At 34.1% G+C, this 144,179-nt stretch overlaps 3 protein-coding genes across 5 annotated transcripts; 1 reads left to right on the top strand and 2 right to left on the bottom strand.

Annotated features, from left to right (window-relative positions):
- Nucleotides 1-33,554: 33,554 nt before the first annotated feature.
- LOC128213830 (uncharacterized) lies at nucleotides 33,555-83,049 on the bottom strand. Its single transcript, XM_052919890.1, has 5 exons — nucleotides 82,749-83,049; nucleotides 82,037-82,049; nucleotides 43,480-43,719; nucleotides 35,860-36,107; nucleotides 33,555-33,649 (listed from the first exon to the last, which is right to left on the bottom strand). The coding sequence occupies exons 1-5, from the start codon at nucleotides 83,047-83,049 to the stop codon at nucleotides 33,555-33,557; spliced, it is 897 nt and encodes a 298-aa protein (XP_052775850.1).
- A 30,619-nt stretch (nucleotides 83,050-113,668) lies between these two features.
- On the bottom strand, nucleotides 113,669-127,578 carry LOC128212833 (holocytochrome c-type synthase-like). Its single transcript, XM_052918176.1, has 7 exons — nucleotides 127,447-127,578; nucleotides 126,196-126,331; nucleotides 125,748-125,915; nucleotides 121,426-121,573; nucleotides 120,515-120,635; nucleotides 115,471-115,554; nucleotides 113,669-114,370 (listed from the first exon to the last, which is right to left on the bottom strand). The coding sequence occupies exons 2-7, from the start codon at nucleotides 126,322-126,324 to the stop codon at nucleotides 114,064-114,066; spliced, it is 957 nt and encodes a 318-aa protein (XP_052774136.1). The 5' UTR covers nucleotides 126,325-126,331; nucleotides 127,447-127,578; the 3' UTR covers nucleotides 113,669-114,063.
- Nucleotides 127,579-129,779: 2,201 nt separating this feature from the next.
- Nucleotides 129,780-132,650, top strand: LOC128214975 (uncharacterized). Of its 3 annotated transcripts, XM_052921698.1 has the most exons (3): nucleotides 129,780-130,090; nucleotides 130,183-130,258; nucleotides 131,070-132,650. In XM_052921698.1, exons 2-3 carry the CDS (start codon nucleotides 130,205-130,207, stop codon nucleotides 132,186-132,188), a joined length of 1,173 nt encoding a protein of 390 aa, XP_052777658.1. In that variant the 5' UTR covers nucleotides 129,780-130,090; nucleotides 130,183-130,204; the 3' UTR covers nucleotides 132,189-132,650. The 3 variants fall into 3 exon arrangements, with proteins under 3 accessions (XP_052777658.1, XP_052777659.1, XP_052777657.1); XM_052921699.1 differs by lacking the exon at nucleotides 130,183-130,258; XM_052921697.1 differs by having other exon boundaries at nucleotides 129,780-130,258.
- Nucleotides 132,651-144,179: the final 11,529 nt, after the last annotated feature.

Raw genomic sequence — 144,179 nt, 5'->3', positions numbered from 1 at the left:
TTTCTATGGCGAAATTCTCAAAAGAGTACAAAAACATAAAAATGCTTCATCAACTCTCTACGAAATAAAAAGACGTTGAAAGTTATATTTCTCCCAAGTGGTTTTCTTATACTCCTGCTTTATATACAATAATGATTATTACTGTTTTGTTTCAAATACGGTTTTAGATAGTATGTTTGCGACCGAGGTGAGCGTCTGTGTCCTCGAGAAGGCACTTCTGATCGGCGGCATACATTTGTTTGTAGTAAATGCCTGTAATGTATCGTTAAGTTCTTTATTTGTTTAAAATGATGCTCGCTCTCATGAGGATTATCATTTAAAAATCCGATTATTAATGCATGTTGGGACAAGTGTTAAGTTGAGCACTCATAGTCATTCTACCTAGTTGTATCAATTCTATTATGAGACAACTAGTTAAGTCGAATTTTATGTCAAACATGTTGAATAGGTACGACTCTATATTGACACACATACAGAAATGAGATATGTATATGATTCGAAACGTCTTACATCTGTCGTTATAATTGTGTTATATGTATTTATCACATGTCTACTGTTCACGTATTGTTGTCAAAGTAAGTCATTTTAATGAGCTGCTCAAAATTTGTATATCTTTAAATTGGAAATGATTTTTTTTTAAAATAGACATTGCTAAAAGCCAAACTAAATGCTCAGAAATTGCATAGATTCGTCGTAATCTAAAAAAGTAAGTCACATGTATACTTAAAGTTCATGGTACATACAGTATTTGTTGTGACGGTGAATTTCTTTAAGAAATTTCCACTATAAATCGTGCAGCATTTGTAATAATGGCGGTATATCAATTCAAATTAATGTTGATTGCATTGTCTAGACAAAGATTTTACTCTGGTTTTAGCATCATAGTGTTATTGTTGTGAAGTAATCTGTATATAGAAGGTATAACATTATATGACATTAGTGATCCTTCGACAGGGAATTGTTCATTTTCAGTTAACTCGTTTGCTTGTGATGTTTATCACGATAGAACGTTGAACAGGGCGGTAATTATTTTTATAACATAACTTACGGCACAGTTGTGATATAACCCATGCAATATTTTCATATAAAACTAGTGTAATAACTATGCAAATTAGGTAACCGCATCACAGAAAATTGTTTTCATACGCGCTGTCAATAAACTTAAACAAACATCAGAAAAAATGTTACAAAATAAATCCTGTCGATGTCAACAAACTCAGCTCCACGATGAAACAAATGGTGAAGAAGGCTGGGACTAATTCGAACAAACTACCCCCTGATCACAGCGCCAGAAAATACCTCGTCCAGGAATTGAATCATGAATGACAATAATGTTCCTACGAACCAGATTATGCAAATATCGGGACACACAAACATCGCATCTTTAAACAACCATAGCCACATAAATCAAAATCAACACAAGGAAATATCCTTGTACTCCAGTGAAAAGACCTGCACAATGCTCAGTCTATGCACACAGTTCGCCAGTAATGATCAAGTTCATATAGTCACTGATTCCACATGAAATCTCGCTTTTTCTGTCAGATTTTACAACATTTGTGGTGCTCCAATTCACGGAGGTAAAACTCATTGAGCATACCAATCAAAATGACAAAAATTCATGATGAAATCCAACAGCTACAAAGCAAATTCGCACTACTGAAAGCGACTGTGACGCTGACCAGCGGTCTTTTCAAACTTCAACCGCCAAATGACATGTACACACTCGCGTTATTACAAATGACGTCATGCAGTTATGCCATTTCTCTTATTATTAATTTTCTTAATTTAATGGGTTGAAATATGTATTAATTTTTGTTTTTAAGTGAAACCTTTAAAAAACGGTTGATAATTCAGACATGAATGTTATGTCATAAATTGAATCTCAAATTCGTGATTATTTTGTATCAAACTTATTAAACTCGTCATTTAAAAACGAAAAAAACTCGACAAAGCCTCTTTTTATCGTTTTTAAATGAACTCGTTTAATAAATTTGATACAAATAAACACTCATTTGAGATCCTCTATATACTACATGCACATATGTTTACTTGTAATCCTTTCGATCCTACGCTTAGTAATTAAAATTTTTAAAACGAAAGAAACTTCTTATTTTTAAATTTTATTTCGCCATTCCAAATGTCATTTAGGTAAACCATTTTAATTAAATATCTGTTATATTGTCATGTTTAACATATACAATTTATTCATTAATTAACATTTTGTTTAAACATTTTTGTCTTAAGAATTGCAAAAATTATGTATTTGAGATATGTCTGTATTAACATATATGTTCCGAGATGCTTATTAAGCCAGCATGTAATGTTAGTTTACAGATATGTTTCGTAAACACATGCCGACTTTTTTTATTTGTTAATTAAATTACAAAAACAGATTTATTTCAATAATTGTAAATTAAATCTGAACAGAACATTGTTTTTTTTTTACAAATGAACAATATCATTCTTCCTTCAAATTTAAAACAGATTAAAATATATAGTCTTTTTAATAATTGGATTTCATATTTAAGACACAGAAAAAAAAGAGTTGTAACCATAGTTGCGCATTTGTTAATAACCAGCATCTAATCAGTTTGGGGCTTTTCTTCAGCTATTATGTTGAGAATATTAGTTGATGACAGAAACGTTACATGGCATTTTGCAGTACATGTGATATTAACGATAACTATAGATCTTCGGATGTGTGCGAATTTCCATCATCATTTTCTCAGTTGCTTCATTACGAAACGTGGATTTTAAATCGATGGCTTGATTGTTTTTAATCACTTCCATATCACTGATATATGTGCTGTTATTTTAAATCTATTTTACTCATCGCTTTCCACTCTTTTTGCCCGTGAGAAACTGCCTTGTTTCAACAAGACACGTATCAGTTTCCCCGTCTCTATCTTCAGCGGTCGTTGAGACCAAGTTACTCCACTTGTGTGACATAGCTCGGTAAGTTAATCGCTCAAGGGTCACTGTCATGTCCATTGGTAAACGTTGTTTTCTCGATGTGATTACACGTTCTTATTATGCTTTGAGATAAAGCTTATAAATTTATGGCTCATGTATGGCTTTTTTTAAAGCGGAGCCATTTCCTAACCAATAGTGTATCCAAAGGTTCGAACATGACCTTAACATGGCCTTAACTATCTGAAAACAAAAATGAGCGAAATGAATATTTCAAGAAAATTTTTAAAATACAAAGATATCTGTGGCTATCCAGAACGTCTCTATAGTTCATAAACGTTAATGTTTGTTGAGTCACCCCGAGGAAAATCCTCTTTAATTCCTGAAAAATAGAACCGTTGAGTATCATACATAAGAAAAGCATAATATATGCTTCACTGAACCTTGGCCCATAACCACTTATTCTTGAGTCTGGGAATCGTTAATTGGAGGTGTGTTTTTTTTTTTTTAATTAACAGGAAATCAGGAATATCATTCATATTGATATAAGGTAATTGGAGAAAAGTACGCAGTATATTCACCATCAATGTTTTACTGCCTTTTGTTTAACAAGAAAATTAAGACTTGCCGATTTAAATATCAAACTCAGAATCAATGCTCCTTAAAAGCGATTTTGCAATTGTAGCCAAATGATAATTTGCATTTAATTCAAAGAACTAAACTAGTTCGTTAATGCCCTTGACAATCTTTGAATACATAGATTAGAATACACAGGGATCTAGTTTTAACCGCATGTATATATTAAAATAAGCTATGTTTCCACCTTATACTATTTTAGCATGTATTTAAAAAGATGTTTTAATTTGTTCTAGAACTTTCTATGTATTCCATTTATAGAAGTTTTAAACAAGATTCTGAGAATTTGAAAGTTGAGGATATTTGTAGCATTTTCAGGAACATTTATTTTTGGTATAAAAGGTCAAATTTCCTGATCTTGCGTTAACCAAATATGTAAATAAGAACGCTTAAATTTAAATTAAAATTCATCCAGAGTGATACATTACTTGAAAGCCTAATAACCCTGGGGACACAAACGAAGTTTTAAATTAATCCCACGGGTGTTACAGAGATATTGGCATGACAATCTGTAGCATCATTGTAAAAGCGCCCACAGAAGCAGGCATCTCAATGCTTCCTTCTCATTTTTGTCTCGATTGTTTCGTGCTGCGCATATATCTCTTGTCCACTTTTTTTCTGTATTGTCACAGAAAACCTTCACGAAGCGTTAAAAGGGCAATTTTGGGGGCATCCATGTGAGGATAATGATACAATGAAAACTACAGTGACATGCCCAATATTCAAACACAAATCGTACAAATAACACAGATCACACATGCCTCTAAAATAGTTAATAAATGTTGGAATTACCTCTAAGTTAAAGTAGCCTCTCCTTAAATGCGATGGCACATGAAACACAATAGACGGGTTGCGAAATACGACGTGTACGTAAAGCTCCACGCTTAACTCAAAATTCGTTTTCGAAATTTCTCCTTAAACTTGTACTTTGAAGACTTGTAGTAATCTCATATTACAATTTCCTCTTGCTATCGTGAATGTAAATAAACTAAAAAGTACAATGAACACATACAATGATAACGTTATGCACTCAAAGAAGTCCACACGTACATGTAACCGTACACGTAGTGTATTGCAACCTCTCAAAACTACACCTGTATAATTTTGGTCATGTTGTATAATATATAAATATCACATGTCAGCATGTGTGACATTGATATTGTCAACCCGAGGGCAGAATGTCACCCGAGGCGTTACGACATTCAAGCTATCACTGCGGCCACATGGCCTGACAGTGAATTTATGCTTGGTCACGTGTCAAAAACCTTGAAAATGTTCCTAATAGTCAAAATATCTCTTTTTTGGGTAATGGGATTTTACCATTGTAGACAAAAGTGAGGTATAATAAACGTATATACATATATGATATTTAAAAAATACTCGACAAAATATTAACTTTGACAACGCATTTGCTTCAACGTTTTTCCAAGCTTATAATTACCAGTCAAAAGTGTAATATATACATTTTTGTCAAATATAAATCATGCAAAACTAAAAATGAACGTTACAAATAATGTTTAAATATTTTTGAATTAACAACATCAACGTCCTATTTCATTTCCCGATAAAACTATGGAAGCGATAGGAACAAACAGACTTTAAATTAGACCAAAACTTCAAACAAGTAATCATAGCATTACAAATGAAGATCTTATTATTATATGGCACATGCTATATAAGACATCATTTCAAGTATTGCGTACGAAAACATATAATAAGGTAAACACTGAACGGTTACTGATATCGTCGTATTCATTATAATGTCACATAATGTTTGTTAAATACTTAGGAGATTGATCTTATGATGCTAAAGATTACAGTAAGGCGCCACACTTCTTAACTAAACACTCATTTGTTCAAAATATGATAAAGGAATTACTATCCCTTGTATTGGAAATATTGCCAAATCGTTCCATGTTATTTGTTCTTCATCTCAATTTATAATTGTGTACACAAAACAGGGATGAAAGTTGAGAGATGAAAGTCAGAGTTTACAGTAAAGAATGGAATGGAGTGTGATATTTGAGACCAATTGTTCCCCCTGTATGGAGAAGCACATGGAAGGTCATGCACTGATATGCCATGACCATCCCTATAAAGAAATAAATAATCCCACACAGACCAGTTCAAGATGGTTCAACTATGGTAATGAGAGCTATTGGCATTAATTCCTATAAATATGAATTAACATCATTGCGAATGCTTATCTGGTCAGGTCAGTGAACATGCATCAACGTTAATTGTAGGAGAGATAGGAACTAAAACTGTAACATTTATCGGATACATTTCTAATTTAAACTTTTAGGGTTTTTTCACCAATTAAATCTTTCATCCTAGGATTGTCTTTTCTAATACTTGCCAATAATCCAAAGATTATCATTATCAGGACCAATTCATTGATGTTGGTATGAAAGAACACATTTGCTATATGGAAGACAACTTACAACTGTCGCTTATACAACAAATCTGTAGCGATGTACACGAATATTTTTTGGTCAAATATTAGAGAAAAATAGAATAAAAAGATTGCTTTGTTACATATGTTTCATACCCTAAATAATATGCCACTTGGGCAATTCAATAATGCGCAGTATGCAAAAATTATGTGTTTTTTTTTCTGGTACATTGTTTGGTTTGAAATGACCAAACATTGTTCCATTGGTCTGGTTTGTTACCTAGTTTCGTGTTTTTCCTCTAGGAGTATGAATAAAAGCTTTTTGAATTGGCAAGCATTTCGGACAACCTATCGGGTTTTGACGCTTCATACAGTTAATTGTGTTATTCAATGTCTTCTAGAAAAAAATCTCAAATCCCAGCGCGTCGTGTTTGTGGTGAGGTTTTTATTTTTGTAAATACCAAAGCAAAGCAGTAACGGAATGGATAAATGTTAACGAGGACGTTCAGAATGTTGTTCTGAACAATTGACCAGTGTGATCGATGTGTGTAAATTTAGGCACACGTCGTTTTAAACACTTCGATGTTCACTCTAATTTATATAGTGTTGTTATTTGTGTGTAAATTATCTGTTTGACAATGTTTTGTTTAAAAATTAATATTACCTATAGGCATAATAAAAATTAACACATTTGCATAAAAAAACAAAACTATACTTTAATGTTTTTAAACACAGTATTGACTCATAATGTGATAAAAAATAACAGAAAATGAAACACTGGCGTGGAAAAAACAGTAAGAATCAAATGTTAAACTATGGACACATATAATACTGGGCAACCTTCCGAGCAGGTCGGCGACTGCAAGGTTGACGAGGAAGTTGTTGGTGGCTGTCCTAATGCGCTGGTTTGACACCATAACGAGCATCATGAGGATGTTGCCCACCAGTGACGTCACGAAGATAGGAACGTACAGGGACAGCAGAACGATGGTGATTGGGTCATCGAGTGTCAACTGAGTGCTCTTGTAGTCCTCCAACACGGATGTCTACAAGTCTGTGTTTCCCTCCAGTCCAGAGTTAACCAAGTATAAACTAACATTCTGACATAATGAGTGACAATTCTATACCACACGAATTGCAGCTGATATATTGCATGTTATCTGTCTTCATTTCAGTTTCCCATTACTCCGCAGAACATACAGTTTGATACTAAATGAATATTAGTATAAATGATCCTCTTGAAATTGGCAATGAAGTGAAAAGACTTCTATCAAATCGGAGCTGGTTGCATATTTGATAAGGCAACTCAACCTGGAAATGCTGCTAAAGCAGTTATTTGATTATACGTGAATTTATTCGAATGCCTGCACATAAAGATTCATAAATTTGATTGTACACCAATATATTTCAAAACAATACATTCAACATAAAATTCCTATCCATGGTATTTATATATACAGTTGTAGAAACGGATTTTGCTACATTATGCAGAAAGAGAATATTTAAATTTTCTGAACAATCTGCCCCTTATTTCGGATTACAGAGAGAAGAACACGTGTATCCCTACTGCGATTGTTACATTTATACGCCACTAGGACAATATTCTAGGCGCACAAATGTACAAATGTACAAATCACTCACTGTCATTTTATTGTAATGTTCACTGAGTTTTAACTAAATAATACATAGGGAAATGAAAAACAAGATTTCAGCCTAGATATTCACAAACATATTCACTCTTTTAAGAGCCACACTCTTTGTTTTGTATTGTGTATTTATCGGATTCCAGTGAGCATTTACAGAAGTCTAATCTTAGGTGGTTGTCGTCAGTAAGAAATGACGTTCAATCCTGTGATTTATGCGTAGCCATGGCTTCTTCCGAGTAGTTTGCATCAATTAACAATAAAAATCTAAAATGCTACAAAATTACGATAATTTTGTCTTTGCATGTTGTGAACTGTTTTGTGGATACTTCATGTGAGATCGGAAGAAAATTAAAGATGCAGAGAAGAGCCACTCATCAAACGAAACGAAAGAAACACACATTCCTTCGGAAGCATTAGAATTGAAAATAAAATATTAGTTTTGAAAGAGAGACTGTTTAGCATGCATGAATTTAAAACTTGAAATATTTGAAAACGTATTTTGGTTATTTAATGTTTTAACCGGGTCGACAAATGTAGTTTGAGGATTAGTAAACAATTAGTTTAGTTTAACCCACATCTTTACCATACACATAACTATGGTAGGGTATGTATGTTATTGTTAGAAGCGTTTCATTCGTTTTGGCTTTGGCCATTGGCCAGGCTTGTGGTTTTATTCATGCGAGAGAGATGGAGTTATACCATTGTAGAAAATTCATCTGACATTAAGATACGCTAGCAACAATGTACCAATGTACATACACTTTGATCGGGAGACAGCATAGCCTTTGTGAAACAACGTTTTCATGCACAAGTTGTGGCGTAACTGTATTTATAAAATCCCAGTTGTATAAGCGACTTGGATTGAAGCTCAGACTGAAAATCCCTGTGGTTTTGGGTAGCTATGGATAGTTTAGGTAAGGTATCTTAGCCAAGCTAGATGAGTTTATTTTAGGTGTCGTGGACATCTTGTACTATTAAGAGCTTTTCTCCTAGGTAGCTTAACAAAATACATTACAGATGTTGGTGCTGCTGTAGTGATACTGAGTATCGTATATGAATCAAAAGTGTGAATTTTGTATGTGGTTATATTTATTATACATACATTGTTTCCTCGTGTTGATCGTGCTCTACAATTGCTCTGACCATTTCTTGAAAGGCTGTGTTATTCGTAACTACACATGTTGTTGTTGTTTTTCTATCGTCGAAAATGAGACATTTTGTAGTGAGAGTGTTTTCAATGTATAGCAGAGACGTTTAAATTTAATATATTTCATAATTTAATGTCATCTCATTCTCTGAAATAGTTGGGCTGCATGTATGTTCGTCTCAGACACCTTGAAAACTGTCGATGTTTTAAGTGATCTTTAAACGCGGGAAACCATTATCTCATTTAAAGCATGAGCACAAAACAATATATAAGGCAAACCATTTATTTGAAAATAGCATTTAATAGCACATACCAAGAGTAGCTTTTAAACAAAGGTTAGAGTTGAAAACATAGTGGGAAGTTAAACCAGTTTTCGAGCGTTCATATTATTCAATCAACAGTAGATTAATTTCCTAAATCTAATCGAAAACAGTTAATCCAAATTTAACGGTGCTAGCCCTGAGAACTATTTATATATCCGTTATCCTGCCAAAAGCCTTATACGGCTGTGAAATGTGGAGTGTTTATTCTAAGGACGATATTCATAAACTAGAACTTGCCCATCGCTTTTGTGTCAACATATGCAACATTTTCACAAATTTATGTCTACGGACTTTGTGCTTTGTACGCTAGACATGACACCCGTTTCTAGGCCAAGTTTGCTTGTTACCATGCCGTTATCTGGCGAAAGAAATATTCGTACACAGACTTCTACGTTTCATGAACTGTGATAAAAAAGTAGACTGGATTTCTACCGGACATATATAAGTTACTCCAAAAATAAAGTCTCGTAGAGCATCTAATCGTATATATTAGTTCTGGTGATTTCCCAAATAAGGTATCCTGGAAACGGATCCTTCAGAGAAATGTTATGATGCGCGTGAAAGCAATAAGGTATGATAGCATGACGAAATCTTCTAGTGGCGAGGCCCTGCGAAACATCATTACGCAGTACAAATGTTCGCCGCTATGGTTTGTTGTTAGAAGTAACCCTAGTCTCTGGAAACTATGTACGACGCTTATAAACTTGACGGGTACGTTTGTTTTAAGGTCATTCCGGACTGAGTGTAAAGCATGTAATGTGATGGTCGAAGGTCCTACTGACCATTTAATTTGCTTTTGCCACAAAAGAGAAGAAGAACGTAGGGCCTTGTGGGATAGCATAATTCACTGCTGTGGCGTGGATGCTAAATGTTTAATGCTTAGACCTCATAAGGGCCAGTGCGCAAAGGTGTTTCAATGTGCAACAACAAATTCGCATAATTGTTTGATTTTTCACCCAATTGCTAAGGCGTTAATTAACTTACTCGTAGTTAAGAAAGCTTGAGTTGAGTGAATATCAGATACTTGATACTGATAGTTGTGATGTTCTAATAATGCTTACATGTTTTAGACTTATGAGATCCATGTCGTTTTTGTGCAACTTGTTACCATGCTACACGTTTGTACGCTATGACTTCTGTAAATTAACGTTTGTTATGTACATAATATTTGTATATCTATGTTTTATATTATACTTGTAAATATGTTATATTCTCCGTTACTGGTGGAATAAAACGTATCTATCTGTCTATCTATCAAGCCTTATTGAGGACATTCCCTAACATTAAACCTTAACCAAACAGTGGCAAACCTTATCGGAGACAATACCAATCGTATCGAAAACAGTATCAACCCTTATCAGATCACATCTAAGTCAATGTCGAACATTATCGGAAATTGTATCCGATCAAAATCAATATAATCGGAGACAATATAATACCTTATCTGAGACAGAATCTGGTCTGTACCATCCTGTCCGGAGACAATATCATACCCTCTCGGAGAAAGTATCCGATCAGTATCATCCTTAAAGGTAGAAAACATATCATCTTATAAACAAATTCCAATTAATTATCTGCAGATGAACGGAATCAACTAGATTTAGCAAAAACAAGAATCCTTTTATATGAGTATTATATAGTCGCATAAACTTTTCGCTGTCACCATACATATGAAGAGCATACTACGCGTGCTTATGCACCAGTCAATTGAGACCCCCCCCCCCCCCAGGTCCGGGGGTTTACCGGTGATAGCTGGGGAAATGGGCCTTATTTTACCTTTCAGGTGGCCCCGCAATGCCGGGTGAATGCGGTGGTTTTGTCTTCGCTTTAAATATAGCGGGAAATGGGCTTACCTAGGGTTCCTGGGGTGCGGGGGCATTTGGCGGGGATTTTAACATATGTTCGTCCCCGTATGGCGAGGATTTAAGCCGGGGTTGGCTGGACCGAAAGTCAAAGTCCCCGCTATTTCCCGGACCTGAGGGCCGTGTTTACAATTGACTGGTGCATTACAATACAATATTATATCGATCAAGGTCAAAATCTTTTGAAAGGATATTTTAAGGTGAAATGACACTAAATAGACATGACATTTTTTGTTTATCTAAAGAATACTTCTGAAATCGTATTGTATTGGGACACATGAGATCCGACTTGGACTAGCTAATGTGACAGTAACGAAAACAAGCGTGTCTCAGAAGCATATGCCGTTAAACCTTTGCAGAAAACAATTATTGTCATTTATTGTCATAAGTCCTTGCGTGAGACAAATATGAATATATTACAAAAGAAAACGTTATTTCCTTTTTTGATAGGTGCATGCGTGTTGTTCCGGCGATCTTGTTGTAGGGAAATAGTTAAAGCGTTTGTTTCTTTAATCATAACGAATGTTAACTGTTAACCAGTAACAAAGTGTTTATATCCAATCATAGTTTTGCCCAACCGTCGTATCAGATAGTTCAAAACTAAGAAGGCCAGTAATTCATATTTACATTATTCTGAACAAAAGTTTACCAAATGAAAAAGCTGACAGTAAGACTTCAACACGATAAGGAATTTATGTTTGAGTGGCTTTATTTCCTATAAGCCTTTGTTTCCTAATTTTAAGAAATGATACTTTGAAGCAGAGCACTTTTACCTTTATGACAAAGAAAAAGCCATGTAATAGATACAACGCTTAATTTGGTTATTTTAGCAGGTTTTGCTAACATTTCAAAAAGAAATAGTAAATAGCAAAAAGACGAATGATTGTTTCGTGAATGGAACATTTCTGCTGAGCAATGCATTTACTACATAATATTGAAAAAAAAAGTAAGTTATACCGAGGAAGATTCGAAATCCAATACGGTTGTGTTAAAGAGAAGTAGAACAAGTAATACGTAGAAAATACATTCATTCTGAAAACAGTTCGTTGGTAATCATAAACCTAGACGTCTATCTTATAAATCAATGTCAGATATTTGTAGATAAAACGGATATATTAAAACGCTAGTGACCAAACTTAATCTAACGCAAGATATTTATCAACTTGCCGTTTTTGACAAACATCATTGAACAAGACATTTTTCTATCGTAATAAATAAAACATATTAGCATACAAGGTCGTAGGGATATACTTTGTCAAATTCGCCAGGTTAAGACTTTGGAATTTTCAATGTGATAGTAAGCAAAAATGTATTTGAGACGTAGGTGCTGTATAAAATAAAAGTACTTCGTTTTAAAAATCACTCTTATTTATGTCACTATTCGTCAACGAGGGACATATATAGCCCTGAATATCTTAATAACGATAATTTAAGCACATGGTATGATTGTATGGAATGAGTCATATCTAGCTATAGAGCCAAGATGTAATTGTCGTCGGGTGTATTATTGTGCCCTTTTATCTCGATTAGCTGACCAATCACATTACAGTATTATTCCCAATAAATATTAAAGCAGACTTACGTTGAAAGTAAACGCATGTTAAAATGATGGATGTAAATACAGCTTACCCGATTTGAAGTTTCTTAGAAAATAAGACATCATTTATTTCTTGAAGAACGATAAACAAAAAATCACTTCAGACCACTGGGGCAATATTCGATATAAGTTCTTTAGCCATCGTATCAGAAAGGTGATAGCTTGTTAACATGTTTCTGTTTGTTTATTAACTTACAACAATATAGCTGTATTTGACGTTCACTGTTAGATGTCAAGAACATGCGTGGGTACGGTGAATAGTTTATCTAAATTAGTCTGAGATTGGAATGAATGATATTTTTTTTTATTTACACAATCTTTATATCAATTGTATATAGTTTGCAATTACGCTAATCATGAAGAGATGTCAAAAGAAATTAATTGGTTTGATTGCTACTGTCAATGCTAATCTCCATTTATTGATCAACAATGTAGATACATGCTTTAAATTTGGTTTTAAAATGTGTATAGTTGTCCAAGGTTTTGGTCTGTTTAGTTCACTGAAGAAGAGTTGTTTCTGCGTAGATATGTTATTGTTTTCAATGTATGACATTATAAGAGGCTTCTTGTGATTATAAAGCTAGACTGTGCAAAGTGCAATATAAATACTCTTGAGTATTTACAAATGGTTTTAAACTGCATTTTACAGCACAAATTGTTTATGATCAAAACCTTTCTATTATATTTAACCTTTCTATTATATTTAACAAATGTGCCTCGCATTTAAATATACTACGTATAAAAGGCATTCAGTTGAAATGTTGCAAGTAGAATGGAGTGAAACGATACTGAGCTATGGATCAACATACAGGACGATCAAATGCAGTCATTCGAATGAGCCCGCAGAACATGTATCAAGCATATGCAAAATATGCCAATACTCACCTGAACTGACATCGCTCTTGAAACCATTCTAGAAAAATAACTTTTGGAGAAATATGACAACAAATTACTCAAAGTGCTTCAAAATTATATTGTTCCAAAGGCTGCAGAATTGTATCATTAAGCCAAGTGCTAGATTTTATCCATAGGATTATTGATGGGTTAGTATCAACTTACATGTGTGTTGGGGTAAGTGTGGGTTATGGTCATATAAACTATTTCAAACCCAAAGAAAGACTCGGGTTTCATTGAATGCTAGTTTCAGTGACCTGTTTCTTTTCTGTGCATACAATGTTTTAAATTGGTGCCAAAGTCAAATTGAGTTACCCGACATAAGGTAAACCAATATCGTAGGAATATTAGGTATAAATGAAAGGAACGCTAATCACAAAGGAAGATGCTCATTCAAGATGATGAAGAAATAAGTTTCGTTTGTTTTTGTGTTATATGTCTTTGGCCTTGACCCTATGTCATTAAACGGGGTTTATGTTTAAACTTTTTACGACTGTACTTGTTTCTGTAGTTCTTCATATAAATATTGTTTATACTATATCATAAAGTAATATATATTCTTCTACATCTCATACATAAACATCAATACGTTCAGTGGCATCAACGTCTTGTATTACAGAAAACCGCAAAAATGTATGTAATATTTACCGTGAAGAAACAACCTAATCTGCGTTATTTCCATATTATTGAAAGTCATCTGATATATTCCGGAGACGACCAACAATAAAAACCTTTTCACGTGATAAAATATTTTTTTGATGCTGTTGTTGTTTTAAGCGCGCAGGATATTGCAATATTACAATACAGAGCTTTCTAGCCATGTTCACTGACGTGTCCATAAAATTTGCAGCTTTTCAGCATATAATTCATGAACTGCGTATATTTGATAGCGGATCAGTTTTGTTTACGTAGAAAATTGATGACTATTGATGTTCAAGGATTTAGATATCACAAGTGGAGGAAAAGCCTTTCAAAGCTCTTAACAAACATTGAGAAATACACTCTAAATACAATTACAGTCATAAATGGTATTGCATATCCTATCTTTTATGGCGAAGTTCTCAGATGAGTACAAACACATAAAATGTTTCCTCAACTCTCAGCGAAATAGACTAACATTACCGAGTTGAGCGTTATATTCCTCCCAAGTGGTTCTCTTATACAACTGCTTTGAATGCAATAGTGATAGTTAATGTTTTGTTTAAAAAAAACGGTTTTACATACTATTAGTATGTTTTCGACCGAGTCGAACGTTGGCGTCTGCGTCCTCAAGAGTCGGCACTTTTGCTTAGGCTGCATGAATTCGTTTGTAGTTAATGCCTGTATCATTTTGTTCTTAAAGTTTCTTTACTTGTTTAAGTTAATGGTGGTTCTCATTATGATTATCATTTAAAATATCCAATTATGAATGCATGTTGTGACAAGTGTGAAGTTGAGCACTCATTAGCATTTTCTAGTAAATTCTCGTTTCACTGGCTGTTCAAAGGCGGTAATCGCGAAATTTACATATTTATATATATACTAGATAATAGTTGATGATTTAACATCGAATTTCTTCACAGTTGCCTCTGACTACGCGAGATTATATTTATTTATTTTTCAAATTGTCATATCTAATAAGGTGATGATTGATAGCGATTGTTTTTAAATGTGATATAAGTTATTGTATTTTTTTCTCAGAAACACGTAACTGTTTAGTTCAAATTAAATACATGGTGGTAAACGAGCTAACTCTCTTTTCTGAATGATAAATTGAAATATGTATTAAGTTCTTTATGATTTTAACGATATCTGAAGATCGTTGAATCCACTATTTAAAATCAACGCTATAATAATTGGGCATTAGATTTACCGTGAAAACAGAATCTTTTGATTGAATCTACTGATTCACTAACGCTCCTTGCACTAATATCCTACAGAATTTATTTTGGTTTATAGCTGGGCATCAACAGAGGGAACTGACGTTGAATTTGGAAAAGCGGCTTTTTAAAACTTGCGTACTAGTTTGAAAAGGGTTAATATTCTACAACTGTCTACGGCGTATTTTACGTCACAAAACACCTGTATTACGTATGACACACCCACCACTGCCATAGGAATTCCACCGACTTTCTGTGGTTTACCTGTGGTGGGACATATGTAAAAGGGGCTTGTAGTGTTAACGTTTAGTGCTCTTTCGCTTTCATAATAGGAATTTAGATGTAATTCAACCGCATCAGACCAAAACAGAATATACATAAACGTTTTCAATGGTGCAAATATCTCATAATGTCCAAGCAGAGCATAAACGATACCAAACTTTCATTCAAATACTGATGCAAGGCACTCGAAACCACAAAAACGAAAGGCAAAGCTACGTTAATCCAATTTACTATCTTAAAGGCACAATTGTATTTGTTGGTCTGCAGAAGTCGTTTTTGTGTTGAGCCTTTTGTTTTTGCAAAGTAGTGTGAATATAAATCTAATCGCCTTAGTGGATGTTTTCAATGTATGCTAGTATGGTGAGCAATGGATGGCTAAATAGACATGTTGTTGAGAACGCACCACTGATTTCTAAGGCGGTTACCGTTGTGGTTATCTATATACAATTTAAATCGCGTTCTCATTTCGACTTATATAAGCTGTCTTGTACGTTTAATGTTGTTATCCAAAGGTATATTGAATGCATATGCTATATAAAGTAATAAAGTATTCTACGTAGTTGTAGCAATTTTATTATTAGGCACCTAGTTAAATCGAATTGAATGTCAAACATGTTGATTAGGTACGACTCTTTAATGCAAGTTTATGAATTTTTACAAACATACAGCAGCGAGATATGAATATGATTCAAAAGTTCTTACATCTGTCGTCGTACTTTTGTCAAGTACATTTATCACATGTCTACTGTTTACGTATTGTTGTCAAAGTAAATCATTTTAATAAACTGCTCCAAATGTGTATATCTTTAAATTGGAAATGATATTTGAATTAAATATCGTTAAAACCCAAACAAAATGCTTAGAAAATGCTTAACTTCGTCGTAATCTAAAAATGTAAGTCACATTTATACTTAAATTAGTTCATGGTACATACAGTATTCGTTGAGATGGTGAATTTCTTTAAAACATTTCCACTATAAATCGTGCAGCATTTTTATTAATGGCAGTATATACATTCAAATTTAATGTTGAATGTATTGTCTAGACATTCCTTAGCAAAGCTTTTGTAAATAAGTACGGCCATTTTACTCTGGATTTAGTAGCATGGTGTTGTTTTTGTGCAGTAAACTGTATATATAATTTATTATTACATGAGTGGTCATATAACACGAAATCCGTTTATTCTCAGTTCGATCGTTTGCTGGTGATGTTTATCACGATCGAACGTAGAACAGAATGGTAATGATTTATACTTCAGGCACATATGTTTACTTGTTATCCTTTTGGTCCTAGGCTGAGTATTATTTAGAATTTTAAAAGGAAAGAAACTTCTTATTTTTTAGTTTTATTTCGCCATTCTGAATGTCATTCATATCAACCATTTTAATCAAATATCTGTAGTATTGTGTTTAACATATGTTTAAATATTGTAAAAGTTATATATATGAGATATGTCTGTATTAAGATGTTCCGAGATGCTTACTAAGGGTGCAATTTATGTTACCGAAAACAAGAATGTAATGTTAGTTAACAGAAATATTACGATAACACATCCCCATAGTTTCAGTTGTTTTAAGGAATGAATTGCGGGGTTGACCCCGCAAGTCATTACTTATATTTACACCAATAGTTCCTTATTTCATTCAAAAATTGTTAATAAAAAATACGAAATTAAGAAAAACATTAATTAATCCTTCTTACCCATTCTGTAAATAGAACGACCCGACTGTAACCGGAAACATTTAATCAAATGACGTCACAATGACGCAGGAAAATATCAACCATACAACAATACATTTAAAATATAATAAATTAACACTTTCTAAAATTTTGACTTATATTTTACGGGACCTGCTGACACAATACAAACAATAACAAGATCAATAGTTTTCATGTATATTGTAATGCGATGAATTGCGATCCGAACATATCCGAAGATGTTGCGTTCATCGATTGATGAACGCAATTGCCGAAAGGCAGTTCATTTAAGGAATGGAAGTTGAGGTGTAAATATAATTAAGTAATTCAAATACAAAAAACCGGATTGAATTCAATAATTTTAAATGAAATCTGAACAAAACCTTGTCTTTTACAAAAAGGCAACACTATTCTTCCTTGAAATTTAAAAAAAATAATATAAAAGTTTTTAATATTTTAGGCACATAACAGAATGAAGAAGTTGTAGCCATAGAAGTTTTTAATAATAAAGACCTATGCTAATCAATATGGGGGTTTTCTTCAGCTATTATGTTTGGAATATAAGTAAATGACAAAAACGTTATATTGCATTTTGCAGTACATGTGATATAAACGATAACTAAACATCTTCTAATTTTTGCATATTTCCATCATCATTTTCTCAATTGCTTCATTACGAAACGTGGATTTTATACCGATGGCTGTGTCCCTCATTCGTAATCACCTTCAGATCACCGATATATGTACTGTTATTTCATATCTATTTACATCATCGCTTTCAACACTTTTTACCCGTGAGAAACTGCCTGGTTTCAATAAAAAAAAACATGTATCAGTTTGCCCGTGTCTTTATTTCAGCGGGCGGTGAAACCAGGTACCTTGACTGCTCTGACATAGATAGGTATTTTAATCGCTCAAGGGTCACTGTCATGTCCATAAATAAACGTTGTTTCCTCGATGTGATTACACGTGTGATTTTCCTAATATGCTTTGAGATTAAGCTTATCAATCCATGGCTCATGGGTGGTATTTAATTTACAACTTAAGTTAATCTTATGGTCCTTCATCATTGTCTCCATTGGCTTTTAAAGCGGATCCCTTTCCTATCGAATGGTGTATCCAAGTGTCCGAACATGACCTTGACGAGCCACTCCGAGGAAGATTCTCTCCACTTGCTGACAAACAGATGTTTTATTTTAATCAATAAGAAGTTATGAATATCATTCCTATTGACATAAGGTGATTAGAGAAAAGTACGCAGTATTTTCACCAACAATGTTTTACTGCTATTTTTTTTTACAAGAAAATCAACATATGCCGTTTTAAATATCAAGCTCAGAATCAATGCTCCCTAAAAGACTGTTTGCAATTGTAACCAAATGATAATTATATGCATTTAATTCAAGGAACTAAAACACTAGGTCGTTTATGCACTTTACAGCCTTTAATACCTTTAAACTCAATACATAGTGATCTACTTTTATCTGCATGTATATATTAAAATAAGCTATGTTTCCTACTAACACTATTATAACATGTATTTGAAAAAATGTTTTAATTTGTTCTAGAACTTTCTATGTATTCCATTTATGCAAGTTTTAGAATAAACAAGATTCTGAGAATTTGAGGGTTAAGAATATTTGTAGCATGTTCAGAAACATTTATTTTTTTGTAGGTATAAGGCCAATTTATCTGATCTGGTCTTAAACGTTGGGGAAACTTTTCGTTGATAAATTGTGTTGTTGTTTAAACTTTGTTTCCGGTTGCTCTTTGTCCTTTGCGCTCGGTTATCATAACAGAACGCACGATAAAAATACACTTGTGTCAACCAAATGTTTTAATTAGAAAGCCAAATTTAAATTAAAATTAGTCCAGAGTGTTACAATACTTGAATGCCTAATAACCGTTGGGACACAAATGAAGTTTTCAGTTCATCCCACGGGTGTTACAGAGATACAGAGATATTGGCATAACATATGCATTAGCTTCATTGTAAAACGCCCACTGAAGCAGGCATCAATGCTTCCTTCTCATTTTTGACTCGATTGTTTCGTATTGTGCACGTTTAAGGTATCGCCACAGAACACCTTCACGAATGGTTTAGCGTTTAAAAGGCAATTTCGGGTGCATCCATTTGAGGAAAATGATACAATGAAAATCACAGGGACAAGACCAGTAGTCAAACACAAATCGTACAAATAACACAGATCACACATGCCTTTAAAATAGCTCAGTCAATAGATGTTGGAATTACCTCCATGTTAAAGTAGACTCTCCTTAAATGGGATGGCACATGAAACACACTAGACAATAGACAAGTTGTGAAATACAACGTGTACGTAAAGCTCCGCTCTCAATTTAATAAGTTTTCGAAATTAATCATTAAACTTGTATTTTTAAGTTCAATGTACTCATACAATCATAACGATTCTCACACCAAGAAGTCCACACATACACGTACCAGTATACGTAGTTTTTCGCAACCTCTCCAAATTACACCGGTATAATTTTGGTCATGGTATATAAACGCATATACCTATATGATATTTAAAAAATACTCGACAAAACATTAACTGTGACAACGCATTTGCTTCAACGTTTTTGAAAGCATAAAAGTCAAATGTTTTTATATATATTTTGTCAAATATAAATCTTTAAAAACTAAAATTTAACGTTAAAAATAATTTTTAAATACTTTTAAGTTAACAACATCAACAACCTATTTTATTTCCCGATAAAACAATGGAGGCGATAGGCAAAAATAGACTTCAATTAAGACCAATACTTCAAACAAGTGATCATAACATTACAAATAAAGCCCTTATTGTTATATGGGGCATGTTTAATAAGACATCATTTCAAATATTGCATACGAAAACATATAATCAGGTCAACACTGAACGGTTACTCGTCGTATTCATTATAATCTCATATAATGTTTGTTAAATACTTAGTAGTTTGATCTAATGATCCTAAAGATTACAGTAAGGCGCCACACTTCTTAAATAAACACTATCTTGTCCTACGGTAAGGCTTATAAGATGCGGTTGAATGCTCTCATGTTGGTGACCCAGTCATCATTGGTTCAACATAGGATAAAGGAATTACTAGCCCTAGTATTGGAAATATTGCCAAATCGTTCCGTGTTATTTGTCCTTCATCTCAATTGATAATTGTGTACACAAAACAGAGATTGACGTTGAGAGATGAAAGTCAGATTACAGTAACGAATCGAATGGAGAGTGATATTTGAGACAAATTGTTCCCCTTCAGGGAGAAGCACATGGAAGGTTATGCACTGATATGCCATGACCATCCCGATAACAAAAATAAATCATCCAAGACAGACCAAGATGGTATAAATATGGTAATAGTAATGATAGCTATGGACAATCATTCCTATAAATATGAATTTACATATCATGTTCATTTTAACACTAATGATTATCCGGTCAGTGAACTTGCCTCAACGGTAAATTGTGTGAGTGTGTTTTTCTAAGAGATAGGAAAGAAATCGAAGAGCATTTGTATATGCATTGACAAAACATTGTCTATTCAAATATGGCTGCTTGATAATCATTATCGGCTTAGCAAGAAAACTTTAGAAACAAGAGTATGCTTCTTTACATACGTGCGAGTTCAAGATACAAGTGTAACTAATCTATGATATATTTTAACATTAAACGTATAAGAAAGATGTCACAGATAAAAGTCATCAAAAGGTCAAACACAGCAGATGAAACAAGAAAGTCAAACTAATTGCCGTCTGCTTTTTAAATTCTTTGTAGCAGGTGATATCTGAATAATATTGTAGTGTTGTAACAGTGGTTCATTTTAATGTATATCGAAAGCAATTATAATACGATATAAGCAAACGAGAAAAAGCAAAACAATTATTGTCTGATGTTCCAATTTTACGTACATCCATTAAAATGATCATTCTGATATAATTACATGTACTATGTTCTTGCTTTTTCTGTCCTAATGTTCACCAATGATCAGAAAGTTAACAGTTGTATAACCGGTTCGAAAGAACAGAATAAATAAAAACAGCAGAAACTAGTCCAGGAGTCGAAAGTTCAAACATAAACCCAGTACAATGGCACAGGGTCAACGCCAATGACACAGAACAGGAAAACAAACATTCACAAACCAGAAACACGGAACAACAACACAACATTTCACAAATGACAAACTACATGTATACTATTTAAAACTACGGTGTTTATCAGGGATTGGTACCGCTGTGAAATGATCAGTGAACTGTTAGTTTAATGGGGGTTTAATCTAGTTTGTGTGCCAACCTCACACTTACCTATGAATCCGGACCGAATACAGATCACCCTCACACATTTGTAGAGTTAAGCTTAATTTAACGCCAAATCAAAACATACCCGAATCTAAAGGAGGCATTACTTTTATACCAATTAAGCTCAGATTTCCCTTAGCATCATAACGGGGCTTACCATTTTGAGAAATAACATCTCAAAGAAGATAATATCTATGTGAACATCTGTGGTCATTTAGAAAATGCTCCAGAAAATTAGGGCATATCGATGGCATCATTTATCTCTGACTGGCCAAACGCTATCGCATAGTGTGTGTTTTTATATTTCTATATTTGGTGTCGCAAATGCGAGGTTGTTAGCTTTGGAAAATATTTTCTTATGCTCTTAGATATCAAATAATCACAATAACAGGTACGTGGCGCTACGGTTTTATGATTAGCCATCCATCATTAACATTATTTGAAATACATATTGACAATTGATTTCTATATCTGATTTTATTAATTTATGTTTAAGATATCATGAATTTTCAACCACCAAAAAGTGAAATATTACAGATTCACATACTTATATACCAGACTTCTACAATCAAAGAGGATTTTCATAAAATGGCAATTCGAATAAAGAAATATATATCAGAGTAAAGGCCAAAGCTGTCATTTTTTTAAATCAAAAATATTACGCTGGTTCATGGCTTTTAATATTCCACTGGTAAGGCAAATAATGAGTAACACATATGTCAGAATGTAAAAAAACAGACAATGTAAACATTGCTTAAAAACAATCGGCCATGCAGCGGGACGTGATATGGCTACATAACTGTCAAAGACCAATTGTAAAATGAAATGCTGACATATATTAAAACACTTGACGAAAATGTGTTGTTACAGCTAGCGGATAATAATAGCCTTGTCATAAAATTGTATTCCAAACATATATCTGTTGGTTACCAAAAGAAAAGGGAAGTTGTTTCTAATGCATGCATTAAAATATGTTCGATTTTATCAACGGCAAACACATGTTTTGGAAAATATCATTTGTGTAAGCTTTATGGTCCGGGACATCATAGAATTAAGGTTATTTCATATTTGGAAAAATCTGTGCAGGGCATTATTTCTGTCTTTCAGTTTCGTTTTGTAATAGGTAAGAAGTTCCAAGTGTTTACAGTCATTGTAAATATTATTTTAGTGTTTATCGAACATGCACTGTGTGTTAAGGTTGCATTCGTGGTGTAATACACAATTGAAATTCAAATTTAGAGCTTCTTTGGGTTTGGGGTATTGTCCGAAGCAGTGTTCATATATGCTTATCAAAAATTGTTGTGTTGTTTTTATTTGGTCCAAAATAACTTTCAAACGTCATTTCTGACCTAACAATGGAACACATTCCCGTGGTATTTTGTATTACTCCGCATTGTATCGATATAAAACATTTTATGTTGGTATATACACAGTTCTCTATGTAACCACATAATACTACGCGCTGCATCATACGATCATACGGGCTTTCGGACATAATATTCACAAATCAAAAAAATCATAGATGAAATTGTGTTTAAATTTCTTTCCAACTTCGATCCTTAAATAGATTGTCATCAACGAATTATTGTCTTGATGATTTATTTTAATAACTAAAACTAATGTTTCAATAGCTACACCTTTTTTTCTTCCGACTTATTTCGACTGTATGTTGATATTCAAAATATATGTAATATGTATCTAAATTCGTATTGAATTAACATTATAAAAAGCTAATAAATGTGTAAAACTTGACCTGATGAACCATGACTTTTTATTAGTTAATAACATATTGTAAAGGCGTATCCTGTCAGAGAAAATTAAGTCTTGTCATATGCATATCCCAACGGTCACATGGGGGCTTGATTCCTTTAAAACCTATTGTAATTACTTGTATCATGGTAAACACTTGTTGCATAGAATATAAGTTAACGACCATATGACGAATATTAATTCTGATAACGTCTAGACCCTATTTAAAATTTCAATTTCATATCAGAAACCTTGAGGAACATGTGTTTATCAGTAAACATTGTGCACAGGAACATCATGTATTTTTTGTTGTGAACAGAGATTATGAGAACCATTGCCAAGACAAAATCGACACTTTATTCCGCTTATCTGAAGATTTGTTTTGTTATCACGGATGGTTATTAATTGATTTTAAAAAAGTAAATGGCCTTTGCATCAGAAGATGCCCGAGGTCAAGATAATGTTTTTCTGGTTCTTGTTTGATCGAAATGATCGAATATGGTTTCATTGGTCTGAAATGTAACCTAGTTTTCCTTTAGGAGTTTGAATTAAAGCTTTAGAAATTGGCAAACGTTTTGGAAAACCTATCCAGTTTTGACACTACATTCAGCTATTTTTGTTAATCAATGTCCTTTGGAAATATCTCGAATCCCAGTGAGTTGTGTTTGCGGTGATTTTTTTCTTCTTTTTCGTGCATCTTACGTTCCGACACTTTTATCAACAATAGTCTTTTCTTTGTATGCATGCAATTTATAACAAAATGGTCTAGTTTATTCAATTGTGAATCAAAACTTAAACATACTGTGACTCTTAATCGTAGGTATATGAAATATATAGTACTCAGTATATTTAAAATCATAGTAATGCTTTAAAATGACAAGCAATAAAAGCATGTTCAGTCATTGGGCAGATTGTCATAGCTTTGTTTAAGTTTACAACGTGATAAATGACGTTGTTGTTAACATTTACACGTAAAACAGTTGATAATGAGCTCACAAATTAAAACATAAATAAAAGTACAGCAGAAACAATTATCTCACATCTTGTCAGAAACACAGCAGGTCACAAGTGTATCTCGAGCAGTAACGAACTATGTTAACTTTAACAAATTTCTGAACAAGTATTTGGACACTTCTTTTCAAACGCATCGATGCTTACTTTAGATATTATACTGTGGTTATTCGTTTGGCCACTATATATAAGAAATATGTTGGTTTAAAATGAATACTTCTCGAAATATTAATACTAATTAGCTTCTCTATATGAAATCCACAAACATACTTTATTTTATTTTTTTAAAGAATGATATTGGGTTTTGATATGTCATAAAAGATTTAAATATATAAATTATTTTAAACTTAAACATTAATTAAATTGTAAAGTATCGCTGTGTTTTAGATACACATTTTCTAAGGGATTGCCGTTACGGAGGGCCAGGGATTGAAACATTAGTGTGGAAAGGACAGTCAGAAACAAATGTAAAACTAAGTTGACGAGGAGGTTGTTGGTGACGGTCCACATGCTATGGTTTGGTACTTTGACGAGCAACACGAGGATGTTGCCGACCAGTGACGTCACAAAGATAGGTACGTCAAAGATAGCAGGACGATGGTAATTGTGTCATCGAGTGTTAGCGGTGTGCTCTTGAAGTCGTTAAACACGGATGCCCACAAGTCATTGTTTTTCTCCAGTGCAGAATCATCCAAGTATGAACTTATTTTAGAGAACACATTGAAATTGTCGACGTAATCCGATTGGCATTGTTGTTCACATCTTAAGTCAGTATTCCTTTATCATTTGATCAACTTTAAAAGTTGATATATTGCCAAACATATTTGGAGCTTGTTATTCTACTAGCCCTGACTATTTGATGAGCAGTCTATTGTATCACGTAACAGCTTTATTATGCATTGGACTTAATTTGGAGTCTTACAGTGAACAAGAAAATATTATAATCGCATGTATTAGTTAAATCAATTGTAGAGATTTAAACATCTTACAATAATAAGATATTTAGACAGACAGCTGCTGCACGACAGTATAACCTGCTCATACTTATAGTAAGATCATTTAAGCTTCATTTAATTCTAAATGGTACTTGGTAATGGTAATCAGCAAAATGAAACCGTATTACAGTGATTCGGACGGACCGACCCTCCGACCGACAATTGCACAGCAATATTCCCCTTCTTCTTCGAAGTGGGACATACAAATTTTCTGAACAATTGGCCCTTTTTTATTACAACAAGAAAAAAAATGTGTCTGTACTGCGATTGTTAAATTAAGACGTCACTTGAACGATTCCTTAGGCGCGCAAAAGTACAATTCACATTTTTGTAATATACGTATGTATTTTAGTGTGTATTAACGTTGACCACTGACTTTGTAGAATTAGTATTTGAAATTGATAGATTGTAATGTGTAGTGAGATATCAGTTTTAACTGTATGATGCCTAGGAAAAAAAGAAATAATTTCAAAAGCAAGTTTTCAGTCAAATACCATACTTAAGACTTGATATTTTACATACATATTGACTATGTTATTAACCACACTCTTTATGTTGTGTTGTGTGTTTATATTGGACTCCAATTAGCATTTACAGAAGTCTAACCTAAAATGGCTGTCGATAGTAAGAAATGGCGTACACTTTTTTGTAATTTATGCGTCGCAATGGTTTTGCGAGGTGTTTTCATCCATTTACAATACCAAATAAAAAGGCACAAAGTTTTAATTAATATATTTAACCTTTCATGTTGTGTACTGTTCTGATGATACTTCATGTGAGAGAGGAAGAACATTAAAGATGCAGAGAAGGTCAAATCATTTTTGCAACAATTGTCAAGACTCAATCATCGAACAAAACAAAAACTAAAACACATCTGTTTGAAAGCGAAATAATTAAAAATGATAATAATGTTCTAAGAAAGATTTATTTGTATGCATGTAAATAGCCATTGAAATGTTTCAAAATGTATTAATTTGGTTTATATATAAATTGATTTCACTGGGTCGACGTATGTTTTGTGACGAAACAGTGAATAGTTAGTTAAAATTAAACCACGTCTTGACCACACACATAACACTAGCAAGAAAGAAATGTTATTGTTAAATGTTTTTCATGAGTTTGGATGTGGCCTTTGGCCGGAATTGTGGTTTTATTCATGCGAGAAATGGAGGGACACCTGCAGCATAGAAAAGTTTGCCGACATCGACGGATATGCTAGCTGCAATGAAACACTTTACCAACACGGTGGGCGGGAGGTACCATAACCGTGGTGAAACAACGTGTTTATGCACTTCAGGTTATCGGAGATTTGACTAGTTTGACTAGTTTGATTGGATTGTTCAAGTTGTGGCATTTCTGTGAGGTTTTGCAGTAATGCAAGAGACTTGGGCTTAAGATCAGATTGGCATAGGGGAGCTATGGCCGCACTTTAGTTTAAATGTCGTAGATCTCTTGTACCCGTTACAATTCTTCTTAGGTAGCTTGACGTAATGCGTATGTGGTTTAGTGGTGCTATTGAATGCCGTGTATAAATCAGGAGTCATAACTGTTTTACTTAACGACACATGGTTTTGTTTATTTTCTGCCGTTAAAACACTGAAGTGAAAGCAATCTGCATTGTATTACAAAGCTGTCTGTTGCGGATATAATTCAATGTCAGCGAACATACATAAACCTGTTGTCTTTATACTCGGGCGGCCAAATTCTCTTTGAATACGGTATAGCATGCAACTATGGATAAGACAAAACAATTCTTTGAAAACAGCATTTACATAAGTATATGTCATATTGAATAGCTCAAATATAGAAGAGGCTTGACCTCGAGAAATACCTACATGAATTGGCTGGAACAAGTATAAAACTCTACAACGGTCTACGACGCATATTTCGTCACAAAACACCTGTATTACATATGACGCATTCAACACTTAATATAATTATGTAATATTGAATAGCTCAAAGATGAAAGAGGCTTGACTTCGAGAATAACCTACATGGACTGACTGGTTGGAACAAGATTAAAACTCTACAACGGTCTACGACGCATATTTTGTCACAAAACACCTGTATGACGTATGACACACTCAAAACTGGCTTAGGAATTTCACCGAATATATGTGGAGTACTAGTGGTGAGATGTAAGGGAAAGGGGCTTAAAGTGTTGATTAAAGCGCTCTTTCGCCTTCGCAATAAGGACTACGATATAATTAATCGGCATCAGACCTAAGCAAAATGAACATGAACATGTCAAAGCTACAAATATCTTATAATCGTCAAGCACAGCACGATGTCTACTAAAATTACACCGAAACACTGATGCAAGGCACACCAAACAACAAAGAGGGAAGGCAGAGCTACGTTTATCTCAATTGGCTGAAATACATAATTGTATTCATAGGTCTTTTTTTTCTTAGACTTATATTCGTGCTGTTTCTTTCGTTGTTGCAAAGAAGTTCACTTTATGCTAATATGTTCAGCAATGGCATGATAAAAATCATGTTATTGAGAAAGCAACGCTAATTATTTTCATTACATGGGCTCAATGTACTTATTCCACATGCTATGAACAGTAACACATTTTTTATGTCGTTGTATCCATCTAATTCAACCAGTCAGTTTGACCGAATTTTATGTATTTTATGTCAAATATGTTGAATACATTAGACTCTATATTGCAAGATTATGACTTGTACTACATAAACAATAGCGACTAATTATAAAACGTTCAAAACAGTGTAAAATAAAAACCAAATACCCCGTAGACTCTTGTTTTAAGTTATTGATAATGAAATATTTAATGAATAGCCGTTGGCTTGTTGTCTTGTTACATGGTGCGTTTCTCTTTTAGTGTTTGTTAGACCGTGTGTCATGTGCTTCATGTGCTTTTAAACAGGTTGTCCTTAAATAGCATGTATAAGTTTTCACCAGTTTTATCTCGCCATTTTAATATATTGAAAACAGCTTTCAAAGTTAACGAATATTTACCAACTCATATCAATCTTATTATCGCTTAGTGTAATTTGGCCTAGCCGTAACCAGCTAAATCTTAACTGTCTGTGTCGAGCAGGAAATACCCGTTGGAATGACTATTATGGGTATGTATCTTAAAAATGTTTTGTAACGACAAACCCTTAGTGCAAGGATGTTTCGAGAAAGTGGGTCAGAAGCTTTGACTTAATGATATCAAATGATTTATTGCAGATGTGTCAACATTAAGGCTCCTTTATGGCAATATATACTTTGTGAAAAGTGTAATATGAACAAAGCAAGAAGTTAAATTTTAAATGATGGGCGATAACTGCAGATGCAGACAGATCCTCCTAAGGCTATGAGCGCAAATTATGTGAAAACGTCTCACATAATTTTGATGATCCCATTGTGATGGAATGGAACAATTCTTGATAAACATACCTAATGTTTTATATAGAATAAATGCACTCTGCTGTTTGTGAGGTTTTTTTTTGTTCTATGTCTTTAGCGTTTACCCTGTGCCATTAATCGGGGTTTATGTTTAAACTTTTGGCTACTGAGCTTATTTCTGTAGTTAGAAAAGCAACAGTGCTTTTTGCGGTACATGTGATATATCCTTATGAAATGTGGAGATACATATCGATGGCTGTGTCCCTCATTCGTAATCACCTTCATATCACCGATATATGTGCGGTTATTTCAGATATATTTTGCATAATCTTTTTCCACTCTATTTGCCCGTGAAAAACTGCCTGGTTTTATCAAGGCATGAATCAGTTTCCCGTGTCTTTATTTTAGCGGTCGATGAGATCAAGTTACTCCAATGGTCTGATATAGATAGGTATGTTAAACGCTCAAGGGTCATTTTCATGTAAATAAGTAAACGTTGTTGTCTCGTTTTGGTAGCACGTCTGATTTTCATATAACCTTTAAATTAATTTTATAGATTTATGGATCACGCATGGCATTTAAAGCAGAGTCATTTCCTATCCAATAGTGTAAGCAAAGTGTCCGAACCAGACCTTGACTATGGGCAAACAAACATGAGAAATATAACCCTGTCCAGGTCGTCATTTTCCAGCCTTAAAATACAAAGATATCGCGGCTATCTAGAACGACTCTTTAGTTGATAAGCGCTCATGTTTGACAGACAAGCCAACCCGAGGGAAATCCCCTCTTTTTCCTGATAGAACTGTTGATTATCATACAAAAGAACAGCAAAATATACACTTTTCTGGTCCTAGGTCCATTTCACTACATCTTGAGTCTGAGAATCGTTAATTTGATTTTTTTTTAAATTAACAAAAAATCGTGAATATCATTCCTATTGAAATAAGGTGATTAGACAAAAGTACACGGTATTTTCACCATCATGATTTACTGCTTATTGTTATAAGATTTGCCGTTTGGAATACCAATGCTCCTTAAAAGAGATTTTGCAATCGTAACCAATGATTTTTGTTTTTCATTTAATTTAAAGAACTAAATCACAAGTTCTTTAATGCCCTTGACAACATTTAATACGTTTAAAATCAATGCATAGTAATCTAGTTTTAATTGCATGGTGGCATTTATGAATTAAATAACCTATGTTTCCACTTTATACTATTTTAGCATGTATTTGAAAAGATGTTTAAAGTTTGTTCTAGGACTTTCTATTTTTTCAATGTATAGAAGTTTTAGAATAAACAAGATAATTTGAGAGTTAATGAGTTTTGTAGAATGTTCAGAAACTTTTTTTGTTTTGGTAAGATAGGTCAAATTTTCTGATTTGCGATTTACCTTTGTGAAACGTTTAGTTGATATATTGTGTTGTTGTTTAAAATTTGTTTCTGGTTGCTCTTTGTCTTTTGCGTTCGGTTATCGTAACAGAACGCACGATAAAACTTGCATGTAAACATTTAACCAAATATTTAAATCAGAAAGCTCAATTTTAATTTAAATTCATCCAGTGTATTCCAATACTTGAATGCTCAATAACCCTAGGGACACAATGAAGTTTTGTATTCACATGGGTGTTACATAGATTTTGGCATAACAGTCGCCAAGCAGGCACGCAAAACATTCCCAAGCTGTAGCAACGTTGTAAAAGCCCCCACAGAAGCGAGTATCAATGCTTCCTTCCCATCTTTGTCTCGAATGTTTCGTGTTGTGCATATAGCACGTGTCAAATGTTCTTGAATTGCCACAGAAAATATTCCAAGGATGGTTAAGCGTGTATTGGGCATGTGAGGACAATGATAAAATGAGTATGACCATTAGTAAACATTTTAAGAAAACACTTTTAATTGCATAATGCTATGGCCGAAAATGCACTGAACGAAAAACAAATAAAACGTACAATTACACACCACACATGATCACAAATGCCTTTCAAATAACTTGATCAATAAATATTGGGGTTACCACTAAGTTAAAGTAGCTGTTGTTTAAAAGAGGTGACACATGACGCACAGAAGACAATAGCGAAATTACAAAATACGACGTGTACGTGAAGCTCCACGCTGAGCTCAAAATCCTTTGCGATTCTTTTCTTTAAACTGGAACTTGTAAGACTCGTAATTAATGCATTTATCAATGTCTTCGTGCTACCCTACATGTCATTCTAAAGGTACAATGTACACATACATCGATAAGGTAATGCACAAAGAAGTCCACACGTGCATTTATCCGTACAAATACTGTTTTGCAACGTCTCAACATTACACCGGTATAATTTTGGTCATGATGCATATACTTATGTATATATCTGACATTAAAAATATAACCGACAAAATATTTACTTTGTCAATGCAATTATTTCAACGTTTTTTTTCAAAGCTTACGTTTACCAGTCAAAAGTGTTTTGATTTTTCATCATTAACGTCCTATTTCATTGTCCGATGACACAATGGAAACACAAAGGACAAATAGACATGTTAAACATGTTGTCAAAACCTTTCAAATAAAGCTTTTATTATCATATTAAACATGACGAAATCATGTAATCAGGTAAATGCTGAACGGTCACTGGTCTCGTCGTATTTATTGTAATGTCACTTTATCTATGTTGAATACTTAAGAGATTGATCTAATTATCCTTAAGATTACAGAAAGGCGCCACACGTCCTAACGAAACACTATCTAGCGCTGCGGTAAGGCTTATATTTGACCGCTTAAGGCTCTCATTTCGTTGAACAAATCATCATTGGTTCATTATAGGATGAAAGAATTACTAGACTTGCTATTGGGAATATTGCCAAATCGTTCCGTGTTATTTGCCCTTCATCTCAATTGATAATTGTTTACATAAACAGGGATACAAATACCTTAATGAAGGCTATAGACACGCTTTTCCATAAATATGAGTTTGCATCTTACATTCTTATACTCATCTTATTGCGAATAGTTATCCGGTCAGTGAACAGGTATATTGTGAGAGTGTGTTTCCCAGATGGATAGACATGAAATAACAGAGCATTATCCCGGTGCAACACGGTTGCATTATAAAATTACGTCATTGTCATTTGGCGTTTATATTCGCCTGATAATGTCCATGAAATATAGTTCATGATTTTAAAATCTGAAACAACCAAGATCGTTTGCATACAAGTGATTACTAAGTTAAAGTATAGCATGTTTTTTTCGTTGTAAACATATATGATGACCTACCGTTTCCAGAAAGCAATCCATTTTCTATGCCCATATCAATTTATAATCAGTTGACAAATGTTAAAATCAATTTCGAAATATATAATAAATATCAAATACATCAGATGATGCCGGAGTCTATATTTGTTTTATATAACAGATGGGGTAAGTGATCTGAATATGGATTAATGAAAGATGTTGGATTCATGTGGCTGGTTGGAAAACGTACCAGAAGAGCTTAGAAAAAAAATGTTAAGAAACAACGTTTTGTTATTGTACACTTTTACGATGTCTAGATAGTGTAACTATGATCTATTATAACATGAAGCTTCTAAGCCAGATCCCACCGATACAAGTCATCAAATCGTCAGCGAAAACAGTCGAAACAAAGAGGCCTAGGTAATTGGTTCTGCTTAACAAATCCTTCGTAGCAGGTGATATCTGGGCATGTGGTATTGTAACAGTGGTACATTTTTATGTATACCAAAAGCAATTTGAACACGAAATAATCAAACACAAAAAACAAATCACATGTTTCAATTTATTATTGTATAGACATAAATAATAAGACAACAACAAAATGTAAATCATAAGCAGCTTAAGTCTCTTCACAGTATCCAATAATGCAACAGACTTTCTTAAAGAAAAAGCCATTACAATTGAATCTTAAGGACGAGGATAGAGATATAATGCGTCGGATGATCTACGAAGCGGAGCTGTGCGTTTGAAGTGACCCTAGAGTATTCAATCCTTTAAATAGTTAAAGGTTGATTATTAAAATGTCTAAAGTTCTAGCTTTTACGTCATGTTATTGATATGTATGTGTTTTTTATGTATTGGTTAATAATCAGAACGTTGACCAGAAGATATTATGGGTCTTGAACATGTTTCGGGTGCTCAGTACTCATTAGCAAATTTACAGAAACAAGACTGTCCAGTAGTCGCGAGCTAAAACATAAACCCAGTATAATGGCACAGGGTCAACGCTAATGACACAGAACAGAAAAACAAACATATACAAACCAGAAACACGGAGCAACAATACACACTTCATGATCACTACTAACACACTACATATTACAATATATAAAACTAGGGGGTTTAACAAGGATTGAAACCGCCTTGTACGGTCAGCTTAATGAAAATTTTCATGAGGTTTTATCTAGTTTGAGTGAACAATCTCATATTTCCAAAATAAGCCCGAATTAAGAAAACCGAAATTTGTTAAATATTTTCAATGTATGCATTACCTTGAGGAAACTTAAAAATATGAAACTCTATCAGCAGACGAAGAATTACAATACGCAGTATCTTATACAAACTATTTTCAAAGATATGATGTAGTTATGGTTTTAAACGATAAAACATAATCAACCCTCACCTATTTATTGAAAAAAAGCAATTTTTAACTGTCGTGTACGCCTTGTCAGATTGTGCATGACTCCACAGAACGAATTACTTCCTTTCACAATGTTATGTCAAATAAGCTCAGATTTCCAATTTCCTGTACCATTTTAACAGGGATTACCATTTTTCATAGGAATTACATCTCAACGTAGAGAATATTTTAGCGAACACCTGTGGTCCTTTAGACAATGCTCCAGATAGTTAAGGCAGATCGATGCCAGCTTTGACCTCTTACTGGACAGACGCTAACGCATAGGATTTTGACATTTCCATATTTGGTGTGGCAAAAACGGGGTTATCAACTTTGGTAAACAGCTCTTCGTACTCTGTTATATACACATATATCAAACACTCACAATAACATGTTTAGGATCCCTGACCTTAATACCACAATATGACGCCACGGTTTTAGTTCAATTTAGTTCTAAAAGGTTATCAATTTTAGCCAACAACTATTTAAGTATAACCTATTCATTTTCATAACCCCATTTTGCCGCAAACAACACACATAATCATATACCAGAGTTTAATGTTTCGATAAAAGGGTTGCCATGAAATGGCAATTTCAAAAAAAAAAATCATCAGAGTAATAATCACAGCTATCATTGCGTTTTAAAATCAAAAGTATTCATGTTGTTTATGGCTTTGAATACTCCACTGGTTGTGCAATTATGACTAAAAAATATGTGAGAATGTTAGACAGACAATGTAAACATTGCTTTAACATCCGGGCAGCGGGATGTGGTTATGGATACATAACTGTCAGTGACAAATTATAAACTTATATGCTGACACACATTAAAACACTTGATCAAGATAAATACCTGCATAACTCTTTCTTTGACTATGCAAGCTAGTAATCATACCATCAACTGTTAGAGACCTTTCTCATACACAGATCTTTAAGAGGTAAACCATATTTAGCCACATAATACGCTTAAAACATGCATATATTTCTTTTAAAGATCACAAAGCGTTAAAAATACGCAATTGTAAATTATCTTTCGTTTGTAACTTTTACATTTACATTCTGAACACTTTCTACTTCAAGGAAAGCGCCTAGTTTGAAGGACTTCCTTCATTTACCATCAACAAAACAATATTTGCATCTTTTCCAATTTTATATTTTTAGGCTAAAGACGATGAGTAGTGGTAAAATTCAAGCGAAGAATTAAATACATAATAGACACATCTGTTACATATTCTCTGAAAAACATACTTCATAGTACATCTAATCCACATTTGTATTAAACATCTCACGAATGCTCATATCCCTGAAATAAATTGGAGTTCCAAACATATTTCTGACAGTTATCGAATAAATTGGTAGTTGTGTTATATGCAGGTATTATATTATATTTGATTTTATCAGCTGCAAGCAAACAGTTTGGAAAATCCATTTGTGTATGCTTAGCGGGAAGGCGTTTTCAACGAGGGGACATTCAGTCTTGTCATGTGCATTTCCCAACGGTAACCTGGGAGTTTGATTCCTTCAAAACATATTGAAATTATGTTGAATCATGTTGAAAACTAGTTGCATAGAATATAACGTGTTGACGAATATTACAGAAACCATAGTAATATATATTTATCAGTAAGTACTTTGCGCATTAAAATTTGTTTTGTTACAGAGATTATGTGAACCAATGCCAAGAAAAATATCCCCACTTTATTTTGCTTATCTCAGTAGTTCATTTGTTTTTACATCTGTCACTTGTACAAAATAAAAACATATATATCTGTAGTGATATACAAACTTATTTGTTGGTAAAAAATAAGAGAAAATTAGAATAAAACGATCGCCGTGTTACAGATACAATGCACTACATGGTAAATTCTGTAAAGCACAGTATGCAGACATGATGTATTTTTGGTATAATAGTTTGTTTGAAATAACCAAACATTGTTTCATTGGTCTAAAATGTAACCTAGTTTTTTGGGGGGTCCTCTAGGAGTATGAATAAAAGTTTTTGAAATTGGCAAGCTTTTCGGCCAACCTGTAAAAGAAATATATCAAATCCCAGTGGTCTGTTTGTAGTGACGATTTCATTGCTGAACAAATCAGAGCAAAAACGAGTTGAAAATCAACAACGATCACGTTAAGAACGTTGTTAATTTTAATAAAGTTCTGAAGAATTGACCCGGGGATTGATGTGTGTAAAGATGTGGCACACGTCGCTTTAAACACTTTTACTCAAGTCGATATAGTGTGGTTTTTTGGTTGGTCACTATCTATTTAACAATGTATTGTTTTAAAATAAGTATAACTCATAAGCATAATAAGAACTAACATCTGTGAATGACATCAAGAACCATACTTTTAAACGCGATATTCATTTATATTGTGTTATAAAGTATTAACGATATAAATTATTTTAACCTTAAACTAAAAGTTTGATGAGTATCGTTTCGATTTTAAATGCACACTTCCAATAGGAATGCCGTTTAGAAGGGCAACGAAATGAAAAAGTGGTGTGGAAAGAACAGTCAGAAACGAATACTAAACAACAGAAGCATATAATACGGGGCAACCTACCGAGCAGGTCGGCGACTGCTAGGTTGACGAGGAAGTTGTTGGTGACTGTCCGCATGCGCTGGTTCGGCACCATAACAAGCAGCACGAGGATGTTGCCCACAAGTGACGTCACGAAGATAGGTACGTACAGGGACAGCAGGGCGATGGTGATTGGGTCATCGAGTGTCAGCTGAGTGCTCTTGAAGTCATTCAACACGGATGTCCACAAGTCAATGTTTTCCTTCTGTACAGGATTATCCAAGTATGAACTTATATTCGATGACACATTAAAATTGTAGTAGTATTCCGATTGAAATGACATGTTTGTGTCATTCATATGTCAATATTTCCTATTCATTTTAATGGTTTTAAAACTGAATATATTATCAAACACATTTAGAGACTGTTTTATAGCAGACTTAAACTAATTGATGAGCGGTCTAATGTATCACGTTATGGCTTTATTGTGCTTAGGACTGTTTTTGAAGCAAACAAGAAAACATAATCGCGTGTATTAGTTTAATCAATTATTGGGACTACAACATCAAACAAGAAAAACGTATTAAGACTGACAGCCGCTGCACGACCGTATTATCCGATATGTCCTATAAGATCATTTAAGCTTCATTTACTTCTTTTGATAATGTTCCGCAAAATGAAACCTTATTACAGTGATACCATAACAAGATTGTGACATATTACAAAACCACCCTATTTCAATAGTAAGCAATCGTTTACTATCGTTACTTTAATGAGCAAAATCTAAAAGTGACAATTCCATTCAACACAAATCGCAGCTGATTTCTTGCATGTTAAATGTCTTCATGTAAGTTTCCATTTACTCAGCAAAACATACAGTTTGATACCGGTCGGATATCGGTTTAAAATGAACCTCTTGAAACTGACATTGGAGTGAAGAGACTTTTCTCAAATCGGTGCTGGTTACATATTGGATAAGACAACTCAACTTGGAAGTGCTGCTATAGCAGTTGTTTTAACAATATATGAAATTATGCGAATGCCCATACATTAGGTTTGAAAAAAAAAATATTAACGGTAAAATAAACTCCAATATATTTCAAAACAATATATTGAACATACAACTTCCAACGCATGGTATTGATATTTTGAGTTGTAGAAAACATATATTGAAACAACTTTAGCTGCATAATGTATTTTTAAATGTTAGATTGTGTGTATGTACACAACTAGATTAAAAGATGAACTTCCTAATTCTGAGATCGAGATAAATAGATAATAATAACTATATGTATGGTATCAGACATATTTTTGAGTTAAATTATAGGCGAATGCTGAGGTAGCTTGCCGTAATGTTTGGCAGCTGTCGTTCCTATTGTGGTGCTACTAAGTATCGTATATGTATGCAATGATAAAACAAATCATTTCTTCGAAACAGCTTTTACTTTAATATAGTATTACGGAATATATCTGATTCCTCCCCAATCATCATTGCTGGCAATATAGTCCATTTCAAACAACTACCCTAACATGCCATTCTAACTACAATATTTCCTGTTTATAACGTATACTACTATTATGCTAAGTTATCTATACTCTTGAAAGAACTAATTATTGTATAATGGTATGTCAACTAGCAGAACTGTGCACGTGTGGACTGGCCGTTCGGCGGAGAAAACTATTTCATGTTATCAATGTATTCACTGCTGTTATAAAGTTTCCTTTTTCTTATTGTTTGCATGATTATTATTACAAACGGCTTTTGTAAATATTTTTTCAATACGTTACCTATGTTTTTCTTTCCATGTCACCAGTTCATTGTTATGTTTGTAATGTGATTTATGTTATGTTATTCACGCCGGAAATCCTCATTCAGCTTATGTTATATTTTTGTCATATACCCGACTTTAAATAAAGATTCTTGCATTTGTTGGTTCTTGTATCCTGTTATCTGACAATAGTACGTCGCAAGTCAATCATTTTCTCTTTCCAAGTCTGCTCGAATATTGTAATTCAACGCATACTCAGAAAAGTGCATTACAGTGATTTTATTTATTACTCATAAAAATAATAAAATGCATTTCCGTATTGTTTAATCAAATATCAGTTTGTAGCACCGTCTGTAGTTTTGTTTCAAATATTGGAAATTGTCGCTTAAATAACGGAAGATGTGGAAAAATATACAGTTCAATTACACTTTCCACGCTTGTCAATAAGCCCAAAACAAACAGTAACTTTCTTATGGTGTATTCACTGGACATATCTATAAATATGTTTCGAACAAATGTAATAGTTAAAAACTTGCTTGGCGTTTAAACGTAGGTCTGCTGCGAATATAAATTAATTGAACCGACCATACATTTAAAACTCCTGTCTTCATACGCGGGCGACCAAGATCTCTTTCCAATCATGAAAGCATACAGCGTTATATTAGATGGTTTGTGTGAAAACAGCCTTAAAAAGACAACCAAGAAATAGTTTTGAACAAATGTTAGAGTTGAAAACTGGTCGGAAAGTTGAACAAGTGTTCAACCTATCATATTAATTAATACACACAAAATAAAACTACAAATCCTAATCGAAAACAGTATGAAACCTTATCGGAGACAATTACAAATATTACCGGGAACAATATCAAAGCTTGCGGACAGTTTCAGACCTTATTGGAGACAGTATCAGAAATTGTCGGGGACAATCTTAAACCGTTTCAAAGACAATATTAAAACTGTTCGGAACAATATCGATACTATCAAACTTTATTGGGGGACAATCTCAAATAACATCGGAAACAGTATAAAAACCTTATCGGGGACAATACCGGAGTTTTCTTTATCAAACCCTTATCGCAAACAATATCAAACCATATCCGAACCTTATTTGAGACAATATCAAACCTTTTCGAAGCAAATGTCAAACAGTATCGGGGACAAAAAATGATACAATAAAAAAACTTGCAAAGAAACCTATCTATTTAAGCTCTTCTGGGTATTGGTTTGAAACTAAACGCTCTTAATTATGAGATTTGAACAGTGCTAAAATTTGAAGGTCAAAATTGATTATAAAGAAGGTAACCTGTTTTAATATTGTTGTCGCTGGCACTATAAAAATGACTATGATAGAACGCTTCTTATCTATACAACATTATATAGATCAAGGTCAAAATAATTTGAGGGGATATTTTAGATTAGGTAACACGTGGTAATGTGACAGTCCTTGTTTGGGACATATATACCCTGTAATTAAATCATAAAAGACAACTTTATAACCCTTTTGGTGATATATGTATGTTCTGTTTTCATTTGTACATTCGTATTTGGGTGTCGAAAGTACATTCTTGATGCTTTTGCAACCATGTCTTACTCTTTTGTATTGATAGTTGGATACGATCATATACATTCGTGGTTGCAAACAATGTTGAACTTAACTCGTCAACTCACAAAAAAACGGTTTCTGAAATAAAATATTTCTTTAATATGCGAGTTGTTCCAAATCAAGAAATTTTTATGCTATTCAAATTGTTCAATATATTATGCCGATCTTGTTAAATACCCCGTAAATAGGAAAACGGTGAAATAGTATCTTTGAGAATCATGACGAATGTTTACTATTGACCAGTGGGAAAATGTTTTTTTAAACATACCAGTCTTTTCCCAAGTCGTATCAGATAGGTCAAAACTTACTAAGAAGGCCAATATTTCTTATTGACAATATTCTTAATTAATATTTACGCAATACAAGCTGACAGTACGACATTAACAAGACAAATAGCTCAAGTTTGAGGAGCCTCAAGTGCTATGAGACTATCTTCCATATTCATGAAATATGAGGATGTGAAGTCGAGCACTTCATTTTTGGTACACAGACATTACAATATAATTAAAAAACAACAACTAATTATCATATTGATGATTTGATGTAAATAATTATAACGTAGGGTTTATTGTTTAATGTGATCTGATTTCATCATCAAAATTAGACAAAAAAGAATGATATCATAATTGGAATAAAAAAAGAAGAAATTATGCCATTAATCAAATGCTTTGGCTGAGCAATGTATTTGCTACATAATAATAAAAAGAAAAAGTCGTTACTAGGACGATATGACATCCAATACGGTTGTGTTATGGACAAGTAGAACAAGTAATTGCTAGAAAATGAATTTATTCCGGAAAAAAGACCCGTTGTTTATCATAAACCGAGACGTCTCTCTGTTGTAAATATAAATCAATGTCACGTATCCGTAGATAAAACGGTTATCCGAATACGCTTGTGACTCAGCTTAATAAAACGCAATTAATCGATCTTTTGAAAAACTTCTTACACGAACATAACATTGAGCTATCACAATAATTGAAATGTGCTAGCATACAAGGTCGTAGGGATTCGTCGGATTTCTACTTCAGGATGTGTACATATTGTAGGATACTGGATCTTGGTAGAAATCATGACGCAATAACCATTAACTCTACCTTCTATAATAACTGAATAACCTCCTCTTTATTTTCCAGATTATTGAGGATAGTAATCCGACTGTTTCCCCTGTTTCCCTTTTCTTGCCATACCTCTCTCTGATCTTAAACGAGATTTCATTTTACTGCTCTGAATGAAGCGTGCATGTTGTTTAAATTTTGCTCCAATAAGTGTTTTCAGCTAGTATTGTTTGTTTCGACTGATTTCAAGTTAGGAATCTACGTCCCTTAAAGAGTTGGGACTGTTTCTCTGACTGCATTCATTCGAAATGCCTGCATCTGGTCGATGAGTACTTGCAGTTATTTATCAGTTTAAATCATTTGTATTACCTTAAACTTCATTGCCTTCAATGTGATAGCGGTTCCAATTAGGATTTTCATTTGAAATATTGAATTGTTAGTTCATGTTTGGGCAAGTGTGGGGTTGAGCACTCATAATTTAGTTTAAACCCCCTAGTGAACTCTTGCTTCACTGACCGTTCCAAGGCGCTAGCCGCAACATTGTCTTAAAAATATATTTTGATGCATTTGTGATTTATCTGTGCTGTTTTGTATTTGGTATGTCTGTGTACATTTTGTGCCTCTCGTTTAATGTATGTATGGCTTTGACTATATGCCTTAAAACAGAGTAATTGTAAACTTTTTGTTTCTTCTTGGCTTGTTCCTTACCTTCAGTTTTTATTGTAGATGAAATCAAATGATTGTACTGATATGTGTCATTAGACTTAAATGCAGTAATTCCTCCGAAGAAATTAATATTCTGAAATATATGAGACAAGTTGAGTGTCATCAACAATATAATCATATCTCCCGAATTTACATCGCAACATTCGATCTTTTACAGAGTAGGAGATACAAATTATTGCCAAGAAAACACAGATTCTGGTGTTTACCAAAATATCGCAGCGTAGCATGGCTGGCATGTTCTACGGAAATAAATTCATTTAACGAAAAATAATTAAACTTATCTGGGAAAAAGACAATTTTTAAGTGAAAAGTGAAACTTCATATCTAAAACACCTATGAGAACCATTGCCAAGACAAAATCGACACTTCATTCCGCTTACCAGAAGATTAGTTTTGTTATTACGGATGCTTATTAATTGAATTAAAAAAAAGTAAATGCCCTATGCATCAGAACATGCCCGAGGTAATATATGACATGATTGCAAAATACGGACAAAATTATGATCTTTCAACGTAAAGAAAATATGTTCATTCGAGAAATGTACCTAATGAACTTTATAAACCAAAGTTCTGTTTAAAAAAGGTATGCTTTTAAAATGCTGATGGTTATCAAAGGTTGAATTCAAAAGTCACCAATCAGATGTTCCAATAATACATATGTGAGTAGGTCAAACTGATAATTGGCCTTAAATGTCAGTCTGAATTGGACAGTTCGATTTATTAGAATTGCAAGTGACTCAATCTTTGCCTTGTTCACTCATCGCATTCAATAATCTGTTTGCTCGCGTGATTATCAAATAGTTATCAAATGCGATTTATTAACGTTTCAGGAAGTCAAGCCTGTTTCCACTAGAATGGAATTCACAGTGACAAGCCAAGCAGGTAAAAATGAAAATATTAAAAAATGCATGAACTCATAAGTCTGTGAGTCTGAAAATTATACAAGCTACTGTTAAGAAATAAGGATGAGACAAAAGGAAATCGTGTCCGGTAATAAGGCAGTTATTATGTGTGGCCTTTTGATTCTATGAAAAAAATAAATCCGAACAAAATCCTCTCAACATAATAAATATATTTAAATGATTATACGTAGTTCATCTCTAAAACTGTAACAATTATCGGATACATTCTAATTTTATTTTCTATTTAAAGCTTTAATTCTCAGATAATCTTTGCTAATACTTGCCAATTATCCATAAGTTATAATTCTGGTCAGGATCCATTCTTCGATGTTGGTATGGGAACACACATTTTGCTATACGGAAAACCTCATAAACTGCCTTTTATACAAAACAAGAACATCTGTAGTGATGTACAAACATTATTGTGTTTAAATTCAGAGCCAATTAAAAGATTGATTTGTTACAGATATTTCATACCCTATATAATGTGTTATTTGGGAACATCTGTAAGGCACAGTATGCAAAATAATGTTTTTCTGGTTCTTGTTTGTTCGAAATGACCGAAGACGGTTTCATTGGTCTGAACGGTAACCTAGTTTTCCTTTAGGAGTTTGAATTAAAGCTATAACAATTTGCGAACGTTTTGGACAACCTATCCCGTTTCGACACTAAATTCAGCTAGTTCTGTTATTAATGTCCTTTGGAAACATCTCGAATCCCAGTGCGTTGTGTTTGCGATGATTGTTTTCTTCTTTTTTGTGCATTTTACGTTCCGATACTTTTATCAACAATAGTATTTTCTGTGTATGCATGCAATTTATAATCAAATGGTCCAGTTTGTTCAATTGTGAATCAAAACTAAAACATAGTGTGGTTCTAAATTGTAGTAATATGGAATATATAGTACACCACGTATTTACTGAATGTTTTCTACAATGTAGAATTTATGACATTATATCGTTCAATAACGTATACTCAGTATATATAAAATCATAGCAATGCTTTAAACTGCCAAGTAATAAAAGCATTTAAATTAATGGGCCATGATAATTGACGTCGATGTTAACTTTTACACGTGAAATAGTTAATTTTGTGCTCACATATTAAACTATTAAAAGTACAACAGCAGATCACAAGTGTATCTCGAGCAGTTACAAGTTGAAAGTTGAAATTATGACGTTAACAACGTTGTGAACTTTAACAAATTTCTGAACAAGTATTTGCACACTTCTTTTTGATGCTAAATTTAGATATTATACTGTGGTTATTCGTTTGGTCACTATCTGTAAGAAATGTATTGGTTTAAAATTAATACTTCTCGAAAGAATAATACTAATAAGCTTCTCGAAATAAAATACACAAAACATACTCAATTTTATTTTTTAAAAAACGATATTTGTTTTTGATATGTTATAAAAGATTTAAATACATATAAATTATTGTAAACTTAAACATTTATTGAATTGTAGAGTATCGCTGTGAATTAGATACATACTTTCAAATGGATTGCCGTTTCGGAGGGCCAGGGAATGAAACACTGGTTAGGAAAAAGCAGTCGGAAACAAATGTTAAACTAAAGACACATAGAATACCGTGCAACCTACCGAGCGACTGCTATAGTGAAGAGGAAGTTGTTGGTGACGGTCCACATGCGCTGGTTCGGCCTTATAACGAGCAAAACGAGGATGTTGCTCACCAGTGACGTCACAAAGATAGGTACGTACAGGGCCATCAGGATGATGGTGATTGGGTCATCGAATGTTAGCTGAGTGTTCTTGAAGTCGTCAAACACGGATGCCCACAAGTCATTGTTCTCCTCTAGTGCAAAGTCATCCAAGTATGAACTTATATTAGAGGACACATTCCGATTGAAGTGGCATGGTTGTACACATCTTATGTCAATATTCCCTTTTTATTTGGATAATCTTAAAACTTTAAAAACTCTAATACATTATCAAACATATTTGGAGCTTGTTTTTCTACTAGCCCTTGCTATTTGATGAGCAGTCTATTGTTTCATGTAACAGCTTTATTATGTTTAGGACTTTTTTTGAGCGAACAGGAAAAATATAATCGCATGTATTAGTTTAATCAATTGTTGAGACTAAAACATGCAACAATAATAAGATATTTGGACAGACAGCCGCTTCACGACATTATTATCCGCTGTTTCTTATAGTACGATCATTTAAGCTTCATTTACTTCTAAATGGTAATTTTCAGCAAAATGAAACCGTATTACAGTGATACCATAACTAGATTGAGACACATTACAGGATTCCGATTTTAACAGAAAGCAATCTTCTACAATCTCTACATTAATGATCATAATATTATGAGTGGCAAATACATCCAAGACAAATCGAGGCTGATATATTGCATGTTAACTGCCTTCATTCCAGTTTCCCATTTCTCAGCAGAACATTCGATACCGGATGGAAATCAGTATAAAATGATCCTCTCGAAACTGGCAAGTAAGTGGTAAGACTTCTTTCTAATCGGAGCTGGTTACACATTTGATTTAAAAAACTCATCTTGGAAATGCTGCTAAAGCAGTTGTTTTACTCAAAGGTGAATAATTTCGAATGCTTGCACATAAAGATTGATAAATTTGATTGTACACCAATATATTTCAAAAAAATATATTCAACATAAAGCTTCCAATGCATGGTATTGATATATGGTCAAGCCCAATCCCTCAATCAATTCTGAAGGCCAAGGGTGCAGGAATTGTTGAGCTACTCGGATAACCTTTTCGCATTCAATGTTATTTTGACCTTGCCCTTTAAACTGATTACTTCTTAAATGAATAGGGGTTATTATCTGGTCAGGCTAAGCCTCCATGTCAAGTTTAATGACCATAGGTCAAGGGTCACTGTGATCTTGACCTTTGACCATGTCGACCCTTTATTTGATTCTGGACATCTACTTGTCAGGCCACACGTTTTGTCAATTTGTTGACCATAGCTCCAGGAATTGTTGAGTTATCACTCGGACAAGCTTTGGTCTACCGACGATCGGACCGAGCATCCGACCGACCGACCGACCGACATTTGCACAGCAATATTCCCTTTCTTCTTCGAAGTGGGACATAAAAATGCAGAACAATCGGCCCCTTTTTTAGATTACAAAGAGAAGAACACATGTGTCCGTACTGCATTTGTTAAATTTAGACGCCACTTGAACGATTTCCTAGGCGCACACAAGTACAAGTATCTCACTGTCAAGTTTGTTATACATGTATGTATTTGTGTATGTATAAACATTAAAAAAACGACTTTGTAGAATCAGTTATTTGAAAGTGATAGATTGTAATGTGTAGTGAGATATCAGTTGTAAATGTATGATACCTAGGTAAAAAGAAATTAATTCAAAAACAAGTTTTCAGTCAAATATTAGGATATTTAAGATTTGATATTTCACATACATATTCACTCTGTTATGAACCACACTCTTTATGTTGTGTTGTGTGTTGATATTAGCTTTACAGAAGTCTAACCTAAAATGCTTTTCAAAAGAAAGAAATGGCTTACATTTTTTGCTATTTATTCGTCGCAATGGCTTCCTCCGAGTTGTTTTTGCATCAAATTACAATAAAAAATAAAAATGCACAAATTAATATAATTTTATCCTTTCATGTTGTGAACTGTTCTGATGATACTTCATGTGAGAGAGGAAGAAAATTAAAGATGCAGAGAAAGTCAAATCATTTTTGCAAGAATTGTCAAGACTCAATGATCGAACAAAACTAAAACGTAAACACATCTGTTTGATAGCCTAATAATTAAAAAATGAACATAATGTTCTATGAAAGATTGATTTTTATGCATGTATATAGTCCTTGAATTGTTTCAAAATGTATATGGGTAATATATTGATTTAACTGAGTCGACGTATGTTGTGTGACGAATCAGTGAATAGTTAGTTAATATTAAACCACATCTTGACCACACACATAACACTAGCAGTGAATGAATGTTATTGTTAGATGTATTTCATGAGTTTGGATGTGGCCATTTTCCGGGCTTGTGGTTTTATTCATGCGAGAAATGGAGGGACACCTGCATCATCGAAAGTTTTGCTGACATCGACGAATACGCTAGCTGCAATGAACCACTATACCAACACGGTGGGCGGGAAGTAGCATAACCTTGGTTAAACAACGTTTTCATGCACTTCAGGTGATAGTATATAAATATTGACTGCCTTGAGGGTGACAGTGCATATTGTCAATCTGAGGTAAATACTGTCGACCGTGGCGAAGCCGAGGTTGACAATGTTTTCCGAAGGTTGACAATATGCACTGTCACCCTCAAGGCAGTCAATATCTATTTTATTATACCGAACACAAACTGTAGTATTTTAAAGACTAAAAATACCATTTTTCACTGACAGCTGCGAATCTTACTGCCATTTTGGCAAGATTGTCGGCTGGTAAACAAAGCGCTCAGGTGATACAGACTTTAAGTAAAATACTATCAGTAAATCCCGTATTCGTATCGTATTGCCAATTTCATATGTTCTATAGAAGTAAGGTTTAATAATAAGTGCATTGCCAGTTTTATATTAATTTTTCACATACAAATCCAACATGGCGGCGTATTTGTAGCGTATTTTCAATTTCATGACGTCAGAGGGTGACAGTGCGGCAGAGGGTGATAGTGCGGGGTGATAGTCGAAAATATTGCCCTGGCGTTTTTACTATATGTTCTATAGAAGTGAGGTATAATAAGACTTGTTTACTTGTTTGCTTGGATTATACAAGTTGTGGCGTTTCTGTGAGGTTTTGCAGTTGTGTAGGCGACTATGGCTTAAGATCAGAAAGAAAGGCCTATTGGCTTAGGGGAGCTATGGCTTAATGTAGTTTAGATGCCGTACATCTCTTATACCGGTTTGGTGGTGCTATTGAGTGCGGTGTATAAATCAGGAGTCATAATTGTATATGAGGTTATATTTATTTTACAATCAATGTTTCCTTGTGTTTATCGTGCTTTACAATTGCTCTGACCATTTTCTTAAAACTGTTTTACTTAACGACACATGGTTTTGTTTATTTTCTGCCGTTAAAACACTGAAGTGAAAGCAATCTGCATTGTATTACAAAGACGGCTGTCTGTTGGGGATATAATGCAATGTCAGCGAACATACATAAACCTGTTGTCTTTATACTCGGGCGGCCAAATTCTCTTTGAATACGGTATAGCATGCAACTATGGATAAGACAAAACATTTCTTTGAAAACAGCATTTACATAAATATATGTTATATTGAATAGCTCAAATATAGAAGAGGCTTGACCTCGAGAATTACCTACATGGATTGACTGGAACAAGTATAAAACTCTACAACGGTCTACGACGCATATTTCGTCACAAAACACCTGTATTACATATGACACATTCAACACTGGCCTAGGAATTTCACTAAATATATGTGAAATACCATTGGTGAGATGTAAGGGAAAGGGGCTTACAGTGTTGATTAAAGCGCTCTTTCGCCTTCGCAATAAGGACTACGATATAATTAATCGGCATCAGACCTAAACGAAATGAACATGAACATGTCAAAGTTAAATATATCTCATAATCGTCAAGCACAGCACGATGTCTACTAAAATTACACCGAAACACTGATGCAAGGCACACCAAACAACAAAGAGAGAAGGCAGAGCTACGTTAAATTCCATTGGCTGAAATACATTATTGTTTTTATTGTTCTGCGGAATTATTTTCGTGTTGTTTCTTTCCTTGATGCAAAGTAGTTCAATTTGTGATAATATGTTCAGCAATGGCAGGATAAAAATCGTGTTATTTAGTACGCAACGCTGATTTTTTTATTTTTACATGGGCTCCATGTATTTTTTGCATGTACAGTAACAAAGTCTTTTATGTCGTTGTATCCATCTAATTCCACCAGTCAGTTTGACCAAATTTTATGTATTTTATGTCAAATATGTTGAATACATTAGACTCTATAATGCCAGATTATGACTTGTACCACATAAACAATAGCGAGTAATTATAAAAAGTTTAAAACAGTGTTAAATAAAAACCAAATACCCCGTACACTCTTGGTTTAAGTTATTGATAATGAAATTTATTGAATACTCGTTGGCTTGTTGTCTTGTTACATGGTGTGTTTCTCGTTGAGTGTTTGTTAGACCTGCGTCATGTGCTTCACGGCTTCTTAACAGGTTGTCCAAAAATATGGTGTATGCGTTTTAACCAGTTTTATCTTGCCATTTTAATATGATAAAAACAGCTTTCACAGTTAACGACAATTTATCTACTCATATCAATCTTGTGTAATTTGGCCTACCCGTAACTAGGTAAATCTTTACTGTCTGCGTTAAGCACGAAATACCCGTTGGAATGAACATTATGGGTATGTATCTTAAAAATGTTTTGTAACGAGTAACCATTAATGGAAGGAATTTTCGAAAAAATGGGTCAGCAGCTTCTTTATGGCAATATGAACTTGAAAAGTGTATTATTAACAAAGCAACAAGTTGATTTTTAGATGATGGGCGATAACTGCAGATGCAGACAGAATTTCCTAATGGCATGTGCTGTGCTTATTTCTGTAGTTTTTCACATAAGTATGGAGAAGTCGGGCGTTACGGAGCTGGGTCCCGGACGGCAAGGGGAGATTGAGAGAAATGATTTATGACAAAAAGCAATGGTGCTTTTTGCAGTATATGTGATATTTCCTTATGAAATGTGGGGATTCATATCGATGGTTGTGTCCCTAATTCGTAATCACATTCATATCACCGATATATGTGCGGTTATTTTAAATATATTTTACATAATCGCTTACCACTATATTTGCCCGTGAGTAACTGCCTGGTTTTATCAAGACATGAATCAGTTTTCCAGTGTCTTTATTTCAGCGGTCGATAATACCAAGTTACTCCACTGGTCTAACATAGATGGGTATGTCAAACGCTCACGGGTCACTTTCATGTTCATAAGTAAACGTTGTGTTCTCGGTTTGGTAGCACGTGTGATTATCATATTACCTTTTAATTAATTTTATAGCTCTATGGATCATGTATGATATTTAAAGCGGAGTCATTTCCTATCCAATGGTGTACCAAAGTGTCTGAACCTGACCTTGACTATAGGCAAACAAACATGAAAGAAATAACCTTGCCTGAACTTCATTTTCCAGCCTTAGAATACAAAGATATGTGCGGCTATCTAGAACGACTCTTTAGTTGATAAGCGCTCATGTTTGACAAGCCAACCCGAGGGAATCCCCTCTATTTCCTGATAGAACTGTTGATTGTCATACAAAAGAAAAGCAAAATATACGCTTTTCTGGTCCTAGATCCATTTTCACTAAATCTCGAGTCTGAGAATCGTTAATTTGATTTTGGTTCAATTAACAATAACTCGTGATCCTATCATTCCTATTGAGATAAGGTGATTAGACAAAAGTACACGATATTTTCACCATCAATGTTTAACTGCTTATTGTTATAAGATTTGCCGTTTTAAATACCAATGCTCCTTAAAAGAGATTTTGCAATCGTAACCAAATGATTTTTTTCATTTAATTTAAAAAACTAAACCACTAGTTCGTTAATGCATTTGACAACCTTTAATGCGTTAAAACACAGTGCATAGTAATCTAGTTTTAACTGCATGGTGGCCTATATTGATTATAATAAGCTATGTTTCCACTTTACACTCTTTTAGCATGTATTCGAAAAGATGTTTAAAGTTTGTTCTAGGACTTTCCATTCATTTCATGTATAGAAGTTTTAGAATAAACAAGATTCAGAGAACTTGAGAGTTAAGGAGTTTTGTAGAATGTTCAGAAACCTTTTCATTTTGGTATAAAAGGTCAAATTTTCAGACTTGAGACTAACCTTTGTGAAATGTTCATTTGATAAATTGCGTTGTTGTTTAAAAATTGTTTCTGGTTGCTCTTTGTCCTTTGCGTTCGGTTATCGTAACAAAACGCACGATAAAACAAGCATGTAAACAGTTAACCAAGTATTAAAATAAGATATTTTAATTTAAATTCATCCAGAGAATTACAATACTTGAATACTTAATAACCCTGGAGACACAAATGAAGTTTTGAAATCACACGGGTGTAACATAGATATTGGCAAAACAGTCGCCAAGCATGCACGCAAAACATTCCCATGCAGTAGCAACGTTGTAAAAGTCTCATAAGAAGCTAGCATCAATGTTTCCATCTCACTTTTGTCTCGATTGTTTCGTGTTGTGCATATAGTACGTGTCAAATGTTCTTGAATTGCCATAGAAAAAAAATTCCAAGGATGGTTAAGCGTGTAAAGGGCATTTGAGGACAATGATATAATGAGTATGACCATTAGTAAACATTTTAAGAAAACACTTTTAATTGCATAATGCTATGGTCGAAAATGCATTGAACGAAAAACAAAAAACGTACAAACACACACCACACATGATCACACATGCCTTTAAAATTTAAACTCGATCAATAAATATTGGGGTTACCACTAAGTTAAAGTAGCTGTTGTTTAAAAGAGGTGACACATGACGCACAGAAGACAATAGCGAAATTACAAAATACGACGTGTACGTGAAGCTCCACGCTGAGCTCAAAATCCTTTGCGATTCTTTTCTTTAAACTGGAAATTGTAAGACTCGTAGTTATTGCATTTATCAATTTCCTCGTGCTACCATACATTCATTCTAAAGGTACAATGTACACATACATCGATAAGGTAATGCACAAAGAAGTCCACACGTGCATATATCCGTACAAGTACTGTTTTGCAACGTCTCAACATTACACCGGTATAATTTTGGTCATGATGCATATACTTATGTGTACATATATGACATTTAAAATATAACCGACAAAATATTTACTTTGTCAACGCAATTATTTCAACGTTTTTTTCAAAGCTTACGTTTACCAGTCAAAAGTGTTTTAATTTTTCATCATTAACGTCCTTTTTCCTTGTCCGATGACACAATGGAAACACAAAGGACAAATAGATATGTTAAACATGTTGTCAAAACTTTTCAAATAAAGCTTTTATTATCATATTAAACATGACGAAATCATGTAATCAGGTAAATGCTGAACGGTCACTGGTCTCGTCGTATTTATTGTAATGTCACTTTATCTATGTTGAATACTTAAGAGATTGATCTAATTATCCTTACGATTACAGAAAGGCGTAACACGTCCTAACGAAACTAACGTCCTAAGCGCTGCGGTAAGGCTTATATTTGACCGCTAAAGGCTCTCATGTCGTTGAACAAATCATCATTGGTTCATTATAGGATGAAAGAATTACTAGACTTGCTATTGGGAATATTGCCAAATTGTTCCGTGTTTTTTGCCCTTCATCTTAATTGATAATTGTTTACATAAACAGGGATTGCAGTTAACAGTAACGAATGGTAAGGAGTGTGATATTTGAGAACAATTGTTCTCTCTTTAGGGAGAAGCACACGGAGGTTCATGCATTAATTTGCCATGACGATCCCGATAACAAATCAAATCATCGCACACAGACAAGTTCAAAACGGTACAAATACGTTAATGAAGGCTATAGTCACGCTTTGCCATAAGTATGAGTTTGCATCTTATATTCTTAAATTCATCTTATTGCGAATAGTTATCCGGTCATTAAACAGGTATATTGTGAGAGTCTGTTTCCCAGAGAGATAGACATGAAATAGCAGAGCATTATCCCGGTGCAACACGGTTGCATTATAGAATTACCTAATTGCCATTTGGCGTTTATTCCCGCCTGATAATGTCTATAAAATATAGTTCATGATTTTGAAATCTGAAACAATCAAGATCGTTTGCTTACTAGTGATTACTAAATTAAAGTAAAGCATGTTTTTATCGTTGTAAACATATATGATGACAACCGTTTCCAGATAGCAATCCATTTTCTATGCCTAAATCAATTTATATTCAGTTAACAAATGCTGACAACAATTTCGAAATGTATAATAAATATCAAATACATCACATGATGCCGGAGTCTATATTTGTATTATGTAACAGATAAGGTAAGTTATCTGAATTAATGAAAAATGTTGGATTCATGTGGTTGGTTGGGAAACGTACCAGAAGAGCTTAGAAAAAAATGTTAAGAAACAACGTTTTGTTATTGTACACTTTTACGATGTCTAGATAGTGTAACTATGATCTATTTCAACATGAAGCTTCTAAGGCAGATCTCACCGATACAAGTCATCAAACCGTCAGCGAAAACAGTTGAAACAAAGAGGCCTAGCTAATTGTTTCTGCTTAACAAATCCGTCGTAGCAGGTGATATCTGGGCATGTTGTATTGTAACAGTGGTACATTTTTATGTATACCGAATGCAATTTGAACACGAAATAAGCAAACGCAAAAAACAAATCACATGTTTCAATTTATTATTGTATAGACATATATAATAAGAAAACAACACAATGTAAATCATAAGCAGCTTAAGTTCCTTCACAGTATCCAATAATGTAACAGACTTTCTTAAAGAAATAGCCATTACAATTGAATCTTAAGGACGAGGATAAAGATATAATACGTCGGATGATCTACGAAGCGGAGCTGTGCGTTTGAAGTGACCCTAGAGTATTCAATACTTTATATAGTGAAAGGTTGATTATTAAAATGTCTGAAGTTCTAGCTTTTACGTCACGTTATTAATATGTATGTGGGTTTTTTATGTATTGGTTAATAATCAGAACGTTGACCAGATGATATTATGGGTCGTGAACATGTTTCGGGTGTTCAGTATTCATATGCAAATTTACAGAAACAAGACTGTCCAGTAATCGAAAGCTAAAACATAAACCCCGTACAGGTTCAACACTAATGACACAGAACAGAAAAACAAACATATACAACCAGAAACACGGAGCAACAGGCTCAAGACCACAGTTATCTGCACCCCGTTGACCACCCCGTTGACCAAGATCCGGATATTAATACAGAAAAAAGAGTGCTTGTTTTCAAGTGTCAATATTTCATTTAAATTGAATCAAACAGAAGCAAAAAATGTTCTTTTTGCAGAGAACTTGATTGAATTTGACACTCTATTGCAGAAATTGATAGTTTTCAGTGTAAATATTGGAAAAACCATAGCTTGTGGAAGTCTGAAAATTAGTTGTTTGTAGCCGATTGACTCCTTGTCGGTAGGGTTATGTATTTCTACTCAATTTTGACAGCCGGGTCAATGGTCAACGTGGTGTTTTCATGTAATTATATTTTGTGTCTTGAATTGTTCGAGAGATGCCATGTCCTTGTTTTTCAATTGGGATGTGTATAAAGTCAAAGGCCAGGTTAGTGTCTATATGAAACATATAGTAAAAATAACTGTGGTATCACGCCAACAATACAACAGTTTATGATCACTACTAACACACTACATATTATAATCTATAAAACTAGGGGGTTAAACAAGGATTGTAACCGCCTTGTACGGTCAGTTAAATGAAAATTTTCATGAGGTTTTATTTAGTTTGAGTGAACAATCACATTTCCCAAAAAGCCCAAATTAAGAAAACCGAAATTTGTTAAATTTTATCAATGTATGCATTACCTTGAGGAAACTTAAAAATATGAAACTTTATCAACAGACGAAGGAAAACCATACACAGTATCATACACAAACTCTTTTCAAAGATATGATGCAGTTATGGTTTTAAACGATAAAACATAATCAACCCTCACTCATTTGTTGAAAAAAAGCAATTTTAAACTGTCGTATACGCCTAATCAGAATGTGCATAAATCCACAGGACGAATTACTTCCTTTCACAATTTTATGTCAAATGAGCTCAGATTTTCAATTTCCTGTATCATTTTAACGGGGATTACCATTTTTCTTAGGAATTACATCTCAAAGAAGAGAATATTTTAGCGAACACCTGTGGTCCTTTAGACAATGCTCCAGATAGATCACAAAGCGTTAAAAAATACACAATTGTAAATTATCTTTCGTTTGTAACAATTACATTTACATTCTGACCACTTTCTACTTGAAGGAAATCGCTTAGTTTGAAGAACTTTCTTCGTTTACCATAAACAAAACAATTTTTGGAACTTTTTCAATTTTATATTTTTAAGCTAAATACAATGAGTTGTGGTAAAATTCAAGCGAAGAATTAAATAAATAATAGTAACATATGTTACACATTCTCTGAAAAACACACTTCATAGTACATCTAATCCATATTTGTTTAAAACACCTCATGGATAATCATTTCCCTGAAATAAATTGGAATTCCAAACATATTTCTGATAGTGATCGAATAAAACGGTAGTTTTGGTAAATGCAGATATTAACTTATTTTCGATTTTATCAGCAGCAATCAAATACTTTGGAAAATCCATTTGTGTATGCTTAGCGGATAGGCGTTTTCAGCAAGGCGACATTCAGTCTTATCATGTGAATTTCCAAACGGTAACCTGGGAGTTTGATTCCTTCAAAACATATTGTAATTACTTATACCATGTTGAAAACTAGTTGCAAAAAATATAACGTGTTGTCGAATATTACAGAAACCATCAGAAGTATGTTTTTATCAGTTAGTACTTTTCGCATGAGTATTTGTTTGGTTACAGAGATTATGTGAACCAATGCCAAGAATAATATTACCACTTTATTTCGCTTATCTTAAGAGTTTGTTTGTTTTTACGGATGCTAATAATTGAAACAAAGTAACTGGACTTTGAAACACAAAATGCCCGAGGTAATATTTAACATGATTGTTAATACCGTACAAGATCACGGTCTTTTAACGTATAGAAAATACATTTGTTCGAAAAACGTTTTGTTATGAATTATGCTTTATAAATGCTAATAATTTTCAATGGTCGACGTTAGGCCCGGATTTCTCGAAACTTTTTAAGCATAACATACTCAAGAAGCTTATTTTGGTGAGTAATATATCCATACTTTAACCTAATTTTTATAATAAAATTTAGCTTTTCTTGATTATCAGACACCTTCAATTAACAATAAAACTTTCAAAATAGAAAATATTTCACAAATTATAGAAGAACAATAATAGTGAGCTTAGCTTAATCGTGTTGTAAGAGACTTAAGTAGTGTCACCAATAAGATCTTTTAATAATAGACGTCTTTAGTAGGCTGATAATTGGCCTAATTTTCCAGCCTGAATTGGGCAATTTAGTTATCAGTAATGCAAGTAACACAATTTCGATATAGGACACTCGATGTTCATCTGATTACAAAATATATCTAAATTGCGATCAACGTTACAGGAAGTCAACAGCATGTTAGCATAACAATGGAGACTACAGGGACAAGCTGAGCAGTTAAAAAATTAAACATCCGGGCAGCGGGATAATATGCATGAAATCATTATTATGTGATTCTAGAACTCATACAAGCTACGGTTAAAAAATAAGATAAGACAAGAAAAACTCATTTCCGATAGTAAAGCAATTATTGTATTTGGCCTTTGGTTCTAAAATAAAGATGGTCTCATGATTTTCTTAAGATAATAAATTATTACAAGATTATATGTAATTTATCTTTGAAATTGTAGCAATTATAGGATATAGTCTAATTTAAAAAACATTTTTTTCGCCAATTAAAGTTTTCTTCCTAGGATTTTCTTTGCTAATACTTGTCAATGATCCATAAGTTGTCATTTTCAGGACCTATTCATGAATGTTGCTTTGTGAACATATTTGATATATGGAAGACCTCTTACAACTGTCACTTACACAGAACAAAAAATATATAGTGATATACACACATATTCTTTCACATATATATAAATTAGAATAAAACGATCGCTGTGTTACAGATGTTTCATACAATGTACCTCATGGTAAATTCTGTAATGCACAGTATGCTGCCATGATGTATTTCTGATATAATAGTTTGTTTGAAATGACCAAACATTGTTTCATTGGTCTTAAATGTAACCTATTTGTGTGTGGGGGGGGGGGGGGGGGGGGAGTCCTCTAGGAGTATGAATAAAAGCTTTCGAAATTGGCAAGCTTTTCAGCCAACCTGTAAAAGAAACATCTCAAATCCCAGTGCGTCTGTTTGTGGTGATGTTTTCATTGCTGAACAAATCAGAGCAGGAACGAGTTGAAAATCAACAACGATCACGTTAAGAACGTTGTTAATTTTAATAAAGTTCTGAAGAATTGACCCGGGGATTGATGTGTGTAAAGATGTGGCACACGTCGCTTTAAACACTTTTACTCAAGTCGATATAGTGTGATTTTTTGGTTGGTCGCTATCTATTAAACAATGTATTGTTTTAAAATAAGTATAACTCATAGGCATAATAAGAACTAACATCTCCCATTACTCCACAGAACACATAGTTTGATACCAAATAAATATTAGTATAAAATGATCCTCTTGAAACAGAAATGAAGTGAAAAGACTTCTATCAAATCGGAGCTGGCTACATATTGGATAAGGCAACTCAACCTTGAAATGCTGCTGGCTGGGTTAACTGGCTGCCAATAATCTGCTGGGTACCAACTGTAAACTGCTGAAAAGCAGTTATTTGATTATACGTTAATTTATTCGAATGCCTGCACATAAATATTGATAAATTTGATTGTACACCAATATATTTCAAAACAATACATTCAGCATAAAATTCCCATCCATGGTATTTATATATACAGTTGTAGAAACGGCTTTAGCTACATAATGTAGAAAGAGAATATTTAATTTTCTGAACAATCTGCCCCTTATTTTGGATTACAAAAAGAAGAACACGTGTATCCCTACTGCGATTGTTACATTTATACGCCACTAGGACTATAATCTAGGCGTACAAATGTACAAATCACTCACTGTCATTTCATTGTAATGTTCAGTGAGTTTCAACTAAATTAAACATAGGGAAATAAAACAATATTTCAAAAACAATATTTCAGTCTAAAATATAGATATTTACAAAGATTTAAAATTCCACAAACATATTCACTCTTTTTTGTTGTGTATTTATCGGATTCCAGTGAGCATTTACAGAAGTCTAATTTTAGGTGGTTGTCGGCAGTAAACAATGACGTTCATTCCTTTGTGATTTATGCGTAGCCATGGCTTCTTCAGAGTAGTTTGCATCAATTAACAATAACAATTTAAAATGCTACAAAGTTAAGATAATTTTGTCTTTGCATGTTGTGAACTGTTTTGTGGATACTTCATGACTGTGAGAGAGGAAGAAAATGAAAGATGCAGAGAAGACCCACTCATCAAACGAAACGAAAAAAACACACAATTTTTTGAAAGCATTAGAATTGAAAATAAAATATATAATGTTTTAACCGGGTCGACAAATGTAGTGTGAGGATAACAAAATAATAAGTTTAGTTTAACCCATATCTTGACCACTCATATTACTATGATAGGGGATGTATGCTATTGTTAGAAGCGTTTCATTAGTTTGGTTTTGGCCTTTGGCCGGGCTCGTGATTGTATTCGGCTGACATCGACAGATACGCAAGCAACAATGTAACAATATACATACACTTTGATCGGGAGGCAGCATAGCCTTTGTATCCGATAAGTATCATCCCTATCTGAGCCATTATCAAACCTTGTCGAATACAGTATCCGATCAGTACCATCCTTATCGGAGACAATATCATACCCTTTCGAAGAAAGTATCTGATAAGTATCATCCTTATCGGAGACATTATCAAACCTTATCGAATACAGAATCCGATCAGTATCATCCTTAATGGTAGAAAACATATCAACTTATACACAATTCCAATAAATCACTTGCAAATCAACAGAATCACCTACATTTGTTTACTCCTTCCAGAATTTTTTTTTTAACATATAGTCGCATAATTATACTTTTCGCTGTCACCATAAATTTGACAACGCGTGCTAATAACACAATATTATATATATCGAGGTTAAAATCTTTTGAAGGGATATTTTAAGATAAAATGACATTAAACAGACATGGCATTTTGTGCTTGTCTAAAGAATACTTCTAAAATCGGATTGAATAGGGACACATGAGACCCGACTTGGACTATCTAATGTGACAGTAACGAAAAAAAGCATGTCCAAGAAGCATATGCCGTAAACCCTTTGCACAAAACAATTATTGTCATGTATTCTAATAAGTCCCTGTGTCTGAAAAATATACCCTGTGAATATATTACATAAGAAAACGTTATTCCCTTTATGTGAAAGGTGTTCTATTACATTGTAAACTCGTTTTTTATTGTTTAAGTACATACTGGATATTTTTACACCTACCCATTTGTATTCGTCTCTGGAGGCGCACGTAACCTACTCTGGCAAACCAGATGTTTAACTTAACTCGTAAACTCAAATAAAACGGATACTCAAATAATAAAATTATTGACGCATGCGTGTTGTTCAGAATTAATTATTTCTTAAGCAATCTTAAATGGTCAATGTACTGTGGCGATCTAGTGGTAGGGAAACAGTTAAAGAGTTTGTTCTTTGATAATCATAACGAATGATAACAGTTGACCAGTGGCAAAGTGCTTTTATTCAATCATAATTTTGACCAACCGTCGTATCAGAAGGGTCAAAACGTATTAAGAAGGGCAGTAATTCTTATTCACGTTATTCTCAACAAAAGTCTACACAATCAAAAAGCTGACAGTAAGACTTCAACACGACAAGGAATTCATGTTTGAGTAGCTTCATTTCTTATAAGCCTCTCTTGCCTAATTCTAAGAAATGAGACTTTGAAGCAGAGCACTTTTACCTTTGTGACAAAGAAAATACAATGTTAACAAAACCCGCTTAATATGGTCATTTTAGCTTGTTTTGCTTACATTTCAAAAAGAAATAGTAAAAAGAAAAAAAAGACGAATGATTGTTATGTGAATCTAACACTTACGCTGAGCAGTGAATTTATTACATGATATTGAAATAAGTAAGTCATAACGACGAAGATTCGACATATAATAAGGTTTTATAAAAGAGAAGAAGAACAATAAATGGCTAGAAAATACATTCATTCTGGAAACAGACCCGTTGGTAATCAAAAACCTAGACGTCTGTCTGTTGTACATATAAATCAATGTCAGATATTTGTAGATAAAACGGATATATGAAAACGCTAGTGACCAAACTTAATCGAACGCAAGATATTTATCAACTTGACAAACATCATTGAAAACGACATTTTCTAGCATAATAAATAAAGCATTTTAGCACGCAAGGTCGTAGGGATAGACTATGTCACATTCACCAGGATAAATTTTCAAAGTAATATTAAGCAAAATACAATTTTTAGACGCAGGTGCTTTATAATATAAGTACTTCGTTTTGAACATCACTCTTATATATGTCATTACTCGTCTACGAGGAACATATATAGCCATGGATATCATAATAACGACATCTAAATCACATGGTATGATTGTATGGATTGTGTTATATTCAGTTTTAGAGCCATGATGTAATCTTTGTCGTTTGCATTAGTGTGTTCTTTTATCTCGATTTGCTGACCAATCACATTATAGAATTATCCCCAATGAATATTAATAAGAGACTTGCTACTGAGCATGTTTCTGTAGCTTTTTGCATATATATTGCTATGAAAGTATATGTTAAAATGATGGTTTCAAGTAAATACAGCATACCCGATTGAAAGTTACTTAGACAATATAACTAAGACAATACTTCTTTCTTGACGAAAGATAAACAAAAATCACTTCAGGCAATTTGGGTAATATTCCATATAAGTTCTTTAACCATCGTATCAGAACGGTGAAAACTGGTTAAAATGTATTTGTTGGTAATTAACCTACACCAATATAGCTGTAATAAACGTTCTCTGTAAGATCACAATAACATACATCGGCACGATGAATAGTTATGATTATCTTAACAAGCCTGAGATTGTAAAGCTTGAAGTTCTTTTTCCCTTTATGGCAAAAACAATATTGTCATGACATACTCGTTATCACCATAATGTCTAGTTTGCAATCACGCTAATCATTAAAAGATATCAAAACCAATTAAGTTGTTTGATTATTAATGATGTATCTCCATGCTCCATAAACTGCTCAACACTGCTGATACATGCTTTAAATTTGGACTTAACATGTGTATCGTTGTCCAAGGTTCTTGTAGAGTTTTTCTTCCGTAGAAATGTTAATGTTTCCCTTATCCGACCTTATGAGCTTTTTGTGATTATTAAGCTTTACCTTGTAAAGGGCAATAAGAATACTATCTAAGCTTTACAAATGATTTTAGGACCTTGGATTATTATCATATTTATTAAATCTATTCGTGTCTCGCATTTAAAAATACTACACGTAAAAGGCATAGAGTTGAAATGTTGCAAGTAGAATGGAGTGATATGATACTGAGGTAAGGAGCAACCTATAGTACGAAAAAATGCAGTCATTGGAATAAGCCCGCAGAACATGTATTTAGCACATGCATCAATTACATGCACGATAGCACGACGAATTTGTTAAACTACGTGTCTTAAAAGTTTAAGTTTAAGGACAAATTTCGCAAACGAATTTCGAGTCGAGCGTGGAGCTTTACGTACACGTCGTATTTCGCAACTTGTCTATTGTCTATTGTGTTTCATGTGCCATCTCATTAAAGGAGAGGCTACTTTAACCTAGAGGTAATTCCAACATTTATTAACTATATTTAAGGCATGTGTGATCTGTGTTATTTGTACGATTTGTGTTTGACTACTGGACATGTCCCTGAAGTTTTCATTGTATCATTTTCCTCACATGGATGCCCCCAACATTGCATTTTTAAAGCTAAACCATTCGTGAAGTTTTTCTGTGGCAATACCTAAAAAGTGGACAAGAGATATATGTACAGCAAGAAACAATCGAGACAAAAATGAGAAGGAAGCATTGATGCCTGCTTCTGTGGGTGCTTTTACAATGATGCTACAGATTGTCATGCCAATATCTCTGTAACACCCGTGGGATGAATTCAATACTTCATTTGTGTCCCCACGGTTATTTGGCATTCAAGTACTGTAATACTCTGGATGAATTTTAATTTAAATTTGGCTTTCTTATTTAAACATTTGGTTAACAAGTGCAGTTTTTTCGTGCGTTCAATTACGATAACCGGAGGCAAATGACAAAGAGCCACAACAAAATGTATCCACTAATAGTTTCACAACGTTAAATCCCAGATCAGAAAATTTGACCTTTTATACGAAATACAAATGTTCCTGAACATAATATCCGCAGCTCTCAAATTCTCAGAATCTTGCTTATTCTAAACTTCTATAAATGGAATAAATAGAAGGTTCTAGAACAAATTTAAACATTTTTTTCAAATACATGCTTTACTAGTATAAGGTGGAAACCTAACTTATTTTAATATATACATGCAGGTAAAACTAGATTACTATGTATTGGGTTTAAACGTATTAAAGGTTGTCAAGAGCATAAACGACCCAATGTTTTAGTTCTTTGAATTAAATGCAAATGATTATCATTTGGTTACAATTGCAACATCGCTGTTAAGGTGCATTGATTCTGAGTTTGATATTTAAAACGGCAAATGTTGATTTTCTTGTAAACAAAAAGCAGTGAAACATTGATGTTGAAAATACTGCGTACTTTTCCCCAATCACCTTATGTAAATAGCAATTATATTCAAGATATCTTGTTAATTTAAAAAACAACAACCTCAATTTAACGATTCTCAGACTAAAGATTAAGCTAGTATGGGCCTCTGACCAGTGCAGCATAAATTATGCTTTTCGTATGTAAGTTAATCAACAATTCTGTTTGTCAGTAATTGCTTAGGATCTCCCTCGAGGTGGCTTGTCAAACATGAATGTTTATGAACTATAGAGGAGATCTGGATAACTGCATATATCTAAGGCTGAAAAATGGTTATTTCGCTCGTGTTTGCTTTCACGTAGTCATGGTCATGTTCGGACACATGGATACACTATTGGAGAGGAAATGGCTCCGCTTTTAAAGCCATACATGAGCCATAGATTCATAAACTTAACCTCAAAGCATAATAGGAAAATCACACGTGTAATAACATCGAGAAAACAACGTTTACTTATGGACATGAAAATAACCCTGTATGTCCGACCAGTAGAGTAATTTGATTTCACCGATCGCTGAAATAAAGCGACAGGGAAATTGAAACATAAACCAGGCAGTTTCTCATAAGCAAAAATATTGGAAAGCAATTATGTAAAACTATATTTAAAATAACCGCACATATATCGGTGATATGAAGGTGATTACGAATGAGGGACACAGCCATCGATATAAACTCCACATTTCGTAATGAAGCAACTGAGAAAATGATGATGGAAATATACACAAATCAGAAAATGTTTAGTTATCGTTAATATCACATGTATTGCAAATGTAATACAACGTTTCTGTCATTAACTAATATTCTTAAGATAATAGCTGAAGAAAAAACCCATACTGATTAGTATAGATTTTCGTTATTAAAAAAAAACCTATGACTATAACTTAGTCATTCTATTATATGCCTAAACTATTAAATCATTATTATAAAGACTCTTATATTTTAACCTTTTTTTAAAATTGAAGGAAGAATTATATTGCTCTTTTGAAAAAGATAAGGTTATGTTCAGATTTCATTTAAAATTATTGAAATAAATCTGTTTTTGTATTTAAATTACGTAATTAACAACTGAAAAAGTAGGCATGTGTTTACGTAGTATTTCTGTTAACTAACATTACATGCTGGTTTTCGGTAACATAAATTGCACCCTTAATAAGCATCTCGGAACATATATCTTAATACAGACATTTCTCAAATATATAACTTTTACAATTGTTAAGACAGAAATGTCAAAACAAAATGTACATTAATAAATGAATTGTGTATGTTTAACATAGCAATACTACATATATTTAATTAAAATGGTGGACCTGGATGACATTCAGAATGGCGAAATAAAAATAAGATGTTTCTTTCCTTTTAAAATTCTAAATTACTAAGCGTAGGAACGAAAGGATTACAAGTAAACATATGTGCATGAAGTTTAAATCATTGCCATTCTGTTCAACGTTCGATCGTGATAAACATCACCAGCAAACGATCGAACAGAGAAAAACGGATTCCGTGTTGAATGACCATTATGTAATAATAACTTCTATATACAGTTTACTGCACAAAAACAACACTATGATACTAAAACCAGAGTAATTTACAAAAGCTTTGTTTAGGAATGTCTAGACAATGCAATCAACATTAAATTTGAATTTATATACCACCATTAATACAAATGCTGCATGATTTACAGTGGAAATGCCTTAAAGAAATTCACCGTCACAACGAATATTGTATTTACAATGAACATATCTAAGTATATATGTAACTTACTTTTTTATTAAGGCGAAGTAAAGCAATTTCTAAGCGTTTTGTTTGGTTTTTAGCAATATTTATTTCAAAAGTTCATTTCCAATTTAAAGATATACAAATTTGGAGCAGCTTATTAAAATGATTAACTTTGACAACAATACATGAACAGTAGAGATGTGATAAATGTACATAACAAAAGAATCACGATAGATTTGAACCTTATACATATCTCGCTTTTGTATGTGTGTTTCAATTCATAAACTTGCAATATAGCGTTGTACATATTCAACATGTTTAACATAAAACTCGATTAAACTATATAATAATAAAATTGCTACAACTACGTGAAACTTGTTTTACTATATATGGCATATGCATTCAAATTTTCTTTGGAGAACAACATTTAACGAACAAGGCAGCTTATATAAACCAAAATGAGAACGCTATTTAAAGCGTATATAGATAAATACTACGGTAACTGCCTTACGTTGCGTGCTTAACAACATGTTTATTCAGCCATCCATTCGAATTTAATTTTACATTTTTACTGGCTATTCCAAGGCGGTACCAAACATTCCTTGATAAACACCCCTTGTTTTTTATATATGATATATGTACTGTGTTGTTTTGTCCTGTTCGACTATTGTGCTTGTTCCAGTAGTTTTTCATATAAATATTCAACACAATGTGCATGTTAAATTTGAATATTGTTTTTTCCCCACATTACTTGCATTATTTCCCCGTTCAAGGACTTATTTCCGTATAACATGCCAGCCAATGGTCAGTTGATTTACCTGGTAAACACCAGACACAGAGCTTTTTTATTTTTATGTATATCTTCGACTGTGTACAAAAGTAAAATACTGCGTTGTCCAGCACGTTCAAGAACGATTATACGACAACTCTATGGAAATATCGGCAAAGAACATAGGAGGATTCTTTTTTAAAGTGTTTGAAAGATAAAAGCGACGTTATTAAAGTTGATTTTACTCTTGTTTTACATATTTCAAGATATTTATTTCATCGGACACATCAGTCTAATGTCATTAAGTCTAATGACCGATTTCATCAAAACAATACAATCTACGGGACAAGCTTAATAAACAAATACTTTTCGATGGCCCTGTTTAAAGGCACCAAAGCCAAATAAACATTACATGCGAGACACAAAACGTCAAAAGCAACACTGCCAAACAACATAACAATCTACACAGACGACAAATGCAACGAACCAGTTTTATTTATAAATTTCGGGGCTTCCGCCTTTGAACAGCCATTGAAACAAGAGTTGACTAGGGAATTATTATGGTTGCTCAACTTCACACTTGTCCCAACATGCATTAATAATTGAATATTTTAAATGATTATCCTAATGAGAGCCGCCATCAACTAAGGCAAATACAGTAAGTTTAATAAATTAACGACAAATAACAGGCATTAGCTACGAACGAATGTATGCAGCCGATCAAAAGTACCTACTCCTAAGGACGCAAACGCTCACCTCGGTCGAAAACATACTATCTAAAACTGTATTTGAAACAAAACAGTAATAATCATTATCACATTCAAAGCATGGGTATAAGAGTACCACATGGAAGGAATATAACACTCAACTCGTAAATGTTAGTCTTTTTATTTCGTAGAGAGTTGATGAAGCATTTTATGTTTTTGTACTTTTTTGGGAATTTTGCCATAGAAATTAGAATATGCCATACCATTAGGGATTGCAATTGTATTTAGAGAGAATATCTTAATGCTTATTTTAGAGCTTTGAAAGGCTTTTCCTTCATTTTCGATGTCTAAATCTTGAACATCAATAGACTTCGATTTACTACGTAACCAGAACTGATCCATTTTCAAACATTCGCAATTTCATTAATTGTTTTGCGAGAAGCCGCAAATTTTGTAGAAAGGTTAGTGAACATTGCTGAAAATCTATGTATTGTCATATTGTAAAATATTTCGTGCTTAATTTTAGGTATTTTACATAAATAATAAAACAACAACAACAACAGCAAGAATATATTAAATCACGTGAAAAAGTTTTTATTGTTGGTGTCCTTCGAAATCACGCAGATAGGGTTGTTTCTACGAGGTAGATACCTCGATAATACATTTATATATTGCGATTTTCTCTAATGAAAGACATAAATAGCCAGCTATTTAAAATTTCGTGTGATACCGTCTGAGGTATTTTATTCTTGCATACATTTTATAATAATCAGCAGTGAATTGTGTAAAACTGGTTAATTATTTGATCTGGACATAAACAGAGAAAACATATTGATTAGTCAAATTTATAAAATAATTGCTCTCTACCAAGTAACTTCTCTAAATATACAAACTAGCCAAAGGTACAAAGGTTATGTCGTGAATAACTAACTATTCATGGTTTTATATAATTGGCTGCAGTAGTCTAGATGATGGTTGTTCTATATCATTATTGAGCATCATTACAATCTTGATACAAAACGTGTTGTATCTTTCAAGAATGAATGGATTTAATTAGAGACGAATCAAACTATTAATTTTGTTAACAAAAAGGGAAATTCATCTCCAGTTCCCCTATCTTGTGAATATGATAAATCACATTCATTTTATAATTACATGTTTTGTTTTATGTTTTAAAGAATCAAACTACAACTGAAGTAAAGCGGTTGTTCAGTGTTAAATAAATGCAATTAATGTAAGAAGTATGATTGGTATGGGTTGTGTTGTATTAGTATACCGCAACTGAACATGTTGACGTTTATGTACGAGATGTAGAAGAATATATATATTTCTTTATAATACAAAGTACAGTAGTCGGAATATCAAACATAAACCTCGTTTAATGGCACATGGTCAACGTCAAAGACAAAGAACATAAAAAAACAAACCGAACTTATTACTTTATCATCATGAAGACGCATCTTCCTTTTTGAGGAAGCGTATCTTACATTTATACCTTATATTCCTACAATATGTGTAAACCTTATATCTGGTAACGCCATATGACTTTGGCACACTTTTAAAGCATTGTTTTCAAAGAAAGGAAACAGGTCATTGAAGCTCGCGTTCAATGAAACACGAGTGTTACGTTTGATTTTAATTAGGTCATGTTGTCATAACCAACACATATCCTAACACACGTGTAAGTTGGTAGTTACCCAGTCAGAATCCTATGGGTAAAACCTAGCAAACCATATGAAACTAAAATGTACAATGTACACATACTTTGATCACGTTATGCACACAAAGAAGTCCACACGTGCATGTACCCGTACACGTAGTGTTTCGCAACCTCTCAAAACTACACCGGTATAATTTTGGTCATGTTGTATATACGTATAAACATATATGACATTTAAACAATACTCGACAAAATATTAACTGTGACAACGCATTTGCTTCAAAGCTTTACAAAGCTAATAAATACCAGTCAAAAGTGTTTTATACACATTTTTGTCAAATATAAATCTAGCAAAACTAAAAATGAACGTTGAAAATAATGTTTATTTATTTTTTTTTGAATTTACAACATTTTCATTTCCCGATAAAACAATGGAAGCGATAGGGACAAATATAATTTAGATAAGACTAATACTTAAACCAGTAATCATAGCATTAAAAATGAAGCTTTTTAATTATATGACACATGCTATATAAGATATCATTTCAAATATTGCGTACGAAAACATATAATCAAGTAAACACTGAACCACCATTGATCTCGTCGTATTCATTAAATAATGTCACATAATGTTTGTTAAATACTTAAGGGATTGGTCTTATAATTATGAAGATTACAGTAAGGCGCCACACTTCTTTACAAAACACTATCTTGTCCTACGGTAAGGCTTATATGCTGCGGTTGAATGCTCTCATGTCGGCGAACCTCTCATCAGTGGTTAAACATAGGATAAAGGAATTACTAGCCCTAGAATTGGTAATATTGCAATATCGTGCCGTGTGATTTGTCCTTCATCTCAATTGATAATTGTGTACACCAAACAGAGACAGAAGTTGAGAGATGAAAGTCAGAGTTTATAGTGACGTATTGAATGGAGAATGATATTTGAGACAAATTGTTCCCCTGTAGGGAGAAGCACATGGAAGGTCATGCACTGATATGCCATGACCATCCCGACAACAAAATAAATCATCCAAGACAGACCAAGATTGTATAAATATGGTAAAAGTAATGATGGCTATGGACAGTGAACTTGCCTCAACGGTAAATTGTGGGAGTGTGTTTTCTAAGAGATAGGAATGAAATCACAGAGCATTATGCCGGTGCAACACGGTTGCATTATCGAAAAAGCTCATGATCATATAACGTTTATTTCCGTCTGATAATGTCTATAAAAATACAGCTCATGAATTTAAAACCTGAAACGATCCAGACCGTATGCTTGCTACTGATTACCTAGTGCAAGTAAATCATGTATTGTTCTTTGAAACATTTATTGTGACAACCGTTTCCAATGAATAATCCCATTCCTATGGCTACAGTTTTGATAATTACATAAGGATATTGAAAACAATTTCTAGCTGTATAAAGAACATCAAATGCATCACATAATGCGAGAGTCTATGTTTGTTTTATTTAACATTTTAAGTAAACAAATCTGTATATAAATTGACAAAATACTGTCTATTCAAATATGACTGCTTGAGAAACATAAAAGGCTTAGCATGAAAGGTTCAGAAACAAGCTTATGCTACTTCACATTCGTGCAAATTCTAGATACAAGTGTTACTAATCTATGATATATTTTAACATTAAATTTCTAAGCCATATGTCACAGATAAAAGTTATCAAAAGGTCTAAGACAGCAGTGTTACAATGGGTCAAATTAATTGACGTTCTGCTTTTTAAATCCTTCGTGATATTTCAATAATAATGTAGTTTTGTAAGTGGTTTATTTTAATGTATATCGAAAGCAATTAGAGTACGGTATTAGCAAACGAGAAAAAGCCAAACACATGTTTGAATCTATTATTGTCTGAAGTTCAAGTTTTACGTACATCCTTTTAAATGTTCATTCTGACATAATCAATATGTTTTTGCTTTATCTGTCCCAATATTCGGCAATCAGAAAGTTAACAGTTGTATAACTGGTTTCGAAAGAACAGAGAAAGAAAAACAGCAGAAACTAGGCCAGTAGTCGAAAGTTTAGACATTAACCCCGTTCAGTGGCACATGGTCAACGCCAATGACACAGAAATTGAAAACAAACATTTACAAACCAGAAAAACGTAACATCAACACAACGATTAAAAATGGACAAACTACATATATAATAATTAAAAATACGGTGTTTATCAAGGATTGATACCGTAGTGAAATGATCAGTAAATTGTTAATTTACTGCGGGTTTAAACTTATTTGTATGTACAACCTCAAACTTTCCCATGGATCCCGGAAGAATACAGATCAACCCTCACATTTGTTTATTTAGGACAAATTAAACGCCAGTATTTCTGCGAAAAACTACAGAAACAAGTTCAGTAGCAAAACAAATAATACTTTAATCTTAAGTAGGCATTACTTTTATACAAATTAAGCTCAGATTTCCCATTTCCTGTAGCATCATTACAGGGCTTACCATTTTGAGGAATAACATCTCAAAGAAGATAATATTTGAGTGAACATCTGTGGTCAGTAAGAAAAGTCTCCAGACAATTAAGGCAGATCGATGCCATCATTAACTCTTACTGGACAAACGCTATCGCATATACAAAAAATTCTAAATTTGGTGTAGCAATGCGAGGTTGTTATATAATTAGCTTTGGCAAATCTTTTCTTACACTCAAAGACTTCAAAAAATCACAATACCAATAATGTGGAGCCACGGTTTTAAGGTATTAATAATTTATGTCGGAAATATTATGAATTTTCAACCACCAAACAGTGAAATATTACAAATTCACTTACTGACATACCAGATTTCTATGTTAAAAAAGGATCTTCATAAAATGGCAAATCGAATAAAGAAATATATATCAGAGTTACACATATGTGAGACTATTAGACAGACAATGTAAACATTGCTTAAAAGACATCCGGTCATGGGACGTGATTTGGCTACATAACTGTCAATGACAAATTGTAAAATGAAATGCTGACACATATTTAAACACTTGACAAATATTAAATACTTATGTGCAAAACAGCACAAACAAGCTCAGTAGCAAAATGCTTAAACAGAACCCCGTTTAATGGCACCGGGTAAGCGCGAAAGACATAGAACACAGAAACAAAAAATCACAAACAAGAAACATGAAACAACACCACAAAACTCCACAAAGAGCACAGTGCATGTATACTATATTAAACAAGTATTTATGTTTATCAAGGATTTTTAGGTACCGCCTTGGAAAGGTCAGTAAAATGTAAATTGAATGGGTGTTTAAACCAGTTTATGTGCACAACCTCACTATTATCCCAACAGTCCCTGCCTTACTCTTTCTCCGACTTTGCCAGTAGCCTGTAGCATCCACGTTTAGAGACCTTCCTCATACACAACGTTTTGGAGGTAAACCATCCATAAAAACATATTGGTGCAATGAATAGTGGTAAAATGCCAGGAACAATATAAATATCTGTTACACATTCTCAGAAAAACATACGTTGTAGTACAGCTTATCTCCATTTGTTGTTACAGCTAGCGGATAAAAAGTATCTTCCATGGCCGAGAGTGTAAGATAAGTTCATTCCGACCCGAGCGTCGGGTGTTTTGCGGAAACGAGGTTTACCGAGCTTCCGCAAAACACCCTGCACGAGGGTCGGGATGAACCTATCCTACACGAGCGGCTATGGTAGATGCTTTTTTCCCACCTCAGTTAAACAAAATTAAGTAAACATGTATTTTTTGCTGGAACTCTTTTATGTTTAGTGAAAATAATTTCGTATGGATATGCGATAATTCGTGGTTGTCATGGATATGCACGCAGTGATTTTGATTATGTTAATGGTCAAATCGGTCTTTAAATAGTTCTAAGTTCTCGCTAATCTCAAGAATTGATTTTTTTAAAGTAAAAAATGATTGTATTTTACGGACAAGATCATGGTTTTTCAACGTATAGAAAATATGTTCGTTCGAGAAATGTACCCAATGAACTTTTAAAACCAAGGCTTCTGTTTTAAATATGCAATTCTTTTAAAATGCTGATGGTTATGAAAGGTCGAATTTCAAATGTCACCAATAAGATGTTCCAATAATACATATATGAGTAGGTCAAACTGATAATTGGCCTCAAATGTCAGTCTGAATTGGACAGTTCGATTTATCAGAATTGCAAGTGACTCAATCTTTGCTTTCAACACTCACTCAATCACATTCAATAATCTGTTTGTTCGTGTGATTATAAAAAAGTTATCAAATGCGATTTATCAACGTTTCATGAAGTCAAGCCTGTTTCCAACAGAATGGAATTCACAGAGACAAGCCAAGCAGGTAAAAAATGAAATTAATAAAAAATGCATGAACTCATAAGTATGTGGTCCGTAAAATTATACAAGCTACGGTTAAGAAATAAGGATGAGACAAAAAGAAATCGTGTCCGGTAATAAGGCAGTTATTATGTTTGGTCTTTTCATTCTATGAAAAAGATCAATCCGAACAAAATAGTCTCAACATAATAAATATATTTAAATGATTAAACGTAATTCATCTCTAAAACTGTAACAATTATCGGATACATTCTAATTTCATTTTCTAATTAAAGCTTTCATCCTCAGATAATCTTTGCTAATACTTGCCAATTATCCATAAGTTATAATTCTGATCAGGATCCATTCTTCGACGATGGTATGGGAACACACATTTTGCTATACGGAAAACCTCAGAAACTGCCTTTTATACAAAACAAGAACATCTGTAGTGATGTACAAACATTATTGTATTTAAATTCAGAGCCAATTAAAAGATTGATTTGTTACATATATTTCATACCCTATATAATGTGTTATTTGGGAACTTCCGTAAGGCACAGTATGAAAAATAAAGTTTTTCTTGTTCTTGTTTGTTCGAAATGACCGAAGATGGTTTCATTGGTCTGAACGGTAAGCTAGTTAGAAGTTTGAATTGAAGCTTTAGAAATTGGCAAACGTTTTGGACAACCTATCCAGTATCGACACTACATTCAGCTAGTTTTCTTATTCAATGTCCTTTGGAAACATCTCGAATCCCAGTGCGTTGTGTTTGCGGTGATTATTTTCTTCTTTTTTGTGCATCTTACGTTCCGACACTTTTATCAACAATAGTCTTTTCTTTGTATGCATGCAATTTATAACCAAATGGTCTAGTTTATTCAATTGTGAATCAAAACTTAAACATAGTGTGGTTCTAAACACCTAAGTGTAGGTATATGGTATATATAGTACACTACGTATTTACTGAATGTTTTCTACAATGTAGAATTTATGACATTATATCGTTTAAAAACGTATACTCAGTGTATCTAAAATCATAGCAATGCTTTAAACTGCCAGGAAATAAAAGCATTTTAAGTCATTGGGCCGATTACTCCTACATTTTTTTTAAGTTAGCAACTTGATAATTGACGTCGTTGTTAGTTTTTACTCGCGAAATAGTTAATTATATTCTCACATATTGAAATATTAAAAGTACAACAGCAGGTCACAAGTGTATCTCGAGCAGTAACGAGTTGAAAGCTGAAATTATGACGTTAACAACGTTGTTAACTTTAACAAATTTCTGAATAAGTATTTGCACACTTTTTTCAAGTGTATCGATGCTAACTTATTATACTGTGGTTTTTCGTTTGGTCACTATCTATAAGAAATATATGGGTATAAAATAAATACCTCTCGAAAGATTATACTAATTAGCTTCTCGAAATAAAATACACAAACATACTTTATTTTATTTTTTAAAGAACGATATTTGTTTTTGATATGTTATAAAAGATTTATATATATAAATAATTGTAATCTTAAACATGAATTAAATTGTAGAGTACCGCTGTGAATAAGATACGCACTTTCAAATGGATTGCCGTTTCGGAGGGCTAGGGAATGAAACCCCATTGTGGAAAAAACAGTCAGAAACAAATGTTAAACTAAAGACACATAGAATACCGTGCAACCTACCGAGCGACTGCTATAGTGACGAGGAAGTTGTTGGTGACAGTCCACATGCGCTGGTTCGGCACTATGACGAGCAACACGAGGATGTGGCTCACCAGTGACGTCACAAAGATAGGTACGTCATAGACAGCAGGGCGATGGTAATTGGGTCATCGAGTGTTAGCTGAGTGCTCTTAAAGTCGTTAAACACGGATGCCCACAAGTCATTGTTTTCCTCCAGTGCAGGATCATCCAAGTATGAACTTATTTTAGAGAAAACATTGCAATTGTCGACGTATTCCGATTGGCATGGTTGTTCACATCTTAAGTCAATATTCCCTTTTCATTTGAATAACTTAAAAAGTTAAAACATTACAAAACATATTTGGAGCTTGTTTTTCTACTAGTCCTGACTATATGATTAGCAGTCTATTGTATCAAGTAACAGCTTTATTATGCTTTGGACTTAATTTGGATATTTATGCAAAAAGCAACAGAAACAAGCTCAGTGGCAAAATGTTTAAACATAGACCCGTTACTTGCCAGTTTCAAGAGGATCATTTTATACTGATTTCCATCCGGTATCAAATTGTATGTTCTGCTGAAGAATGGGAAACTGAAATAAATGAAGACAGTTAACATGCAAAATATCAGCCTCGATTCGTCCTGGATGTATTTGCCACTCATAAGATTATGATCATTAAAGTAGAGATTGTAGAAGATTGCTTTCTGTTAAAATCAGAATCCTGTAATGTGTCTCAATCTAGTTATGGTATCATTGTAATACGGTTTCATTTTGCTGATTACCATTACCAAGTACCATTTAGAATTAAATGAAGCTTAAATGATCGTACTAAGGTATGGGCAGGTTATACTGTAGGGCAGCGGCTGTCTGTCTAAATATCTTTTTATTGTAAGATGTTTCAGTCTCTACAATTGTTTAAACTAATACATGCGATTATATTTTTCTTGTTCACTGTAGGACTCCACTGGAGTTTTGAGCTGTTCTTCTATGTTTCTTGTTTGTGATTTTGTGTTCTATGTCTTTGGCGTTTGCCCAGTGCCACTAAAGTGGAAAGACTTCTATCAAATCGGAGCTGGTTACATATTTGATTAAAAAACTCATCTTGCAAATGCTGCTAAAGCAGTTGTTTTACTCAAAGGTGAATTATTTCTAATAGCTGCACATAAAGATTCATAAATTTGATTGTACACCAAAATATTTTAAAACATTATATTCAATATATAGCTTTTAATGCTTGCTATTTATATATGGTCAGGCCCAACCCCCAAATCAATTATGATGGCCAAGGGTGCAGGAATTGTTGAGTTACTCGGATAGCCTTTTCGCATTCAAGTTTATTGTGACCATAACCTTTGAACTGATTACTCCTAAAATCAGTTGGGGTTATCTTCTAGTCAGGCTAAGCCTCCATGTCAAAATTAATGACTATAGGTCCAGGCACTATCGAGTTATCATCTGACAAGCTTTCATGTGACCTTGACCTTTGACCCGAAGAGCCCTAAATTTGATTGTAGTCATCTACTGGTCAGGGCTAACGTTCTTGTCAAGTTTGTTGACCATGGCTCTAGGAAATGTTGAGTTAACACCCGGACAAGCTTTGGTCTTCGATGGACGGACCGACCCTCCGACCGACACTTGCACAGCAATATTCCCCTTGAACAATCGGCCCCTTATTTTGGATTACAAAGAGAAGAACAAATGTTTCCGTTCTGCGATTGTTAAATTTAGACGCCACTTGAACGATTCCCTAGGCGCACAAAAGTACAAGTTATTTGTTTGTAATACATGTATGTATTTGAGTGTGTATAAACATTGAAAACTGACTTTGTAGAATTAGAATTTGAAATTGATAGATTGTAATGTGAAGTGAGATATCAGTTTTAACTGTATGATACCTAGAGAAAAAAGAAATCTATTCAAAAAAAGTTATCAGTCAAATATTACGATATTTAAGACTTGATATTTCACATACATATTGACTGTGTTATGAACCATATGGGTTCTAATTAGCATTTACAGAAGTCTAACCTAAAATGGCTGTTGAAAGTAAGAAATGGCGTACACTTTCTTGTTATTTATGCGTCGCAATGGCGTCCTCCGGGTTGTTTGCATCCATTTACAATACCAAATAAAATGGCACAAAGTTTTAATAAATGTAATTTTATCTTTTCATGTTGTGAACTATTCTGATGATGCTTCATGTGAGAGAGGAAAAAACAATAAAGACGCAGAGAAGGTCAAATCATTTTTGCAACAATTGTCACGACTTATTCATCGAAGAAAACAAAAACTAAAACACATCTGTTTGAAAGCGAAAGAATTAAAAATCTCTTGTACCCGTTACAGTTCTTATTAGGTAGCTTGACGTAATGCGTATGTGTGGTGCTATTGAGTGCCGTGTATAAATCAGGAGTCATAATTGTATATGAAGTTATATTTATGTTACAATCAATGTTTCCTTGTGTCTATCGTGTTTTACAATTGCTCTGACCGTTTTCTTAAAACTGTGTTTTACTTAACGACACATGGTTATGTTTATTTTTTACAGTTAAAACACTGAAGTGAAAGCAATCTGCATTGTATAACAAAGAAGTCTGCCTGTTGCAGATATAATTCAATGTCAGCAAACATACATAAACCTGTTGTCTTTATACTCGGGCGATCAAAATCTCTTTGAATACGGTATAGCATGCAACGATGGATAAGACAAACCAATTCTTTGAAAATAGTATTTACATAAATATAATTATGTAATATTAAACAGCTCAAAGATGAAAGAGTCTTGACCTCGAAAATTACCTACATGGACTGACTGGTTAGAACAAGATGAAAACTCTACAACGGTCTACGACGCATATTTCGTCACAAAACACCTGCTGTATTACGTATGACACACTCAAAACTGGCCTAGGAATTTCACCAAATATATGTGGAGTACTAGTGGTGAGATGTAAGGGAAAGGGGCTTACAGTGTTGATTAAAGCGCTCTTTCGCCTTCGCAATAAGGACTACGATATAATTAATCGGCACCAGACCTAAACAAAATGATCATGAAAATGTCAAAGCTACATATCATAATCGTCAAGCACAGCACGATGTCTACTAAAATTACACCGAAACACTGATGCAAGGCACACCAAACAACAAAGAGAGAAGGCAGAGCTACGTTTAATTCCATTGGCTGAAATATATTATTGTTTTTATTGTTCTTCGGAATTATTTTCGTGTTGTTTCTTTCCTTGTTGCAAAGTAGTTCTATTTATGCTAATGTGTTCAGCAATGATAGGCCAGGATAAATAATCATGTTATTGAGAAAGTAACGTGGATTTTTTATTATTACATGGGCTCCATGTATTTATTGCACATGCTATGTATGGTAACACAGTTTTTTTTATATCGTTGTATCCATCTAATTCCACCAGTCAGTTTGACCGAATTTTGTGCATTTTATGTCAAATATGTTGAATACATTAGACTCTATATTGCCAGATTATGACCTGTACCACATAAACAATAGCGAGTCATTATAAAACGTTCAAAACAGTGTTAAATAAAAACCAAATACCCCGTAAACTCTTGTTTTAAGTTATTGATAATGAAATTTAATGAATAGCCGTTGGCTTGTTGTCTTGTTACATGGTGTGTTTCTCTTTTAGTGTTTGTTAGACCGTTTGTCATGTGTTCATGTGCTTCTAAACAGGTTGTCCAAAAATAGCGTGTATAAGTTTTCACCAGTTTTATCTCGCCCTTTAATATAATAAAAACAGCTTTCAAAGTTAACGAATATTTACCTACTCATATCAATCTTATTATTGCTTAGTGTAATTTGAATTAGCCGTAACCAGCTTGATCTTTACTGTCTGCGTCGAGCAAGAAATACCCGTTGGAATGAATATTATGGGTATGTATCTTAAAAATGTTTTGTAACGAGAAACCCTTAGTGGAAGGATGTTTCGAGAAAGTGGGTAAGCAGATTTGACTTTTTAATATCGAGTGAGGGGCAGGGGGGAACTTTAGAATAATGATTAATGACAGAAAAGCAACAGTGCTTTTTGCGGTACATGTGATATATTCTTAAGAAATGTGGAGATTCATATCGATGGCTGTGTCCCTCATTCGAAATCACCTTCATATCGATATATCGAATCACCGATATATGTGCGGTTATTTATTATATATTTTACATAATCTTTTTCCACTCTATGTTCCCGTTAGAACCTGCCTGGTTTTATCGAGACATGAATCAGTTTCCCCGTGTCTTTATTTCAGCGGTCGATGAGATCAAGTTACTCCAATGGGCTGACATAGATAGGTATGTTGAACGCTCAAGGGTCATTTTCATGTCCATAAGTAAACCTTGTTTTCTAGTTTTGGTAGCACGTCTGATTTTCATATTACCTTTAAATTAATTGTATAGATCTACGGATCACGTATGGCTTTCAAATCGGAGTCATTTCCTTTCCAATAGTGTACCAAAGTGTCCGAACCAGACCTTGACTATGGGCAAACAAACATGAGAGAAATAACCCTGTCCAGGTCGTCATTTTCCAGCCTTAGAATACAAAGATATCGCGGCTATCTCGAACGACTCTTTAGTTCATAAGCGCTCATGTTTGACAAGCCAACCCGAGGGAAATCCCCTCTATTTCCTGATAGAACTGTTGATTATCATACAAAAGAACAGCAAAATATACACTTTTCTGGTCCTAGGTCTTTATTCACTACATCTTGAGTCTGAAAATCGTTATTTTTTTAATTAACAATAGATCGTGAATATCATTCCTTTTTTCCATTTAATTAAAAAAAAAATAAACCACAAGTTCTTTAATGCCCTTGACAACATTAAATATACGTTTAAACACAATGCAAAGTAATCTAGTTTTAACTGCATGGTGACCTATATTGATTAAAATGAGCTATGTTTCTACTTTTTTAGTTTGTATTTGAAAAGATGTTTAAAGTTTGTCCTAGGACTTTCTATTTTTTCAATGTATAGAAATTTAAGAATAAACAAGATAATTTGAGAGTTAATGAGTTTTGTAGAATGTTCAGAAACTTTTTTTGTTTTGGTAAGATAGGTCAAATTTTCTGATTTGCGATTTACCTTTGTGAAACGTTTAGTTGATAAATTGTGTTGTTGTTTAAAATTTGTTTCTGGTTGCTCTTTGTCTTTTGCGTTTGGTTATCGTAACAGAACGCACGATAAAACTTGCATGTAAACCTTTAACCAAATACTAAAATAAGAAAGCTCAATTTCAATTTAAATTCATCCAGTGTATTCCAATACTTGAATGCTCAATAACCCTAGGGACACAATGAAGTTTTGTATTCACATGGGTGTTACATAGATTTTGGCATAACAGTCGCCAAGCAGGCACGCAAAACATTCCCAAGCTGTAGCAACGTTGTAAAAGCCCCCACAGAAGCGAGCATCAATGCTTTCTTCTCACCTTTGTCTCGAATGTTTCGTGTTGTGCATATAGCACGTGTCAAATGTTCTTGAATTGCCACAGAAAATATTCCAAGGATGGTTAAGCGTTTAAAGGGCATGTGAGGACAATGATACAATGAAAGCTACAGGGACATGCCCATTAGTAAACTTCTTCAAGGAAAACACGTTTAATTGCACAAGGCTATGGCCGAAAATGCACTGAACGAAAAACCCAAAACATACAAACACACAACCCCACATGGTCACACATGCCTTTTAAATAACTCTATCAAGAAATACTGGGGTTACCACTAAGTTAAAGTAGCTGTGGTTTAAAGGAGGTGACACTAGCCAATAGAGAAACAATTATTTCAACGTGTTTTTTTTTGAAAGCTTACATTTACCAGTCAAAAGTGTTTTGATTTTTCATCATTTACGTCCTATTTCATTGTCCGATTACACAATGAAAACACAAGTGACAAATAGACATGTTAAACATGTTGTCAAAACTTTTCAAATAAAGCTTTTATTATTATATTAAACAAGTTAAATATGACATCATTGTCGCGTGACGAAATCATGTAATCAGGTAAATGCTGAACGGTCACTGATCTCGTCGTATTCATTCTAATGTCACTAAATATATGATGAATACTTAAGAGATTGATCTAATTATCTTAAGGATTACAGTAAAGCGCCACACGTCCTAACGAAACATTATCTAGCGCCGCGGTAAGGCTTATATTTGACAGCTGAAGGCTCTCATGTCGTTGAACAAATCATCATTGGTTCAATATAGGATGAAAGAATTACAAGACTTGGTATTGGGAATATTGCCAACTCGTTCCGTGTTATTTGCCCTTTATCTCAATTGATAATTGTTTACATAAACAGGGATTGCAGTTAACAGTAACGAATGGTATGGAGTGTGATATTTGAGAACAATTGTTCTCTCTTTAGTGAGAAGCACACGGAGGTTCATGCATTAATATGTCGTGACGGTCCCGATAACAAAACAAATCATCGCACACAGACCAGTTCAAGATGGTACAAATACGTTAATGAATGCTATAGATACGCTTTCCCATAAATATGATTATTAAAATGTCTGAAGTTCTAGCTTTTACGTCATGTTATTAAAATGTATGTGTTTTTTATGTATTGGTTAATAATCAGAATTTTCAGAACGTTGACTAGAGGATGTTATGGGTCTTGAACATGTTTCGGGTGCTCAGTATTTATTAGCAAATTTACAGAAACAAGACTGTCCAGTAGTCGCGAGCTAAAACATAAACCCAGTACAATGGCACAGGGTCAACGCTAATGACACAGAACAGAAAAACAAACATATACAAACCAGAAACACGGAGCAACAATACACACTTCATGATCACTACTAACACACTACATATTACAATATATAAAACTAGGGGGTTTAACAAGGATTGAAACCGCCTTGTACGGTCAGTTAAATGTAAATTTTCATGAGGTTTTATCTAGTTTGAGTGAACAATCGCATATTTCCCGAAAAGCCCGAATTAAGAAAACCGAAACTTGTTAAATTTTGCCAATGTATGCATTACCTTAAGGAACCGTAAAGATATGAAACTCTATCAACAGACGAAGGAATACAATACACAGTATCTTATACACACTCTTTTCAAAGATATGATGCAGTTATGGTTTAAAACGATAAAACATAATCAACCCTCACTCATTTGTTGAAAAAACAACCAATTTTAACTGTCGTATACGCCTAATCAGAATGTGCATGAATCCACAGGACGCATTTCTTCCTTTCACAATGTTATGTCAAATAAGCTCAGATTTCCAATTTCCTGTACCATTTTAACGGGGATTACCATTTTTCTTAGGAATTACATCTCAAAGTAGAGAATATTTTAGCGAACATCTGTGGTCCTTTTGACAATGCTCCAGAAAATTAAGGCAGATCGATGCTAGCTTTGACCTCTTACTGGACAGACGCTAACGCATAGGATTTCCATATTTGGTGTGGCAAAGACGGGGTTATTAACTTTGGTAAACAGCTCTTCGTACACTTTAATATATCAAACACTCACAATAACATAAATGTTTAGGATTCCTGACCTTAATACCACAATATGACGCCACGGTTTTAGTTTAATTTAGTTCTGAAAGATTATCAATTTTAGCCAACAGCTATTTAAGTATAACCTATTCACTTTCATGACCCCATTTTGCCGCAAACAACACACATCATTATATACCAGAGTTTTATGTTTCAATAAAAAGGTTTACCATGAAATGGTAATTCCAAAAAAAGAAAATAATCATCAGAGTAATAATCACATTGATAGTGACAAATTTATAAACTTATATGCTGACACACATTAAAACACTTGATCAAGATTAATACCTGCATAACTCTTTCTTTGACTATGCAAGCTAGAAATCATACCATCAACTGTTAGAGACCTTTCTCATTCACAAACGTTTTAGAGGTAAACCATATTTAGCCACTAAATACCCTAAAACGTACATATATGCCTTTTGTATATCACAAAGCGTTCAAATATACGCAATTGTAAATTATCGTCCGTTTGGAACTTTTACATTTACATTTTGACCACGTTCTACTTGAAGGAAATCGCCTCGTTTGAAGAACCTCCTTCGTTTACCATAAACAAAAGAATGTTTACAATTTTATATTCAAAATGCGATGAATAGTGGTAAAATGCAAGCAAAATAAAATAAAACCAGTAACATCTGTTACACATTTTCTGGAAAACATATTCCATAGTACATCTAATCCACATTTGCTTTAAACATTTAACGGATATCATATTTTGTAATAAAATGGAATTCCAAAATATTTCTGATAGATATTGAATGAAACGGTAGTTGTGTCTTATGAAGGTATCAACTAATGTTCGATTTGATTAGCGACAAGCAAATACTTTGGAAAATCCATTTGTGTATGCTTGACAGGCCAGGACAGTATTATATAATAGAAAAGTCGATACACATTTCAAAATTTGAAAAAACTATGCTTAGCGATGCTTCTTACTTATGTTGTTTTGTAGTGGGATAGATGTGCCAAGTGTTTTAGATTAGTGTAATGGTTATTTTAGTTATTATCAAACATGCACAGTATGTTCGTGTTGCTATCATTGTATAGTACATATAATTCTTTCATACAGGCAGCCGTTTTCTGGAACCGGATTGTAATCTTTATCGCAAAATGAAATTTTACGTATTGAAATAGCAATATAAAATTAAGTGTCCATCTTTAGGTGATGAATTATGACTTTGCATTAACTTACAACTTATTGCTAAGGCGTATCCGCCCAGGGAACATCCAGTCCTGTCATGTGCATTTCCCAACGGTAACCTGGGAGTTTGATTCCTTCAAAACATATTGAAATTACTTAAATCATGGTGAAAACTAGTTGCATAGAATATAACGTGTTGACGAATATTACTTTTGATAACATCTAAACATGAAAATTCAAGTTTACAGAAACCATTAGGAATATGTTTTTATCAGTTAGTACTTTGCGCATGAACATTTTTTTCTGGTTACAGAGATTATGAGATCCATTGCCAAGAAAAATATCAACACTTTCTTTCGCTTATCTCAAGATTGGACAGTTTAGTTATCAGTATTGCAAGTTTCTGCCTCTCGAAATGTTATATAATCTGTATGCTCATTTGATTACAAAATATATCTAAAATGCATTATATCAACATTACAGGAAGTCAAGCCTGTTAGCAAAACAATGGAATTCACCGGGACATGTCAAGCAGTTAAACATTTAAGATAACATAAATGCATGAAATCATAATTATGTGATTCCAAAACTCATACAAGGTACGGTTAAAAAAATAAGATAAGACAAGAAAAAGTAAAACAATCATTATATTTGGCCTTCTGCTGCTAAATTAAAGATGGTCTCTATTTTTCCTTAGCATAATAACTTTATTAACGATTATATGTAATATATCTTAAAACTGTAGCAATTATTGGAAACATTCTCATTTAATTTTAGTGTTTTTCACCAATTAAAGCTTTCATCATAGGACTTTCTTAGCTTATACTTGCCAATGATCCATACTTTATCATTTTCAGGACCTATTCATGAATGTTGGTTTGTGAACAAACATATTTGATATATGGAAGACCTCGTACAACTGTCGCTTATACAAAACAAAAAATAAATCTATAGTGATATACACACATATGTTTTTGGTAAAAAGTTAGAGAAAATTAGAATAAAACGATCGCTGTGATACAGATGTTTCATACAATGTACCTCATGGTAAATTCTGTAATGCACAGTATGCAGCCATGATGTATTTCTGGTATAATATTTTGTTTGAAATGACCAAACATTGTTACATTGGATTGATCGGAAATGAAACCTAGTTGTGTTCTTTCGAAATTGGCAAGCTTTTCGAACAACCTGTAAAAAAATCTCAAATCACAGTGCGTCTGTTTGTAGTGAGGTTTTCATTGCTTTACAAACCAGAGCAGTAACGAGTTGAAGTTAACAACGATGACCTTAAAAACGTTTTACAAAGATCTGAAGAATTGAACCGGGGGAATGATGTGTGTAAATATGTGGCACACGTTATTTTAAACATTTCGATGTTTACTCTATTTGATATAGTGTGGTTATGTGTTTGGATACTATCTATAAACAATGTATTGTTTTGAAATTAGTATAACTCATAATAAGAACTAACTTCTGTGAATGAAATCTAGAACCATACTTTTAAACGCATTTTTTATTAAGATTGTGTTTTAAAATATTAAAGATATAAAATTATATTAAGCTTAAACATAAATTAGTTTGATGAGTATCGTTTCTGTTTAAATTAGTTTGATGAGTATCGTTTCTGTTTAAAATACACACTTTCAATAGGAATGCCGTTTCGAAAGGCCACGGAATGAAAAACTTGAGTGGAAAGAACAGTCAGAAACAAATACTAAACAACAGAAGCATATAATACTGGGTATCCTACCGAGCAGGTCGGCGACAGCTAGGTTGACGAGGAAGTTGTTGGTGACTGTCCGCATGCGCTGGTTCGGGACCATAACGAGCAGCACGAGGATGTTGCCCACCAGTGACGTCACGAAGATAGGGACGTACAGTGACAGCAGGACGATGGTGATTGGGTCATCGAGTGTCAGCTGAGTGCTCTTGAAGTCATTCAACACGGATGTCCACAATTCAATGTTTTCCTTCAGTACAGGGTTATCAAAGTATGAACTTAGATTCGATGACACATTAAAATTGTTGTAGTATTCCGATTGAAGTGACATGTTTGTGTAATTCTTATGTCAATATTCCCTCTTCATTTAAATGATTTAAAAACTGAATATATTACCAAACACATTTAGAGCCTGTTTTATAGCAGCCTTAAACTATTTGATGAGCAGTCTAATGTATCCGTTATGGCTTTATTGTGCTTAGGACTGTTTTTGAACCAAACAAGAAAACATAATCGCGTGTATTAGTTTAATCAATTATTGGGACTACAACATCAAACAAGAATAACGTATTAAGACAGACAGCCGCTGCACGACCGTATTATTCGATATGTCCTATAATAAGATCATTTAAGCTTCATTTACTTCTTTTGATAATGTTCCGCAAAATGAAACCGTATTACAGTGATACCATAACAAGATTGTGACATATTACAGGATTACAATTTCAACAGTAAGCAATCGTCTACTATCGTTACTTTAATGAGCAAAATCTAATAAGTGACAAATCCATCATAGACGAATGGCAGCTGATTGATTGTATGTTAACTGTTTTCATGTAAGTTTCCCATTACTCAGCAAAACATACAGTTTGATGCCGGTCGGATATCGGTTAAAATGAACCTCTTGAAGCTGGCAATGGAGTGAAAGGACTTCTCTAAAATCGGAGCTGGTTTCATATTGGATAGGACAACTAAATTTGAAGTGCTGCTACAGCAGTTGTTTTAACCATATATGAACTCATGCGAAAAAAATATTATTAACGGTATAATAAACTCTTTATATTTCAAAATAATATATTGAACATACAACTTTCAACGCATCGTATTGATATTTTGAGTTGTAGAAAACATATATAGGAACAACTTTAGCTGCATAAAGCATTTTTAAATGTTAGATTGTGTGTATGTACACAACTAGATAAAAGGATGAACACCTAATTCTGAGATGGAGATATATAGATAACAATCACTATATGAATACTATCAGACATATTTTTGAGTTAAATTATAGGCGAGTGCTGAGAGTGATTATTTCAGAACACCTTATGAATGTAAAACCACACTGCTGAGGCTGGTAAAATACTGGAAAAAGAAGTGAACAAATATGTAGGTAAAGTTCCAATGGACCTCTCAAATTCATTCGAGTGCCTGCTCCATTTTCGCATCTAAGACAAGCTAAATGCATATGGTCTCTCACCCATAGCATTATAACTTATGCACTTAGACTATTTTACAAACAGAACGCAATGGGTCAAACTTTGTCAAATTTCGAGTGAGCGGGACTCCATCCATTTATTAAGTGCCTCTATTTTTTCTACCAACTACCCTACCATGCAATTCTGGTTTTCCAACCATTCTATCTTCAATATTTGCTGTTTAAAAAATATACTTCTATTATGCTAATTTATCTATACTATTGAAAGACTTTTACAATGGTATGTCAACTAGCGGAACTGTGCACGTGTGGACTGGCCGTTCGACCGAGAAAACCAGTTCCTGTTATCATTGTATTCAGTGCTCTTATCAAATTTCCCTTTTTCTTATTGTTTGCATGATTATTATCGGAAACGGATTTTGTAAACGCTTTTTCAATACGTTACCTATTTTGTTTTGTTTTTATTTCCAGGTCACCAGATCATTGTTATGTTTGATATGTGATTTATGTCTGTCATTCACGCCGGAAATGCTCATTCAGCTAATGTTATTTTTGTCATATACCCGACTTTAAATAAAGATTCTTGTATTTTTGTATCTTGTATCCTGTTATCTGACAATAGTACGTCGCAAGTCTATCATTTTCTCTTTCCAAGTCTGCTCGAATATGGTAATTCATCGCATACTCAGAAAAGTGCATTACACTAATTTGATTTATGACTCATGAAATAAATAAAATGCGTTCCCGTATTGTTTAACCAAATATCAGTTTGTAAGACCGTCTGTAGATTCGTTTCAAACATATTGGAAACTGTCGCTTAAATAACGGAAAATGTTGAAAAATAAACAGTTTACCATTTACACTTTGCACGCATGTCAGTAACTTTCTTATGGCGTGTTTACTAAACATATCCATAAATATGTTACGAACAAATTTAATAGTTAAAAACTTGGTTGGCGTTTAAACAGAGACGTAAGTCTGTTGACATATAATTCAATGGAACCGACCATACATTTAAAACTCCTGTCTTCATACGCGGGCGACCAAGATCTCTTTCAAATTATGAAAGCATACAGCGTTATACTAGACGGTTTCTTTGAAAACAGCCTTAAATAAGACAACCAAGAAATAGTTTTGAACAAATGTAAGAGTTGAAAACTGGGTGGGAAGTTGTACAAGTGTTCAACCTATCAAATTAATTAATACACACAAAATAAAACTACAAATCCTAATCGAAAACAGTATGAAACCTTATCGGAGACAATTACAAATATTACCGGGAACAATATCAAACCTTGTGGACAGTTTCAGACCTTATTGGAGGCGGTATCAAACATTGTCAGGGACAATCTTAAACCGTATCAAAGACAATATTAAAACTATTCGGAAATATATCGGATACTATCAAACTTTATTGGGGGAAAATCTTAAATAACATCGGAGACAGTATAAAACCTTATCGGGGACAATCTCAAACCTTTTCGAAGCAAATGTCAAACAGTATCGGGGACAAAAAATGATACAATAAAAACTTGCAAATAAACTTATCTTTTTAAGCTCTTCTGGGTATTGGTTTGAAGCTAAACACTCTTAATTATGAGATTTGAACAGTGCTAAAATTTGAAGGTCAAAATTGATTATAAAGAAAGTAACCTGTTTTAATTTTGTTGTCGCTGGCACTATAAAAATGACGATGATAGAACGTTTCCTATCAATACAGCATTATATAGATCAAAATAATTTGAGGGGATATTTTAGATTAGGTAGCACGTGGTAATGTTACGGTCCTTGTTTGGGACATATATACCATGTAATTAAATCATAAAAGACAACTTTATTACCCTTTTGGTGATAAATGTATGTTCTGTTTTCATTTGTACATTCGTATTTGGGTGTCGAAGTACATACTTGATGCTTTTGCAACCATATCTTACTCTTTTATATTGATAGTTGGATACGCTCATATACATTCGTGGTGGCAAACAATGACTCGTAAACTCATATAAAATGGTTACTGAAATAACATATTTCTTTAATATGCGAGTTGTTACAAATCAAGATTTTTTATGCTATTTAAATTGTTCAATATACTATGCCGATCTTGTTAAATACCCCGTAAATAGGAAAACGGTGAAATAGTATCTTTGAAAATCATGACGAATGTTAACCAATGGGAAAATGTTTTTGATCCAAACATACCAATCTTTTCCTAAGTCGTATCAGATAGGTCAAAACTTATTAAGAAGGCCAATATCTTTATTGACAATATTCACAACCAATATTTACCCAATACAAGCTGACAGTTTGACATTAACAAGACAAATAGCTCAAGTTTGAGGAGCCTCAAGAGCTACCAGACTATCTTCCATATTCATGAAATATGAGGCTGTGAAGTCGAGCATATTTTTTTTGGTACACAGACATTACAATATAATTAAAAAACAACAACTTATTATCAGTTTGATGATTTAATGTAAGTTTAACGTAGGGTATATTGTTAAATGTGATCTGATTTCATCATCAAAACTAGACAAAAAAGAATGATATCATAATTGGAATACAAAAAAGAAGAAATTATGCCATTAATCAAATGCTTTGGCTGAGCAATGTATTTGCTACATAATAATAAAAAGAAAAGGTCGTTACTAGGACGATATGACATCCAATACGGTTGTGTTATGGACAAGAAGAACAAGTAATTGCTAGAAAAGGAATTTATTCCGGAAAAAAGACCCGTTGGTTATCATAAACCGAGACGTCTCTCTGTTGTACATATAAATTAATGTCACGTATCCGTAGAAAAAAACAGTTATCCGAATACGCTTGTGACTCAGCTTAATGGAACGCAATTAATCAACTAAACGATCTTTTGAAAAACTTCTTACTTGAAAACGACATTGAGCTATCACAATAATTGAAATGTGCTAGCATACAAGGTCGTAGGGATTCGTCGGATTTCTACTTCAGGATGTGTACATATTGTAGGATACTGGATCTTGGTAGAAATCATGACGCAATAACCGTTAACTCTACCTTCTATAATAACTGAATAACCTCCTCTTTATTTTCCAGATTATTGAGGATAGTAATCCGACTGTTTCCCCTGTTTCCCTTTTCTTGCCATACCTCTGTATGATCTCAAACGAGATTTCATTTTACTGCTCTAATTGAAGCGTGCATGTTGTTTAAATTTTGCTCCAATAAGAGCTAGTATTGTTTGTTTCGACTGATGTCAAGTTAGGAATGTACGTCCCTTAAAGAGTACTCTTTCCGACTAAAGAAAAACTCGAGAATTGGACATTGATTTATGCTTGTTTGTCTAAAGACAATATAGTTATACTAACATATCGCACACCATTTTAAAGGTAATTGACTCTTCTTTCCATGTCACTTATTTAAAAAAGGATTGTTTATATGTTGTTTGCATAAAACTGGACTCTACCGTGAAATCGTGTAAGTTTGAGTTACTTACCTTGTTTCTTTTTTGACAAAGACATTAAATATCTTCAGATGTGTTGTTTATCTCATTGTATGTACCCAAAATGGTTTTAAACAACATTTTAGTGACAAACAATAATTCAGATGCCTGTGGTTGTATGATGATGATGATGATGATGATGATGATGATGATTGTGGGGATGATGGTGGTGGTTGTAATTGTGGTGATGGTGATGGTGGTTGTTGTGATGATGTTGTTGATTATGATGATGATTAAGATTAGGGTGAAGCATATTACTGTCATTTTGAAGAAAATACTGGAAAAGTAGGCAGGCAAATTGGTCAATTTTAAGGTAATATTTTAAAGTTGGGTCAAAATAGAAAGTTGAAAATAAATTATAACTCCCCTTGGAGTGTTCACATCTACATTTTCTTGGTTATAAATGACTAGTGCATAAAACCACAATCAATGAAAGAAAGACATCCATGGTGACCCTTTATCAGTCATCTGAGTCCTCTTGTTCAAGTGCCCAAAACTAATGTTGTGTTGAAAGTTTTGGAAACAATATCATTTTCAAAAGTTTTCCTTTCGTTGCCCTGGTAACCAGAGATATACGCTGAAAACCTAAACGTGAATAAATTTCACAATAGCACAATTTTCAGTGGTTCTTGACATTGAAATAATTCTTAGCTCGTCTGAGCACAAAGAGCACATGTGGAGCTGTGAGGATTGTTGGATTTCTGTTGTTTGTCCGTCGTTAACAATTGATTTTTCTGGAAACGTTTCAAATGATGTTGAAAGTGCGCATTGTCAAGGATATATGCTCATCAGTCTGACAAAAAAGGCGAGAATATATGTTACGTCAAACGACTATTCAATTTTCTGATTGCCATTGCGGTGTTGTGCGTTGTCGTAACATTAATGCCGCCATTAGTCGGACCAAATGTCTTTTCAAATGTTCTCGCAAAAAGATCAATTGGTTTGGTTCACATTTAAACCGATCTTACTAAACCTTTGTCAGAATTTACGTCTCAAAAAGTCTAGTTCAAAGCTTGGTGAAGTGGACACATAAAACTAAGTACGATCTTGATGAACCTTTATCAACCACTATTGTACTAGTATGTGTTTTAATTTTTTATGCGGCGAAAGTGTGCCTTTTTGCCACATAAAAAAGTCCTGTTTATGCGTTAAAAATCACGTGGCCGATTTCGTTTATGCGGCGATGCTGTTATGCGGCAATATCTCGAGATTATTTTGTTTTGTGAAAACGTTTATCACATGTCTACTGTTCCCGTATTATTGCCACGATAAATCATTTGATTATGCACCAAATATGTATGTCTGTAAATAAAAAAGGTTTATCTAATAAATATTGTGATTTGAAAAGTAAAGTCACATTGATACTGCAAAAAGTTCACCGCAAATATTGTTTTATGTCTTGTGACATGACAATTTCTTTGACGAGTTTAAGACATTTCCACCATAAATCTTGCCGCATGCGTATTGATGGCTGTTGTAAATACTCCAATTTAATGGTGATTGGATTGTCAAGACATTCCTTAACAAAGCTTCTGTAAATTGTTGCGGGCATTTTACTCCAGTTGTACTATGCTAGTGTTTTTTGTGAAGTGATGTGTATAAAAAGGATATGAAATGAGTGGTCATTCAAAACGGAATTCGTTCATTTGCAGTTCTTTCATTTGCAGTTGATTTTGTTGAGCGGAATGTATTTTTCAGGCTATATGCCATAAAGTACCCCACGGAGAAATGTTCAACACCTTTATTTTCTGAAAGTACTATGGCTACTGAGCCTTTTGGTATTTCCTGCCGCCAAGTATTGTCTATTTACATAATGGTTTTAGATTGCAACATATTTATTTTCAGTCCATAAGGTGCTAATTTCATGTAGTTTACGCAGAAATTTATAGCCTATGGGATAACAAATAGACATGTCTGTATAATTTGCCCATTCAGAGAAAATGTCATTTATGCATCTCCCAGGTTCACGAGGTGTCCAAAAAATCCAAGTGCGAATTCATAGCACACCAATCGAGGAAGTTTGGCTGATAACCATATCTATCTGTGGCCAAAACACCATGGCTATATTAAATGTTTAACAATTCCAATGCCTGGCAAGTCAATAATATGATCACATTATCCATGCCAATGAAGAAACCACAAAGCCCATTGCAACTAAACCCAAAATCCATTTTTGCCGTACAAATACAATTGAGACCAATTACGACAACCCTCAAAGTATCCATTCAAGCCACTCCCATACAACTTTTCTTTTGAGTTATTGTTAACGATATTTAACGATTAAGTGTGTGTTTGTTTTCGTGTGACATGGTGTGTTTTTCTTTGAGTATTTGTTAGGCCCTGCATCAAGTGCTTCTAAAAAAGGGTTTTCCCAAAATAGCGTGTACTATTTTTCATCAGTTTTATCTTGCCATTATACATAATTAAAAACAAACTGTAAATGCAGCGATTTTTTACCTGGACCTACTAGAGTAAATCTTATTATAGATTAACTTGTGCTAACTAACTCGTTACATTCTCCGTTGAGCAAGAAATACACGTTAGAAAGTCTGTATCTTGATAACTGTCTTATACCGAAAGACGATTTAGTTGAATTGAGATTAAATATATATTTCTGCTGTTTTTGATAACGTACAACTGCAAAGCAAAAACTCTAAGCGTTATATAAAATGTGTCAAATCCGAAATGAGATTTCTAAACTACATAATATTTAACATTTCATACGTTTGGTGCTTGAAACTTCTCTTTTTCCTCGTAGCAGCTGTAAAGTATGTATTATTGACATGGTTGCATGTTACAAAATTTGCAAAAGCTATCTGCTGAGTAAATATTTCCAAAATGTCAAACAGACATTGTGATCAATGACAAAATACTTAACGGTCTATTCATAGCATTCGGTTTGACATAAATCTGACGAATTGTCTTTTAGCATAACATACACGATTCGATTGAATCATGTAATGATTTTAAATTTCATCAAAAGCCATTAAACTTGTAAATAATAATTAGTGCTTTTTGCTTTTCATCCCGATCAACTTTTAATTTTGAAACATTAATTTATGTCCATCATCATTATCGATGGCTGGGTGCGTCATTGTCTGCGATTTAGGCACGTTATCACTTTCAAATCACCGAAAGATGATTAGTAATTTATCCTGTCACACGCATACAAATCGGTCCAATAACAAGGTGCCGTGTAAACTTTAGTTTATTAGGATAGTAGACCACGTGATGTTTAAATACAGTCAGGTGGTCATGTGACCGCGAAAACGAACTTCTTTTATATATTCTGCAATGTCAGAAGAACAGCAGAAATGCTGTTTCAGTATCTTATCAATGGACCACTAACAGCCGACCTCAACAATCACTCGCCCATAAAGTCCCATCATTATGCAAAATAATGACAATGGCAAAACAATCGACCTGAAATCTACATGTGATGTGAAAATCTTACCCCACCCGCAAATGCTGGAAACTGTGAAACAGCATTCAACGATACTCGTCGATAGTTTATTCCATTTCTGTGGTGAATGACAAAATCTCACTTACAACAGAAATGAATGATCTCTTTGCCGGTGCAGTTATGATCATTCAACACTATCAACATCATTTAACTCCATTTAATATGTTGCGATTGTTTGTAAACACTCTTGATCTTGAATTTTGACCTGTGTACTGTACTCTGTGACTTGCGGAATAACTGCTACATTATCAGATAATGTTTGGAGACTGATCCATGCTTATGCACGTTTAAAAGTATTTTTATGTATTGAATTGATATTGACGTATTAAAATGCAATGACTTTGAATATAAACGTACTAAAAAAGTTGAACAGTTTTGAGAACTATTTTGGGGGCGATTTAAACATGGATACCGAGTGTGATGACGTCAACAGGAAAAAACAGTTGTCCCCCTTACTTTTAAAGATTCTTATTTATTTTAAGGTTTTATAGTATTTATTAAACAAAGTAACAGGATAAATAGAATACTAGGTTAGTGCTGTGGATGGAGAAAGTTTATCTGGCTCGGCTGCGGATTTTATCGGGTGAGCCGAAGGCGAACCCGATTAATTCCTCCGCCTTGCCAGATAAACTTTCTCCATCCACGGCACTAACCTAGTATTCTCTATATATGTGCAGTTATTTTGAACCCATTTTTACAGCATAGCTTTCCAACTTTTTGCCCCTGAAAATATAACACAATCTGCTCTGTATCATCAAGACGTGATGTTTATCGCTCTAGGGTCACTTTAATGTCTATTTGTAAATGCTGCTTTCTCTTTTTGGTAGCACTTGTGATTTTCCTATTATGGATCATGTATGGCATTAATAGCGAACCGTTTTCTTGTCCTATAGTGTACCCAAGTGTCCCAACCTGACATGTTCATGTTTGAGGAGCCACCTCGAGGGAAATCCTCTCAAATTCCGGACAAATGCTACTGTTGATTATCAAACATAAGAGTATAATAATACATTTTTAAGTAAAATAAATTTTCTTTGATCAGAAAAAACCCCAGATCAAATTAGAATAGGAATTAAAAGAGTGATTTGTTACAGAATCGGATTTGATATTCAATACATCTTACGTGCCGACATTTTGCCAACGATAGTTTCTTTTGTATTAATGCAATTGATAACCGAATGGTCTAGTTCCTTCAATTTTTATATCGAAACTAAAAATAGTCTAGTAACGAATGTATGTATGTAAAAATAATTGTACACTTCCTTTATTTTTTCACGGATGTCTTCATTATTTTCGATTTATAACATTCTTTAGTTAAATAACGAATACTCAGTACATTTCAAAAAGTAACTAGGCTTTAATATGCCAAGCATTAAAAACATTTCCATTTTCAATTTCATTGTGTGTCACTTCGGTGATAGAACAGTCTTGGTGAAACTGCGTAATCATGCACTTAAGGAAGCCGGGAGGCAGTTGACCAGTTTACTTGGATTATACAAGTTGTAGCAATAGACCAGTTGTCAATGCGACTTGGACTGAAGGTCAGGTGGGGAAGCTTAGTGATTAAAACAGTTTTCCGGTTAGCGCAGTGGTTAGCGCACTCGCTCCTCACCAAGGGAACCCGATTTCGATTCCGGTCCTGGGAGCATGTGAGTCTGGTTAGTGGTCACCGAGCCGGACAAGTGGGTTATTTCCGGGTACTCCGGTTTTCCCCACAACACAAGACCACACTCTCGCACAACATCGTGCCAACGAGAGTGCCTTAGTATACGTAGGATAACTTTCTTCACAATCGTTGTAAAATATATAATGTTTAAACTAATATGGGTTTGTTTTATTGAAGATGTCGAGGACCTCTTGTACCAGAATAAATTCTTCTTGATTCTAGATTGACATAATGTATGACAGTTATAGGTGATGTTGTAGTACTACTGAGTATTATATATGAATAAAAAGTCTTAATTGGTCATAAGGTTACCCATATGTATTAGTACAATCAATGTTTCTTTGTGTTGAGTATGCTATACTATTGTTCTGAACATTTTTTCTGAACACTGATTTATTCCTTAAGATAAATTATTTTGTTTGTTTTATGGTGTTAAAAATAAGAAATGTAGAAGTGGGTTTATCGGTACTGTATCCCGGAGACGTCAGCCTGTTGCGGAAATAACTCAATGTCACCGACCAATTCATAAACCAAACGCGGGGGGGGGGGGGGGGGGCAAAATCTCGTTAAGAGCGTGATGGCATGCAAAATTGTACAACACTATTTCCTTGAAAACAGTATTTAACTAAATGCATTAATCCAACTATAGTTCGTCGCAAGCCAGCCATTTTCTCTTTCCAAATCTGATCGAATATGGCAATTCATCACATAGTCTCCAAAGTATATACCAGTGATTTGGTTCATTAGAACATTAAATATACTTTCATTCTTCATGCTTTTCCGAATTGTTTTAGGAAATATCACCTGGTGGAACTGCCTGTAGTTTCGTTATACACCTTGAGAACTGTCGCTTTGATATCGGAATTAGCGGATTAATAAAAAAACAGAAGGTAAAGATATTAAGCCTTATCCGAGACAGTATCAAAATCTATGAGATACAATATCAAATCTGAACCTATCCAAATATATCGGGTCAAAGTCAAACCAAAACCTTTTCGGAGTCATTATAAAAAAAGCGGAAATGTTTCAATATTTATATGAAAATCTACAGAAACAAGTGCAGTAGTCGAAAGTTAAAACATACACCCCGTTTAACGACACAGGGTCAACGTTAATGACAAAGAAAACAAAACAAAAAGAATCACAAACAAGAAACAGAAAACAACAACACAAAACTCCACAAACAACACACTACACATATAATATATATACAACTAGGGGTGTCTATCAATGAGTGTAAGGTACCGCCTTAGAACGGTCATTAAAATGTTAATTATCGGAAAAACCTTATCGGATATTAACAAACATAATCGGAGACAGTATCAAACTTTACCGGAGACAGTATCAAACATCACCGGAGACAGTATTCAATTTTACCGGATACTGTATTGGACCATTTCGGAGACATTATCAAATGGCAGAATCAAACATAATCAGAGACAACATCGAAAGAGTATCAACAATACAATAAACATAGACAAGCCAAGTAGTAGAACATTAAAAATAAGAACCCAGTTTTGAGGCGCAGGGCAAGGGCTCAAACCTCCTAAGCAATACCAAACCTTATCGGATACAGTATCAAGCCTTATCGGAGTTCAGAAATCAAAGTTTATTGTAAAAAAGGCCTCCAGCCCATACGCAAACACAATATCATACATATATGATACAAACTTGATCGATATATACAATGACATGTCATGATATTAAACTTCCAATAAATATTTTCTTTCTTCAAATGCATAAAATACATGTATAAACATTGCTACATTACGTATGATCAAAGCATTTGTACTAGACATTAAAGTATGAAAATTATCAATAGTAGGGTATTCTCGATAGTATTTTGTAATATAAACATTCCTTAAAACATTATATAAATGACATAACATTCGCAGTATTGGCAATTACGTTCTTCTCTTTGTATCCCAAAATGTCTACCGGTTTCAATAGAAAGATTATGTACAGAACATCTAAATGACGGACGCAACACATTAACGAAATGTAACTACATCTTAAACATAAACATATAGTTCAATTGTTAAATTTGTTTTATATTGAGAATATAATGATAACTTTCTATTCGCTATCGGAGACAATATTAAACTTTATCCTTGGCAATGTCACACATTATCTGAAACAATATCACACCTTATCCGAGACAACATCACACCTTATCTGAGACAATATCACACCTTATCCGAGACAATATCAAACAGTATCGAAGAGAGCACCAATAATACAATGAAAACTACAGGGAAAAGCCAAGTGGTAGAATATTGGAAAATAAGCTCTGTTTAGAGGTACAAGGCAATGTCCTAAACGTCGGGAAAAATACCAAACCTTATCGGAGACAGTACCAAACCTTATCGGAGACAGTACCAAACCTTATCGAGACAATATCAAACCTTATTGGAGACAATATCAAACCTTATTGGAGACAGTATCAAACCTTATCGGAGACAGTATCAAACCTTATCGGAGACAGTACCAAACCTTATCGAAGACAGTACCAAACCTTATCGGGACAATATCAAACCTTATTGGAGACAATATCAAACCTTATCGGAGACAGTATCAAACCTTATCGGAGACAGTATCAAACCTTATCGGAGACAGTACCAAACCTTATCGGAGACAGTACCAAACCTTATCGGGACAATATCAAACCTTATTGGAGACAATATCAAACCTTATCGGAGACAGTATCAAACTGTATCGGAGACAGTATCAAACCTTATCGGAGACAGTATCAAACCTTATCGGAGACAGTACCAAACCTTATCGGAGACAGTATCAAACCTTATCGGAGACAGTATCAAACCTTATCGGGACAATATCAAACCTTATCGGAGACAATACCAAACCTTATCGGAGACAGTATCAAACTGTATCGGAGACAGTATCAAACCTTATCGGAGACAGTATCAAACCTTATCGGAGACAGTACCAAACCTTATCGGAGACAGTATCAAACCTTATCGGAGACAGTATCAAACCTTATCGGAGACAATATCAAACCTTATTGGAGACAATATCAAACCTTATCGGAGACAGTACCAAACCTTATCGGAGATAGTACCAAACCTTATCGGGACAATATCAAACCTTATTGGAGACAATATCAAACCTTATCGGAGACAGTATCAAACCTTATCGGAGACAGTATCAAACCTTATCGGAGACAGTATCAAACCTTATCGGAGACAGTATCAAACCTTATCGGAGACAGTACCAAACCTTATCGGAGACAGTATCAAACCTTATCGGAGACAGTATCAATCCTTGACGGAGACAGTATCAAACCGTATCGGAGACAGTTCCAAACCTTATCGGAGACAGTACCAAACCTTATCGTAGACAGTACCGTAGATTTTATTAAATCTGAACCGTCAACTTGTTGAGATGTTAAGAGGATTCACCGATCTCGACATCAGTGATGAATGTCGAATCTAGTGCTTTATTGTAGTGTCAAATTTTGCAAGAAATATAAATTGACAATAAATGCCATTGTACCACAACACAATGGTAAACAGACTTTATTTTAATTAAACGATAAGCGTCAGTTCCTGTCAAATGACAGACCCAATGTATTGTTTGTGTATATTGTAAATAACCTTATGTTTTATATGTGTCCATAACGTTTGTGTGTTTGTTTGTTTTTTGTTGTTATTTTTCTATGTCTATACTTTGTATTGTATTGTATATACTTGTGTATGTGTATGTACACTGTACTTCTCTTCACATTTGGAGGATAAACAGAATAAACTAAACTAAACTAAACCAAACCTTATCGGAGACAGTATCAAACCTTATTGGAGACAGAAACCTTATCGGAGACAGTATCAAACCTTATCGGAGACAGTATCAAACCTTATCGGAGACAATATCAAACCTTATCGGAGACAATATCAAACCTTATTGGAGACAGAAACCTTATCGGAGACAGTATCAAACCTTATCGGAGACAGTATCAAACCTTATCGGAGACAATATCAAACCTTATTGGAGACAGAAACCTTATCGGAGACAGTATCAAACCTTATCGGAGACAATATCAAACCTTATCGGAGACAATATCAAACCTTATCGAAGACAGTATCAAACCTTATCGGAGACAATATCAAACCTTATTGGAGACAGAAACCTTATCGGAGACAGTATCAAACCTTATCGGAGACAGTATCAAACCTTATCGGAGACAATATCAAACCTTATCGGAGACAATATCAAACCTTATTGGAGACAGAAACCTTATCGGAGACACTATAAATCCTTGACGGAAACCTTATCCGATCAAAGGTCGAAAACATATCAACTTATAAACCAATTTCAATTACTCAACGGTCCATCAACTAGGAATTAACGGATTCAATGAGATTGTTTTTACTCATTTAGAACAAAATATGCAATACAATCTTACCTACTAAAGTTCTTCTATGTTATGGTTTACAACTAAATGCTTATTATTCTGAAATATGGAGATTACAAGGCATGTGTGTCTATAATTATTATTAAGTTCATATAGTCCATGACCAATACGGCATAATAAAATGTTTATGTAACATTTCTTAACAAAGGCTTATAAAACATGCGGTTAAGAACATGTCATGATTTACCTGACATTAAATATTTGGTATACCTTATAATGGCTTATATATAATGTTGTGTGTATAAATGTTCTTTTTACTTTTGATGTTTTTTAAGCGTTAGTAATTGGTCAAAACAAAGATACAGTCAAAACTAGCGTAACGGTCAATTGGTTAAAGGGACTCGTTTAGGATGGGAGGTAAGTGAAAAGACGGTGACCGGTCACTTTAGATGACCGTAAGTACAGTTTCCATTGTAACTGAGTTGAGTTTCAATAAAGAATTCACGCAATAATTAATCACTGATTATTTTCTTACACTTTCAGATATACCTGCACGAGCAAACGACTCTGTACGTAATAATCAATGATTATTTGAAATCGAATTTCTTTGCAGTTGCCGCTGACTGCACGATATTTTTTTTTTATTTTAGTTCAAATAATAATATCCTCTAGGATGAACTGTTTTAAATAAATGATATAAAATATTTTTTAAATGATATAAAAAAATAATATATGCAATTTAAATTTAATTAATCCTGCTAAACGAGCTACCTCTCTCTTTTAAATGACAGGTTGAAGCATTCTTTGAGTTGTAAACTAGTTTTAAAATATCAATAGACCGTTAAACTCATGCAAATAATCATTGATTTGAATAATAATAATAAATCAACGATGGACAAATTTCGGGAATTAGATTCTCCCCGATTCATTAAAGCCTCGTGTACTTAAAACTTTTTTTTTCTTTTAGGCTCCCACTTTTTGCAAGGGAACGACAGAGAGGACTGACGTAGATTTTGGAGAGGTTGATTTTTAAGTTACGAAGTAGCGTTCAGATAATTATTACTTTTGAAAATACGACTAGCCACTGTCGATCAAATGTACCAATTCACTTAAGCCACGTGCACTTGCAACCTACAATTTTCTTTTGGTCGTTCGATATTAGCTAAGCAACGACAGGGTGGATATAAGTTGCGTAGTAGCATTCACATAATTATAACATACAGAAGCCAGGCTTAGTATATCTTCAGCACTTCCTTCTCAAACATGTGGAGATTATTTTGTTTTGTGCCAACCGTACGTATATCATATGTATATATATATATAATAAATAGTGTTCACCCCAATCGTAATGCTCTCATATACGTCATCATTTCATTTCCTCTTGAATTGAAAAGGAAAGTCACATGAATACTGCTAACAGTTCACCGCAAATATAGTTTTATTTCTTGTGATATGACAATTTCTTTGATTATTTTCAGACATTTTCACCATAAATCGTGCGGCATTTGTATTAATGGCGATGTATATCCTACAATTTTATGGTGATTGCATTTCCAGACATTCCTTAATTAAGCTTCTCCAAATTATTGCGGCCAGTTTACTTCGGTTTTAGTGTGCTAGTTTGTTTTTTGTAAAGGAGTGTGTATTATTGAGGATTTTATATGAGTGGTCATTCAAAATGAAATTTGTTTACTTGCAGTTCGTTTTTTTGCAGTTCGTTTGTTTGCAGTTGGTGTCGTTGGGCAGAATTTGTGGTTTATAAGTCATTTAGTTTAAATCAAACAGACTGGTTTGAATAATTAAAAAATCAAAAAATTTCGCGTTTTTTTTTTTTTTTTAAATTAAACAACATATAGGCATTTGATGGGCTAAAATGTATACACAATATGATTTGTGGAGCAGTTAATTTGGTTTGGGTATGGTTATTGTGGTAGTATAATTGTCCCTGCATGTGCTTAGAGGGCGAAGCTCACTTCTTTTATCTTTGGATTCGAAAGCCATCAGACATGAGAGCAAGAATTAATGTCAGAAAAGCTATAGTGTTTTTTACTATACGTCTGATATTTATTTAATACATGACAACGTTTAATTTAGAAACATCTACTAATTTTTGCATATTTCTATCGTCATTTACTCAGTGGCTTAATGGTTGAACGTGGAGTTTTATATCGATGACCTTGTTCCTCTCATTGTCTGAAATTTAGGCACGTAATCACCTTTATATCCCCGAAAGATGATAAGTAGAATATGCATTATTTCATCATCGCTTTCCACCCTTTTTGCCCGTGTTAAAATATGAACACAATCAGCCCGGTCTTAACAAGACATGTATCAGTTTTCCCGTCTCCTCATTTCAGCCGTCATTGAGACCAAGAACCTCCACTGGTCTGACACTGATGTTTATCGCTCAAGGGTTACTTTTATGTCAATTAGTAAATGTTGTTTTCTCATTTTGGTATTACATGTGATTTTCCTTATGTTTGTATATTTATGGATCATGCATAATACTTAAAGCGAAGACTGTTCCTATCCCATGGTGTACCCGTGCAAGTGTCCGAACTTGTGTATAATCACTTTTCTTGCAATATAAATACGCCTACCCGGAGGCCACACGTGTAAGCTTCTCTGAGTTTTTAACCTATGTTTTCAGAGACATTAAGACGGGAATTTCACTACCATTCAATTAACGGTTACCAATTACTTTCATTATTAAGTACTTAAGAGCTCAACTCGCAGTTAAACGCAAAGGCCTGAAAACATGGACGAAACCGACCCAAAAACGTTGATAAATAGCAGCTTAATACGTATTAAACAAGAACGGTGTAACAGTGGGAACCAAAATAATTCGTTATGGGACGATGATAGCTGTATCACCGAAGATGAAGACTGCTCCCAGACGTTTCTACCCCAACGGGTTTTCCAAAACATGGACAGCAAACTAGCTGGCTTAGCTAAAGACGACTATGTTAGACAGCTATTAAGCGTTTGTAACAACAATTATCGTCGCATTGACAGCTACAGGAATGTACTCGCCGACAGAGCGCGCGAACTACCCGGATGTCCACAGATCCGCCTTATAAATCGCAAAACATCCTCGCAGACATCACGAGAACGGAAGTGCGCTATAGACTGCTATGTACTTAACGCAAGATCTCCGGAGAGAACACGAATGATGTTTACGACGTACTTGCTAACACTGCCTCTCATGAAACTATCATTATCGATAATGACCTTACGCAGCAAGAATTTACAAAACCAGATATCCTCGCCTTAGTAACAAACCTAAGTACTGAAGTTCTGAAAATATCTAAGCAGCAATCATCTTTTCAAAACCATCCAATCTGATGTTTCGAGCATTGTGAGTAGTTATAGGGTTCTAAATGGGACAATGAGAAGTGTGCTAGCGAGATTGCCTGAATCAACTGCAGATTCGCAGTTAAATAAGCTTCAAAATGATGTTGATGGATTGGGGTCTGCGATTGCCACTGTAAATAAGAGACTTGTAGAGGCTAGCCACGAACTACCCGAGCAGCAACCAAAGACCTACTCAGAGGCTATCAAAAGCCAACCCACGCAGCAGACGGCCGACGTTACAACAAGCCCGCGCCCCAAATCAGTGACTGCTCATAATGTGTCTTACAGTCCGGTATTAACTGAGAAGAATTGCTTTACGGCCAATAAGATCATTAACAAGACTGTGTCAAATAATCAGAAGCCGGAATCTATTGCAAACGTGGTCGATAAACCAGTCAAGACAAGCAGTAGTAACAACGACACTCATGCATATAAACCAGTGGAAAGTGCAGAGCCTCCAGCAACTCCAGCTTCACTGGAACGTCCGCGCGCAACGTCAGGAAAAACAGGGTCTAGTGAACATACCGGTTTCACTGCCGCCAGAAGGAGAAAGAACGTCTCGTACTACATCGGGAACATTGATCATTGGACCACGGAGAATGATATATATACGTATTTCAAGGACAACGATGTTTATGTATCCTACATTCGTGTCTTCCATGACCGATTTGGCTCATCGGCGAAAGTTAACGTGCCAGAGAATCTTGAACCAACGACGCGTATTTCTGGCCTGACGGCATTTCTTACAGAAAATGGAAGTCCAAAGAAGACCATATTCGCGAGCGAACATCAAATATACGCTCGCGGTCCCGTTATCAATACCAGCGTAATGACAGTTATGATGGCTACGGTGACTACGAAGATGACAGTTATCACTTTAAATCGGCATCTAACGATCGGTACCGGTCCGATAGATATAGTGACCGCAGAGGACGCATGCGTGACGATACTTGGCGTAACCATGAGAACAGTTACAGTGACAACCAGGAGCGGCACACGTACTGGGATAGACAACAACCGGAAGAGGACACTGACGATTGGAATCCTGCGTCATACTAGAGTGATCTGCGCTTTTTGATATTTTATATATTTATGTATAGTGTCAAATTTGAATTATGTTTAGGTTCACGATGCTTGCGCACCTACTTATTTTAATCTGTGTTATGTCATTGAATCTTCTTTGTTGGAATTGTAGGGGTGTTATGTCATCAGCCTACCTTTTAGCAAAAATGTTAGATCAGTATAGCGTAGATATTGCACTTATAAATGAGCATAAACTTTTACCTAGATCTGCAATGTTTATGAATAGCATTCACTCAGATTACGATTGTTTTGTTAATACTGACGAAAATGTAGATAATTTTGGTCCAGTTATGTGCGGAAAAGCAGGCACAGCGATTATGTTTAAGAAATCACTCTCATTAAGCATAAATCAGTTACCTTATAAGGAAAACCATCGTATACTTGGAATTGAGTTTAAATGTCATGATAGATTGCCCTTATTTATGTTTTGTGCGTATATGCCATCGTGTAACAACATATAATACTATAAGTCGGTTTTAAGTGAAATCCAGTGAAGTATTGATAAGAGCATTAGCTATTCTTTTCAACTCCGTGCTGTACAACGAACGAACACCTAACAAATGGAGCACCAGCCTTCTTATCCCTATTTACAAAGGCAAAGGCAAAGACAAGACCGACCCTGGCAGTTACAGGCCCGTCTCCCTCAGTCCATGCTTAAGAAAACTTTTGAAAAGGTTATACTTAACAGAATCAATGACGTTATAAAATCGCAGGACATAAACTTTCCCAATGAACAACAACAAGGTTTCAGTAAGGGCCTCAGCTGTGTTACCACCGAGTTTAATCTACAAGAGACTATTTAACAACAAATAGAACGAAACAGCAACGTGTACGTAGGCATGCTTGATCAGAAAGCTGCGTTTGATGCTGTGTGGCATGATGGACTATTCTTAAAGCTTGGCCAGTTTGGAATTGTCGGAAAAGCCCTCCGTACACTTAAAGCATCTTATAGCAATCTTAAATGCGTTGTTAAGCTTAATGGCGATACATCAGATAGCATCAACATATAAAAATCAGTTCAGGAGGTGTTTTATCTACATTTTACTATTTAATCTACGTCGACAACCTTCTGAAAGATCTTGAGATCAGTAACAAAGGCTGTTGTGTTCTTTCAACCAAGTCCGGCAATCCTGCATACGCCGATGATATTGCCCTGTTGGCGTTATCTCCCTTGAATCTTCAGAAATTGATGGACATTGTATATCCCTACTGTAAGTCATGGCGAATAGACATGAATGTAAACAAGTCAGAAATAATCGTATTTACAAGGAAACGTGATCCACCCAAAGTTGCAATAATGTATGGTGACCAGATAATCCCTCAAACTAATAGCGCGAACCACCTGGGTATGAAACAAGTTTCTAACATGAAGTGCAAAGCACAAATTGAAGAGAGATGCCAAAAAGCTAAAAATGCATTTTTTGCAATGACTGCTCAATGTGTACATCCACATGGTCTTAATCCATTAGTTTCGGTTAATCTCTATGTTAAAATCATAATGCCAATTACTCTCTTTTCTAGTGAATTATGGAATAATATTGTACAAAGCGATATAGCTTTAAAAGTTAATCGCTTACAGCATTTTATGGTTAAGAAAATTCAGGGATTTCATTTTCGCACGAGATCTGATATGTGTGAATCAATGCTTGGGCTTCATAAATTGTATTATTCGGTGATCATTAAGAAATTGCTATTCTTACATTTGATACTTTGTCTAGACTCTAAATGTACCACTAAGAATAGTTTTCTACGACGATACTTTCAGTTTGTAACAGATAGAAATGTTTCTTTAGGTTTAATTCCTGATATATGTAAAATCCTATGTACATATGGACTTCAAAGCTTTATCAACAATGCTTTAGTTAATCCAGAACGAATTCCCTCTAGACGTCAATGGAAACATACAGTTAAAACTATTGTTTCATTAAAAGATACCTCATTATGGTCATCACGAACTTTGTCAGACGAGGATTTTAGTCTATTCAGAATTTTGCAACCGCGTGTAAGTAGAGCAACAGTGTATGATATATTTGACTTAAACTGTTATAAACATATTCGAATGTTTATTGCAAAACTGTGGTGCAAAAAGCCACCACAATTGCCACAACGATGTCATGGATGCCAAACAGTTACTGTCAACTTGGATATACACATCATTCACGTGTGTACCAAACATGAGCGTGAAAGGTGGTGTCTAATCACTGACGTCATAGAAATGGACATGGGCCTTGCGCAAGAACTGTTGTCAATGGATAGCGATATGTTTTTCTTAGCACTTCTTGGGGCAGAACTAAGTGTACAGAATTACCAAGCAGTGCGAAAACAATTCTTGAGACGATCGTTTGTATTTATTTATAACTGTCTCGTGAATAGTTCATACTTGTGTTCGATACAAGACTTATACCTTAAGTTTGGTGCAAAGGATACAAACACAATCGCAATAAGCATGTTAATATAATATGCTATTTTTTGTGTATGTACATATATCATGTATATAGATATCATGCATTCATAGTAACTATTTGTACATAATATGAATATCACCGTTAATGGTGGAAATAAAGATGAGTTGAGTTGAGTAGTACAAAATGAAAATAGAAAATTGCGTGACTTGAAACTTTGTTTTTTTTTTTCAAAATGTAGCTATTAAAGAACTTCAGCAAACACGTTATTTAATCACGAGATAACACGATTTTCGGAAAATACCAACGTGACCTACATTTGACCTCACAAATGTAGTGTTTATTTTGCTGTTTTTCTATTTTGAATAACTAGAAATATAACAGATAAAAAATTTGGAATAAATTAATTGGGTTTTTTTTTATCAAAAGATAGTTTCAACCTTTAATACTGCAATTGGTTTCTACTAAAACCATGTGAAGCCGATGCTAAAATTAGAATCCATTGACTTCATCATGGTCATGTGATTGCATCATCATACTCATCATACAGACTTTTTCGGAAATAAAATTATACCGTTAGATATTGACACAGCTGTTGAAGAGTACTCAAATATACTTAACGCTATCATAGATAAACATGCGCCATTGAAAACAAAAACGATCGTGCTCAGACCGTCATGTCCATGGTATACAGAAAGCCTCCACGATGCCAAGCATCAGAAGCGGAAGTTGGAACGTAAGTGGCGTGACAGCAAACTGGCAGTTGACCATCAGATATACCGCCAACACTGCTCGGAGGTTAATAAACTGCTCAAGCAATCTCGTATTGACTATTATACAAGCCAAATCACGCAATGTGGCAATGATTATAAAAAATTATTCAAGGTAACAAATACTCTTCTTGGCAAATCCAATGAAGTAACCCTTCCATCACATTCATCGCCAGAGCAGATGGCACAGGATTTTAGCGATTTTTTTGTTAATAAAATTGAGAAAATACGGGATAGTATCACCTCACATCGACAATCTGTATCAAGTTCGGATTACCCAGAAGACGTTCACTCTGGTACTAAGTGCGAAGTGTTCTCTAGTGTCACGGAGGAAGAAGTTAAGTCAATTATTCAGAAGTCATCCAACAAGTCCTGCGAGTTGGACCCAATACCAACCTGGCTATTGAAAGACTGTCTCGGGGAACTCGCACCGATGATGACAATGATAGATAACGCATCTTTAGAAAGTGATTATGTACCAAAGGCGTTTAAACAGTCGCGAATCAGACCTCTCCTCAAGAAGCCGACTTTAGATGCAAATGATCTCAAGAACTACAGGCCGGTGTCCAATCTGTCTTTCTTCTCCAAAATTTTAGAGAAGGTTGTAGATGCGCGGATCGAAACCCACCTAGAAAAGAACGCTCTACATGAAATGAACCAATCTGCCTACAGAAAATACCACTCGACTGAAACTGCTCTTATGAAGGTACAAAATGACATTCTTAATTCCTTGGATAATAATGAGGTCACTATTTTTGTTATGCTAGACCTGTCTGCCGCCTTTGATACAATCGACCATGAAACATTATTTCAGCGGCTAGAAACACATTTCGGTATTACAGACAAGTCTTTGGCCTGGATAAAGTCGTATTTCACTGACCGTCATCAGACGGTGTGTGTCAACGGAGAGCTTTCTGCGCCAGTGAACGTACAGTACAGTGTGCCCCAAGGGTCAGTACTCGGACCGAAAGCATACACCATGTATACGAAACCTATCGGTGCTATCTGTAGGAATCATGAACTGAAGAGTCACTTTTATGCAGACGACTCCCAGTTATATATTTCTTTTAAACCGACTGAAGAAAATTCCGTTGTCGTAGCAGTGCAACGAGTTGAGCTATGTCTGCGAGATATTCTTAATTGGATGAACTTAAACATGTTAAAGCTTAACTCTGATAAGACTGAATTAGTCGTTTTCTCATCCGATAGAAATTTGAAACAGGTTTCAGATGTTACATTGACAGTTGATTGCTCTGAGATCAAACAAACGGATTGCGTCCGAAATCTTGGAGCGTACTTTGATTCAACACTTAAAATGGAAGATCATGTGAATAATTTGTGTAGAAATGCCTTCTCACAATTACGTAAAATCGGACACATCAGGAAATATATTACTACAAGTGCAACTAAAACTCTGGTCAACTCGTTGGTAACGTCGCGATTGGATTATTGTAATTCTCTTCTATACGGGGCTCCTAAGCATTTGATCAATAAACTCACAATTGTGCAAAATACAGCAGCGAGGATCATAACGAGAACATCGAAGTACGATCATATAACCCCAGTACTGCGCGAATTGCATTGGCTACCGGTTGAATCAAGGATTCAGTACAAACTGTTGACAATAACATTCAAGGCTCTAAACGGCCAAGGTCCTGGCTACTTAACGGACATGTTACAAACGTACATACCATCCAGGAATCTACGATCTAAAAATCAATCACTAACATTGGTCGTCCCATCAAGTCGAACAGTGAAATATGGCGAGAGGAGCTTCCAAGTTGCGGCCGCGAAACTGTGGAATGCCCTACCATCTGGAATAAGGGATTGTGACACTTTGTACTCTTTTAAACGGGCATTAAAAACACACTTATTCATTCAGTTCTATGAAACTTAACGTGTTAACCGCATTGTATCGGTACTTGACTTGACTGTGACATTGATCCGACGTACTCTCATCGAGTAATGTGTATTATCAGTAATTTCAACATTTTATTTCTTTTTATCCTGTTTCCTTTTATATTGTGTGTACATGTACTAGGAAATATTGAATGATTTATCTTTATATTTTTATTTTTAAGTACAGAACAATTAATACAGGTTTTAGCGGGTCTGTTCATTTTATAATTTATTTCTATATGTCAATTTCCTGTTGTTTTACAGTCACCTGTGGATGGACATTTTATCTCATTTAATTCGTTTTTTTATTTATAACGTATTAACTGTCTCTGTTTTTATCTGTAACTTATTTGAAATTGTTTGTCATATACATGTATGTGATATATTTATTTCTTTGTAAAGCACTTTTGAACGTTCATGACGAATGAAAAGAGTGCTATATAAATACGGTATATAATAATAATAATAATAATAATAATAATACTCGGTTGATTCTGGTTGACTTTGGTATGGGGCCATAACTTTAATGTGTTGTAAACATCAAAATAATAAATATCAACATTAAAGTTATGGAAGCCAGATCTAGTCATAATTCACCTTTCTTGTACATTTTTAGCTATTTTTCATTGAATGTTTGCATATTTTTTTTTTTTTTCGACGGTTAGTGCACCTACATGGGCACTATAGGGCCGATTTTTCTATGTTTAAACACCTTTTATGTTGGACGAGGAAGATTTATGCAGTCTTGGGTGATGCAGAATCAGAATAAGCGTGCCTTAATAGAAGCGTTTTTAAGACAAGGGCTGTAAGACATTTTATTATTTATAACAAAATGCAATTTGTTACCCAATAAGAACATACCATGTATTTGTTATGCAACATTACCTATCAGATACACTTGTATACTATCCTAACAATTTATATATATTCTCATTAATTAATATTCTTTATAATGTTAATATCAATGTAATAACTCTTGATGTAACACGAGCGTCTCGCAATACGGCAAATAAAATGTATGTTTTTATGCATAGAAATTTCAGAATGAAAAAGATTAACACATTTTTTTAGAGTTCGAGAAAATGTTCTTGACGAGCTTTATGGTAACTATGTTCTGGTACATTCCATTTGAAAGTTCTTTCAAATAACTTACAAGACTTTTTCACCAGTGCTAAAACATACCTTAAATCTGGGTGTGACATGTTTATTAATTCTGCGCGAATAACATGCCAACCATTTGTTGGATTTATTCTGTGTTCAATATTGTATTTGGATGCAAATCGGTAGAAAAACGATTCGAAATCCGAGGATCATTGATATTCTGTGAGCTAATTGATGTTTTTCTTTGTTCCAGTTTCTTAAATGCTCTTATTTTTTGGAAAATACTTTCGTAAAACTGTCAGTGAATAATTGTTGTTGTTAAAAGTATGTTTATGGTTCTCTTGCTCCGTTGTTTCTGGTTGCTCTTTTGTCTTTTGAGTTCGTTGATTGTAACAGAACGCCGTTTAAAACTAAGCTTGCGTGTTTAGCTTGAACCAAATATTTAAATAAGAAAGCTTGAATTTGCATAAAATACACCAACAGTATTACAGTACTTGATTGCTTAATACATGGCGGGTAATCATTGGAGTCATAACATTTTGTTATGTGTTGAAAATGCTCCAACGCGTCTTCCGTTTTAGTGCCAATGAGTGGAATATGGATGTAAACAGTGAGTATGGTTTCTTATTTTTCATTTTTAGAGGTTTATACGAGTAAATTTAAACAAGACCCCCAAAAGGGCCTATGCTCTACTGGCATGGCTCTTGTGGCCATTTTCAATCCAGAGCATGTACGTTTGAGTAATAGGCAACAAATATATAGTTCACTTTTAGTGTTTGGGTTAGCTGAAAACGCTGCACGTTCAACATCTGAGGACAGGAAGTGTTGTAAGCAGATAAGTTGCATGAACTATTTAATATGTGCCAAGTAAAGGTAATCTGAGGGTCAAAAATATTTGCTTTCAAAACTGTACTCATCGTCAAAATTTCGTTTCTGTAGCTTTAAAAATAAAAAGTCGGTCAAAGGTCAACGTCAAGGACATCCGAGGACACCATTAATGCTTGTTTGCAAAACTGTTCACATGGTCAAAATTTCGTTACTGTAGCTTTAAAAATTAATGAGTAAGTCAAAAGGGTTGGGGCCAGCTTTTGCCCAAGGGGCATTATTTCAAATGTTTTCAATTGCATCATATGATGCTCCACATCAAATATCAAAGGTATGGGCCTTCTGGTTTGAAACAAGAAGATTTTGAAAATATTTCTTAAATAAGTCTCTAGGAAAATTGTGACACCAAGGGCAGTGCCAGTTTTGACCCAAGGGACATAATTTGAAAAACCATGGTAGTGGATCACTAAATAAAGCCTTGTTCAAAAAAGCAAGGATTTGCATAGTGGTTTCAGACAAAAAGGTTTTTAACATTTCCCAATTTAAGGGGGGGGGGGGGAGTCCGTCCCTTACAAAGAAAAGAGAACTCTTCCCTGGGCCTCCGCCAACGTCGCCGAGGTCGTTTGCATTTGTTGCACTGGTCCCTTGCGGGACAATCTCCGTGGGGGGGGGGGGGAGTCAGCAATGACCCCAGGGGCAAACCTTCACAAGCAATTGTGACTTTACATGTAAACTTGGCTAAAAATAGACTTCGCTCATGTAGACTTAGCTAAAAATAGACTTAGCTTAAAATAGTATTTTTATACTTTCAAGACCGATAATCCAGGCATGCATGGGCAGATCTGGCTGGTTTTCAAAAGGAACAGAGTTTTAATGGATATCTAAATACTGTACAAATTCATCGAGATACAATCAAAACTGAAGACTGTATCATGATCACAAGCAATTGTTTACAGACGAACTGATTTTTTAATACTTTCAAGGCCCATAATCTAGGCATGCATGGGCGGATCTGGCTGGTTTTCGAAAGGAACCGAGCTCTCATGGATATCTAAATACTGTACAAGTTTCATCGAGATACAATAAAAAATTAAGACTGTATCGTGTTCACAACCAATTGCTTACACAATAGCATTTTTTATACTATCAAGGGCCATAATCTAGGCATGCATGGAACCAAGCTCTAATGGATATCTAGATACTGAACAAGTTTCATCGAGATACATATCAAAACTGTATCGTGTTCACAAGCAATTGTTTACAGACGCACGGACGCACGAACGCACGGATGCACATACTACGTACACATTTGGCCAGTAGAGCTAAAAATTGAAGAATGTAGTTCCACTTAGGAATGGCCATGAGTTGTTCTAAATGTAAAAGTTTTGAATAAAATTTAATATCTTACCGTCTAGAACTTGCATAACTTGCTAGACGTTAATGTTGACAACGTAAAATTCTGGATTTTCGTGAGGATTGGTCTCGTACTTTAGGTTTAAGCATTTTCTTTACATGTGTGTGGCTTTTTATTGACAAAAGGTTGCCGCGTTACAATTTTTTGAACTTTATTTGTTATACTCGCTGCACTATGCTCGATTTTCTGAACGTTGTGGTGCCAATGAATAGGTTGTGGTGCTCATGAATAGAAATTTAGTAGGAAACGAATTGTGAAAAAACTGTAGCAATTTCATAACATCAAATTTAATAATTCCTGAATTAATATCATTTTCGATCTTTTTAAAGTATGACCTACTACTAAACAGCTTCGCGAACTTTAAGGTTCATTTTGTGTCTAATAAATTAATACTTAAAAGAAAATGATCGTCGTATTTACAATTCTGTATTTCCAGGTATTATAAGGCAAAAATCTGACATAAATGAAGTTTTAAATCCATCCCACGCGTTTTACAGAGATCAAGGCATGACGCCCGCCAGGCTTGCATGGCTGCGAAACAACAAACATGCGACCTTCTCAATTTTGTCTCGATTGTTTAGAATTGTGCATATATATACCAGTATCGCTTGTCTGCTTTTTTACGTAAGTCGTTTTAACGAGATACGGTAAGTCGGTTAATGAGTTCTTAAGTCATTTAAACGAGTTACGCAAGACGTTTTTACGAGATAAAAAATCATGTACGTCACCTCTCTGCGACCCTACGTTAGTCAATTTTAGAGAAATAATGATTGTTTTTGTTTTATTTGACATATGTTTCCAGTAATGGATATAGAATAAGTACAAATGTGTGAGCTGTACATTGTACATTTGATGCATGTATGATTGTTTCAATAGTCTATTATTTTATAATATCTCTCGCAACTTTGAATAGTGTTCATTTTTATTCATTAGTATTCACATGTCAAACTAAAAAAGGGTACTGTTTCAAAGTGTTTCCATTATTCGATTTACAATATTAAGTACCGCTCTTAAGAGTAACAAGAAATACTTCCAATGGCGTCATTAACGCGAGTTGGGAGTTCTATGTTAGCCGGACTTTTTTGGACAGTACGCGTAGTACTGTCATTGGGTCAGGCGTTGAAATATGCCTACTCAAGCATTTCTGAACACAATGGCAATTAGCAACCCAGTTCTTTTTATATAGGATTTGGTCATCGGTTTCGCTAGTTTCTAGTTCACAACATACCGAAAACTAACGGAAGCAACGCCGGATCCTGACGTCATAAATCGTCGTAGTGGATGAAAGATTCTTCTTACTATGGTACAGTACAAGATGAATATAACTATTTCTCATTTATATACAATCATGGTTTAAAGGTCCGTGATACAATGTTGCACGACATCTTTGTCAATTCTTAAACCCAAAAGCGTGAGTTTTGTTGTACATTGATGTACGAAAGGCATCTGTGTGCACAGTTGTATTTGAATATCTTGAACAGTTTAAGAGTTATGGTGATGATTGTGCACGCCGCTAACAACTAATGCTATGAGAAGATCTAGAAGCTATGTTATACACAACTAAAGTAAATATATCGTACAGTCATTGTTGGACAAAAGGATTTGTTGTAATAGGTTAGTATCAGGATTAATAAGCACGTTTTGTTGGTCCAGGGTATCGAGTGAGCTCGATATGACTTAATTGGACTGACTCAGGTTAAAATGAGAAGATGATATATTTTTGATGACGTCCAATAAACACAGAAAGAAGTCACTATACTCGTTGGTCAATTCACATGTCATGATGTTCTGGTAAACCTGTATCCAAGTGCTTTACGATCTTGGCCAAGCAGTATTGTTTCAGTATCCCAAGTCTAGCAGACTTTCATTATGTACGTTCGTTGATGACTGGGCCGATGCTTACACATTTTGTGTAGTATATTTTTATCTTTCATTCTTTTTGCAATTACACACATGCAAACACCTATCATGGCAGACGTTAATATTGATGTATGCATGAAAAATGCTTTTGGAAACATGTCAATTTCAGTAGTTTATGTCTACAATCTTCAAGAAAAACACTGAGATTATAAAACAAAATGTTTTGGTTATCTGATATTTTATAGAAAAACATAATTCATTATTCACTGTGCTAGCAAAATATCTAATGCTATGTATCATAAGATAGTGGTAATGTTTCAATACAGCACTGCAACAATGTGCATGGTGCATACCTGAATTCTGAATTGATATAATGCTTTTATACAATGAAACTAATTTATCAAATTAAAAATCATAGCATTTAACTCATCGCATTTTATCACTAAACAACCTGACCAAAATTCTTAAAACTCTTGTTGAACATGTTTAAGGGAATCGCTCATGTTTTCGCACCAATAATTTTCCTGGTTTTACATCCGAAAAACACTTATATTATAAATACTTAACTCTTCATACCGAAATTGACAAAAAAATACAATCAAAGTGTAAAATACACGTGCTATTACAGTAAGTGACTAATGCCCCCGTAGTGCCATGCAGTTCAATGGATTATGCAATAACCAATATGCCTACATTCAGTAAGAGCTAGCAAAACTGAAAACAGGTGCCACTTTTTATTTTAAATTCTTTGTGCATGATCAAAGACTAAAGTTGATGTCTGAACTTGAACTTTGAGATAAGGACACGGGGCGTGCACGCAACACGCAACACGTCGTCTTGGTATGTCTTTGCATGCAACACGTTGTGAAATGTGTCAAACACATGTGGCAAGTTATTGCAAAATATGTGGATACATGGGAAAGTTAAAGCCTGGAGATGACCACCTACACTCTTATGTCATTATATGCAGTATTCAACTATGAACAAACAGCCAGTAAGACCTTGAACTTTGACATAAGGACACAGGTTGTGCACGCTGTCGAACATATGTGGCAAGTTATTTTAAAATCTGTCCATCCAAGAGAAAGTTACAGCCCGAACACATCCACCTATACACTATGGCATCATATGCAGCATTCCAAAGTAAACAAACACTAAATGTGACTATGAGCTTAATGGTAGGGTCTTTATGTCTTTATATGCATGATTCAATATTGAGCAAACACTAAATGTGACCTTGACCTTAGAGGAAAGGACACAGTTCGTGCACTTGATACGTTGTCTTGGTATGTCTAACAAATGTAGCAATTTTTTAAATATTTATCCATACTAGAGAAAGTCACAGGCCAGACACAACCACCTTGACTCTTAGGTCCTTATATGCAGCATTCTATAGTAAAGAAAAACTAATTGGGACCTTGACCTTAAAGGTAGAGACAAAGGTTATGCACGGGACAGGTCATCTCAGTATGCCGAACACATGTGGCAAATCATTTTAAAATCTGTCAATACAAGAGAATGTTACAGTTTGGACATGAGATACTGAGCTAGCAGCATGGAGGAACACACTGGCAGTAAGATTTAAAAATGCCTACCTTTGGTCAAGAAAGAAAAAGAAAAAACGATACCATATTCACTCGCCCACAGGAACTCCTGCTTAGCTGACAGATACTTAAACCTTCATTGAAAAATTGGTAGCAGCGCATGATTATGTCAATCAACTAATCACAGTTCAGTGTTTCTTTTTTTCAAAATTATGGACTTCAAAGACAATATTTGAGCATATTTCAGCATTTGTTGAGTTCCTACTATTAATAAGTTTGAACACTCCTAATGATCTGATACACTTTACTTTGCAATATAAAACAAATCCGTAAAAAGTGCATTTTACAAAGTAACCATGAACGAGTCCCTGTAAACATAATGTTTCAACTAGATTTTGCAAGTCCAATCTTGAATTGTGATATTCTTCAAAATAAATTCCTTTAAAATCACAAAAAAAACAATAGAGAACAGTTCACAGTTTATAATTTAATCAAATCTCTTGTGTTCAGCTTGCTCCTGTCATAAGGTACTGTAGTCAAGCTCTGTTCTCATATAAGGCACATGTAGAACACACACATGCCAATACCTAACCATTATCTATTCTGACTTCAAAACAGTCTGACCAGGGAAAAAAATGACATGAAGTCACACTAACAAACCATTAACTTATAACAAGCAATCTCATGAGGCTTTGTCTGAACTATTACTTTGATTCAAAGGGGGAGCATTGTAACTCTGATTGTCAATATGGTGTGGTGCAGTTATCTCCGGTATTTCATATTTTCGTGAGTAGAACCAGCGCATCCAGTTAGCCTTTGATCTGTCCCAGAATGCAGAGAACGAGTCTAGTGCTGGTCTCACATCGAGAAGAGTAAACTGATAGTTTGTCTGGTCCACTTTCCCCCCATCGTAGTAGTCGATGACGTAACGCACATCCTTACCACATCGGTCCACAATCCAGTCATGCCGATCAAACGGTAGATCGTACCTTATGAAGTAGAACAGTGAGATTGGTGTAAATACAACAAAATTGATGTTAACAAGATGTCTCCGTTACGTAGCCTGCTTCACTTACAGGGGCAATCTATTTAATGCAGGTATAAGACAATCACTTTTGAAAATTAAAATTTCTGAGTTGTTACAATATATATCTATTTCTATACTTCTGAGCTTTAGTTTGGCTGAAGGTAAAGTTATTTGATTTTTATTTGATTTATGGCACTCAATAAATGTTTAACGGAAAGTCTTCGTATAGCGATATTATATTTTAATATACACTTTTTGTAGACAATACCATATTCTTATTACATGGAAAAGGTGCAACAAACATTAATCTTTTCACCTGTTAGAAAAAGGTTGAAATATACACTCTCATTGGATTCATATGGGAGTTTATTATGAATGCTATGATGGTGTTTATCCCATACACCCCTCAGCTACAAACAGTGTAACACAAATTAAATCCGATAACCCTTGTATTTCAAGATTAAATTGTACTTGGCCAAGTTTTCACCTTTGATAAAAAAAATGGTTGAATGTAACCTTAATTCTTCTGGTTCAAGAATGCTTAAATTTTCAGACAAACTTATGGATGAGTTTGTTGTGAATATTTGTTTTAAAAGAGATTGTTTGCATTATTTCATATATATACAAACATTATCTGGTTTGGATCTACAAGTGTGTTAAAGCCAAATCATTAGATTAATCAGCAAATTTGCTTCAAAATAAGGCTGTCTTATCTATGCATGGAATGTCAGATTTTTCAAACTGCTATTGCAAATATTGAGAAGTAAATCAATTAAACAGAAGTATCTGAAGAACAGATGTACTTGTAGTTCACAAGAAATTTGGAATGCCTGCCAGTTTAAGGGTATTGAACTTTCATGTTGAGTTATGACCACTCTTTACCAATCAAAGCATCATTTATGTAGGAGGTTAGGAATTAGGTTATACACAGTGACACCAGTTGACAAGAAAACAAGCCCAGAAAGCATTTTACCATTGCAGTATTAGCAGGCTTGTGCTAATTTGAACCACTGAGCAAGACTTTTTTTGTAATTAACAATATTCCAGAGAAGTAGTACTGACCCCATCCAGCTGCGCATCCTAGCTCTGGGTGAAAAGTCCTTCGCCTTCCCGCCAAACCTCTTTAACTTTGGATGCTGGCATTCCCTGTAAAAGATTTTGTTCAAAGATTTACAAACAAGTTCACATGTCAATTGAACTTAATTAAGCAAACAGTGCTATGACACAAAAAAGTCATCATTCAATAGTAAAAGGATAAGAATAAACAGGATGTTTCTGCTTTAGCTGGTCAATGCTACTGATGGACCGCTTGATTACCGATGATTGGTTTCCATCCCTACACCAAAAATCAATTTTAATGTAAAATACACTTATAGTACCACTTGAGTTTTAATGTAAACTATTTTTAGCCTTGGCACAAACATGTCTTAGATAGCATTCTGCAAGGAAGACAGGAAAATGAGCACAAAATTTGTAATACAAGAACTGTCACAAAAACAGGACATTTGACTTTTTCCCTACTCTTAACCAGAGTTCTTTATTCAAATATTAAAGGGTAATTACATGCAAAATAATTATCTTACTCTGACCAATGCAGGGTTCGAATTTAGACTCGCATACTCGCAAAATGCGAGCGACATTTGAAAATTGCGAGTGACTTTTATTCAAGCTCGCAAAATTCTGCGAGTGGCTTTTTCTAGACCACAAAATGTTAATAGGAAAGTAGAATAAACATGAACTTAACTCTGCTACGTAGTTGAGTGTAAACAGCCTATAATTGGCATGTTTAGACAACCAGTATAAAGAAGACAGTACGGAGTCACGCTCTAGTAAGTTTTCAAAAATAGAACAAATACGGAAAAAGCCAAGTTTTATTACGAATCTTTCCGGGATGCTCCGAGGCGTGCATAAAACAAAGTTAATTAAAATGACGTAATCACCTAGCTCAATCATAAGCTAAATTTAGCCCAACTGTCAAAGTTAATAGACTTCGTCGATCGATATATTTCATGGTCCAAAGCATCCACGCTACATTTACTGTTGCTTTTATTTATTTTAAATTTATAATGTTATTGTTTTTAATACTTATAGACTTAATGAAATCTGTAGCATGCTTGCCGAATGGGTATTGCCCGATGGCGAGGGTAAATATACAAAGTAAACAATGTCAAATTGGACAGCTTTGTTATCAAAATGCGGCCAGCATCTGATGAGTCTTTCAATACCTCACAAAAAGAATAAGCCATCAACAAGTTCTAGGTCGAGTCACTCAAGATTGATACTTTTTAATAATCATAATATGACTTAGGTGTAAATTTAGAATTACTTTAATTAGACAATATAATTATAAGGGAATAAAGCAAATGATAAAATTGCAAGTTGATTTTTCATTTTGCGAGTTGCCTCAAAAAGCACTCGCAAAATTTTGCGAGTGCTCCTCAAAGTTAAATTCGAACCCTGCCATGCTTACATGAAAAACCAGAATTTCCAGTCATATAAACAAGAGCTGTCACGTAGACAGCACACTCGACTATTCCGCCGCCTTTCAGTGTATGGATCACTGTAATTTCTAAGTCCATTAATAAAGGGCCATTATTTGCAAAATACAATTATCTAACTTGGTTATTCAAGTATGTTGGGTGGTTGAGTCTCAATGCAATACATCAAGTAGTTGCTGAGATATTAACCTATGTGTGCTAACATGCAAAACCTTAACCAGATAAAAAAGGGGCAAAAATTATATAACATGCAAGATAGAGTTATCTTACTTGATGAATTAAGAAGGTTGAATAGTTGAGAGCCTGTGTATAAAGTTTCAATGCAATACATGATGTTTTCACTGAGGTATTGACTTAAAAGTGGTTACATGCAAAACTTTCACCAGAATTTCTAAGCCAAATAATAAAGGGCAATTATTTTGCACAAAATGCAAACTAGAGTTATCTAACTTGGTTAATTAGGTAAGTTGGATGGTTGAGTACCATTGTATAAAGACTCAATGCAATACATCAAGTAGTTGCTAAGATATTAACCTCTGTGGGCTTACATAAATTCAAAACCTTAACCAGAATTTCTAAGTCAAATAATAAAGGGAAATTATTTGCATCATTGCAAACTAGAGTTATCTAACTTGGTTAATTAAGTAAGTTGGATGGTTGAGTCCCATTGTATAAAGTCTAAATGCAATACATCAAGTAGTTGCTGAGATTTTTATTGTGCTTACATGCAAAACCTTACCCAGAATTTCTAAGTCAAATAATAAAGGCCCATTATTTGCAATATATTTAAATAATTGTTTTTTTATTTCATTAATTTAGTAGGTTAGATATTTGGGAATACATATCCAAAGTTTCAATGTAATAAACGATGTATTTACTGAGATAATGACTTAAAGGTGCTTACATGCAAAACCTTAACCAAGGTATGACGCTGACGCTGCTGACGCTGCTGACGCTGCCAGGTTCAGTAGTATAGCTCTCCTTATTCTTCCAATTGTCGAGCTAAAAAGTGCCATTATAAGCATAATATGGTGTGACATAAAGTTATCTTATTAATTAAGCACATTGGATACTTGGGAACACATGTGTCAAGATTCAGTGCAATACATGATGTAGTTACTTAGATATTGCCTTAAATATTATTTGGCCGCACCGATTAATTTTTTTGTTTACTTCTAATTTTCCCCAATATTTTCTGAAATTATTTTACTTTTAATTTTAACCTGCAAGGTTGACTTCGCCTTCGTTAAAGGTATTTCCATGCTTAACATTCTTCGCGAGCAAACATTCCTTGAGTCAGGACAAAATCAGGTCTGGGTAACCGCAAAACACCTTATATTTGTTGACAATCTTGTCGGGAATATTTTGCAGGACACACCGTTGTTATTCATTTCCGGTATTAATTTTCAGTTTACTTTCAGTTTTGGTAATGTAAAATACACGTAGTAAGTGTAAATCAGTGTCATGGTCAATGGATTATAGTCTTCAATTATAAACAACAGCAGTTTCACAGCGTTGAAGGCAATAATTATTTATGTGTGTTATAAGTAATGCATTGTTTTGTACTCAAAATTTAGTGCTAAATAATAACTAAATCAGATTTTGAGTGCAAAACTTATATTCAAATACATGCTTATTTTCAGAGTTTTTTTAGCTTTTTGATTTTTTTTCTTAATTACCCCCTTTTTTAAAAAGGGTGTTATTTACGCCGCTACGCATGGGGCGCCCCTCACGCAAAAAAATAGCTGTCAACTTTTCTATTTCTGGTTCGTTGAGAAAAAGTTCTCTGCTACTCATTCTTATAGTTTATTATCCACTCGATTTTTAGTGCAAAGCTTTTATGAACAGTAATCAATGAAGTTTTATAAGTGCACATATGTTCCACAAAATAACGTTAACACTTTTATTTTAAGCGGGGCATGAATACATAACCAAATTACTTTGCTGACATTCAATGAATGAAAATTTCAGGTCAGAGGTGTTAGCAAAATTAATGCGGATAATCATTGGATTTTAAACATTTTTCTTAGTTTTAGACTGTGTTTCATGAAACATGAATATTCAGTCATCTACTGTCAAGAGTCTTTTTCGCTTTAAAGCAGTTTGTTTTCCAGGTAAAGAGTGAATGCCAGGCTAGTTGGGTGGGGTAAAAAATATCAGATTATTTGTAAATGGTTGTGTGAATTTTCAGGGAAGTTTGTTTTATGTGTAACAACGACAACCAGTTCAAAATACACATGTACAATTTTTGTTTTGATCAAGGGGAAGTAACTACAAAGGATTTTAAAAGTAGTTCTGAAAGTTGATATTTTCACTCCTTATTTTGCAGTGAAAATTTCAAATTGATATTTTCATTGTTGTTATTTGTATGATAAAACCCCATATTTCATCGAAAAGCATGATAGAAAACCTTTTATAAGTAAAATGACTGTTTTAATTTTCTCAATTCTTTCTTCTTATCGCACTTATTTTCTTTGATCGATTAGTTTTTATTGAAGTGGCCTGTTATTAATGTGGCCTGTTTCTTATGGGCATTGAAGCTATGGAGGCTGTCATGTAATTCTTCTAAAAGGCACGGACCTATAGGTTCGTCGTCAAGGAGAGGTCTTCAAACGAAAACGTCTTCAATCCACCACCTGCACTTAATATAATGACCAGTGCCACATTTGCAGATTTGTTTGATACTGCTTCAATTATTTTGTCCCACAATTCAATCCACAGTGTATTTTTTTCAGAAATGTTCTCTGTGTTATTTACATATTTGATCTTCTGCCGTGTCAATGTCACTACAGTTTTATCATGTGCTTCAAGAAGTTCAAATTTAGACCTGACCCAATATTTAGAACTGCTCAAATGATGAATTACTCTTACTTGTCTAAAAACCTTTTTTGTGATAGTAAGTTAGATTAGTACGGAATGAATACATTAGTTGTTCTTTTTGGTCTTCGTATAATTGCACATCACTGTGAGGAATGCTGTCTACACAATAATATCCACGATTTAATTGCTGATGCAATGAAAGTTAATGATAGTAAAGCACTGGATCTTATTGCCATTTGTTAAATATTGAGACAGATTTTCATGTGATACAATCAAACCTTTTCATTTAATAACTGAGAACCTTTTATTGCAATTAAAAAGCATTTCTTGACATAATTGTATGATAAATTTGGTAAGAAATAACTTTTTTTATTTATTTTTTAATTTTCGCTTTGCGCTCGCCTCTGATTTGCCTTAATTTAAAAAAAAACGTTGTTGTTTTTTTCCCTCACTCGCTCCTACTTGTTTTGGCAAAATCCGTAGAATAAATTATCAATTTGTTGTGGCCTTAAGTAGGTTGGATAGTTGGGAGCATGTTCCTAGTGTTTCAATTGCAATACATGATGATTTTGCAGGAATGATGACTTAAAGGTGCTTACATGCAAAATCTTAACCAAGGAGTGACACCGACGCTACGGCAAGTAGTATAGCTCTCAATAAATTTCAAAAAGTTTAGCCACATTTGAAACAACATCTAATGTTATTAAATACAAAGATGTTTCTTTCCTTTTTTAAGATAAGTCAATCGTATGGATATAACTTGCCAAACAAGCCATTGAAACAGTTACCTAGCATGGAAGGCCTCCCACTTGAGCACTTCCTCCCAGGCCTGCTCATTGTTTGCATTGTGGATATGGATGATGTGAGTCATATCCTGCTGCGCTATGTCTTCCTCCTTCCAGCGCCAACCTGCAGCACACACAAACACATGTACCTTTTGTACTGATAATTTGGAGTTTAAAAACACATCACTATTGACAAACAGGAGTTAGATCTATCATTATGTTCCTGGAATTTGGTGCCGGTTTTAATGCAGCTTTAAGGCTACTTCATTTAGTATTTTTGTGCTTCATATTAGTTTATTTTCCTTGAATTTACTAAGCGTGAATGCCTTAATTGTGTACCCACTAACTCAGGTCACTTGCCCCAAAAAATTGAATGGGAAGCAGGATTGTATAAATCTTCAATAGTCCTGACAATAGGTAATATTGATGAGGTGATGGTTTTAACAAGTTTTCAAATTGCTCAGTATCACAAACCAAACCAAGTTCTAAACTATGTAAGGGAAGCAGCCTTTTGTCAATAAAAAGTACAAATATGTGAATGAATTGGCCAATCTATGGCACAACAGAACTTTTCATAAAAACCTAAAATAAAATTCAACATTAAGCTGGAGCAAGTTTAATATACAATATGTAGTCAATTAGATATTGATTTTTGTTCAGAACTTTACATTTTAACCAACACATGTGGAACCACATTTCCCATTTTTTTCATATTTTACTTGAACAAACCTTTGAAGTGATAATCAACAGGAGAGTTGGAGTATTTTCCATGCACAACAAAAATGTTATGGCTCAAAGATTCCCCGCTATGTGATCAGGGTTCATCAAAGAACACATACCCCTAGGATGACAGTTGACATTGCAAGGATGGTTAAAAACATTTTTTCAATACAATACTTTTAACCAGCAAGTACCTTTTCTAAGCATGGCGTTCCAGAACATTTGTTCAGACGGATAGACCCAACTGTCATCTGTGCCTGCTCGCGGGATATTGGACTTTTCCCGGTCAGTTGACAGCAGGAAGGGCTGGTCAGGGGCCGGCCGCTGGTTCGGAGCAGGCATCTGTTATACATCAGTTGAAACTTTAATAATGCTGATCTTAAACAAACAACTTGCAGGAGAGTGTTTGATAGCACAACAGTGGTCGAAATTAACACAAGCCCACAGGCACTGCAAAGGTAAAATGTCTTCTGGGCTTGCTCAAATTTTGAATTTATATAGTAGGGCTTGTTAAAAAATTTGATGTCAAGCAATAGTATAACAAGAGCTGTCACAGAGACAGCGCGCTCGACTATTCAGCCGCTTTTCAGTGTAAGGATTGAAATGTTTTGGCGAAACATGCATGGATCACTGCTTGATTAGGTTTCATTGCAATACATGATGGATGTGCTGAGATATTAACATAAATGTGGTTACATGCAAAATTTTAACCAGAACTTCTAAGTCTAATAATAAATGGCCATTATTTGCAAAATACATTTATCTAACTTGGTTATTCAATTAGGTTGGGTGGTTGAATACCATTGTATAAAGTGTCAATGCAATACAGTACACTCAACTAGTTAGACCCACTTTCCTCGCTCACTCCGAGGGATAAAGTTGATGATCGTAGACTTCATCCAAGGGTCAAACTGTTGCCCTCGCTAAAATCCCACTGAGTTCCTCCGAGTGGCTGGTTTACCACCAAGTTTAATATGAACGAAAGCGTTGAAAATCGTCCGATTTTATGATCCCGCGGCGGAACTCCGTGTTAATCAGATTAGCAAGAAATCATTCTTGTTCAGAAGTTATTTGTTTTTTTTATCCTTATGTACATTGTAAATCTTACAAGATTCTTACCAGCGTTTAATTTGTATTTGTGTCCGTTCACGCCAATTAAATATTGTCTTAACTTGTTAACAGTAAACATTGAATCATTGGATGTATTGCCACTTATTGTATTGCATCATTAAACAGCCGACATTTTACACGATTCTGAACCATGACCTCTGACGTCACGCGAGTGATCAATACAATATAAGGAATATACTATTTGTTATTGATGGTTAAAAATAGCTATGATGTTTTAGGGAATTTTCCACAGAAAACGAGGCAAGAAGGCCTTCAACCTTGCGCTCTGAACTTTGAAGGCGTGTTTGACCTCCTGATTTTCGGAAAATGTGTAAAAAGTAACCTAGCCTTTTTCGAAAATGTGCTTATCAATGAATTCAGTCATTAGTAAAAACATGTTTTTAAGTTGCATGTGCAAATAGTGAAATACGACTGCACTCTTGTGGTAAGCTAACTTCATGCAAAACGGGCAGAGACAAAAAAGAATAACAGCAATATACTGGAGCCGTCATAATCGATTGAAATTTGTAGCAAAAAAATAAGTTTAGCGCAGATTCTTATCATGTGTCCGCAGAGTTTCGCGGAGTTTACCTCTCCGAGGAATGCCACATTCGTAATTCTTTGGTCGACTGATCACCCTCCGAGGGCCTTAAATTCAAACTCAGAGGAACGAGGACAGTAGATAAATTCATTGTGTTGGAGCGATAGCGAAAAACCCGCGGAGGGAAACGGAAAGTGGGTCTTACTCTTAGAGTGTACTGTACATCCAGTAGTTGCTGAGATATTATCATATGTGTGCTAACATGCAAGACCTTAACCAGAATTTTTAAGTCGCATAATAAAGGGGCAAAAATTATATAATATGAAAGATAGAGTTATCTTACTTGATTAAATAAGAAGGTTAAATTGTTGGGAGCCTGTGTGTAAAGTTTCAATGCAATACATCAGTGGTCGAAATTTACACAAGCCCGCAAGCCCTGCACTGGTAAAATGTCTTTTGGACTTGCTCAAATTCTGAATTTTATATAGTAGGGCTTGTTAAAAAATTTGATGCCAAACAGTAGTATAAGAATTCGGGCTTGTTAATCCAACAATCTAATTTCGATGACTAATACATAATGTATTCCCTGAGGTATTGACTTAAAAGTGGTTACATGCAAAACCTTAACCAGAATTTCTATGTCGAATAAAAAAGGAGCCATTATTTGAATTTAATGCAAACTAGAGTTATCTTACTTGGTTATTTAAGTGGATTGGATGGTGTGTGCCACTGTATAAAGTCTCAATGCAATACATCAAGTAGTTGCTGAGATATTAACCTATGTGTGCTTGCACGCAAAACCTTAACCAGAATTTCTAAGTCAAATAATAAAGGCCCATAATTTGCAATATATTCAAAAAAGTGTTGTCTTACTTCATTAATTTAGTAGGTTAGATAGTTTGGAATACATATCTAAAGTTTCAATACAATACATGATGTATTTACTGAGATATTGACTTTGGCTTGCATGCAAAACCTTAACCAAGGTGTGACGCCGACGCTTGGGTGAGTAGTATAGCTCTCCTTATTCTTCGAATAGTTGAGCTAAAAAACAGAGTCATGACAAACTTGATCACATTTATGATTCAGTATATAAAAATATTAATTTGCAAATGACACCATTTCACTAAATTTATCATACCTAAAACTGAGAGTTATTGAATGTTTAGAGGAACCCTAAGTCTTTGCTTTCATAATTTGAAAAACAAAAAACAGGATAAATACATTGCATATAAATATGTGTTTAATATACCAGATGTGAGAAATATCCTCAAGGTAAACATTTGTTTACTTGGATCCGAAAGTTGAGTTTAAGATTTCAACAAACTGAATCTTTGACTTATTGTCAGAATAATTAATATGCAAAAGGAATAAAAAAAAGTTCAAAAACTTTTCCTGAACCTGAATTGCAGTTCATGTGTTTTTGTTCTTTTAAACTATCTGTTTACTGTAAGGCCAAAAAAATAAATATGTCTGGTTCAGGAAACGTTGTCCCAAAAAATTAGGAGGGTAGGCATTTTTTCCATTTTTTTTTTTTTTTTTTTTTTGGACGTATGTTGTCTATGTGTAAGACGATGCACAGAGCAGTCAGATCACTTTGTAACTCCCAGCATGTGGTATTGTGATGTGTGCTTGTTTCAATGCAGTCATTTAACCACATAATAACAGAGCATTTCAACCCTGTATTATCTGTAAGGACCACAATGGAAATAAGGTTTTATTTTAACTCTTTTTTGTGTTATCCTTGACATAAATGTTATATATGTTTATACATGCTTAAATTTGTATTTGTCATGTTATATGCAATTTTTATGTCGAATAAATCTATCTAATCTATCTAACCATGTATCATCTTTGTTTATTCACATTATTTTCCTTTTCTATGCTTGCTGTTTATGTACCCTATGCCTTTTAGTCACCCTCTGTACAATGCTAACCTGCACAAAGAGTTCACAAAAGAGATTCATGTACAACCTAGTATTTTATAAAAATTCCATTTTTTTAAAGATTTCTGTCGACAATTTTGTTTAAAATATCTTGTAAAGATAAGTCACTTTAATACATCTCTTTTGTGAATTCTGTCATTGTAACAAATGCACATTGTGAGTGGTGTTGCACAAAATCATATAAGGCATTAGCTAGGCAACCTTAGTGCACTGAGGACCTAGGGGTCCAGGTTAGAAGAGCAACAAAAGTATTATCCAATACTTTGTGAGTTTAATATTATTAATTGACTGTTGATATATTTCCCAAACACAATTATTAAAGTACAAAATGCGTACATTCAATGACATGACAATTTTTTCACTGATATATATTTAAACTAGTTGCGGCTTCATATTTGGTGGCAAACAGTTTGGGGTTGGTTGGCCCATGGAGCTCCTCGAATACTTCCGAAGCTGTGCAACCATGCTGGACCGCTTTCATGACCTGCTGCTCTACTCCATGTTCACATTTTTGGAGTTTTATGGCCATCAAAGTGGCTGGTGAACACGCCATGGGCGCCGCCATTGTTGTGCGCTCTATTAACCCAAAGATCGATATAAACGCGCTCTATTAACCCAAAGAGCAATAACTACAGAAAAGAAAATTTTCAATACGCAGTATAGCGGTTTTCGGCCGCGATTTCGAAAAAAAAGTTTAGGGTCGGCGGGTAAAAAATAGGGTCGGTCGGGTTTCCTGAACCAGACATATTTTTTTTTTGGCCTAATACATATTTTCAGAAAATCATCTTATTGCTTCTGACAGGTATAAAAATATTTTTTACATTTTAAAGGACATAAAAGAAGAACAAAGACACTCAAAGATTTTCTGTTATAATTTATGATTCTGATTTATTTTTTCATATAAGATGAGGAGGCTCACCATGTTATCTGGGTTGATATCAGCAGGCGAGCCCCCATCTCCCTGCCTCATGGGACAGTCATTGGCCCCACTCCCCTCCTGATGCATGGGGCATTCACTCGGTGTATTGCTGGAGAAACTGACAGCCATCTTCTGCTTCTCAGCCTCACTCAGGCCTCGAGCTTCTCTCTAGAATAGTGGTGTGAGTAAAATTATTCTTTTGTGAAGATGTTTAAATTGTACATGTTCTTAGTTTCATCTTAATCCAAATTAAACATTGTTTATAACTGAAAAGTAACATGCATTTGGTAGAATTTAATGCATATTATGTAATGACACATGTTTTACTTTGATATATTTGATGTTTGAATAGTTTTCAAAGTTCTACCACAGATTCAAGTGGTACTTTCCTATAGATGTGTTTTCCTATTCCTGGCAAATAAAAATCAAACACAATATTTAGAATTACTCTGACTGTAGTCGTGGTGGTTGCAACTTTGTCCTTGTGCATGGGACACTCTGCGGGAACAGCACTCGTGTTCAGATCCTGTTTTATTGTGGACGGGTCAACAACTGGTGTGGAGGATGAACCGCCCATCCTGCAGCTGTAATATATATATATATATATATATATATATATATATATATATATATATATATATATATATATATATATATATGCAAACATCAAGTTAAAGAAAATATACAACAAGAAAAAAAATATTATTTTGTAATGACTGTTAAGTCAGAAACATTCCTTAAATCTTCAATATTCCTTATATCTTCCTAACTATATAATACCTTTCTAAATTGGCTTTATGGGTTAAGAGTATGATTTAAATTTAGACTCTCCAGAAAAGTGGTTATTTTGAATACTTAGTAAAGTCAACATACTGTTAACAGGTCATTTTTGATGGAGATTTTGTATGCATCCTGTGTTACAAAATATTGCCACAAGAGTTATTTTTTTTTTAGATTTTTCTTTTATTAATTGATGTTTTAGGTTAACTAAATATTCACCTAGCTACTTTAGAGCCTATGACATATTTTGTTTTGGGGGGAATAGCACAAATTTCCAAATGTTAAAAAGTTTCCTTAACACACATTGGTGTTGCTAGCCACCTGGTGAGATTATGTGTGGTAATTCTTTTATAATAGTATTAGTGATCAGGTATTTGTCAGAAATTGTTGTTTTTGTCAGTATTTGGTCATATAATGACTTTAATATATCTTTTAAGACCAAACACTAAGTCAAATTTCAGTGGGCCAGTAGTGTCACTTAAAAGTTACAAGCGCTACGCTGTTTTCATCATTCAATCTCTGATACTGAAAAGGGCTACGGACACCCACAAGTCAGAATATACAATAAATAGCTATGACTCCCACTTCAGGACCGCCCCACTTTATAGACATACAAACACCCTGTTTATATAATATTATTACTACATGTGACTTTGTCCAGCATCTATTCATATAATAAGTGAAATTAACGTCTGACAGTAAGTAGAAATGGGAGAAAGTCTTAATTTACTGCGTCCAATTGTTCGATTACTCTGTGCATTACTTAATTATTTTGTTTTATATAACTGTTTACCAGGATTTATCATTATGCAACCAACTGCAACATGTATGTGTATCGTCTTTCAATACCCCACCCACTCAAAAAGCATTGTTATGAAGATGATCTTCAGAAGAAAAACGGAATAAAGCATGTGTTTACCGTTTAATTCCTTATTTGTACCTTTAAAATCAATGTATTATGTTTCAAAAGAATGTATCTTTCTGTTTATAGTATTTTTTAACAAGTTCAATGATACATGTGAATCCGAATTCGGCGTCTGCTGTAACCCGGTGAGCATAATTTTATTTCGTTGTGATATTTAGCATGACAAAAAAAAAACTATAGGCTAAAGTATACTATTATACAACACAGGAACTTGCAGAGTTGCCTCCATTTAAGAAAGGCTAACATATATATCATACAAAAGTGCATTTTTACACAAATATGTGCGAATGGAATAGAATAAAAAAATGACGAAGTTATCAAAAAAATTAAAAAAATGTACGTACAAGAATATCGAAGTAAAATAGCGTTATGAAATCCACTATGTATACGAACTCCTATTTTTGATTTTACTCATCTGGGACCAATAACAAATCCTACTCACAGTACTAATACAGTATTGGACTATGCTTTACAGAGATTGAATATTTAAATTTTAATGAAATTGAGCCAAAAATTACAAAGTTATTGGAACTTTTAAAAAAAATTAACGGAAATCGAAATGTTTGAGTTATGGTACGATGATATTTAAATATATTACAATAATATAGTATAATCCTTTAAAAAAAATCGGAATAATAAACAAGTTATGAGTGGATTTCACTTTCCATGTGATGAAATCCACATGTATTTCTGTATCAATTTCAACCACTTTTCATAGGCGGATTACCCGGGTACTACTGTACCCTCTGTGCGTTATATTCGTCGTGTTAACGGAATGTGTACCGTGGGTGTGATGTGTGCAACATTAATACTTCATATGAATGAAATTATATAAATGACTACTATATGCAAAAAAGAAAAAAGTCATAACTCTGTGAAAAATTATCCGAGTGGAACAAGGCTATGTTTATGCACAACTAGGCCTTGTAATGATCATTCCTGTCATGTTTCATTAAAATCCCTCTAGCAGTTTTAAATATTTGGCGCGGACAAACTAGTTACTAATTTTCAGAGCGGATTTTTCCGAAGTTAGTGCACATTTAGGCATATTTCTTATTCTTATAATTCCTGTAAAGTTTCATCAAATCCCTCCAGCACATTTGGAGATTTCGTGCGATCAAACTTATCGTAACACATAAAGCGGCTATACAAATCGAGCGGAACATGCCGAGGATAATGCACCGCTACACAATTTGGCTTGGTACTTACCATTCCTGTAAATTTTCATCAAAGTCTCTCTAGCATTTTAGGATATTTCACGCTGACAAACTTTATGACATCCATCCAGACAATTGGTCAGTCCTAATGAGCCGGGTGAGTGTGTGGGGAGGAGCATTCTCACTTAATAAAGAAGCCAGAATTCTTGAATTCAATTATAAGATGATCATTTTCGACTACGGGTCACCTTGGTAGGGTAGGGTCGGATAACTATTTTCGCCTCAATATTATTTTCCCTATGTCTTTTCTTAATTTAATTGCAAAGTTAAATAACGCTGTCTGTTTCTTTCCCACCCTATATATCCACCAATTGTGAATAAATTATTTATGCTTATTATGTTCCAATTGAAGTTCATTCTGAGTGGTGAAATATATGAACGTTTATCTTTTTAGATTGAACTATATCATATTTATTGAACTAGCAACTTATGGCGATCTTCTTTGCAATTTATGCTAACAGGTCCAAATGTATACCGCCGACATGTTGAGTGTATGAGTAGACTGCCGACTAGTCCGTATGCATACTGTCAACAGGGCCACTGTCTGGGCGTCTGGGCCAACTGCCGACTAGTCCATATGTATACTGTCGACTTTGCCAAACATTTTGAAATATACCATTCCTTATTCCACTATTGAGACCTCTCCCCAAAATTAACATATTCTCAACTTGCTAAACGAACAAGATGTTACTTGTGTATTCAATCAATGTACTTTTTGTAGAGATAACACACTGTATACATGAAAAATGAAAAAAATGGTGTGTGTTTTAATCAAATCAGGAGGATGAATTCGAAGACCCCCCCCCCCCCACCTCCCCCCGTGCGTACCGAATTCTCCTTTTTTATCCGAAACCTGCATCAAAAATATTCCAAGTCTGATTTACAATACTATGAACTGTTACTTTTATAATTATAATAAATAGTTAAATACATATAAGTAGTGTATTTTGCACCTTCTATATTGTCTTATCTATTAAGGCTTTTTCATGCATAACAAAATCAATCAGGATCAATTAGCAGCTGTGACATATTCCTGGAGACAGACATGTACAATCTAATCAATACGTATTACAGAGCTGTTGGTTGTGACAAGCCTGTAAGTCCGTCCCAAATCTGATTAACTTAAAAGTTATTGGCCGTTATTGGGGCTTTCAAGAGCTAGGATGCTGTGATTTATTCCGACCTGAATAGATGCTATTGAAATTATATCAGATCTCTTTAAAAGAAAAATACAAATGGAATGTTTATGGGACATTATAGAAACAGTAACTGTTTAAATGTGTTGATAAATAATGTTGCATTGATTTAAGCATTTTCTGTGCAATTAGAATGAAAATGGTGATAACAACATTGCATCCAGAATTGAAAGTATTCATATGGACAATTAACTAAAATAACGACATAGACTGGATACTCATAGAGTAAGACACTATTTAAATTGAATATTAATAACGACATTTGTTCATCAGTTATACGAGTATCAATAGCTTGTCAATTACATCACATGTTTTAGAAGCACGCAGTACCACTGATCGATGAAAAAAGGAAAGAAAAAAGTCAAGCCCGCAGACACTCGCCCAGCAGGAAAGGTGATGCGTAAGCTTATCATTCATTGATTTTTTATATATATATTTTACACTTGTACTCCAGAATGAATTGCCATTTGACTACTATGCTAACTCAAGGCTGTAGAAATGACCAAATGACTGAAAACAAACAACAATACAATGAAAACTACAGAGACAAGCCCACAATATTTATGCGAAAAGCTACAGAAACAAGCCCAGTAGCAAAACGTTTGAACATAAACCCGGCATAAAAAGGCACTGGGTAAACACCAAAGACATAGAACATTAAATCACAAACAAGAAACATGGAAGAACAGTACAAAACTCCACAAGCATAACGGTGAATATATACTATATATAATAAGACTAGGTATGTTTATCAAGAATTGTTAGGTACCGCATTGGAACGGTCAGTAAAATGTAAATTTACTGGGGGGTTAAACCAGTTTAAGTGCACAAACCTCACTCTTTGAGTCGTCACAAGTCGTGCGCAAACCTCACAAGTCGAAAATTAAAGTCTATAATTTTAAAAGGTCAAACAGAGCTAAAGATAATATGTCTGTTTTTGATATTGAGATAAAATCACTTAATCATAATATATGGACACTTACAGGGACAGTTGGGTCGGGTACATGCATCAGAACACAAAGATAACAAGCGTGTTGTACAGAAGACAACAATCACAAGACGATGTATATGCACGTTTATATAAGTATCAACAAAATCTTTCACCAAAAACAAAAAAAATGCTAACGACTCAATTATTGTTACTGCCCTTATTTGTAGTATTGAACCACTATCTGACCGCTTTATATATCGATCTTTCCTTCAGGAAAAGCATCTAAAGGATGATGCCATATCCGCTGATTGTGATCTTTGGTACCGTTGGAGCATGTGGAGAATGCATCTGAACGAAGAGCTTGCCGGGGCTGCGATGTCAATGCCAGGACACAAGCGTTCCGAAATGGTAACAAATATCACATCGTCATATTACAACCGCAGAGAAAGTTGGGTCTACGGTCGACAGATGAAATCATTGTCATCCACAGGCACGTGTCCAACTCTACCCAGTGTTCTGTCGGACAATATATATCTTGTTTATGGTTTGCCAAGAGTCTCAATAAAACAGAATACACCCAAGTATGTGACAGAGATGCACCAGAGTCTTCACGAACTCGATCTGGTTACAAAGAGGTCGTGTACGTCGTTCGATGCAGCTAAAGAACTGAATATACAACAAGAATATATGTGTGTTAATGGTGACGTACGAAAACATATTGTTTCAAGTGAAAGTAGTATCCCGGAAGGAATTCACAATTATTCTCAAAATGAAAACGACTCTCAAGTTCGTTTTAAAGAACAACCTTCAAATGAAGTTGCAGACGTAGTGGCGACTTCATCAACGAAACCAATACATATGAATAGCAACGACAAATGCGAGACAGCAATTCCAAAAGTTAGTAAAAGCCTTGAGTTCTGGGAGAAACTAGCGAAGAGGAAAAATGAAATCATTGAGCTTGAAAAAGTACATATTGTCACAAAATCTGATAACAGCAACGAACGTGGAGCCATATCCTGTGAACTTCTACAGAATCAACAAAAGTTGTTAAAGAAAACTCTTCCAAGCAAACGTTCTAGTAAAGATCTTTGGCGGTCTGTTGCACAGAGAAAAACTGAAATTGTACTGTTAAAAGAAAATGATCGTTTAGCTCCAAATGAACAAAAGCAAAAAACAGGTCAGTTTTGGAGTTTTATATTTTCTAAAAAGAAAGACATTCTTCAGATGAAAAGAAGCGGAAATAAAACGGAGTCAAACGATAAAAAGGAAGTTCAAGAAAAGAAATCATCGAAAGACAATGTACCTAAAACCTTTGAGGATTCCTTTCAGAAGGAACTCGCAGACAAGCTGAGGAAAAGGCGAGTTGCTGCTGAAAATACAGGAGAAACATGAACTTTAAGATCTAAAAGAAAACTAGAGTATTTTCACGCTATACTGATGCTGAAGAACAATGTAATTGAAAGAGTGTCAACTGCACAATCTGCTTGGCATTATTGGTTTAATATTCAATTTATTGAACATCATTACAGTGATATAAATACAATGGTAAAAATGGTAAACATTATTTTATAAACGATATTCTAAGCACTTGTTGAAGCTATACACATACTGAAAGTTATTTCGCAGCGCTAGCAGTATAGTATATCATTTTTTTCTTTCTTTCTTGTTTGTTAAGATGTCGCTTTAAAATGCAGAGTCACCATAATCTTTATTAAACACATGCACACTGTACTTTTAACAAGAGAAAGTAACTGTAACGAATGTCTACACTCCAATCGATGCCATTAAATATGTAGCTAGTTTTCTAATTTGACATTAACTTAAAACTTGCAACAAAATACATGATTTTTTTTTTCGAGCAGTCTTTAACTTTACATTAGCTGCCGTATTTTTAAAGTTTTTAATATATAAATATATATCTCCCTCTGGACTTCTTTGTCCTATGGAAAGAAAAATAAATGAATAATCAAATGATTGTATTTGAGAACAATAAGTAACTTAAAATAATCAACATAGTTACGAACTTACAACTTTTAATTATGTTTTGAGTTTCAATCATTTTTATTCTGCAAACATCTTCAATGACAAAACATGTCTATTACAACTTCTAATTAAGTCATTTAGTTATAACCATTTTTATTGTGCTAAGATCTTCAATGACAAAACATATCTCTTACAACTTCTAATTAAGTCATTAAGTTATAACCATTTTTATTGTGCTCAAATCTTCAATGATAAAACATATCTCTTAAAACTTCTAATTAAGTCATTAAGTTATAACCATTTTTATTGTGCTCAAATCTTTAATGACAAAACATATATCTTAAAACTTCTAATTAAGTCATTAAGTTATAACCATTTTTATTGTGCTCAAATCTTTAATGACAAAACATATCTCTTACAACTTCTAATTAAGTCATTAAGTTATAACCATTTTTATTGTGCTCAAATCTTTAATGACAAAACATATCTCTTACAACTTCTAATTAAGTCATTAAGTTATAACCATTTTTATTGTGCTTAAATCTTTAATGACAAAACATATCTCTTAAAACTTCTAATTAAGTCATTAAGTTATAACCATTTTTATTGTGCTCAAATCTTTAATGACAAAACATATCTCTTACAACTTCTAATTAACGAGAAAGCCTTATTTTTTTTATCTACAGACAGTGCACTTCATCCCTAAATGCCAAACCACACACACACACACGCACGCACACGCGCGCACACACACACACACACACACACACACACACATTCGCACACGCACACGCACGCACACGCACACACACACACACACACACACACACACATAGTTAATCATGTGTACACTTTCCACTGGTTATCTAAACTAGCTTCCATAACTCCTAGAATATTCATGGGAATCCAGGATTTCAAACATGTTCATCTCCATACCTTTTCTGATCAACCTCATTATAACTGCAGCAAACAATATAAAATACAACATATAGATATAGCTTGAAACATCACTGCGACCCTGTTTTCTACTATAAGTTAAGTGAAAAACTACAGAAACAAGCTCAGTAGCCAAATATTTAAACATAAACCCCGTTTAATGGCACAGGTTAAACGCCGAAGACATAGAACACAAAAATAAACACAAACAAGAAATACGGAAAAACAACACAAAACTCCACAAACAGAACAGTGTATATATACTATTCAAAAAACTAGGTTTGTTTATCAAGGATTGTTAGGTACCGCCTTGGAACGGTCAGTAAAATGTAAATTTACTGGAGGTTTAAACCAGTTTACGTTTACAAACCTCACTCTTATCCCAACAATCCTGAAAAAAGAAAAAAAAAACTAAAAGGTAAATCTAATCAAAGTATGTTTTAAGGAAACTTAATAATAAAACATAAAATAATGAAGTAATAGGCAAACCTCAAGTACTTCAATGATTAGAGATCCCAACTCTATCTGCAGAGGTAGGAGTACAATTCAGAGTACCTAATGCAAAAACTTACCAAAGATACGATGCAGTCATTGTTCGAAACTATGAGCATCACACAGAGTCTGCCTTAGAAAATAAAAGGTTTAAAACTGTGTGATCATAGAGTTTCATAATAAAAAGCATCATTATACATGTACTAAAACTGGGAACAAATAAAGAAAACATTATTAAAAATAAAGGCGTCATAAATTAGCTAAACTGTTCTTCCAAATGATTACCTATGTAAAATAACGAGATGATTATGAATAAGAAAATGACGTCACATGCCAAAACATTCCAAGCCAGCCAAAGACGGGTTTAAAGATAATAGGAATCTGCAAAGTTTTCATATAATCAAAGGACTGAAAGTTTAGTAATGTAAGAATGCTATATTCAACCTTATATTTTGTTTCAAAGATTTATCTTCAAAAACAAGAAGGCAAGTACTGTTCAAAGTAATGCCTTTATATCCACGGTTTAATTAAAATCCAAACAATTCACTGAGTCTATATGCCAACTACCTGCTGGATACATTTTAATTCTAAGAATATTCTTTAAATCATCATCATAAAAATCGGGATGAGCAATACTTTTAGCAATCAGCGATTTAAGACTACTATTGTACTTGGATATAATATTATAATGACCATTAACAAATTTCGAGAAAGTTTTCCTTAATTTATAATATCTGAAACCCTGTTTTAGAAGGTTATCCGTCATAAGTTTACTGCGAGAGCTGACATTTTTGACATCTGTACATGTTTTAGCGAATCTTGTCAACTGTGCAATAGAAACACCAAATGATGGTGAACTAGGAACATCTTCATCTAAACCATAACAAAGCCTACCCGAAAACACACTATCGCAACAAAGCGTATATATCGTGACGTGGTCAGAAGTCGCATGTATTTATTTGCTTCAGTAACAAGTTTCTGTTAAATAACTTATACACTATCGAAAAGATTATGAGGCTATCTATACTCGGTCTCAGGTTTACTAACGTCTTGAATCTGAGTTCAAGACTCAGACTCAGAAAAGCAAAATTGTATAATTGTTGCAAAAATGCTATGATAGGAACAATGATGGTATAGATTTCTGTATCGGTTACAATTGATATGGTTTACAATCAGGTACATGTTTTTTGTCAAACTGGTAAATATAAAACTGCAGAAATTCATTTCATTGTTACTTCCTTCTAGTTGTATATTGATGAATTTGCTGAATTACATTACTTTCAGAAACTGACATTTATGAATGTAAACGTAGATGACTTACACTGAATTTATGCGAAAAACTACAGAAACAAACTCAGTAGCTAAAAGTTCAAACATAAACCCGGTTTAATGACACTGGGTAAACGCCAAAGACATAGAACATAAAAAACAAAAAATCACAAACAAGAAACCATGGTCACACACATACAACGCAGATCAACTAAGACATAGAGGAAATATCTACACTGAATATTGTTTTTATTTATTTTCCCTAAGTGGATTATTGAACCTGTTCATATTTAATATTCGGAATGTGTTCATAAAGATCTTTATTACTGACATGAAACAGAATTGATTGAAAACCGTTTATTTTTATCTGTTCACAAATCCAATAATCAAGTTGCTAAATCAATAGCTTCTCAGGCATCTCGAAGCAATGTCAGCATGTAAAACTCTCTGGATCTATCAACCAATCAAGAGTCAAAACCAGGAATTTGCTTCAGGAACTTAGTAATTTATATCATAGAACTCCAACACTATCGAGGTGATGATAAGGAGTTACCTGAAATTCCGCTAGTCACCAGGTTGACCCAAACGCTTTCACCCTCAGACTTTTTCTACATCCGAATCTACCACAATGTCGTCTGCGTAGACGTAACAAGAGTTTTAATGTTTTTGTATTGATTTCCTGAAAACCTAAGTATAAATTATTCGTCTTAATCATTAACGTACATAGAAAATATAAAAGGGGATAAACAGTCCCTTGTCTTGTCAGTAGTGAAGAAACAGATGCCTCACCTTTTTTTTTACTTTATGCTTGATTCAACGTAATGTTTCTATGAAGCAAGTAAATGGTTTTCATCATATTTCCACGCATTCCATATCTTATATAAGTTTGTAGAGGATGTTACCTCTCACCAAAAGTTTAAAGTCCTGTAAAGTCTACGTATAAAACCTACAGATTCATATTTTGTTAAAGAATATGTCCAATGATATAATTAAGGACATAGCTATTGTCAATGTTCCCGTATTTTTCCTCAATTCTGTTTGCATTTCGGTGAAAATGGAATATTTTTTGGACCGTGATTTTAATCGATTATAATTATTCTTGTAAATAGTTGTCCTAATATGCGAAGTAAGGCAGTTCATCTTTAATGTTCCGGAATGTTTTGATACCGCTTTTTAAATAATGGTACAATATCACCCTCCGTCTACTGAATAGGGAAGTAACCTTTTTCAATACATTATTAAATAATGCACTATAATAAGTAAAAAAATAGGGATATACATGTTAAAGGAATTCATTTAATATAAGGTCGGGTCTCTACAAACGCCCGTTACTTAATTGAGAAAATGCTTGCTTGATTACATTATTTGAGATTTAAATGTCTAACTTTATTTTCAATTTTCCGTTCAGAAATAGTTTATTGAAATATTCTGTATATTCGTCCTCTTGTTAAAACAGAGTTTGAGTCAATGATATATTTGATTTATCACATGCTTACCTTGGTTTTCCGTGTAATATACCCATAACGAATATTTTTATCTTACACATGTGTAAGATAACCTATCAGACATTTCTATTGGTCAGACTAATCACACGTAACCTAGATATCCCTCCGCATTGTTTGTAAACAAAATGGTTTAAATGCCAACAAATACTTACCGTAATAATGAAGCTGTAAGACTTCCGGGAGAGAAATGGCTAACGAATCACAGTGCCAGAAAGCATCTTGTACAAAAACTTTCTGATAACAATGTTCCGCCAACCAGATAATGCAGATTACTAGTCACAGAAATATCCAGTCAGTCAACAAATACAGCCACAATAGTGACAAACACCACAAGAACATTTCAAACATCTCCATCTTGACCAACACAAGCAATATGCAATCAATGCCATTTGCTTGCCGATTTAATTAGCTGTCGGTTACCGAAAACAAAAATACGAATTCTGCAGCACAGACATCTCATGACACATCCCATGGCGGCTAGAACATCATGTTCTCTGGAAACATTCCTAGTGGGAATGAACTTTTTCAACATCAACATCCATGCAGTACAGAGTAAGGCTTCGCCGTTATCATCTGCATGTTGTGAAACACCATGTACACCAAGAAAACGCTGCAAAATCATCGTAGAAAGCGACAGCGAATAACTTTTAAATCCGTGCACACAGTAAAACTTGACAGACCGATGTAGGTCACATAAACCGCGTAAATGCATGTACTCTGAGTGTGACGTCACCAAATTGTGTACTTATTGTTGTTTTTTGGTTAAAATCGTTCGTTATTCATGTTGTTGGATATTATACTACACATTTTTATATTTGTGACTTGTTAAGCGCTTTATCAGATTTTAAAACTTGATACCTGCTAGTTACTTTTGTCATTTTAATTTGGAACTATTTATATGGCGCATCGTTGACATTCTACTCTGAGTACTTTGGCTGTCAAACAATCGGTTCAGAAAGTGGAACTTAATTGGTAATAAAAACACTGTTGTAAGCATGTGATAAAACAGATCTGACACTCGTTGTCATTTAATTCAAGAATTTTATTAAACTCGTCCATGAAAGTTGTTAGTAAGCTCGCCAGAGGCTGGCTTACTAACAAATTTCATGAACTCGTTTAATAAAATCTTGTATTAAATGACAACTCGTGTCAGATCCTATATATATTGCACAACTTGGGAAAAAGTTAAGTTTGGGATTTTTAAAACACATTTTGCAATTTTATATCTGGCATGAATTTATTTATCGGAGACGCTTTTGTCGAATTGCTAGTGTGTAAAGCGCAGTTGTGTTTTATATTTCGTATAATCGCTATCTGTTTTTCTTGATTACATTAAAAAGGGAGATATAAATTAGGGGCCGGTTTTGATACATGATTTTAGTCGTAACTTACACAATCTTAAATCTTAAGGGACGTCACAGACGGCAACAAGTTGATTTCTTCCATTCCCTGACTGTGTTATCACTTTGACACACAGATATATAGCAAAATGAAGAAAATGTGATACTAAGATATTTTTTAATTACGACAACGAGCTATAATATACTTATAAATGGCTTATGGCAAATTTTACGTTGTGCCATTAATATCTGAACTTAAACACAGCAAATTATTTATATAACATAACGTTTCGATTACCTTTTGTGATATACTTGGGTCCCTCAGGTCTAAGGTTTAGTGTCTCAGATAAGTCTAACAATTGACAGTAAAATACAGCTCGTTATAAACCCAAAGATGAGCTCTTTTCAACACTCTTTCACCTATAAAATAACGGTAGACAAAATTTATTACTTTATCCCATACCGGTTATTTACCAAATTGGATTCTTTATTACTAACACTTGACTATTCCACGAATTCGGGGCTGTTAAAAAGTGTCTTAAACAATCACAAAATTGATACAATAGAGAGAGTCCCAAATCCACCCTCCACAACCCCCGTTGAGTATTACCACTTGGCTTGAACGGATTCCGGAATACAATTTAATATAAATATCGATTAAAATGTCTAAATATAGCTTGATTTTCGTATATTATCTATACATCTTGGATTTATGCCTGGTCATGTCTTTCAATAGCCTGTTATAATACACACATAAAGAGACGTACACATATATGTAGGCCCGTAGGGGTCAAGGAAAATTGAAAAGTGATAAATGTATATTATTGGATTTGTTCTGAACTCCAAACACTTAATATGACATAACTTTAGTTCTTACAATATAACATATGTTAGGTTTACTTCGGTTTACTGTTAAACGCAAAATATATGCTATGAAAAGGGAAATTCTTTATAATTAATGTTTGCACTTTTCGTGTTTACATAACACTTATTTTTAAAGTGATTTTAGAGATTAAAAATGTACATTATTTTTCAAAATTGGTTAACTTTCTTTATGGTTTCAGTCGAACGATTTTTTTATCATTTCTGTGATTGAAAGTATGCAAAAACCCCCAAGAAGAGATAACGTTGAGGTTTCATAGATTAGTGTTGGCCGAGAGAAAATTTAAAAAATACACACCCGCTATTGTTTAAATGACACGTTTTGTTTATCTTAAAACATATGACAGAATGTATTACAATGAGATTAATATACTGCATGACGCGCATACTCGTACACCTAGGATTATCAACAAATTAAACAAATGTATTGCCGGACAGGTGCAGGGCAGGAGTGTGGTTATCGACACTGCTCTCTCTCTCTCTCTCTCCCTCTCTCTCTGTCTCTCTCTCTCTCTCTCTCTCTCTCTCTCTCTCTCTCTCTCTCTGCATACATCGGTATTTTGAAATATCTTCCCGATCACGAACAAATGGTTAATAACATGCATGATATAATTATGGTTCGTTTGCACTGTGTTTCTTCTCATTGCCATTTATCTATATATCAAGTTTTTGTTTCAATTTCATTAGTAAATTTGAAGTTTTGGCCCGGACAAGGACCAATTATAAAATAATGGTTAAGGGGAGATCATTTAATAAGTATGCATTAAAGGATTATGGTTTTTACGAATATTCGAATAATTGATCGAACGTTTGGTATTCGAATGTCAAAATAGGTATTCGAATATTCGATGTAATTGTTGAATTATTAAATTAATAAACTTTTTGCCTACAACTGTTTTTATCGTATATCTTGTTGTTTTTTTTTCAACGATTGGCCCCTAATGCCAGAGGTGTGAACACTATACACGCGTAATATCGGATATATTGTCGGGAACTATAAATAGTCCCCGTAATTTTGCATTTAATGGCTGTTGGACATTAGTGACATTAAAGCTGCACTCTCACAGATATACCATTTTTACAACTTTTTATTTTTTGTCTTGGAGAGAGCAAATTTTTGCCTAAATATCTGCAAACCAATAATATAAGTTTGCTGACAAAAAAAACAGATCGTAGATTTTCATATTTCCGTTCAAAAATTAATGTTTTATGGCTTAAACTGTTACTAACGGTTTAAGGAAAATGACTAAAACATCAATTTTTGAACTTAAATATAAAAATCTGCGATCTAATTTTTTGTCAGCAGTCTTATTGGGACTAGTTTTCATAGGTTTTCGCAAAAATTTGCTCGTTCCACGACAAAAAATAAAAAAGTTGTAAAACGTTCAATCTGTGAGAGTGCAGCTTTAAACCCAAACCAATTATTTTGGGTACATTTAAATGACCATGCCAATTAAGGGTTTAAGAGACCGACCTTTATACCAATGTACCATGTTGTCTTCACTGCTAATCAAGCTTGGCGATATTGCTCAAATCGCCTTGATGATATGAAGCACATGTGCGAGTTATGTGCTTTAAACTGTTTTCCATGTTTCGATATAACGCTCTTGCCTTGAAATGTAACTGTATGGTTAAGCTTTTAGTGATATATGTCCTGTATTGTTGTACAATACATATTAAGTCAAAATCGACGTTTGGCCATGGTGTCGTCTTCTATAAATATATTTCGTAAACATCAATCCCAGAACGAGGCTGCCAGTCCCAGGTTGGTGCATATCGTCTTTTGAACGGGAAAACGAAATTCCCCGATCTTATTTTACATTGTTTATAAATATGAACGCACAGGAATTGAAACAATTCTTTTGTTTAAAATGAATTGCTTTTTCCTGGGAAATATTCTGAAAATGGGGAAATTCAGAGGCTTATTTGTGGAACAATAAGTGTCCGTTGCGTGTACCGGATACGACAAAGAAGGGTAACAGGGCCCCGGCTTTTACTATAGTGAATATTAGTTTACTTCCATTCTAAAAGGTTCATTTTGGTTTCCGAATATTCGATCGAAAAAAATACCGAATATTTGAATATCAATTCTGCCATTCGTTTGCATCCCTAGTTTTTTATGCATTGTACTTTCTCTCGCTGCCATCTATCTATGTACCAAGTTTTATATTAATCCCATCTGTCGTTTTGAAGTTATGGCCCGGACAGACACCAACTGAACAAGGGTTAAAGGGAGATAACTCAATAAATGTGCATGGAAATATTATAGTCTTTGTGCAACTTCCTATCACTATCATCTATTTATATACCAAGTTTTTATTTCAATTCTAATAGTTGCTTTGAAGTTATTGTTCGGACATGATTATGACGGACGGACTTTATGCGCAGGTTAGCTAAAAAATATAAATGTTGTGTAATATCCTTCTTGATATAGAAACGAAAAGGATCGATAAACGTGCATACATCTATATATGAGGTGGCATCTCCAGCAAAATCGCCTTCACGAAATTAAGGAAAATATTTGTGGAATTCAACGCTAATAACAGTCGAAACATGGGTTTTGAAAACAATATTATTATATCGGAAAAAGTGACTGAAGCATAAGTCAATTAAAGCTTAAGTCAAACTTTATCTTTGTTTCAAAGTAATATAATTAGAGCACCACTTCGGGAAATTACAACAAAATGGTATATGTGTTATAGTGTCAGTTTTATTTTACTGGCAATATCATCAAATACCTGCTTTTGGCTAAATTAACATCAAATCACGATGGTTGCCACATCAACATACAAACAGGTAAGTATTTGATAACAATAATATTCAGCAACTCAAGATTACACACACATGCTCACATTCACGCGTATATATACACACACACATATTAATACAATCAAAATGCTACTGTATGTAACATTTAAACAAACCAGGAGACAGCCGTAGCAAGTACATTGTTTCGTTTGGACATAGCTTCGCTAGGTTCCTGATAGTCCTCAAATTATTACTAGATAAGACAGATACAACGTTTTTTCCTCTATGAATTAACGCTATCGAACCCTGTTTGAATACACTGATAACGTAGCTTTTGTTTGAGCAATGGGAAATAGTTTCTTTCATAGATGAATTTAAGAAAATATAACTAAAACCAAGTTCATTAAGTAGATGGTAAACAGATTTTTTAAAACATAACTTAGTTTAATGTTTATGAATGATATGTCTCTAACGTTATAAATGTTAGTCAATTAATGTTTTCACAAGGAGCCGAGATCAACATGAATTTTTCTTTAAGATTTTTTCTTAAATTCCAGAAGACACGTATCATGTTAAATCTTAACGATCGGTTCAAATGCGTATTTAAGTCGATCAGTACATGCCATTACGGGATCTTAACTCATCCACGTCTGAACATAATCTAGCAAATCTAACCAATTGCGAAATGAATACACCGTATGACGCATTGGAGCATCGCCGTCCAAAATTATCGGCCGTTAAATGGTCAATTTGCCATCTGTAACTCCAAGTTGCAGATCTCAAAACGAAGCATTTTGGTTGGACGTGTTTTATTCGTTTTAATTCTGAAGGCTATAATAATTTTATATTTTCCGTAAATGATAATCCATACTTAAAAATGCATCTATGTACAGTAAAAGTTAGATAACATGAAATAAATACCTAATGATCAAGGTCGGGCTCAGTGATCATTGCGTCATTTAATTGATTTAGAATACAACCGACCTAACAGATTGTCAACGCACTTTCCCACGCAGGCTGTTTGTATCGGATGAGTGAAAGTAAGCGGACCTTTAAACACCCGCGAAAGTTGAAATATTTCATGATCAAGCCTGGTACTTAACGATTGCTTACCTGCAATTTCATTGACTGGATATATAGGTTGTATTCCAAGTATTGTTGATTGTCTTAGAAAGTGAAATACTAAGAGACGTTGAGCTCTCGTCACAATATAATAACAGGTCTGAAAGTAGATATGAATAATAAGCACCCACCTACTGTCTACAGATAAAACTTATGTCCGAATTTAATTAATACAAGCACTCCGCAAAAGTAAGATAATGTCCAATTGCTATATCTGTCAAATTGAGGATTAGTAAAAATACTGCTATATTATCGTTTACTGCTATGAATGAAGCAAATGTAAAATGTAAAGATTTCTTGATATACCAGGACAGGTTCATTTTAGTGTTTTCAAATACTTTGTTACAATAGTTTTAACATGCGTTTTAATTACAATCAAACAAGATGTGTTTTGTTGAACATGACTTTGGACTCACTATTTACCGTGATTTGAATGGCACTTTTTGAGTTCTACGGACCCAGTGTATTGTTGGGATTTTTTTATGATTCCATTTGATATTTGTTGGTAAATGCGCATTGGATTCAATATATTTTTTATTAAACTGGTTTCGTCAAATTTACTAGGAACGTAAGTACGAGTAGATTGTAATTCATAAATGAGACTAAGAACTTAGCATACTCGTCAGACAATAATACCAATAAAAGATGCTTTGTCTTCTGGAACAAAACCAAATTTTGTGTGAATATTTGATATCTGCAATTCATTTAAGGTTAATTGCAATAGGGGGAGAGCCAAAGGATTATTTTTATATTTTTTTTTCTTTTTCTTTCTATCAATGATGCTTTTTTCCTCAACCAGAGTAACAATTAATACCCTCAACCAGGGCACCAATAAATATCCTTACCCTGGCATCAATAAATATCCTCAACCAAGGCATCAATAGATATCCTCAACCAGGGAATCAATAAATATCCTCAACCAGGGCATCAATAGATATCCTCAACCAGGGAATCAATAACTATCCTCAACCAGGGCATCAACAGATATCCTCAACCAGGGCATCAATAAATATCCTCAACCAGGGCATCAATAAATATCCTCAACCAGGGCATCAATAAATATCCTCAACCAGGGAATCAATAAATATCCTCAACCAGGGCATCAA

Source organism: Mya arenaria, chromosome 13 (assembly GCF_026914265.1).
Source record: "Mya arenaria isolate MELC-2E11 chromosome 13, ASM2691426v1".
NCBI lineage: Eukaryota > Metazoa > Mollusca > Bivalvia > Myida > Myidae > Mya > Mya arenaria.
The sequence above is the reverse complement of the archived record's forward strand: the minus strand, read 5'-3'. Positions and strand labels throughout refer to the sequence as shown.

Bases quoted from the DNA above. Each gene is read 5' to 3' on its own strand.
- LOC128214975 (XM_052921698.1), top strand. From the start codon at position 130,205: ATGAAAAAAGGAAAGAAAAAAGTCAAGCCCGCAGACACTCGCCCAGCA. The intron at 130,259-131,069 runs GTGATGCGTAAG...TCTTTCCTTCAG, and splicing joins ACACTCGCCCAGCAGGAAAG to GAAAAGCATCTAAAGGATGA.
- LOC128212833 (XM_052918176.1), bottom strand. From the start codon at position 126,324: ATGGGCGGTTCATCCTCCACACCAGTTGTTGACCCGTCCACAATAAAA. The intron at 121,574-125,747 runs GTGAGCCTCCTC...GATGTATAACAG, and splicing joins ATATCAACCCAGATAACATG to ATGCCTGCTCCGAACCAGCG. The intron at 115,555-120,514 runs GTAACTGTTTCA...AATCTTTTACAG, and splicing joins TGGGAGGCCTTCCATGCTAG to GGAATGCCAGCATCCAAAGT.
- LOC128213830 (XM_052919890.1), bottom strand. From the start codon at position 83,049: ATGTCACTTCAATCGGAATACTACAACAATTTTAATGTGTCATCGAAT. The intron at 36,108-43,479 runs GTAGGTTGCACG...ATCGAATATAAG, and splicing joins TTCACTATAGCAGTCGCTCG to TTCATACTTGGATAATCCTG. The intron at 33,650-35,859 runs GTAGGTTGCCCC...TGTATATAACAG, and splicing joins AGCAGTCGCCGACCTGCTCG to AGTACGAAGAGCTGTTTACC.